The sequence below is a fragment of the Macrotis lagotis genome, chromosome 1 (assembly GCF_037893015.1).
Source record: "Macrotis lagotis isolate mMagLag1 chromosome 1, bilby.v1.9.chrom.fasta, whole genome shotgun sequence".
In the NCBI taxonomy this organism is placed as follows: domain Eukaryota; kingdom Metazoa; phylum Chordata; class Mammalia; order Peramelemorphia; family Peramelidae; genus Macrotis; species Macrotis lagotis.
The window spans coordinates 244271218-244405052 of NC_133658.1; the positions used below are offsets into that span (position 1 = coordinate 244271218).

At 37.9% G+C, this 133835-nt stretch overlaps 1 protein-coding gene and 1 pseudogene across 8 annotated transcripts; one reads left to right on the forward strand and one right to left on the reverse strand.

The window, feature by feature from the left end:
• The first annotated feature begins 438 nt into the window (after positions 1 to 438).
• SCARA3 (scavenger receptor class A member 3) lies at positions 439 to 61141 on the forward strand. Of its 8 annotated transcripts, none has more exons than XM_074210000.1 (7): positions 439 to 518; positions 1040 to 1176; positions 27456 to 27572; positions 28901 to 29020; positions 32391 to 32489; positions 38572 to 39615; positions 57243 to 61139. In XM_074210000.1, exons 2-7 carry the CDS (start codon positions 1170 to 1172, stop codon positions 57692 to 57694), a joined length of 1839 nt encoding a protein of 612 aa, XP_074066101.1. In that variant the 5' UTR covers positions 439 to 518; positions 1040 to 1169; the 3' UTR covers positions 57695 to 61139. The 8 variants fall into 8 exon arrangements, with proteins under 8 accessions (XP_074066101.1, XP_074066102.1, XP_074066100.1 ...); XM_074210001.1 differs by lacking the exon at positions 439 to 518 and adding an exon at positions 547 to 563; XM_074209999.1 differs by lacking the exon at positions 439 to 518 and adding an exon at positions 621 to 776.
• A 48727-nt stretch (positions 61142 to 109868) lies between these two features.
• On the reverse strand, positions 109869 to 110681 carry LOC141515573 (U3 small nucleolar RNA-associated protein NOL7 pseudogene; annotated as a pseudogene).
• Positions 110682 to 133835: the final 23154 nt, after the last annotated feature.

Below are 133835 nucleotides of genomic sequence, written 5' to 3' on the forward strand. Positions count from 1 at the left end.
GCGTCTTTGGTCCCCTTCTAGAACAAAGATGGAACAACAGCAAAAACATGACCTGGATATGGAACTCAATATAAAACTGCAGATGAAGTGTGATGAGGCAGAGTAGACGGGGCTAGCACCTCCCTGTTCCTGGAAGCTATCTTCTCATTAATGAGACCTCCAGTTCTCTCCTGGCCTGGTGGCTTCAGGAAAAGTTCCACTCCCTTCTTAAAGAAAAACTCCATCTTCTTGACAAACCTTGGATTCGATGACCTCTGAGCCCCTTCCAACCCTGAGGTCCTATGACTCTATAATCCTCCAAGCACAGTCAGAGCTGACATTTGCTAGCAATTAGAGTTCCTAGGGAGTGGGGATGGGAGGAGGGCTGGAGAGGAGGGGAAGGGAGGGAGACCAGAGAGAGTGGGCTGGGGGGAAGCAGAAGAGTTTTTGTGTCAGATTTCTCTGAGCCTGTCAGCTGAAAGCATCCCAGGCTGCCCCGCCCTAGGGAGTTGCCAACATTTTCTCCCATTGGGGGCAAGGTGGGTGTGAGCCACCAAGGGGGAGCTCCTAGGGTGTTGTTGAAGGTAGAAAGGGGGCAGGGAGGACAGGGGGGTGGTTCAGAGGGAGGAAACAGCCGCACAAAGAAGTCCTGGCCGCGGCAGTTTCAAAAATACCAAGGAAGTTGATCTGGGCTCTGGCCCAAGAAGTGACGAGGCTGGGAGAGGGAAGAGAGGAAGAGGGAGGCACGGGAAGCCTGGATCACACACTTGGAGTTTGGATGTCTAGTGGGGAAGAGGGTAACTCCTTGCTCTTGGGCTAGTGGGGAGCGATGGTTTGAGAGAACAGTTGTGTCAGTTCCAGGCCCTAGCCAGCAAAAGCCAGTTGAGGAATCACTGCAAGATATAATTCTAACCTGGGAAATGAACGGAAATCCTCAGATCCCAGGCCTTTGAGGGAACCCCAGGAGAGGTCCAGAGGCTAAGGATGAGTGCAGAAAGCTAATCCCTTCCTTATTGCAGCTATTGAGTGGACACCTAAGATGCTTTGTATGGTCCTATAGGGAGCCACCTGACATCCTGCCTTGGGCCACCAAAGTTATCTCTTCCCAGGACATTCCAAGAAGCATCTGAAGCTCCCCAAGAACCACTTTCATCACCTTCCACCTCTGACTTCCAACTAACAACAAGACCATGAAAGGTAAGTTCTGGGCAAAGAAGGGGCCTAGGGTTAAGGAGAGCCATTTGGGGTCCGGCCTACTAAAAAAGACCTTCTTCCCTCTGACTATTGGGAGAAGCTGGGGCAGGGAACACAATGAGCTACTTTGTGAGAAGGCTGCTGCCGGTGTCCTGGGATGGAAACATTCAAGTTCAGGGCAGGGGAGGGACGGGGGAGGTGTGTCTGTCTGCATGCTAACCATATTGAGAGATCTATGATTTTGTGACAACAGCAGCAGCAAGGGAGCAGAGCAGGGAGCATTTAAATATTTAAATAAACAGATGGACAGAGCAGCTCTTAAAGAGAGAGATGGCAGAGAGGGGTGGGGTGGAGGGAGTGGGGAGAGGAGGAGGAGATTGGAAGGTGGGTTGAAAAAATAATGATGGAGAGTAGTAACCAGGGCAGAACAATTCCAGCATCCAAGATGCACAGGAAGTTATTTCTCTAATAAGGTTTCTGCTTTTCCTCTCATCTAAAGAATGGGATATTAGACCAGTCTAGCCCATCCTTTCCCATAACAAGTTCTTTCAATTTCCATATCCATTTTACAAATGAGGAAATTGAAATTTAAAGATATAACCATTTGAATCCTAGAGGAGCTCTAACTTCATGTCAGCAACTGCAACCAAGGAGTGAGATTTGATAAGAAGAGTGGTCCTACCTGCCCCTTCTTTTGACAGTTCATAGCATTTGACCATCACCAGTCTAAGGAATTGGCTGCAAGGTACAGTCAGCACTTCTGCCCTCTTACTTGGGATAAAGAATTCCAGTAGGATGGAGATACAAAGAGAATGATGGTCCAAACTCCTTAGCCCTGCCAGCTCTGTAACTGCCCCTCCCCACCTTACTCCTGACTTTCTCAAAGGTCTCCCCTTTCCTGGACCAGACTCTGCTCTGTCTCTCATCTACATCATTCAGATAGGGACAGAGCTAAGCATGGCAACCTGTGCCAGTCAAGGAACTGAGTCCTTCACCCCAGGTCAATAAGGATTTCATCTTGGAAGAAACTTTCCAGACTGTTTTGGGGGTTGGGAATCAAATAGAACCCTCTTCTCTGCTATATCTCTTCTTCCCACTACTTTGTGTTCCTTAAGGCTGTCTTAAGTGATAATTAGCCCTGGCCTATTATTATATGGTTCAATCTCCCAAGTCTGAAGAATTTGGCAGTCACAGGGAACAGAGGTTCTTAGACCTTATAAAGGTCTTAGAAATCACTTGATCCTGTCTCCTTCTTTTCTTTATTTTAAAATATTTATATATAATAATATGTAATAAATGTATCATAAATATATATATTAATGTTAGCTAGATAGTTTTGTAAAAAGTCTTCTTTGTTTCCCTTCTGTTCTCTTTTCTTCTGCCTATACTTTTATTTCTTTTTGTTGCTATGATCATTTGTATATAATGTACACGATTGTTGCTTTGCTTTCTTTTTTTTTTTTTTTTTTTTTTTTGCTAGGCAATGGGGGTTAAGTGGCTTGCCCAAGGCCACACAGCTAGGTAATTATTAAGTGAGGCAGGATTTGAATTCAGGTACTCCTGACTCCAAGGCCAGTGGTCTATCCACTGCACCACCTAGCCGCCCCGTGCTTTGCTTTCTTTATTCACCATCACTTTATGTAAGTCTCTAAGTATTTCTTTGTATTCAGATGTATAATTTCTTGCAATAACATTCCATTATAATCATATAGCACTAGTTCAGTTATTTCCCAACTGTTGAATATCTACTACGAGCTATTTCTAATTCTAATTAGAATTTTACTTACTTCCATCATTCTTTTGTGCTTTCCTTCTTTTCCTTTTTTCCTCCTTTCCTCCTTTCTTCCTTCTCTTCCTATTTTCATTCTCTTCTTTCTTCCTTTTCTCCTTCTTTCCTTTCCCTTTTCTCTTGTCCTTATCTTTTTTCCTTCTTTCTATCATTTCTTCCTTTCTTCACAAATAAAGTTACTATAGGTAGTTTTATGCAGATAAGAGGAATTTCTTTCCCCTCTTTAACCTTAGGGTATAATCCTCCCCACTCCCCTCATTTGACAGATGAGGGCAGTAGAAAAAGCACAAAATTTTTAGTAGGTGTGCATGTTGGCTCTGCCACTTCTTATCTATGTGACTTTAGACTAGCCAGTTTCTCTGTGTCTCAGTTTCCTTTTCTGTAAAATGAAGGAAGTTGGGCCTCATGATCTCTAAAGTCCCATTCAGCATTAAATGTACGCCCTTATTAATTCCTATTTATATAGCTCTTAAGGTTTACAAAGTGCTTTTCATGTATCCAACAATGGAGATGGTTCAGTATAAGAGAATAGCATTAGGTCATGTCAATGAATAAGGAAATATTCAGATATCACGTGACTTGTTATTAAAGGTTACTAACAAAGGGTTAGTAACAGAGTTGAGCCAAGTGTTCTTCCCACTACACTATGGGATGCATTTCTTTGTGTTCTGAATCATATATCATGACCTTGCACACCCAAAGGGCTTTATTATTTACAAGGTACTTTGCAGTTATTCTCCGATTCTCACATATCTAGAACTGTAAGGGACCTTAGATATCTCTTAGTCTAATCCCCACATTTTACAGATGAAGAAACTGAGGCCAGAGAAATTTAAGTGGAAGGTCAAGTGGAAAGGGAATGAGTAGAAATGAGTAGAATGAGTAGAAATCCAGGACACTAACCAGATCAAATCAATAAACATTAATTAGGACCTGCTACATATGTAAGATCCTCGGGCCAAAATAGAGCACTCTCTTCCATTTCGCCACACTCTCCTCCTAAAACTCTTCAAGGTATCCTCATTTTGCTGATGTGGAAGCTTAGATTTGGAGAGAGCTGATAACTTGCTAAGTAGTAGTAACAGGCAGAACCCAGCTCATAAAGTCCAGAGATGTAGATCTGTATAAAACCACACCTTTCCGTTACCCTATCACTCCCCTTCATGATTAACAAAACTGTTTTCAATCCCAGGCATTTCCAGGGCCTGACTGTGGGGAGTTCCATCCAACCAGCTCCATTCTATAGTTTCCTGGACACCCAGATCTAGAGGGTCATTGTCAAGACTGTAAGAAGATATTAGTTATTTATTACCTGAGTGAATCAGGAGGTGTTTCAAGCCCTGATTGTAACCTTACCTCTAGCTACTGTGCCCACCCATGACCAAGCCTAGGGTGGTGGCAGGACTAGGTCTAAAATCCCATCAGGGTGGCTTGGGGTCTTGCCAGCATTCCAGACATAAACATCATGAGATAAAAATAATGATAGGGTGGGAAATGATGGAGGCCTTTGCCTTTAAAGACAGACTCCCAATCTGCTGAGGTTGCACCAATACAGCCCAACTCCAAAGGAGAAAGGAAGCCCATAACTTAAGTCATCTGGGCAAAGTGGAAAGAGTATTTAGAGTCAGAGAATCTGATCTGGAATCCCAGTTCTGTTCATAGGAAGTCCCTGAATTTCCTCTGGTCTCAGTTTCTTCATTAAAAATTAGAATGTTGAACTAAGTGGCCACTAAAGTTCATTCTACCACTGATTCTATGATCCAATAAATCTATGCTTTAAGGTAGTGATGTCAAACTCAAAAAGAAATGGAGACCATTAAACCAGTCATAAGGATTGCTGTGGGCTGCATATTGACTTGGAAAACTCCATGTCCATTATATCTTGATTTATTTTGTTAAATATTTCCCAATTGCATTTTAATATGGTTCCAACCCTCCCAAGAGTGTTATGGGATGTATCCTATGGGGCTCATGTTTAATTTCTCTATTCTAAGGTCTCTTCAAGTTCCAAATCCCATGATCTTTCACCATTCAGAGGTAACTCAGAAAAGAAATCCAGACTTGAAGATTAAGGATCACAGATCTTGGGTTTGACCTGGGTCAAAAACCCCTTTATTTTACAGAAAGGGAAACTGAGGAACAAGGAAATGAAGGGACTCACTCATGGAGTAAATATCAGACCTAGTGTTTGAAGTCAGTTGCTTGACTCTAAATCTAGCACTTTTCCTATTGTACCATTTTTCAGAATGGTGTGGTAGTGAAATAACAAAGAAGAGGAGAAAAATCCCAGAAATAACATTTTCAACATGAGTAGAATCAATCAATATGCATTTATTGAGCAGTTACTATGTAGCAGGCCCTACGTTAGATATTGGGGATACAAACACAGAAATGAATCAGTCTTTTTTTCCAAGAAACATATTCTATCAAGAAAGACATCTATGAAGATATTTCTCACTTTATTGATCGCTACAATCAAACTCAAGTTCTACCTTTTCTATCACATAGTAGGTTCTTCAACAAATGATTGTTAAATTGTATTGCATTGAATCACTCCATCTCCTTCACCAAGGATAATAGTCTCTCCCTTAAGAGAAGAACTTTGGAGTTTAGCCAGGAGGCTTTGGCACTATTACTGACAGAAATCAGAAATGCTCTTTCTGAAGTTAGTCAATGGATTAACTGGAGACAGAACTTTAACTAGGACTGGGCAGTGTGGGCTTTGTACCAAGGTGCCAAATTTAAAGGTAGAAAAATGGAAAGAAGGAATAAAAACCAGCACCTTGTTATCAAGAATGACTGAAAATAGGAAGTTACTAGGCAGCCTGCTTCCTCCTCTGCTAGTTGCATTCCCAACACACTACTCCTCATCCATCCCCCCCACTCCACACCTCTTCTAGTTGCTACTGACCAACATCATCATTGTCCTGATTTTAAAAGTTGATTGAAGGTGATTTAAAGTTAATTGAGGGTAAGTTTCATGGAAATTACCTTGGAAATGGCTTGTGGTAGCCAGTCACAAAAATTGCTATTTACAGCTTTGACTTGAGACTAATTCAAATGTTTCTTTGTTTTCTAGTTTTTTGTTTTTGTTTCTGAGGCTGGTTTGCCTATGTACCTAAGCTGAAAATGTGGTAGCCACTCATAAACCCAAATCCAATATTGATCAATACAGAAGGCTTGATGTGGGGTTTTTTTGGGGGGGGGGTTATTTTTACCAAAATATTTTTCAATTTCTTGTTTATTTATTTTTGACAATTTTTCTTTTAAAATTCTAGTTCCAAATTCCCTCCCACCCCTTCTCCACTCACTGAGAAACCAAGCAAATTGATATTAATTATACATGTGAAATAATGCAAAACATTTCCATATTAACTATATCAAAAAAGAAAGGGTGGAAGGAAGAAGGAGAGAAGGGGGAGAGAGAGAGAGAGAGAGAGAGAGAGAGAGAGAGAGAGAGAGAGAGAGAGAGAGAGAGAGAGAGAGATTATACTTCAATTTGCTCTGAGTTCTCTGAGGGTTCTCTCTCTTGAGGTGAATGAACATCATTTTCCATCATGAACCCTTTGGAATTGTCTTGGATCATTGTATTGATCAGAGTAGCCAATCTTTCACAATTTATCACCTACAACATTGCTGTTATTATATACAATGCTCTCTCAGTTCTTCTAATGTCATTTCACATAAATTCATTTAGGTCTAGTGATTTTACTGAAATTACCACCTTTGACATTTCTAATAGCATAATTACTATTCTATTACAATCATATGGTACAATTATTCAGATAATCCCCAATTTATGACATCCTCTCAATATTCAGTTCTTTGCCACACAAGAAGAACTGCTTTAAACATTTTTACATGTACCAGTACTTTTTCTTTTTCTTTGATCCTTTTGGGATATAAACCTAGTAGTGGTATTGCTAGTTCAAAAGGCAGGCAGTTTTGCAGTCCTTTGGGCATAGGTGAAAATTATTCTTCAGAATAATTGAACCTATTTTTCCTTCATCACCTCCATCATTTGTCTTTTCTGATATGTGTGAAGTGGTACCTCATAATTTCAGTAAAGAAGTTTTAACCTGCTCTGGTTTTCCCATCTGAGTTAGTTTGTTAGTATGCTGAGTTAGTATGCTTACCATATTACTGCCATTAGTGCTGACATTGGATCAACTTCAACCCTACCATAACTTGGAATTCCTGAATTTAAGCAATCCACCGGACCTTAACCTGGGCAGCTAGATGGCAGCAGGGTTTGAGTACCTGGTCTGCAGTCCTGAGTTCAAATTTTGTCTCAGGTACATACTAGTTGTGTGATCCTGGGCAAGTCACCAAGTCTATTTGCTTCAGTTTCCTCCTCTGTAAAATGAACTGGAGAAGGAAATGACAAATCACTCCAACATTTTGACCAAGAAAACCCCAAATGGAATCAAAAAGAGTCAGACAAGACTGAATTAACTGAACAACAAGGGTTTAGCTTTCCCTAGTAGCAGGGATTACAGACATGGGTCACCATGCCTGGCTTCACTTGTTTCCTAGAATGTTCTCTGGAAAAGGGATAAATGCTACAAAACAATACTCCTGGAAGAAGGCCTGCTTTGAAGTCAGAGGACCTCAATTCAAGTTCCAATTCTGATGTTTATTATTGGTATGAATGTGAGGCTAAGTATCCCTGGGTCTTACTTCACTTCCTTTGTAAAATGAGGAGGTTAGATCAGATGGTCTCTAAGGTTCTTTTCCTTTCTCACTCTGTAATCCAATCATCCCTCAGGGCAATTAGCACATTGGGTCATTGACCATTTGGGTATGGCTGCACCTTAATGGTTTATGTGAAATGTGGAATAGTGAAGTGTTCCAGACTTGGGGTTAGTCCTTAATAGCTGTGTGACTCTGGGTGACTTATTTTACCTCATTTTCCTCATCTACCAAATGAGGGGGTTGGACTAGGTGGCTTCTAAACTCATAGCTCTTAATCTATAATTCTCTGATTTCTGAGATTCTTTATCTGGGAAATGGTGAAGAGCTATTATTTGACTCTAGTGACCTAATGCCGATAACCTTCTTACATTTCTATTTCCTTATCTGTAAAATAAAGCAGTTGGACTAGTTGACAAATCAGAGAATTTATGAAAGCTGGGAGGCACCTCTGTGACCATCTAATCCAATCTATACTGAAAAGGAACCCCCCACTACAACATCTCCAACAAGAGGTCAGCCTAAGCTCTTCATTGCCCCTTTAGGTAGCCCAATCTACTTGGGGTTGGTGCTAATGGTTAGGAAGATTTCCTGACATCAAACTTATATCTGATGCTCTGCAAATTTCACCCTTTTTTGTTGTCTATGTATTGGTAATGAGCACTTTGTTTGGTCCATGAGAGGAGCTTAATAAATATTAGTGATTAAATAATTGATTCCTGTTTCACACTCTAGGACCAATGGAACCAAATCTAAGAGGACTTCTAAAGTCCCTTCTGGTTCTAAATATTGTACCCTATGACTGATGGTTTTGAGAGCCGAAATATTGAGATTAAGGAGGAACCTTAAGGATCCCTAATTTGACTCTCTTGTTTTCAAAGGAGGAAACTGAGATCCATAGATGTGAAATGACCTGGCTAGCCACTTTACCTCTATTAAGATCACAGTTTTCCATCAGTTCAAGCATAGTAGTGGTCTCTATCTACAGCCAAGCTGAGTTATGGACAGTTTTCTTAGTAAAGAGTCAAAACTGGACTCCTAATCCAGGTCCCCTGATTCCAAATTTTAATTTCCTTCCTACTGTCCCTCTGTGTTTTGTAATTATAAAGGGCAATAGAAACTGGGATTATTATTATTTCTGGAGACCCAAGAGCAAAGCATTCCTACTAGGGTCTTACTATCCCCTCAGCCTTGAAAGGCAAAGGTACTTAACCTTGGGTCCATTAACTTTTTAAAAAATGATTATTTTGATAACTGTATTTCATTATAATTTGTTTCCTTTGTAATACTAAATATTTTATTTTGTGCATTTTAAACTTTTTTGTTTAGATGTTGTTAGAATTCACAGATTGTCAGAGAGGTCTATGACATTTAAAATAGTTAAAGGACCTCTGTTCTTGAGAGAAATAGAGAAACTCTATCCATATTCATAGGAAATGTGAATGATTTGGGTCAGGAAAGATAGCTACACAGAACATAGTCTTTTCCCAGGTTACCCATACTACTATTTTGAGCTGCTTTCTGACATGTGACCCTAAGAATAGGGGATTTGGGTGGTTGTTTTTATTTTTTTCCCATAGAAAACAACATGGCTGGGAAGGGGGAGAGGGAGAACAGGGGTCCCTTCCAGGCTGGATCTTCCCTGAAAGAAACTCTGGATTTTATAGGCTCTTTCTGGAAATGGCACCACCAAAGCCCCCGTTGATCCTCTGAGATTGATTCACATTATTTTGACAAAACTTTCCTGGTCCCCATCCCCCATTCCCCTCAAACCAAATAATGTCAAGCTATGGATTTTTTTTTTTGAGGAGAAGGCTGAGAGAAGGGGAAAACCACATGCATAAGATTCCTCATCTGTAAAATGAGGGGGTTGGTCTCTAAGGTCCTTTCCAGTTCTGAGATACTATGTTCTTGAAGAAAACATGCATGTGCACGCACATACATACACACACACACACACACACACACACACACACAAGAGCAGAGTGCTGCACTCCTGGGCAGGGTGCCCAGTCCAACTCTGCCAAGGCAAGTCCCTTCCAACCTGCTGTTCCCCTCTTTCCTGCCTCACCAGCCCTGGCCGCCCACATACGCCATCTCTTTCCATGAAAAATCCACAGCTGGCACGGACCAATTCCCTCCCTATGCCCCCCACACCCTCAAAATATCCACCCAGATGGCTTTGCTCCACAGCGATAGGGCTGGGTCAGAATCTCTCTCCGTGGCTTTCTGCCTGTATGGCCAAGCCATTACTAGCTACCAAGAGGCCCTTCTGGGAGAGGGGCATAGTATGAGAAGCCAAGATGACTGTTTTAAAGCTCTGACCCCTAATTCCCTCAGGACCTTGGGTCAAAGTTCCCAGAGGAAGAGGAATTGAGTGGTTCTGTGGATAAAGGCCCAGGCTAAGATCACACACACACACACACACACACACACACACACACACACACACAAAATCTTAAACACAGTTCCCTGGAGCAAAGAAACGGGCTCAAGGGAGGCAAGAGAGGGTGACACAATCCCAAGGAAAATCTACTTCATGCAGGCTGGCCATGGGGTGATTAAATTCTGCTACTGGCCTCATGAGCTGGCCCCGTGCCCTGACTAGAAGGACTATGGGCCTCCCTCAGAAAACTCTGATTCCAGTCTTCACACTTCTGACCAGAGGCTGCAACAAAAGTTAAGATGACCAAGCAATGTTCTTTGCAAATGACACTTTTCTTAGGATCAAAGCCTTAGGGATGGAAAGGATCTCAGAGACTATTATTTAATCAACTTCTGCATTTGTACACATGGTGAGTTGCCAAAAATCATACAGGTAGTAAGTAGCAGAGTCAGTAGCAGAATCAGGATCTTGATAAAAGATAATAGACAAGAGATCCAACTCCTTGATAACAGAAAGGCAAAGCATTATTGTAAAAATGGCTCTGACTGGAGTCTGAAGACCTACATTCGATTCCCACCTTAATATTTGTCATTTGTGAGACCTTGGGCGAGTCTCTTTGTTATTCTCTGGGCCTTAGATTCCCCATTGGTTGTGTAGGGCTTGAACTAGGTGCTCTCTAAAGCAACTTATAGCTCTGGTGATCCTTGGATCTATGAGAAAATAGAGTTGTTCTTCTACTCAGAATTGATTTGTTTTTATTAGAAATCTGTGAGTCTGAAAGGCTAGGGAGTGTCTCTAACTTGGCAACTCTCAGCCAAGAACAGGCAGCTGCCCTGGGTGGCGGGAGAATGGCTTAGAGCTGGCTCTGGCTGCTCATAGAACCTCATTATCAACACTATATATATTTTAGTACTTGATTATATTCACTTTAACTTGATGCTGCTGAAATCGGTCTCTAACTTATTAAAGCCAAGAAAGGATAGGAAGAGAGGAAAAAGTAGACAATATGAGCTCATGAAAAATCATCCCTTTTATTTGTATGGAGGTTTCACAGTTTACAAAGTCCATTCATATCCACCATTTTACTTGGCCCTTCACCCTATTAGATAAAGGAGAGATTAAATAATTCTCATTTTACAAAAGCAAAAACTAAGACACAGAGCTCAGAGGCTCATAGATTTACACCCAAAAAAGTATAGATGAGGAAATTGAATTCAAAAAAAGTTAAGTGACTAGTGTAAAGTCTAACAGGTAATAAGTACCAAAGTCAGGATTAGAACTCACAACCCAAATATATCACTTTTCTGAGGAGAAAACCCACCTCTTTGTTGTTGTTCAGTTATCTTCTGTCATTTCTGACTTTCTTTGATCCTATTTGGAGTTTTCTTTTTTTTTCTTTTGGGTTTTTGCAAGACAGTGGGGTTAAGTGACTTGCCCAAGGTCACACAGCTAGGTAATTATTAAGTGTCTGAGATCACATTTGAACTCAGATCCTCCTGACTCCAGGGCTGGTGCTCTATCCACTGCACCACCTAGCTGCCCTTGGAGTTTTCTTGACAGAGATACTAGAGTGTTTTGCCATTGTCTTTTTCAGCTTATTTTATAGATGAGGAAACTGCAGTAAACAGGGTTAAGTGATTTGCCCAGGGCCACACAGCTTGTAAATTTCTAAGGTTTGATTTGAACTCATGAAGATGAATCTTCCTGATCCCAGATTTGGGACTCTATCCACTGAGTCACTTAGCTGTCCTAGTAAATAGCAAGCCAAGATTTGATCCTATCCCAAGTCCTCTGATTTCAGATCCAGCACTCCTTCCAAAGAACCAAAATGGCTAAGGAGGCTACCAAGGATCCCAAAGTAAAAAAGGGAAAGGGGCAAAACAGGGGTAAAATAGTTGATGAGAGTGGAAGGGGTATGAAGCTTTGGGTGGAGGTAGCAAGGATGAGACATCTGTGTCCAGAGCAACCAATGTGGATCCCAAGCTGATGGGATCAGAAACTGAATGGAGACATATGTGAGAGACAGGAGCAAGGGAGACCAGGGTAAAATGAGAAGTGAAGCAAGAAGATTCAGGGGGTTGAATGAGATTCAAGAGAGAAGGTAGATTAATAGACCCTGAAGTATACATGTGAACAAGTACTTAGATGTACCCACACAGAGAAGTCCAGAGGAAAGTTATGAGTAGGGACTGGGGCTGGCAGACAGAGACTAATGAAAATCATTTTGCAATCTTAATTGTACATTTTCTAACCATAACTATAGCTATCCCTCAACTGAAATTATAGTGTTGAATACCAAATAGACTCTAAACTTTTTATTTTTTAACACAAACAGCTATTTAGAAAACCCTCACTGTTAACTCGACAAAAGATAACTACCCAATTATGATCTTTGAAACTACAGAAGAGAAAACTTCAGTTATAATTCCTTGACTCTGACCCTTGTTGCCTCTTATGAAAACAGATGGCCCAAGAGGGGCCAGAGAATGCTATGACAACCTTCGATCACCAAGAGTGTAGGGCTGGAGTTGGAGTCAGAAAAACTCGACTTTGAACTCTGTCTCAAACACTTATTAGCTCGAAGGCTCTGAACAAATCATTTAGCCTCTCTGATCCTGAGTGCCCCATGATGATAAGGTATCTTTTAGATCCAAATCTATGATTCTGTCTAGGACTGAGCTAATAGGAGTTTTCCTAGTTAATAGCTTTGAGCTATTTTCAGTCTTTGGAAAACTAAGTCAATCTCATTACCAAAAAAAATTTAGAAGATAGAAATACCAAGATATACTCAAATTCTCTCTTTGCTTTCACAAATTAGAAAAAAGAAAATATAGTTTACCAAAAAGAGCACTGGATTTGTGTCACCTTAGGCAAGTCACCTTACCCCAGTTTCCTCACCTGTTAAATGAAGGGTATTGGATTAGATGACCCCTTCCAAGTCTGAATCTGTGATGCTAAAGAATATCCACCTTTGTTTCTTGTCCCACACTATTATCTCAATTGGATAACATGTTGCTGTATATTTTTATTAATATTTAGTTAAGATTTTCCAAAAGTACCTCTTAAAATTGGTAACAGTTGATATAATTTCCTAATTTTCATTAATATGAACTCAAAATCTTTTTTTAAAATGAATGCTAAAAACTATACATATAGTCAGAAAAATAAATATTTTAAAAATAATAATATAATTTTAAAAAATAAAATATTTTTTATAAAGACTAGCCTTTCAGAGACTATCTCCTCTTAGGAGCTAATTACTTTTCCTATAGGGCATGAATATTAGGAAGAAGAGGAAGAAGGAATATAGTATACTTTTCCAGCTAATTATATTTTTCTATAAAAAAATAAATTACCAAGAAAAATAAATCATAGCAATTCATCTCTAATAACTAAAAATAAAAATATACATAATTTGGAACAAGATTTCAAGAAATACAAACATAAATTAACAATCAGTATTTTAGTCTAGCTATAGACCTCCTTTTGATATGAGGATTGAATTCTTTTGAAGAGTTAGAAGACTTCTAAAGTAGATGATAAGTTCCATATTTGGATTTCACTCTAGCATTTTAGGGCTTATCACAACAGCATAGCATCAAAAATTCTTACAAATGGATTTCTTCAGTCTATAACCTTTTCACACTACTAGTTGATGCTCTGGACACATACTATCTAAATTTTCAAGGGGAAAATGCTATTTATCTCTCCAATTTGCTTACTTTCTTTAATTTTTATATCAAAAGACAAAGAGGTTATGTGGACAGTGTAAGGTATCACCAGTTAAAAGTAGGAGAGTCAGAATTAGAATTCAAGTTCCATTTCCTTTATTTTTCTAAAGTGAAAACTAAGACGAAATAACTAATCTAAGGTCTCACAGTTAGTAAGCAGCAGAGCCAGTCTGCACCACACTATGACTTTTTGTTTTTGAGTCATTTCAGTCATATTCAACTCCATGAGTACATTTGGGATTCTCTTGGCAAAGATTCTGGAATGATTTGCCATTTCCTTCTCTAACTTATTTTATAGATGAGGAACTGAAGGCAAACAGATGAAGAACAGGCAAAGTTACTTCTCCTGAGTCATAAAGCCATAAAGTGTCTGAGGATGGATTTAAATTAGATTTGAACTTCTGATTCCAAGACTATTTGCTGTGCCACCTAGCTGACTTCTGAGGTCTGTCTAAAAACTAATGACCTCTTTCAAATCTGGAAGGTATTTTCCTCCAGCTGAGTGGTCCTACTCAGTTTCTTGTTCTCAAAACCAGGCTGCTATAAAAACCTCAATTTTTACCAAATGCTAAAGATCATCCACTATTAGTTCTTATGAACTTCTACCTCTCTTCAAACTTTCTCCCAATTTTTAAAGAATTGAAGCCTTTTCTTCTAAATATTTTAAAGTACATTTTAACAAAACGACATTTTTAAATGGAGTCAAACAGTAGTTTTTTCATAAAACCAAAAATAAAACAAATATTCTTTTAATAAATCTTTTTTGAGAGATCTAATAAAAGAATAAATAAAATAAATGTTTTATTTCATTCCTGAAACCCCGTCCTTAACCCTGATCCTGGACCATATGCATTTTCTTAGGTTAAGGAGTTTTTATCTAATTCATTAGTACAATGGAATGGTACAACCTCATCTTGTTCATGAATATGTTTTTTTTAAATGGTAGTGACTTCTAGGAAGAGGTAAGAATGGGGCTGGAGAAGTGAACTATTAGTTTATTTCAGAGACTAGAACTAATAGAGCTCTTTTGTTTTTGTTTTTTAGATTTTTGCAAGGCAATGGGTTAAGTGGCTTGCCCAAGGCCACGCAGCTAGGTAATTATTAAGTGTCTGAGGTCAGATTTGAACTCAGGTACTCCTGACTCCAGGGCTGGTGCTTTATCTACTGTACCACCTTGTCCTCCAAGGTGTCAGTGCCATTCTCTATAAAACTGCCTTCCAGTTATCCTTTCTACATAGTAACTTTCCCCTTCTTGGTTTTGTTATATCCCAAGTCAGCATGAGAAATTAAATGGGAAGAGGAAATAATAGGAGAAGGAAGGAAAGAAGCGAGGGATAGCACTCAAGGTTAGCACAGCACCATTTGTAAAGACATGCATTGGGGATGAACCTAGAATGTCTGTGGGATCATCAAGCAATCCAGGAATCCAGTATTTTCCAAGTACTATTTCATAGGAATTTGTCACTAGTTCACAAAGCTTCTAATACCAAGGATCATAGAATCATAGGATCATAGACTTAAAGCTAGAAGGAACCCAGTGGTCATAAAATCCAATTCCCTCATTTTATAGATGAGTAAACTGTGGCCTCAGAGAAGTTACTTGTTGAGGGTTACTTAGCTAGTAAGTGTCCAAGGTGGGATTCAAACCCAGATTGTCTTGATTCCAGCTCCAGAGCTCTATCCTCTATAATTTCTGACTCTTCCTTTTCCTTCACATACTGTACTACCACTTGGCTCTCATTCTCTTTTTATTCCCTTTGACTCTTGTGGTCCACCCTCTAAAAGCCCCTAAACAAGGCATTCTTTTTGTTTGTTTGTTTGTTTTGGTTTTTTTGCAAGGCAATGGGGTTAAGTGACTGGTCCAAGGTCACACAGCTAGCTAATTATTAAGTGTCTGAGAGGCTGGATTGAACTCAGGTTCTCCTGACTCCAGGGCTGGTGCTCTATCCACTGTGCCACCTGGCTGCCCTAAACAAGGCATTCTTAACCTGGGATAATGAAGAAAGAGAATCTAAATGAGATTTAAAAAAGTGTTCCAGGGGCAGCTAGGTGGCGCAGTGGATAGAGCACCCACTCTGGAGTCAGGAGGACCTGGGTTCAAATGCGGCCTCAGGCACTTAATAATTACCTAGCCTTGGGCAAGCTACTTAACCCCATTGCCTTGCAAAAACTAAAAAAAAAAAGTGTTCCATTACACACAAAAAGGGTTAAGACCCAGCCTCAGACACCTATTAACTGTCACTTAACCCTGATTGTTTCAAAAAAGAAAAGAAAAAAAGAAATGAAGAAAAGGAAAAAGACTAGACTAAATTGAACTGAAGCTATGGAGCAGATGTAACTTAGAATTTTTGTCACTGAGACAAAGGTGGATCAAGGCAGAGGTGATGGGATGTAGCCATCAGGGGAAAAGAATCACTGTTTGGGATGCCTGGAAGTTTACCAATCCATGGTTTAGTTGAAAAATATGGCACTAGACAAGATCAGAGGATATATCTTGGGGAGTAAAAGGAAATAAAGAAAAAATAGATGGGAAATAATATGGGGCCAGATTTTTGGAGAGATTAAAATCAAGGGAGAGAAATTTAGATTAAATACATCAAAAGAGACATACTTTTTTTCCTGTATGGGAAGTCTCTACTTCATAATCCTCTACACACACACACACCCCTCCTGGTTGATGACTGTTTTGACCAAAAAGTCTATCCCCAGCGGGCAACCTTCTATGGATGAGTTTTTTGCAGCAAAACTGATTCTCAGACAACAGAAGAAATACTATCCATTGCTGGGTCTGCCAGAATTTGTGTTTTGCTGGCATAGGCTCCAAGACCTCAAAGTCACCCTTGTACCATGAGAAGGCATCAGAAGAGGACTCCAGGAGAGGGGATATTCAATATAGGAGACAAAAAAAAAAAAAGACACAGAGTAGTGTTTTTAGCCCAGAAGTGACATGACGCAGGTTGAGTTTAGGGTAGATTAGTCTGGAAGCTGGGCTATGCCCCAACTGGGATATCTGAGGACATTTCAGGGTATTCTGGCTCCAGCTAGAAGTGTCCCAACCCCATAGGTTACTTTCCTTTTTCACATACCTACCATCTATTTTAAAGGTTCATTAGTACAAAACACTGGATATATCTGAAAGCAATATATCAATTGGGACATATTCATATAGAGATGGAGAAATTAGATTTAAAGAAACCAATTAGGAAGCTAATTTCTAGCATAAAATACAAATCGTTCCATTTGACATTTAAGGTCTTTACATTCTGGTTCTAAACCTGTATTTTTCAAGCTGACTAAACATGAGTCCCCCTTACACCATCTATATTTCTACCCAACTGACCTCTTTGCTATTCCCAACATTCCATCTCCTCTCTATGTGTCCTAAGACTGGCTGTCCACTTTCCTTGAATACTCTTCCTTCTCACTTCCACCTTGTAGAATCTCTAGCTACCTAAAAAACTCAGCTCAATGCTACTTCCTTCCTGAAACTTTTCCTAAACCTTGACCCATGTTATTGCTCTTCACAAACTCCCAGTCAATCTATCAATTAATCAGTAAGCATTTATTAAGTGCCTACTATATGCTAGATGCTATGCCAAGTTCTAGGGATTCAAAAGAGACAAAAGACAATTCCTGCCCTCAAGAAGCTTACAATCTAATCCACATACAAATATATACAAAGCAAACTATATACAGGATAAATAGGAAATAATGAACAAAGGGGAGGCACTGGAATTAGGAGGGGCTGGCAAAGTTTGCCAGGACGGTGGGATTTTGACTGGGGAACAGAGTTCAGCAATCTTTTCATTGCATATATTTTGTCTTCACTCAACTATGTACATTATGCTCCCACCCTCATTAGGAGAATGCAAGTTCCTTCAGGGCAGGGACAATTATACTTTTGTCTTTTTTTTCTCTAGTGTCTAGTACAGGGTCTGACATAAAGTAGGAACTTAATTATTGAATTGAGCTGAAGTAATGCAAGGATGAGGGGAAGGGGATGCAAATATAGAGGTCACAGGAAGGACAGAGAGGATGGATGAGACCAGAGGAAAGATCTATGGTACTTGATGAGGTTCTTATACTGTTTTATAAGAAGGTCCTTTTAGAACTGGATTATATATATAGCATCTTGAGTTGAATACAAAATGGACCCATCTAAAAGCCAAGAATTTTTAGAGGAGATAACACAAAATCATCAACAATGCTTCAGTAATTCTACAAACTATGATGAGAGGCAGTGTGGTTTCTTGGGTGGGGTTAGATCAGAGGTCAGATGATGGCATCCTTCTTACTTGCACACAAGATCATCCTGTAATGATCCACATGGCATGGACTCCAGTGTCAGTGTGGCATCATGGAAAGGGTATTGGACTGAGAGTCAGGAATTGTGAACTCAAATCCTATCTCTGATATTCTCTGGCTAGGTGACTCAGTTTCTTCATCTCTCAAATGAAGTTAATAATTGCACCTAACTCCTAGAGTTATTTTGAGAATCAAATGAGATAATGTGGAAAATATGGAACCCTATAGAAATGTCATCTATTATTATTATTCCATCAGTGTATAAGTTTGGGGCATGCATTCTACCAGCTCAGATAATAATAAGAAGAAGAATAGTAATATTTTTATAACATTTTCTATATACCATACAGTTTACAATTATTAAATCATTTAATCCTCACAAGAACTTGGGAGGTAGGTACTCATTATACTTATTTTATAGCTGAGGAAATTGAAGCAAACAAAGATTAAATGACTTACTCAGGATCATATAGTAATAAGCATCTGAGTCTGGATTTGTACTTAGATCTTCCTGTGTCCAGATCTAGAGGTTTATCTACTATATGCTGCCTTGGTTCTCTATGGTTTCTTAACACCCTTTAAGACTTTCTGTCCTCTCCTACTACCTATCACTCCTGAAATCATCATGTAACCAATATAAAGAACCTCTCTGAATTTAATTGATCTAATCCTAAGACTGCCAGTCTATCATCCATCATAAGGAGAAGAGTGGAAGCTTTTGCAGCTTTCAAGGACCTAACTGAGCTTATGTTTCAATTCCATATGTTTAAACTTCTTAAAGCACTAAATCTCACTAAGGCATCTGAAGAGGGCCTTAGTAAAAAGTGTTAACAAGTTATTTAAAAAGAGTGCCTTAGTCAGATCCTAACAATTAAAACAAGGTTCTTAGTGAAAAAAAAAAAAAGTCCTTTTTATTTGCCCTAACCCCATTTTCCTGCTGCCCACTCATTCCACATTGCACATCCCTCCCACAAACATATTCAGGGATGTTCAGTTTTTTTAAGTTTTGTTTTTAATGGATATCTTTTCTTCTGAAATCATTTAAACTTCCCAACAAATAAATATTTAAACATTTCTATCAGGTATGTCAGAGATGTTCATTTTAAGAGTTGTTTGTGCATAATCCTGCTTGCTTTGACTTGTTCAAATGAAAATGTAATCTATGGACAGAATCACAAATTTTGAGAACTGAAAGGGATCTTGGTGACCCTCTAGTCCAAACAGTATGCCAAAGGAAGGCCTACTCTAATTTATCACAAGTGGTTTTCCAGTCATTCCTGCAGGACAGTAATACTTGGGGGGGGGGGCAAGGAGAGGAGACAAAGGGGTTTCTTGGTTAGTCAAGCCTTATAGCTTGTATCCTTTCTTTCCTGAGTTGCAAACCAAGGATTCAACTCAAAAAATAGTTATTCTGAGGATCACTCAAGACATAATGGAGGGGTGCATAATGGATTTCATCAAGGGACAATATCTTGCATACCAGGCAATACAAAGTATTGATAAAGATGGCCATTATAAAGTGATTGAATTAAAAATATTAACTGGACATGACACAAGGGAGAGGCGATGGATGGATAGCCTCAATGTTCATTGTTATATCTGCCAAGAGAATGGGAGGAAAGCCTCCAGCATGTCTGAGCAGACCTTCTCAGGTGATCTAATAGGGGGACATGGACAAGGGCCATGTGAGATGGGCAGGCACAGATGCATTGTGATCTGCCCCTTTGAAGGAGTGTCAGAATCAATGAGATCAGAGGTCCATTGGACTATCAAGTTACAGCTTGTACAGTTCATATTTCTCAGAAGACTTTCATGTCCATTAACATCTTTTGAGCCTGTGAGTTCTGCAGGACTGACACAATCTCATTCTTCTATAAGCACTCCTACTTACCATGACCACTCAAACATGAATTCTTGTAAGATGCGGTAGTAACTGAAAACCCACGAGGGGAGACCTTCAGTAGAGTCATATCATAAACTCAGAACTGGAAGGAAATTTAAACCCATAAAATCACAGAATAGGAGGGCTAAAAGGGACCCTAGAAGCCACCTTGTCTGACCCACATATGAAAAAGGTCCTTCTGCAACACACCAGACAAGTGGACATCCAATCTCTATTTGTAAAACCTTCAATGAAAAGGAGGCTCCCAAGGCAGCTCATCCCACTTTTGAATATCCTAATTTGTCTTTTGCTGGTTTGGTTTTCCCTTATAACTCCCTCATATCCAGATGAAGGAAATGAGGTCCACAGAAATCAATGAATTGCAGTCAATCAATCAACAATTATATATTATACCCCCCAATATCCCAGGTAGTATGCTAGGTGTAGGGAATACAAATATAAAAGTGAAACAGTCCCTACCTCTAGGAATTTATATTCTACTGATAGGATACATGTTCCTAGATAATTATGTATGGGAGGTAAACATAAATACGTGTGTATTAAGAATCCAAACATGGTTATGTGTTTAAGTCATATTTATGTATATATGTGTATCTATCTATCTATCTTTATCTCTATCTATACTATATCTATATTATATCTATACTATATCTATATCTATACTATATCTATACTATATCTGTATCTATATCTATATATACACACATTTTTGTTGTTATTCAGCTGCTTTCAGTAATATATAACTCTTTGTAATTCCATTTGTGATTTTTTTGGCAAAGGTACTGAAGTGATTTGCCATTTTCTTCTTCAGCTCACTTTACAGATGGGGAAATTGAGGGGAACAGGGTTAAATGACTCACCCAGAGTCACACAGCTAATAAGTGTCTGAGGTAAGATTTGAATTCAGTAATTAATGCTCCAAGCCAGACACTCTTCCCGATTCCAAGCCTGGTGTCCTATCCACTGTCACCTAACTGTCCTAAATATACTTGCATATATGCATATGTGTATATGGACAAAAAAACTTATGGGAACACTAATTAATAATCAGAGGAACCAGGAAAGGTTTCTTGAGGGAGATAGTACTTGAAGAAAATCTTGAAGTGGGCTAGAGGGCTCCATAAGGAGGAGGTGAGGAAGAAGAGGAAGAAGAGGAAGAAAAGCCTTCCAGGTGGGGGACTGCCAAGGCAAAGCCATGGAAATAGAATGTTATCTCTAGGGAGCAGCATGTAGGGCTATTTGTCTAGAGTATAGATGAAAGGGAAAAATTCATAAATCTGTCTGGAAAGTTAGATTGGAGTCAGAGTGTGACTAAATAGAGGAGTCTGTGCTTAATCCTAAAGACCATGGAAGCTGTTGAAGCATTGGGGGCTGCTAAGAATATTCATATTGTGTTTTAGGGGTATTGATTTGCCTGCTGCATGGAGAATAAGTAAATTGTACAATGAGGAAGGCACATGAGTGGCCGCTGTTGTGGGGGGATCATGAGGTCATAGGTCTTCAGCTGGAAGGGACTTTAGAGGTCAACTATTCCAACCCTTTTATTTTATAAATAAGGAAACTGAGGCTCAGGGAGGTTAGATAACTTGTCCAAGATCACAAAGATAGGAAGTAGCAGAGCGACCTTTTGGAGGTTCACAAATTCAGAGTTTCAAAACCTACTGGATTAGATCAAATAAAGAAGGGACCATAGGAGTCCTCTGATCCAAACACTTCCTTTCTCTCATCTAACAGATGAAGAAATTTAAGCCTCGAGAAACCAAGGTCACTCAGGTAATCAGTAGTAGAATGGGTATTAGCTTCTATGTCTTCTGATTACAATCTGGCAAATCCTAAGGTCCTTAAGGGAATGAAAAAGATGTCACTCTACCTACCTTTCTTCAGATCACTGTGCATTCTAAACAACTATTTTAACTTGCTCCCAAAGTTAAATCTGGTTGTACCTTCTGAGTTAGCAACCTTCTATGGGCTTTCTGCCCACAATGAGCATTTCTCCCATAATAAGATTATGGGAGTGGGGGGTATGAGCAATCTTCTCCCCTCTACCATGCTAATAGTCTTCCTGATATATAAAAATTGCGCACACACACACGTGTGTGTGTGTGTGTGTGTGTGTGTGTGTGTGTGTGTGTGTATGGAGAGAGAAATAAATGAGAATCTAAGAGTCCATTGGAGCCCATCATCTTTAGACCCTTCTTGATCCCTAGGATTTTCCCTCTTCCAGAGCCTTACTGGATGTCCTTCCCCAACTGTTTCCCAGGTTTTTTGGATTTTGTTTGTATCTCCATCCAAACTGTGGACAAGCGCAATAATACTAGAACTCCAAGAGTTGAACTAGCTAATGCATCTTAAAACTCTTGGCTTATGAAAAGCACTGGACGGATGTTTAAGATTAAGTTCCCACTAAGGAAGGACTGTGTGAAGAATTGGCCTCAAATATATATACCTAGGTAAATGGATGCTCTCTAGGGCCTCTGAATATGAAGTGTGGGTGTGAGGAACAGGAAGGCAGGAAGAAAGAAGACTGGGAAGAGATGTCTTTAGGGAATCTATGAGTTATGGAACTGGGAAACCAGTAGTTAAGAGGAAAGGGAAAAGGAGGTTTAAGTACAACCACTTGTGAACATTCTTAGCCTGGGAAGGGCTAAGAAAAAGATGGTGGGTACCTACACTCACCTTTTACACTCAGAGGGCCCAATTCTCAGGTTCAGAGTAAGGTCTTATCTGTTCTCAATCCAAAACTAACTTGGCTCCAGCTTGTGACAAACTGACCTGGGAAGCCAAGGAGCAAGGAAACAGAGTGCTTTCAGCAGAGGGTCAACTTTGGTCTCATTTGATTTAAATCTTCCTAGAACATCAGGAAAGGGATAAAAACACTGAAGTGATGAAACTGGCTGAGGAGCCAGAACTGGGTGGAGCCCTCATCACTAGGGAGGGCAGGGGAACTACACCAAAGAGGGAGAAAGAAATTAGAAACATGAACAGGAAATCACAGCCAGGTCCCTGATTCAGCAAATAAGATTAACAAGCCCCGAGGGGTAGGCGGAAAGAGCCCTTGTGGACCCAGAAAACCCTAAGAAGGTTCCTGACTCAGAGTCATAAGTTGGACCTGGAGCTGTAAGGGCTGGGAGAATGGACAGTCATTTAGGAGAGCAGGTCTGAGCAGAACTTGGAGCAAAGATCCCAGAATACTCAGGGCTGCCTTCACCAGGGCATTAGCCTCTCTGCAAGAAGGTCAAGGAAGGAATGAGAAGGCTGACTATGGATCACTGGGCTGGCCCTGACCCTGTTTCACCAAGAAGAGGTAGGTAGACAGTCATGGGGAAGTGGGGAAGGAAGGGGAGAGGTAGGTGAGGACAGAGTGCTGAAAGGGCTAATTCATTTGGATAGATTTTAAAAGATTAGCCTAGTCCATCCATCCACCCTTTTGTTTCTCTCCCTCTTCCCACCCCCACCCCCCATCATGCATGAAAGTCAAGACAAGAAGTATTTAAGTACCTACTATGGGTCAGGCCACCATGCTAAAAGCAAGAGATACAAAGAAAGGTCCAAAAGGGGGTGGAGGCAGAAAAACCTATCCTTGCTCTCCAGGAGCTCACTATTTAATGGGAGAGATAACAAGCAGACAACTATGGATAAATAAAATATGTACAGAATAAATTAGAGATGGTCTCAGAAGGAAGGCAGAGAAGAACTGGGAAAGGCTTCTCACAGAAGATGGAAATGTGGAATATTCACCAGTGAAATCTCTAGGTAGGGAGATTTTGAATTGATATCATGACAAACTTTCTAACCTTTGGACCAGAGGGTCTCTAAACTTCCTTCTAGCACTGTGATTCTGCAATTTTTTTATTTATATGAAGACTCCTATTCTGGTGGCTTTGGTCTTTCAGAGGGTCTGATACACACACACACACACACACACACACACACACACACACAGTTCCCTTTCTCTATACATCATCATTTTCTGATCTTTCTAGAGCAGAGGTCACTTCTGTGACAGAGAAAATGCAATTAAAGAGTGGAGCAGCTCAGCCTTCTTTTCCTCATTGTTTACCATCTCCCTCATTTCCCTTGAGAAAGAGGTCAGGCTCTTAGATTCCATGGAGTATGAGCTCCTTCAGGATAAGGCTGCCACTACTGTTGTATTTGTCTTCCCTGCAGCTATCAGAAAACCATGGCATATTAGGTCATGCAATTGGAGGCAGGAAGAACTGAGTTCAAATCCAAATTTAGGCATTTACTAACTGTGTGACCCTGGGCAAGTCTCCTACCTCTTGCAGACTCATTTTCTTCATCAGGAAAAGAGGGAGAGTAAAAGTATCTGTGGTAGCTTGGCACTAGATTTTAAGGTTCCATTCTCTTCTGGGTCATTGAATTCCACCACTGCCAACCTAGAGTTCTTTGGATAGCTAGGTTGTATAGTGGATAGAGCACCAGGACTGGTCAGGAGGCTTCAACTTTCTGAGTTCAAATCTGGCCCCAAATACTAGATATGTAACACTGGGCAAGTCACTTAACTCTGTATGCCTCAGTTTCTTCATCTGTTAAATAATCTGGAGAAGAAAATGGCAAACCAGTATCTTTGCCTGTAACAATTGAACAACAACAGTGGGAGAGGGAGATTTCAATTTTTTTAGCTTTTGATATGCAAACAGTTCAACTCAGAAGACAAGAGATTTCCTTGTTTTGTCACCATCAGCAATAAGGGATGCTTATGTATGCTCTAAGAAGGAAAAAGACTCCTCCATGGTACATTTTTAGAAATAGATTAGCTAAATCTCTGTATGACTGTTGTCCCATGGTCTAAAACCATCACTGGCCCAATTCTTCTAATTTACTATTTTTGTATAATTTTTTGTATAATTTGTTCTAATCATATCTCAGATAATTATCAAGTGTATGAAACCTAGGTCAGCCATTTCACTTCAATTTCTTCAACTATAAAATAAAGGGTTCCAGGAGACTTGAGGCAACTAGGGGACACAATGGATAGAGGCAGAACATGGAGCCATTAAGGTCACAGCCTGAGATATTTACCAGTTGTGTGACCCCCTCAGCAAGTCATTTAACCACTGTTTGCCTTGAGTTTCCTCATCTGAAAAATGGGTATAATAATGATATCTAATTCCCAGGATTGTTGTGAAGATGAAATAAGATAAAATCTATAAAGAGCTTGGTATATAAATACTTGCTACTAATATCATTACTATAGATTTTGTTTTTCCTCCTCTCCCCTTTTAGTTGGTAGGGAGAGGTTCTAGAATAGATTTTTGCTTAATGGAAAAAAGTTAAAATTAATTTTTAAAATAAAATGAGAAGATTGGATCTGATGGCTTCTAAGATCCCTTCAAACTCTGACCAAGATCCTAGAATAAGGTATTTGGGGTAGAGAGAGGCTAAGTATTGAGAATTCTTCTCTTTTTATTCTAAAAGATTCTCATTTGACCCCTAGTTTAAGGACCATAAGATTCAGAGATTAAAGTACCCATCAGAAGTTCATGGATTTCTAGTTGGAAGGGACCTTAATTAAGGCCATTAACTCCAAGCCTTTCATTTTACAGATGAGAAATGGGTGGGAATTCTAAAGTCTTGTGTTCTTCTGATATTGCCCTATTCCATGATTTGGGGAACCATAAAGAAATCAAACATTGAAACTTAAATGGACCATAGTGAATACCTTTCTCCTAACACACACACATGATCCCAACTTACACAGGACAACTATGAAAAGTTAAAAGGCCACTACCATGTTAAACTGCATTCTTGGAAGCAGAATGTCTAGGGAGGTGCTGATCCTTCTGTACCCTGCCCTGGTCAGGGGACATTCAGAGAGACAGAATCATGTTCAGTCCTGGGTGCCACATTTTAGAAAGACCATTGGCAAGTTGGCTCAGAATGGACTATCCTGTTCAGATTAAGCACTATTATTTCTTCTCTGAAATCTTAGGATTTAGTTCAGGTATCCCAGTGGGGACTAGATATAGAATAGATACCCACAAACAGGCTCATTCATCTTTCTCCATTAGAAGCTGATTTCTGCCCTGTTTCCTGTCCTTTTCTGGAAATAGGAAGGACAGTGATTCCACTTAAGGCCAAGAAACCTTCCTTCTACCTCCTGTTTGATAAGAGACAAGAAGAAGAACACCTCAACAGCTTGAATTCTGATAACCTTTTAGAGTTAAAAGTCACTATATATACAGTTTCCATCCTAACAGCCCCCTTTGAGGCACATCTACCTGCCCTTATTGCAATCTTCTTGTGACCAGAGACCAGTATTGTTTTCCAATTTGGGTCCCCAAAACATTTAGAAAAGAATATAGTAAGAGTTTAATAAATGATTGAGTGATTTAATTAAATTGAAAAAGTCTTTCAGGATAAGGAAATCCTGGGTTGAAAATCAGGAAAACTAAAATCTAGTCTGGCCTTGAATGGATTACTATATGATCATAGACAGCCTCTCTCTCATTTCTCCCTTCTATACTCTCTTTGGAGAAATCATTTCCACTTTGTAGTTCTTCATTTTCCTCATCAGCAAAATTAGGAACCTTGCCTCCCCCTCACAAGACCCTAGGACAGCTCTGAATTCCCTTCCAGTTCTGATATTCTATGACTTCATAAGGAGCACTGTGAGTATTATTAAACCATTTAACAGATGAGGAAATTGAGGAGAGACGACACATATTCCCTAAAATCATAAAGGTAATAAGTGGTAGAGGGTGGGACTAGAACCCAGGTCTAGAAAAACTTTAGCTTAGTACAGTGGCAAAATAGATGTTTATGTCTCTTCAAAAGCATTTCCTTGCTTACAAAATGTCCCCTGCAAGTTGTTTGCATAAAACTCAGTTATGAGATATTCCAGGCTGGAAAGTACCTGGGATTAGGAAATGTAGGCCTGAGAAGTCCATGAGGATGAAGTGGACCCAGAAGGAAGTTAATATTATTATTATACATTATACATTATACATTATACATTATTATCCCACAGGGGTTGAACTCTCCCGGAGGAACAAGACAAGGAAATAGCTAGACCTGGAATCAATCCACTACTTAATGGGTAAAGGTTTGGAGGCTGGCCTTCCCAACCACAGAGGTCACAGAAGAATAGGTCTTCATCCAATTTTCCCAGTGCTTTGACTGCCCTGGTTGTAAATAGGGTTTAATAATAGCCAGTGGTAGGGAACTGCTAGGTGAGGACACCAGCCCTAGAGACAGGAGGACCTGAGTTCAAATTTGACCTCAGAAATTGTTTTCCTGAAAATAAGGCCTAGAATGATTTTTTTAAAGGATGCTTGCAATATAATATCTCATAACAACTCAGATCCTTAGCTACCTAGTGCTCATTTAGATCACCCACTCCCCTGTTCAGAGAAAAATGAGAGACCTTAGACACAAGGGTCAAGGGCTGGAAGAAGCGATGGAGGTTGCTGGTGAGTGAAGCAGTTGGAGATGGGCGGTATGGGGTCCTGACAGGCACCAACTCCTTCTCAGTGAGGTCCACTGGAGGCGACGGAGAAGCCTTATGTGTAGCAGAAGAGGAACCTGTTGGAGAAGAGGAGGAAATGCCAGCATTCCCATGCACCCAGAATGGTAAGGGGGCTCCCCAGGCTGACCAGGGAACCCCACCCATGGGAAGGGCAGTCTCATGGCTAAACTGTTAGGAGAGCAGAGAGAATCTTCTGGCTGTGCTTCTAGTTGAGGATGAGGTTACTCTGGTAGCCATTCTTACTTCCCCCTAAACTGATGAATGGAAAATTGTTTGCCCCAGTCAGACAAGATCAATAAGGCAATTTGGAAATGGACCAAAGTTTGTGCTTTACCTGCTTCCTCTCCTTCAATGCCCCCTCTTTTAGACCTTTCAAGGCCACTCTCTTTCCTCTGCCTAAGCCTCAGGCTGCCCCCTGAACATTAAGAATCATGCACATCCCCTATTCATGGGACCCTTGTTTGGATATTTCTATTCATTAAAATGTCAGACCTTTGAGGGCCTCGATGAATAACCATTTAATGTGGTAAAGAAATTGCCATTGGATAAAATTTCTATTTTCACAGGAATTGATGGGGTCTGTTATTTGAAGACTGAGATGACCAAGAAATAGATTTTGAGGTCATGTCTAAATACTCTGGAGCCTGGGACAAAGTTATATTGCTGTATTCTACTTCGCCCACCTTAGGCACTCCCCTCTTTCTCTCTCACCACCACCACCAGTGAGGCTGATCATAGCCAGTATCCCTTCCATTTCTCCCTTCAATCTTCCTAGTTAGTCTTTCTCAAAGTTCCAAGCTCTGTTTGACCCCTCAGTTATATCAGAGAGATGTGAGGCTAGAGAGGGCAGTCAAACTATTTGGGACTGTATTTGCAGAATTCAATTAAAAACAATTGAACAAGTATTTACTGAGTGCTGTCTGTTAGGCAGCAGCCATCTAGGAGTCTCAAGTGAGTCTGGTCTGGGGGAAAAACAAACATCCTGAGTGTAGTCTGAACCAGATTAAAACGTTATTGGTAAATATTTAACAAAATAAATAAAAATGAAATAAAATGTAGATTATAAACATTAAAACTAAATCAATATGAAACTCATGAGACATGTAGGAATGGGAGGCAAGAAGAACACCTCTACAGCTTACACTCTGATAACCTTCAAATATGCTTCACGTGCTCAAAGATAACAGAGCATCCAAAAGAAAGAGAGAAAAACAGAGGTGACTGAAGAAGGCTGGTCCCAATCATTCCAAAGACCTCTAGAACCAGGAGAAAACAGATGAGAAGCCTGGAAAAGGAAGTAGAAAACTGCTCTTTGCTGATCCCTGGTACAAACACCACCTGAGGGAGATCTTAGCCAAGGTCATGGAGGGAGATCTCTATCTCCTGTATCAGATCTAGAGTTTGAATAAGTCCTACCCTTCTTCCCACACAGGCCCAGCAGGGCCCAGCTGTAGCCGCTGTCAGAAGAACCTGTCCCTGCACACATCCGTAAGAATTCTGTACCTCTTCTTGGCTCTCCTGCTAGTGGCTGTGGCAGTGCTGGCTTCACTGGGTGAGTGGAGACTACCCTCCCCCCACAACCAGGCACATTCCACCCCTCCCCCAGAAGCGTGATCAGAGGGTCTTGATAACTTCCTTCTGGGTCCACTTCATCCTCATGGACTTCTCAGGCCTACATTTCCTAATCCCAGGTACTTTCCAGCCTGGAATATCTCAGTGTCCATTTGAACAAAAGTTAGAAGATTCCAATCTTTCTTGTCTCATGCAACTTTTTTGGCAGCCTGGTAAAGTCTATAGTTTCTGTCTCAGGAGAATGTCTTTAAATGCATAAAGTAACATACATAAGATTATAAAGAAAACTGACCATATTTAAATAAAGCTGTAGTTTTTCCCATCCAGCTTCCTAGACCCCTTAAAATCCACCCATACACCAGGGGTCAACATGTCATATGACAAAAATGAAAGAACTCTGGACTTAAGAGTCAGGAGACTGGGTTCTTGTCACATCTCTGCCAATGACTAGTTTGAGCAAATAATTTTGGGGCCTCACTCTGGGGTGTGAGACTAGTTCTTTATGATCTAACTCTTGTAGCTGGCTGGGGGAGCTAGAGACAGCTTCAGGTCATTCAAGTCCCTCTGACAGTGCATCCCACAGGGGTTGAACTCTCCCGGAGGAACAAGACAAGGAAATAGCTAGACCTGGAATCAATCCACTACTTAATGGGTAAAGGTTTGGAGGCTGGCCTTCCCAACCACAGAGGTCACAGAAGGATAGGTCTTCATCCAATTTTCCCAGTGCTTTGACTATGCCCTGGTTGTAAATAGGGTTTAATAATAGCCAGTGGTAGGGAACTGCTAGGTGAGGACACCAGCCCTAGAGACAGGAGGACCTGAGTTCAAATTTGACCTCAGAAATTGTTTTCCTGAAAATAAGGCCTAGAATGATTTTTTTAAAGGATGCTTGCAATATAAGCCCTACTCCCAAAATAAACCCCAGGTAAAACTGTCATCCAGATGTCACATTATGTACATCTATTGTAACATATGACAGATGTTTTGAATTATAAAATAATAATAGTGGAGACAACTAGGTGATGCAGTAGACAAAGCACCCACCCTGAAGTCAAGAGAGCCTGAGTTCAAATTCGACCTCAGACACTTAATAATTACCTAGCTGTGTGACCTTGGACAAGTCATTTAACCTCCCCCATTGACTTAAACAAACAAAAAATAAAATAATAATATTAATATTTAATTAATTATAAATAAATAATATTATTAACTTTAATACTTAAAATAAATGAAAATATAAATTATAATTAGGATTTTTAAATACCTAAGTGGGCATCTTTGGATGAGAGGTAAACACCTCTGTAAACAGATGAATTTGAAACCTTTTGCCGAATGACCAGAGTACAGACATAGCACACAAATGATATACCCACTTGATAGCATCTGAATGGAAAGAAACCCCACTTCCAATTCATCACTAAAGGCAAGAAAGATAAGATTAAATATGTTTCAGGCATTTATGTTCTTGAATCCAAAAAAAAGCTGGTACACACAAGCAGCTATAAGGAAGTGCATGGATTTAATGCTGCCACTTATTTTGGGAGGTGGTCAGAGAGGTCGACTAGTCTGGTATTCAGCCAATACTCACCCTCCTAAAGACATAAAGAACTGCCTTGAAGAGAGAACAGATCAAATAATGATCCCCCCAGGAATGACCAGACATTCCCTGAAAATAAGTCCTAATGCTTCTTTTATAGCAAAAATTAATATAAGATCCAGTCTTATTTTGGGGGAAACATGGTAGCTGTGTAATCCTGGGCTAGTCACAACACTAATTGCCTCAACTATAAAAAAAAAAGTAATAATAATGGGGGATGGGTATGCTGGAAAATATTTAACAACATGCTCTCCAAAACTATAGGGCACATTTTTAACTTTAATTAACATGATGTTTTCTCCACCATTTTCTTTGTCTAGATATCCCCAGAACAATAATTCATGCCCTAGTTTGTAGGACTCACACTGGAAAGGTCAGTTTAAGTGGACTTGGACATTTAAGAATTCCAAGCTCTTTAAATTTTATGTAGGGCCTATGCTTGGTATAGAGAGGTCCCTGATTCCTACTTGCTGCAAGACCCAGGGAAATTACTTTAATCTCTTAGGTGCCCCAGGCTACTCATTAAACCTACCTGTTGCTGGGAAGGTACTTCCCTGCCTTGGTGGCAGGAATTTCCTTCTATGCTTGAGTTCTCCTTGCACAGGGAAACTATAGGTCAATTCCTTATGCCACCCCTTTTCATTTTCACAGAGTGTGTGTGATTTTCATATTACTTGTAGCCTGAGCCAGATTAAACTGTAATTGAGATATGTTTAACAAGATTTTTAAAAATTCAAATCACCACAGATAATGTTGATATGTGGCTTTCTAAGTCAACATGGAACCTGCAAGGATCTATTTCTATTTAAGTTGGACATCTTCAGACTAAAATGACTTCAGAAGTCCTTTCAAGGTGTAGATCTGTTATCTTAAGTTGTCTTTTAAAAAAAAAGAAAGAAAGAAAACATTCACTGGTGAGAGTCAACCCCAGTTCACCACTGAAATGCAAATAAATTCCCTCCCACATTCTACTTCCTTTTCCAGGGATTCTAGTTTTAAATAGTGACAGTCAGCCCAGCTCCAGATAGACAGGTGTTAATTGACAATCCACTGAATCCATATAAGATTCTCTTACACTTTATAGGAAATTCCAGATAACTGTAACATATCCCTGGGCAAAGGGGGTTCCTTTTCCATTATTCCCTAATCATAAAGTTATAGGATTTAGAAGTGAAGGGAGGTCAGCAAGACATAATGAAGTTAGAGGAGTCAGTTTGAATTCCCATTCTTCCACTTATGATAGGATCTAAAGGATCTTGGAGACCACTGAGTCCAACCTCATTATTTTACATGAAGAAACTGAATCCCAGGGAGGTTAAATAATTTTTCCACTTGTGTAACTAGTAAATGTCTGTTATGAGATTTGAAAAAAGTTTCCTTTGATTCCCCTATCTACCATACCATTCACTATCTTTTTCATTCTAAAGTCACTCCATTTTCCTGAGGGATTTCAATTTCATCTGTAAGATGACAGATCTGCACTGATTGACCACTGAATAATCACATGTCCTTCCAAATCTTAAACTTTGATTCTATAATATAGTCATTTATTCATTAGATCTAGCTAACTGTGTTCCCAATCACTCAACAGGCATTGCTTAAGCACCTCTTTCATATTATTTCAGAGCCAGCAAAACTGTCAAAGAGCTCCTAATCCAGTTTCTTCCTGTTTCATCTTCCCTCAAATTGTTCTACTTTGTCTATTCAAATTTTTCCTTTGCCTCTCATGTTCTGTCCTGTGTTTCTTCCACAGTATTTAAGAAGGTTGACTCTCTCTCAGAAGACATCACTATCACCCAGTCAAACTATGAGAAGAAGATAGTCTCTGTGCAGGAAAACCTTCAGGAGTTAGGTGAGTATGTCTACAGCTCCCCTTATGATTGCTCTCCAATCCAGGAAAGAACTGGTTTTATCCTTCCACGTCATAGAGCTACCAGGAGACTATAGATTGTTCCACATCAGCCTTTTGGCCAAAGTAATAATGGCTGACATTGCAAAGAACTTTTGAGGTTTACAAAGTGCTTTGTTCAGTTGTGTTGGACTCTTTTGCACCCTGTCAGCCAATGCACATCAATTCTATTCAGGGGTTTTCTTGGGAAAGATACTGGAGTGACTTGCTATTAGCAGAGGTTAAATGACTTGCCCAGGGTCACAAAGCCAGTAAGTATCTGAGGTCAAATTTGAACTCAGATCTTCCTGTTCAAGCCCTTTGAGGTAGCAACTGTTTGGCCCAACCTGGTGATAATTTATAATCTAAGAGTTGTCTGAAACATTGAGAGGTAACATCACCCAAGATAATAACACTGTCAGTATGTGTCAGTGGCTTGACTAAACCCAGATTCTCTTAACATTATGCTGCATTATGGTGGTAGTAGTAATGGTGGTGATAGTGGTGGAACTTGGAAAGGACTTAAGGTTACCCAGCAGACAGTAGAAAGAATACTGGATTTGAAGTTAAAGAAGGTAAGTTCAGATCTCAGCTTTTATTATCATTATTATCTAGTTGGTCTTCAATAAGCCATTTCAGCTTCCTGGGCCTCAGTTTCCCCATCTTAAAAATGAGATGGTGAGACTAGATGACCTCTAAAGGTCTAAATCTTTTTTTCCTAAGTGTCTGAGAAAGCATTCAGATCATCCATATTCCAAAACCTGCATTCTATCCTCACACTTCTTTGAAATAAAGAAAGTGAAATAACTGGTAACTCAAGTTACAAGATGTTGAGTTCCTTTCAGCTTTAGGATTTTCTCATTCATTGATTTCTGCTGTCTTCCAGAGAATGAGAAAATTCTGAGAACAAAAACATCCTTACAGTGAAGACAAGTGAAACCAGATTGGGGAGGAGAGGGAGGAGGGTGGAGGTATTTTGATTCCTAACCAGTCCATCATGTTCTACAGGAAGGAGGTGAAACACAGGAACATGTATGAATGTATACCATTCCAGACCATCATTCTTTCTGGCAGAGAAAAAGTATATGATAAGAGTTGAGCAGGGCTCCTCTGAATTGTAGCTTAGCATCATTCTGCCACTCTCTCTTCCTCCTCTCCTGCCCTAGTCCTCATCTCCATCCCACCAGAAACTGGTTCTGCCCAATTATAAATGATTAATATTTCTATTTCTCAGGCTCTCCAAAGTGGGAGATGAGGAAAAATACACACACACACACACACACACACACACACACACACACACACACACTTTAATCTCCATTAGTAACACTTCTAAGTCTAGACAATCAAGAAAACAATAAAGACCTGATTTGTAGTGATTTCCTATTTCTGAAAATTTAAGAATTGCTAAAGCTGGCTCCAAGGCATCATAGTCTCTATCCTTGGAAGCACCTGGGTTCTGATAAATTGGACTTTCACCTTATCTTTCCCAGTCCCAGACCTTAATTGCACTTCCTGGCCATCTCCAGACCTAGCTAGAGTGTGTGTGGTTCCTACCCTCCCTAACAAACAGCCATTCACACTTTCTTGCATCTCTCTCCATCCATTAGAGTGTCTGTTCTAAAAGATAATCCTGCTTGTTTGTTTTTTTATCATTGATTACATCCCCAGCCATCTTCAGCCATCTTGACTTATGTCTTGCCACTGGACTTAGATGACTCTGGAAGAGATAATGAGGTTGACAGATTTTACCCAACTCTGCCTCACTTAAATCTAATTTGGCATGAGTCAAGACATCATCCAGTAATGTCATTGGTCCTATTTGAAGACAAAATCATTCCCATTTCTTGTCCCCCCAGGAAGTTACAAAAATAAAACAAAACCTTTTTGTTAATCTTGGTTTTCCTATTCAACCTTAGAACATTTGAGCTTCATTGTCCCAGTCACTGATCTCACAATATTTTGCATTAATTTTGTTTTCTATTTACCTGCCCTTGTTTCCATCCTTTTAAAAAACTCACCAGTCAAATTACATAGATCTCTTTCTTTATTAGTTCCTCCTTTTCCTTAGAATTATTTCTCCTACGTGATGATTCCATTGAGTTTCCTGTCTGTTCTGGGCTGACATTCCCCCAAGAAAGTTTAGTTCACAGAATGCTTCCTACTCATTCCTTTCTTGAACCCTTTGAAATTGGACTAAGAATATCTATTTTTTTCAAGGTTCCCTTTTCTACCATTCTAAGACAAAGCAGTTCCTTCCTCCCAGGGTTCCCATCATTTCTGCTCAAGCATCAAATTCTTCTTTATTGGTGGGAATCAGATTCAGAATAGAATTTCCTTTTGTGGGTTTCTTTACCCTTTGAAAGAAGAAATTATCATTGAAGCAAGTCAAGGAGTAATTGGCTGCTCTGCTTTTGGTAGATAACTCCAATAGATGTCTGGAAAATTGAAGCCCCCCCATCACTGACATCATATGCCTTTGGGTCAAACTCTTGATCTGTTTTCCATACTACAAATCTATTTCTCTTTTTGGAACAGGTAGTAGTCTATATGTCATACTCTGAATATTGTTTCTGTGTTTATCTGGTTTATCAGCCAAATGTTGCCTTCATCTTGCCTCTCCTCTCTACTTCCTAAATTTCCATACAGAAGTATATGTTTCTGATATAGTTATCATGATTTCCATATCATGATTTCCCTCTTATTGGTTTTGTTATATTGTGGGTTGGAATTAAATGGGAAAAATTTTGTGGAAGCCATAGCCAACATGCAAGGGCCAGCAGATGAAAAAGCAAAAGCTTAGAAACTCAAAAATATATAAAATATATAGAGCATTGCAAAATATCAACTTTTTTAAATTATTTAATACCATAATAGTTCAGACTTCTCTTGTATGAAGGGAGAGCCAAAAATTTTTACATAGATTTTCCAAATTATGGGGACATTGCAGTTCTTCCACAATATGGAAAGGATAACTGCACAATGTTATTGTTTACATCCTATTTTTACCTATACAGTTCCTTTTCTATGAAGTAAGAACTTTTAAGATGAGGCATATAGACCCTCAAGGAAACTGGGAATTTAGATGGGAGAAAACAATCACATTATTACTTTCCTGACCTCTTTCTGAAATTTAGCATTTCCTTCAATTATGAATGTTGGAAATAAGCATTATTCTGAAAAGGTCCTCATCGGATTTACCAGTCTTCCACATGGGTCCATCCCTGCTCTAAAGTATACTCTACCAGACCCATTTTCAAGTCCTGATTCTAATCCTATCATGTCTTGGGAAGACCTTTGAAGATATTTAATTTTTCTGTCTAAGGTGTTCCACCTATCAAATACCAGCCCTATCTGCCTCTAGGAGCCAGTAAGAAAATAAAAAAAAAAAAGAAAAAGAAAACATGAAAACACTTCAAAAATTTTAAAATATTATATACATATAAGGTTTTATTCAAGCTTCTTCATTGAAGTTTTTATTCCTAGTTCCATTGGGATCAGGAAGTGACCCTAGATTTTTTTTTTTAGGTTTTTGCAAGGCAAATTGGGGTTAAGTGGCTTGCCCAAGGCCTCACAGCTAGGTAATTATTAAGTGTCTGAGACTGGATTTGAACCCAGGTACTCCTGACTCCAGGGCCAGTGCTTTTTCCACTGAGCCACCTAGCCACCCCAACCCTAGATTTTCAAAGGCTATTGAATCTCTATTCAATCAGCAAAACAAACCTCTATTCGGTACCTACTATGTGCCACCATTGTGCTAGGCTCAGAGGTTACAGGTACCAAAGTGAGATACTTCTTGCATTCAAGAGAACTTGACTATGAGTTCTCTAGTAACAAGACTCTACTAGATTCTAGTAACAAGAGGAATCTAATATGTTCATACTTAAGTAAGTCATCAATCAACCAATAAGGAGGGCAGCTAGTAAACACAGTGGAAAGAGCAATAGATCTGGAATAAGCAAGTATCATCTTCCTGAGTTCAAATCCAGCCTCAGACTCTTACTAGTTGTGTGACCCTGGGTCAGTCACTTTACCCTGTTTGTCTTAGTTTCCTCATCTGCAAAATGAGCTAGAGAAGCAAATGGCAAACTACTCCTGTTATCTTTACAAAGAAAATCCCAAATGGGGTCATGAAGAGTTAGACATGATTTAAATGACTAAACAGTAATTAATAAGCATTTATTGAACACTTATCATGTGCCAGTTACTGTTTTAGATTTTGAACATATGAAGACAAAAGGAAGTAATTTTTGCCCTCAAGGAGCTTACGTAAGGGTGGGGATTCTTAACCTTAGGGTCTGGGTTCTTGCTTTTTTTAAAGTATCTGGTAACTTTATTTCAACACAATATTGGTGTTCTTTGTAATCCAATGCAATTTATTTTATACATTAAAAAACATTATTCTGAGAAGGGGTCCAAAGACTTTACAAGAGTCACAGAAGTCCATGACACAAAAAGATTGAGAATTTCTACCCTAGAAGAATACAACATGCACAAAAATAAGCAAATATAAAATATATGGTTTAAAGTGGCCAGTAATGGGGGTAGGGCAAAGTATTGGACAGTTGGAAGGAAATCTGGAAAGTTTTCAAATAAGCTGACCAGTCATCTGAAGATCATCCTGTCTATTTCTCCTCACCAGAAGGTTGGCCACACGATGATGATGTTTCTTTTCTTTTCTTTCTTTTTTTTTGGGGGGGGTGAGATAGCAATTATCTAGGAAGCTATAAAGAAATTATAATGTATGTCAAAGGAAAGAATAATTACTTGGAAGAACATGAAATCTTTTGACATACTAGATATTATTCAGATAGGTAGGTAGATAGAAAGATAAGCAGATAGAGACAGATAGCTAGATAGAAAATCATAAGTATAGATTATATATAGATACACATAGAGAGAAAGATGGAGAGAGAGAGAGAGAGAGGGAGAGAGGGAGAGAGAGAGAGAGAGAGGAAAGCAGCTAGATGGCACAATGGATAGAGCACTGGCCCTGGAGTCAGGAGGATCTGAGTTCAAACTTGGACTCAGACATTTAATTGCCCAGCAGTGTCACCTTTGGTAAGTCACTCTTAACCCCATTGTCTTAAATAAATAAAATTTAAAAAAAAGAATTTGGATATAGATATAGACATAGACAAAGAAAGATAGATGTAGAGATGGATCATATATATATATATATACATATATGTATATATATATATATATATATATATATAGACAGAAAAATAGACAGACGGACCTATAAGTAGATAGATAGATAGATAGAGCATTTATTAAACATGCACCATAGAACAATCTCTAAGTCCTGAGGATACAAATATAAACAGAGAATCCCTACTTTTAAGAAGGAAATTCTAATTTATAAGGGAGGAAGACAACAGTAAAAAATAAAATAAAAATAAAATATTAGAGAGGTAAAGAGAGACATACAAGGGCATAGTCAAGAAATGTCCAAAAGATGACTCAACTAGTTCTGGGCCAAAGATATAACAAAATCTCACTATGTAGTTCCAGTGTTTTTCTAGGGTAGGTTATCATTACCATCATCATAGTTTTTATACTTTAGAAAATCTAGTAGAGCCTTAGTTTTTTCAAACCCTGATTTAGTAAAAAAACAAACAGATTTTTAAAAAATACTTCAAGTAAATGAGAAGCTTTTCTAGGTAGGATTATGGAGGAAGAATTATAAAGAGGTTAGGATTATCTCCTACTTACTTACCTTGTATTTCTCCTCACCAGTGCTTACCACAATTCACTGTATATATATGCAGTTAAATTTTGAATGAATGAATGATTTCTGATAGAGTAGCACAGGTCAGTGCTTTCATGTCAATCAGTAGAAGGTTAGAACTTTAAGTTGTTTCTGTATTTCCAGTCAGAGTGAGATAAGGAGACTGAAGCTTTTAAAAATTTAATATTAAAAAAAAATTAAGTGAATGATTGGGAAAATAGATGTCTTTCTCAATCAGTTTATAGAAACTACCCCTGTTCTTTGAAGTTCCAACTTTAGGCTCCTACTAGCTTTATCATTTTTCTCCTACAGATCAGAAAGCCCTAGGCAATTGTTCCTTCTGCCATGACACAGGGCAACTGGGACAAGAGATTCACAAACTTCAACAGGAGTTGGAGGAAATCCAGAAGATGCTTTTAGTCCAGGAGATTCAGTTGGATCAGACATCCCAGACCCATCAGCAGCTCTTCTCAACCAGCAACCAAATAACAACTGTAGTAGACAGTTGCTCTTTCTCTATTCACCAGGTCAACCAGACTCTGGGGCAGTTCCTGGCCCAAGTGAGGGGCTGGCAGGCTGCCATGGCTGGACTGGACTTTTCACTAAAGGGTCTGACCCAGGACTGCTATGATGTTAAGGTTGCTGTGCAGCAGATCAACTTCACAGTGGGGCAGACCTCAGATTGGGTTCAAATGATCCAGCGGAAGACAGAAGAAGAGACCTTGACCCTACAGAAAATGGTCAGTGAGTGGCAAAACTATACCAGGCTCTTTGGTGGCCTGAGGGCCACCTCAGCCAAGACTGGGGAACTGGTCAAGAGCATACAGACCAGCCTCAGCACCGCCTCCCAGCGCATCAACCAAAATTCTGAGGGCATCCATGACCTGGTGTTGCAAGTGATGGGCCTGCAGCTGCAGCTGGACAATGTCTCGTCTTTCCTGGATGACCATGAGGAGAATATGCATGACCTGCAGTACCACACACGCTATGCCCAGAACCGGACCGTGGAGCGCTTTGAGACCCTAGAAGGTCGTATGACGTCGCATGAGATTGAGATAAACACCATTTTCACCAATATCAATGCCACAGACAACCATGTACATAGTATGCTCAAATATCTGGACGACGTCCGGCTCTCCTGCACACTGGGCTTCCACACCCATGCTGAGGAGCTCTACTACCTCAACAAGTCTGTCTCCATCATGCTGAGTACAACAGACCTGCTGAGGGAGCGCTTCAGTCTGCTTCGGGCCCGGCTGGACTTTGACATTCAAAACCTCTCAATGATCATGGAGGAAATGAAGGCTGTGGATATCCGACATGGAGCAATCCTCCAGAATGTCACCATCCTGAGAGGTGAGGTCTCTGTGTATATTTTGTGGGTTGCTACAGATGAGTCACTTAGATTGAATTAAATGTAACTCAATATCAATCAAATGATAATAATGTTTATCACAAAAATTATAATAGCATTTATTTTGTATATTGAGGTTTACAAAGCACTTTAGGAAGGAAATAAGTATTTTCTAAGAGTTTACTATGTGCCAACCTGAGAGCTTTACAAATATTATCTCATTTTGTTCTCATAACAACACTGGGAACTAGGTAGGTCTAAGAACTATTATTGTGAATTTAAGTTTATAGTCAAAGCCCCCAAAGCAGAACAGAACTCAAGGCAGGTAGCATGGGGCTGATATAGTCAAGAGTCCATCTAACTAGAAATAGAAAGCCAGCTGTGACATTAACTTTCCTTGTGGCTTGGATTCTTTGCTTCCTTATCTGTTTAAATGAAGAGGGGGAGATACTGCCCAGTCCAGCATGCAAAGCTCAGGGGTTTTGGTACCAAATTTGTGTTAGAATTATGATTATATGATCATATGAGTTTTAAGAATCTTAACTATTGAGGTGGCTAGGTGGCGTAGTGGATAAAGCACCAGCCTTGGAGTCAGGAGTACCTGGGTTCAAATCTGGTCTCAGAAACTTAATGATTACCTAGCTGTGTGGCCTTGGGCAAACCACTTAACCCCATTTGCCTTGCAAAAACCTTAAAAAAAAAAAAAAGAATCTTAACTATTATACTCACTAACACTGATGGCAGTTTAGTTTTATTTTCTTAATCATTCTTCTTCTCTGTCCTATTAGCAAGTCTAATAGGTATGAGGCAGGACCTCAGAATTGCTTCTATTGGCATTCCTCCAATCAATAGTGATTTAGAGCACCTTCTCAACTAGCTTCGATTACTGCATCTGAAAACTTTTCACATTTCTAGATTATTTATAAATTGGTGAATGGCTGCTACTTTTTTATAAATTTGGCTCTGTTTTCTATATATTTGAGAAATGAAGCTTTTATTAAAGAACTAGATTCAAAATTATTTTCAGAGTTATGATTGTTAAATGTATTTCCTTCATCCTATGTCCCCCATTTATTCTAGTCTTTCTCTCCTTTCATCCTCAAAAGAGTTTTGCTTCTTACTGATGCCTCCCTCCATCTGCCTTCCCTTCTGTCAACCCCCTTATCTCATCCTGTTTCCCTCTTATTTTCTTGTAGAGTAATAAAGATGTCTATATTCATTAGAATATGTATGTTATTCCCTCTTTGAGTTAATTCTGATGAAATAAGGCTCACTTACTTCCCCCACTTCATCCATCCTTTCCTCCACTGTAAAAGCTTTTCCTCACCTCTTTTATTTGAAACAACTTAGCCCATTCAACCTCTCCCTTTCCCTTTCTCCTAATGCATTAATATTTCTCACCCCTTAATTTTATTTTTTTAGAATATCATTCTTTCATTTTGAACTCATACTGTACCTCTTTTTATATCTATATCTATATAAATCTATCTATATATTTGAAAGTCAGTTTTTCTATTCATCTTTAGTCTTTTCATCAAGAATGCTGGAAAGTTCTCTATTTCATTGAATATCCATTTTTCCCCCTGAAGATTAATACTTAATTATATGATTCTTGGTTATAATACTAACTCCTTTGCCCTCTAGTATATCAAATCCCAAGGTCTCCAGTCTTTTAATGTAGAAGCTGCTAAATCATAATTTATCCTGACTGTGTCACCACAAAACTTTAATTGTTTCTTTCTGACTCCTTGCACTGTTATCTCCTTGACCTGGGAGCTCTAAAATTTGACTATAATATCTCTGGCAGTTTTCATTTAGGGATCTCTTCCAGGAGATGTTTGTTGGATTCTTCCAACTTTAATTTGCACTCTCATTCTAGAATATTAGGTCAGCTTTCCTTGATAACTTCTTGAAAAATGATGTCTAATGACTAATATGGATATTTATTCAGCATAATTATGCATTTATAACATATCAAATTATTTGCTGTCTTGGGGAGGGAAGAGAGAGGAGAGAAAGGGGAAAAAATTCAGAACTCAAAATTTTACAAAAATAAATGTTAAAAACTATCTTTAAATGTAATTGGAAAAAATGAAAAATATATAAAAAATTAATGGTATCTCTCTAGGCTAGGTGGCGTAGTGGATAAAGCACCAGCCTTGGAGTCAGGAGTACCTGGGTTCAAATCTGGTCTCAGAAACTTAATGATTACCTAGCTGTGTGGCCTTGGGCAAGCCACTTAACCCCATTTGCCTTGCAAAAACCTTAAAAAAAAAAAAGAATCTTAACTATTATACTCACTAACACTAATGGCAGTTTAGTTTTATTTTCTTAATCATTTCTTAATCAGAAAGATGATGTCTAATCTCTTTTTTTTTTTGATCATGGCTTTCAGATTGTCCAATATTTTTTAAATTAACTCTTTTGAATCTATTTTCCAGGTCAACTGCTTTTGTTGTGACATATTTCACTTTGTCTTCTACTTTTCATTCTTTTGGTTATGTTTTATTGTTTCTTGATTTCTCATAAAATCATTAGCTTCCATTTGGCCAGTTCTGCTTTTCAAGGCATTCTTCTCATTGATTTTTTTTTTTTGCCTATTTTATCATTTAGCCTATTCTGGTCTTTAAGGTGTTATTTTCTTCAGTATTTTTTTTTTGTGTTTCCTTTACCATGATTTTCTTGTATTACTCTCATTTATCTTCCCAAATTTTCTTCTACCTCTCTTACTTGATTTTCAAAATCTTTTTTTGAGCTCTTCCATGGTCTGAGACCAATTTATAGATTTTTTTGAAGCATTGTGGAGTTTTGACTTTGTTATTTTCTCTGTGTGTGTTTTGATCTTCCTTGTCACCATAGTAATTTCTACGGTCAGAATTTTTTTCTGTTGTTTGATCATTTTCCTAATGTATTTCATGATTTTTAATTCTATGTTAAAGTGGGACTCTGTTTCCAGGGACCTGTGAGTTTTCAATTCTTCCATAATGGCATAATCTAAGGAAAGTCACATTACTATTCTCTGTCCTGGAACTGCTGCACTGCCACTGAAAACTCAGGTGTGCTGGTGTTCCTCCTCCCCGTGGCACCCAATTCTGCCATACTCAATTCTGGGTATGAACAAAGCACCAGAGTCCTGCCCCCAGTGCCGGCAAAGAGACTCCTGTAATCTTCTAACCAATTGTTCAAACCCACAGAAGTAGCTGTTGCAGTTTTTCAGTGGCTCCCAAAGGTTGTTTCTGATTTGCTGGGTTCATATCTATGAGTTAGACCATGCTCCACTCTCTTTTTTTTTTTTAGGTGTTTTTTTTTTTTTGCAAGGCAAATGGGGTTAAGTAGCTTGCCCAAGGCCACACAGCTAGGTAATTATTAAGTGTCTGAGGTTGGATTTGAACCCAGGTACTCCTGACTCCAGGGCCAGTGCTTTATCCACTGCGCCACCTAGCCGCCCCCATGCTCCACTCTCAACCAGGCCTGACACACCTTTACTGTCAACTTTTTTTTTTTAGGTTTTTTTTGGCAAGGCAATAGGGTTAAGTGGCTTGCCCAAGGCCACACAGCTAGGTAATTATTAAATGTCTGAGGCCAGATTTGAACTTAGGTACTCCTGACTCCAGGGCTGGTGCTTTATCCACTGCGCCACCTAGCCGCCTCATCCTGTCAACTTTCTAAATTGTCTTTGGCTGCAAAATTATTGCATTTTTTCCTTTTGTGGGTTTTGTTGCTTCAGAAATTGTTTTATGACATTATATAAAGATGTTCAGAGGGTTTTTGGAGATAGCTCAGGTGAGTCATTGCCTTTTCTCCACCATCTTGGATCTGCTTCCTGTTTTGTTTTATTTTTCATGGAATTAAGAGGTATATTAATAAGGATAGAGAAAAGAACTGTCATTTCATGGGCATAGAAAACATCTTGGATGAAGAAACTTTTCTTTTTGGAGGGAGGAGTCCTCAACTTTGATTTCTTCGGTATAAAAAACTCTAAATATAGACACTTCCTCTGTCAATGTTGTTTGGTGACTCATTAGTCATTTCAATAAGCATTCCCTCTAACATTCATCTAATTGCTTATTTTTTTTAACTGAAGAAGACAGAGCCAAATGTTCAGTACTGAGACCCATCACTAGAGATATTTTCCTTCTGTCTTGTTCCTTTTGCCTCCAAAAACAACCACTTGAATTTTGTTCCTTAAACAGGAACTTGTTCATCCTTACTCTGTTCCAATTGTTCATGTTGTGGGCTGGAAAGAATGTCTTTTTGGTTGCCTCTTCCTTTCCTTCTTATATGGATATGAGCCCATCCTAGACTTAAATGAATAATAGAATATTAAAACTGGAAGGAAATTTGGGGAACATCTAGACAAACTTTAAAAATGGAGAAATAAGTGGAGACTCCAAGCAAGTGAGCTCACAGTAGAACTGGGACTAGACCCCAAGTTTCCAGATTCCTAGTCCTTTGTTATTTCTAGAATACTACTCTGTCCTCTTACCTAATGAGGCTACACAATATCCTCTGCTTATGATGTTCATCCCACCCTTCTATTCTAATATGCCATGCTAAAAGCTTCTTTGAATCCATAGATGTAAAAGCAGGTCACCTGTTATATTTACCACCACTCTCCTCTCTCTGTTTCCAGAATGAAATTCTTTGGCAGGTGATTTACCTTTTTTTTTCCCCCTTTTATAAAAAAATCTGTTTTGGATGTTTTCCCCCTGTCTTCCTACCCATTAAGGCATTATCTTAACTTTTTTCTTAAATGAGCAAATGCAACTACTCCTAGGAAATTCACATTCAGGTCTAGTCTCCCCTAATATCAAAATCTTAAATTTTGAGACTTTGAGGTTTTTTGATACTTGAACTAGGGATACTCTTTCCACTACCACTGATAGTCACCTTTATGTGTCTGAGTAAATGATCTTCTCAGGTTGTAGTTGAGAAATTCCTTGGCTTGGTGACAAACCTCCCAGAATTTAGCCATGCTGGTCCTTATCCACTAGACAAACTCATTGCCAGGCTTGTACTTAAACTCATAAAATACAAACTCCTTTCTTTAACAGTTAAAGTCCTCTACAATCAGATTCAGACCTATCTTTTCAGACTTATTATGCACAATTCCCTTTCACATACACTATCTCAGCCAGACTTTGCTATTTCTTATGCACAACATTCTGTTTCTGAAAGTATGTATTAAATGTCCACTATGTGTCAGCCACTGTACTAGGAATAAGGGATTCAAGTACAAAAAATGAAATAACCTCTACTCACAAGGAACTTATATTCTGAAGTGGGAGCAAGTAAAAACAAAATTATGTATGTGTACCTCCCACACACAAGAGTTAATATAAGGTAGTTTGGGAGGGAGAGTACTAGCAGGTGGGGGAATTGAAAAGAAGATACTGTGTGAGTTGCACCTTAAAGGACAGAGGGATGCTTTGAGGTGAAGGAAAAAAGGGCGTATATTTGAAACATGGGTGACAACCAGATGCAACAATATCACCTCCTACTATTAGTTCTTAGCCAAGGAATTTACTAAGACAGCAGTACAAAGAGAAGGTAAAATAATTCCCTTTCCTCATTATCCTGGGGTATCTCTCCCACAAATATACATGGTATTAATGGGAAGAGTGGACTCAAACTTAAGAGTATGATGTTAGTGACACAGCTATGTAGGATACACATGTGGCAATTCCCAGTTTCTATGGTAGGGCCTAGAATCTTCCTTTTGGTGTCCTCTTTGGCTATAGCATCTCTGCTTGGTGGGTTTCTCAAATGGGCTCCCAGGGTCTGCTCCTTTCTTTTTTTTTGGTTTTGTTTTGCAAGGCAGAGGGGTTAAGTGACTTGCCCAAGGTCACACAGCTACATGATTATTAAATGTCTGAGGCTGGTTTTGAACTCAGGTTCTCCTGACTCCAGGGCTAGTTCTCTATCTACTGCACTACCTAGCTGCCCCCTAGGGAGCATGATTTGGATGATAAGTCATTACAGACAACTGAAAAGGAGTCACCAAACAGAAACAGAACCAGAAAAGAAGGGTCACATCATGAGTAAATCTCTGAAGCCATGTGATATGTGATACCTCCCATGAAGTGCTAGGATGACATAGTAACTCTTGTTTGGGCCCCATGACCAAGGTGGTTGATGCCAGAGTTGATACCCAGACCCAAAGGAGTCCCACAGTCTTCAAAATTAGGGCTTCCTCTGATCACTTTTATATACCATGGAGCAGACTGAGGCCTAAAGATATTAATTGACTAACTCAAAGTCCCAGCCTCTTCTTGACTTTAAGTCTAGCAGTCTACTCTCTGCATTTGAGCACCTAGTTCAGTAGTGTTGTAGTCAAACAGAAATCCAAGCCACTAATCTGCACTTAAGGATCCCTGAAGTGGTATATTAGGTTTAAAAATGTAATATTATCTATGTTTTGTTGTACTTTTATTTATTTTGTTAAGTATTTAATTACATTTCAATCTGCTTTGGATCGCAATGTGGGCCACATATGTGACACCTCTGATCTAGACCAACCCCTCATTTTACAAATGGGAAAACTGAGTCAAAGAGGGATTTTTAAAAAAGATTTGCTCTGGGTTATATAGCTAGTAAGTGCCTGAGTCAGTTTTTGAAGTCTTCCTAACTCTGAGATCAGTTGCCATGCTAGGAGCAGCTAGAGTATGCAGTGATACTAGCCTTGGAGTAAGGCGGACCTGAGTTTAAATCCAGCCTCAGACACTTGATATTTGATAGCATATGACCTTGGTCAAGACACTTAACCCTGATTTGTCTTGAATCCAGAGCCATCTCTGGTCATCCTGATTCATATCTGAGCCCTGGAACCAGATAGTTCCCAAGGAGAAAGTGAGTCTGGTGACTTGGCACAGACCCCCTCCCCCAACTCAAATCCAGTTCATGTTCTTGTCATGGTCTTCCTTGAGAATGAAGAACAAGTATCATCATTCATTCTTCCTCTATGGAGGGAGGAAGACATTTCAGATCAGAGTGAGACAAGGTTTAGAGTTGGGACTGTACGTCTTTTTAGGGGGAGGGGGGATTATCATTTTGTTAATAATGCTAGCCTTTTAATGAAAGTCAGTGTTACTCTTTAATGCCAAAGATCTGTGTACATCTTTTAAGAACTGTAAGGGAAATGATAATGAGGTCACCTGTAGGCAATTGTTAGATAAGAGCTTAGATCTGTTCACTCTGAATATGACTCATTCTATGTAGTCCTGTCTTTATAATAAAAAATACAAGGATCCATTCTGAATGTATGTAGATTCAAAAACACAAAAATCTACTATCTAGCTGCTAAATGGAGCAATTTCAGATGACTTACATCATTAAACTGGGATATTAGAAAGCTTGGCAACACCTTGGCTCTAAATGAAGGAGCCAATGGCAATTAAGATCTGATGGAGATGGAGATGAAATCATTTTCAGGGGTTTACACTTGAGACATCTGGGCCCAGTCATACAGGGAATTCCAGCATTAGATACTTGCTGGAAGGAGAAAAGAAAGTTATCTTGGACAACTATGTTACTTGGTGCCCAATGTAGTGGTCAGTCTAAAATAGCTTTCTTTCTCTTTGATACTCTTTAAGTATCTCTCTATAGACAGTTTCCTCCTGAATTCTTGTTATTTCAGTGAAACCATAACCAAATGGAGTGAGGGGGTGTAGGAGGTATTATAGGGAAATTTTCAAAGACTTTGCCTAGTGTTGCATTTTTGCAACTATAAGTAGAAAAAAAACAAAAATTCTTCTAAAGACACTTGGGCACCTTTCTGAAGCTGAGAGATTGCCACCAGCCATGAATTTACACAAATTCTATTCAGTTTCTAGCCCTTTCGTATTTTTTTATTCCACAACAAAAATGAGAACTATGATTCTATATAAATGGAAAGGACCTACAAAGCAGAGAACAGAGTTAAGTCAGACTGGGGTAAATAAAAAGTCTGCCACTTAAAATCCTGTTGCTTTTACTTTTAATCTTATATCCCAAATTCACAGAAAAATAAAGAAAATTCCCCTTAAAGTCCTGTTGTTTTTATGCAACTAGAACTTTCAGGTTGTGGTAGGAGTGACTTACATATGTACATAAATCTTTGAAAGTTCAAATTCAATGTTTGTATAAGGACAAGAAAGCAGAGATCCAAGTAAATATAAATACTGTTCTTCTCTGAGAAAAACTGCAACTCTATAGTTGAAAAATATGGATGAACTTTAAATAAAATCTACATAAAATATTTTTACTTCAAAGAGACTAACTGAAAGGTCCCAAATGGAATGAGATATAAGGCCTTCTTCCTTTCTTCCATATCAACCATGAGTTCTCTTTAAAGTACAAAGAACCAACTGTATTTTCCTTGACAAGAGAGAGACTGAGATCACTCCTAAAATCATACTGTGATTTAGAGCTGGAAATGATCTTAGACAGATGAAGAAACTAAAACTCAGAAAGACAAAGTGATTAGTGCAAGGTCATGAAGGTAGTAAGAGGCAGAGGAAGAATTTCAACTCCAAATTCAGTCAAATTATTTCCACTGAACCAAAACTCCTGGAATTCTTTGCCCTGATTATCAAACAATGGAAACAGAAAAAAAAATCAGTTCCTGACTTCAAGGAGCTTATACTTTTATAAGAGATAAGAACTTCACATATAAATAAATTCAAAATATATATAAAATAAACAAAAGGCAGTGTGAAAGTGAGGTACTAGTAGCTGGAATGATCAGGAGACAGCATTCAAATCAAATGTTTAAGTAGGCTAAGAATTCCCACAGGGAGAGGTAAGATGATGAAGACTGTAGAAGCTTGTGCAAAGGCACAAATATGAGAAATCCAGTGTTGTGTGTGAGGAAGAACAAGAAGACCAGTTTCAATGGACCATAACATGCTCTAAGGACAGTAATATGACTTGTCCTAGGTCTCTGTTAGTCACTGGCAAAGCCAGAAGTAGATCTACTGGCCCTACTGTCTTTCTACTATTCCACATATCTGAGAGACACTGTCTTGATTCATTTCCTCTATGTACCATTGATATTCCTTAGCCTTGTAATCTCTGTCCTGGAGGACTCAGGACTCAGAGTAGTCACATACCAACCTCCTATGGGCTTAGTTTTAGTCACTTTTTTCAGACCACCCACTTTTCCCAGACTTGAAGTCATTTGTGGACTGAATTTAATGGGCATAAATTACTTAATTATAACTTCTGCCTTCCTGACTCTTCCTTACTAATTAAGGGTCCTGGTAGGACTCACATGTTTTCTGTTCACTTTTTTTCCCCTGCCTCCTGACCTTGGTAAGTCCTCATGACATCCTTCATTTCTGTGCTCTGAATTCCCATATGTCCTGTTGATACCCCCAGCAATCCTCCTTCTCCCCTTTTTCCCAGAACTGGTGAGCTAATGTTAGCCTTAACTCCTCCCTACCCTTCCTGGTCTGATGTCTGTTCCCTATCATTTGGAAACAGTTGAGGTTTCGGTGGTAAAGAAGGCTTCGAGAGGGGTCTCAAGCTATGGTGAATGATCAACTTCTAGGCACATTTCTAAGCCCTCTTTCTATCAGTTTAATTATAGTTGGGAACTTCCTCCCTGAGGCCCAGCTAGTTACAAACTGCCAGAAATCCTTATACCCAGGCTTTCCTACTACAATGTCCTACAATGCTCTGCTTCGTGGTTGGCATATGATGCATCAGAGAAGGGCATATTTTCAGCTGAGAAAGAAACCTTTAAAATTGGCCCAAACACTTTTCCAAGACAGTCAGAGAATGAGCTCCTTTTTCCTTCCAGATAGTTTCAAGGACTATCAGTATAATCCCTAAGATAGGTAAATTGCTGGCCATGGTGGAAGAGGGGTAGAGGGAGGGGTTTCCTAGAGGAAGAGAAATAAGGAAAATATTATACCACAGTAACTAGTGTAAGTGTAAGACAGTCTCTGGATTCGATCTCTTACCCCTTTTCCCCAGTGTTGTTGGGTTGGCTCCTTAGAACTCAGGTCCATTCCCTCTCTCAGGGTAGAGATGTACCCCGAGGGTTGAGAGGTATCTTTTTCTAGCTTTATTTCTCAATGACCCATTCAGTGTGTTCCCCTAATATCATTTGACTGGTTAGTATCTCCTCCTTGGGGTGTATAGGATGTTCAAAGGAGGCTAGCACATTTAAGAGCCCTTCTCAGTCTTGAGTTCAAAAACTTTCTATGATGCTTTCCTGACGACAAGATTCAATCAAAATTCCTCAAACTATTGTATGCATCAACACATTCTATTATTAAGCCCCTAGTAGGTACCTAGTAATGTTAAGTTCTGGGGATACAAATAATAATACTATTTATCCTTCATTTTCAAAGAAGACTACAACATCAGGGAGGTGATGCCATGACAAGCACATGAATTGGATTTGGGGGGGGGGGGGACGGTGCTATGCTGTCACCAGCCTCACTTTCTTCTCCAGAACCATCTGGGTTCAATGGCCAGATATGAATCAGGATGACTGGAGATGGCCCTGGATGTGAGCCAATCAGGGTTAAGTGACTTGCCCAAGGTCAAACAGTTAGTAAGCATCAAGTGTTTGAGTCCAGATTTAAACTCCCACCCTCCTGATTCCAAGGTCAGTGCTCTAATCCACTATGCCACCTAACTGCCTGGGTACAAAAACAAAGAATGAAATAATTCACATTCTTAAGGAACTTACATTCTATTGAGGAAGACAGAAAGTACAAATATAGGTACAGCAACAAGCAGTTTGGCAGAGGACACTAGCAACCGGGAAAATCAAGAAGGACTGCAGCTAGACAGTGGTGCTTTGAGCTGCATTTTGAAGGAAGCAAAAAATATTATGAGGAAGAGGTAAAAAAAGAGTTTCCATTCTAGGCCACAATGGCAATGGCCACAATGTTGAGCTCAAAGAGGGGTGATGGAGTATGAGGAATAAAGAGAAAACCAAAATGCCTAGTCCACAGAGTGCAGGAAAGGGAGTAATGTATAATGAAGCAGAGACAAGAGGCTGGGGTCAGTTCATGAAAACTGTCAGTTGATGAAAGCCAAAATTTCAAAAGGTTAAAGGTTAGAGTTTTCTCCACCATCTCCTTCTAGAGTTGAGAAGAGATAGGCCTGGACTTGGGACTTCACTGGCATAGGAGACTCCTCAGATAATCGCTCTGCCTCCACAGCCCTGAATAGCAACAGCTGCCACACAAGATGAGTTGTTTACCTGCAGTAACACAGGTAGGCATTAAGGACCTAGCAACTCAGCTGAGTCAATACCCCAGCCAAGAGCCTTCCTGTTGTGGCAAAGAGAAAGTCCTTTCAAAAGATACAAAAGTTAGTAAACAGGGTTAGCTAGAACACAAAGGAGGCCACCTGGAAAAATAAGAGTTACTTCATAGCATCAAAGTTACAGACTTTTAGAGCTAGAAGAGTGTCACCAATCTCAAAGTCAATTTTTAAAACCAGAAATTATTTAAAACACACCTACAAACAGACTGTAAGGAGAATTTACTCCACTTCAAACATACTTCTGGAGATTTAACCTTGGGTTGTTTTAACAAAGAAGCTGAAGTTTCACAGATAAACTGAGCAACTGCTTTTTGGCTCCAAGAAATCATTAATTATGGGTTAATTGAGTCATCAGGGGGTCATCAGTTTAGGACGAAAACTGGAAAATTATCTCTTTAACATGCTCTGAATTTTCTACCCTTACTAACCAGTAAAAAGATTATGATATAGAAAACTGAACTTAAAGTCAGGAGTCCCTCTTCTGACACCTACCGACTGTGTGACCCTAGAATGTGTTTTTGTTTGCGGGGGGGGGGGGGGGGGGGGGGGGGGGGGGGGAATGAGATTCAGTGACTTGTCCAAGGTCACACAGCTAGTAATTATCAAATGTCTGAGGGGGGATTTAAACTCAGGTCCTCCTTCTCTAGGGCCTGTGCTCTATCCTCTGCACCACCTAGCTGCTTCTACATGATTAAATTTCTTAAGATTTGACTATAAGTTCCAGTGCCAATGAAGAGGATCTCCTCTTCAATATCACATCACATAATGCTTTAAGTTTTGAAAAACACATTAAATGAATTCATTTGGCACCCTCACAACAAACTTGTGAGATGAGTGCTATTATTCCATCTGCAGATGTGGAAATCAAGATTTAGAGAAGCTATGGGGCTTATCCAAAGTCCTACAGCTAGTAAAGATTTAGAGCCTATTGAGATTGAAGTTTGACCTGCCCCTACATTGTTGTACACCCCTCTCCTCCCTAAATGCTTGATACAATGCTGTGGCTTGAATACAGCTGGGAAGCAGTGAGATCCACAACAGATATTTTATAAATTATTGTTATTATCATTATTATTCAAATGAAATTTATTAATCTCCTCCTAGGTATAGACCACCCTCGTCCTTGGGAAGGGCATTTCACACAAAGGCAGAATGTATAAGGAAAAACATTCTGATTTTTGGAGAAAGAAGAACTGACTTCTAATCCCTGTTACTACAAATGAGATGCTCTAAGTGAAAGTACTTTGGAAACTGCCAAACACAAAGAAAGGCACACCCTGATTCAGACTGCACTGCAACTTGGTTTTGCAATAATATTGTTAATGCATTTTAACTAAGACCTATTGCAAAGTCTTCAATTCATAGTGTAACATCATTTGACCAATGAAATTAATTAGGACATTTATAATAATGTCCCTTTTACAGCAAACTGTCCCAGATAAAATTTGGTTTAATATTATGCTATTAATATTTAGTAGGCTAGATCTATAAAAATATAAACTATGAAAACATAAAACAAAAATATTTTTGTTGAAAATTAATGAAATAAAAAAAGAAAGAAAATTAATGAAATCAGGGCATCTAGGTGGCACAGTGTATAGAGCACCATCCCTGGAGTCAGGAGTACCTGAGTTCAAATATGGCCTCAGACACTTAATAATTACCCAGCTGTGTGGCCTTGGGCAAGCCACTTAACCCCATTGCCTTGCAAAAAATCTAAAAAGAAAATAAAACAAAACAAAGCAAAACAAAAACCTAAAAAAGAAAAAAATTAATGAAATCTTTTTATTTACTAGTTTAGTTAGGGACTTTGATACATACTAGTAAACAAAGTGAAAGAGTATTATAAAAAATGAAATATGAAAAACTTTATAATTTTGATCAATTAAATGAAAAACTAGGTTTCTGGTGATATCCACCTCCTGAGAGAGAGAGAGAGAGAGATGATGATGATGATGATGATGATGATGGATAAACATGCATAAGAAGACATATATTTTTTTTATAATTTTACCTCTGCTTAAGTCAGGTTTCTCATCTGAAAAAGGGGTGTAGTAATAACAATACCAACCTCCCAGGATATTGTGTAAAGATCATATGAGATATTTATAAAGTGCTTTGCAAATCCTAAAGACTTATATGAATATCAGCTATTATTATTATTACTATTTTCCTTTTTCAATATGGGAAAATAGGAGATAAAAAATCAAATGCTTTGTAATTGAAGCAAAGAAATATATATGTATATGTATGTATTTTTTAAAAAGAATGAATATAGCATTACATAATGAATAAAAAGGTGAAAGAATGTAAATAATTTCAAAAGGAGAAAAATTATCAGTATTCCTTTTAAAAATGCTCAAACTCACTAATAATTCAAGAGATGAGAAAGAAAGAAAATTGCCTCTGTTAGGTAAAGACCCCATTATGGAAACCAGGTCATATTAAGTCCAGGGACCTAGTGGAGCCCTGGGTTACAGGTAATATTCTAAATTCAAATGTGGGTATATTAATGATACAGGATTATATTTTGTTTCCTCCTTCTTCCCTTTTGTACTGTTGTAGTTACTTGTGACTATATAGTTTTCTAGGTTCTGCCCTCCTTGCAATAGTTGGGAAACAGAGGCCTACATGTGGTGGTTGATGCAGTGATTGGAGACAGAAGCAGAAGTAGGACCCAGGAGTCCTTCTGACTCCTAATCCCAGTGTCCCTTCCACCACACCTCAAAAACAACCAATGCTCCAAAGTTTATGCTTTGGCAAAGCTGAAAAGAGCCTGGTTACAAACAACTCTCGCTCCAGAGCCTGGGTTGTTTTTGCTGCTATCCCTCTGGGAGTGTTTCTTATGGAAAATGGGCCAGGACAAAGCTTCTTGGGATGTTGGCATTTCAAAAGCCCCATAGTTGCCCTCTTCAGCCTCCCTCTCCCAGACAACCTAGAAGCAGACAGGGAATTCTGTTCTGTTATTGATATATCTGAGTGAGTCAATATATGACATCTTCTAGTAGAGGGGGAGAGGCTGGGAGGGAAGGCTCAGAATGGAGGTGGCAAGAAACTGGGGCCTAAAGTTTTGGTTGGCTGTAATGGGCTAGGGACTGGGCTCTGATTCCTGGTTTAGGTCATAATAGAGCAACGCTTCTAGTCTCTCTGTTTCACTTAGAACAAATCACTCCAGGGGAGGTGAGGGGTGGAGGCTGGAGGGGGGACAGGGTGGAGCTAAAGGGAGTGTTGTTAGAATCCCTAAAATCAGAGAAATTATGGGATGCGGTGGGAAAGGATCTGTTGAGGACTGGGTTGGTTTCCAGTAACTCCCAGGGAGTTTAAAACTGTAGAGTTCCCAGGGGTACCTTCTCCTGGAAAACTAAAACTCTGTAAGTAGCAAGAGCACAACATGACCAGACATTTGCGTTTACAAAGGTCCTAGATTTGAATCCTGGTTTCGCAACTACCCATAAGTGTAACCTCTCTGGGTCTTTTTCTATATGTAAAATGAGGAAAATGAACTCCATCTTCTAGCTCCATCCTTTTATATATGTTAGAAAGCATACATAAGAAGGGAGAGTAGGCTTAATCTTCAAAGCTCTTCCTAACCCCTTCTGTATTCCATATTTCATATATATGTATATAATTACTTATTTGCATTATAGGTCCTCTGACTCCAAAATCTAATGCTCTTTTTATGGTTTCAGGTCTTTTTGAAACTGCCCCCTGCCCATCCCAAAGCTGAGAGGCCCCTTCTCCCATTCCAGTTTCCTTACACCTTAATTCCTGTCACTCCTCAATTCTCCTCAATTCAGTGACCCTGGCCTTTGGACTGAATAAGACATTCCATCTCTCTTCTCTGGGCATTTTTTCTACTTGACCCTATGCCTAATCTCTAGCCACAGGCTTCCCTGGCTTCCTTTAAACCCTAACTAAAATCCTACCTTCTACAGAAAACCTTTTCCAACTCTTCTTAATTCTAAGCATCTTCCTTCCCACAATTAATTATTTCCTAATTTTATATGTATGTAGGGATGTGTGTGTGTAATTATAGCTTACTTGCACCTGTTTCTCTACTTGTATTTCCCCCCCCCCCCCAAGTTTGTAAGTTCCTTGAAGGCAGGGATTGTCTTTTGCCTCTTTTGTTTCCCCATCATTTAGCACAAAGCCTGTCACATGATAAGCTTTTTTTTAGTTTTTTTTTTGCAAGGCAATGGGGTTAAGTGGCTTGCCCAAGGCCATAATTAGAAAGAATCTGAGGTCGTATTTGAACTCAGGTACTCCTGACTCCAGGGCTGGTGCTCTATCCACTGCACCACCTAGCTGCCCCCAACATGATAAGCTTTTAACAAATACTTGTTATTTGAGTGAGCAGGTAGTGAGTTTCTTTACCACAAGTTTCCATATAAATCCATTTTTTAAAATCCTTGGGTCATTGCATTAATCTTCAGAATACAAGGATACAGGACACAGGATTTATCTTATTCTAGTTGAGAGACAGAACATAAAGATAAAACTATTTTTGATGTTGCAAGGAAAACTACTAAAGACTATGAGAATCATGGAGAAAATGAGTTCTAAGGGAGTTAAAAGGAAGTACCCTCTCAACATTGAGATGGGCAGGGGAGGTTCCAAGAAGACCAGAAGCCATAACTATTAATGTCAAAATTGAGGTCCATAAAGGTAAAGTGACTTGGCCAAGGTTATTTAGGTACTAATGATCAGAACCCAGATTTGAATCTATTTTTTTGATGCTAGCATTCTATAACTAATTTTTCCACTTTGTAATTCTGCATGTTTTCCTTTTAAAACACTAATACTGTCCATGTGTAATGAGACCTTAGATGTTATCTTAGTTTCTTAAATCCTATGTTCTCTGTTCCTTAGATGACAACAAGAAAAGGCCCCCATGCAAATCATGAACAAGTTTTCTTGGTTGCTTGTTTCCTCTTTTTTTTAGGGGTTTTTTTTGCAAGGCAAATGGGGTTAAGTGGCTTGCTCAAGGCCACACAGCTAGGTAATTATTAAGTGTCTGAGGCCAGATTTGAACTCAGGTACTCCTGACTCCAGGGCTGGTGCTCTATCCACTGTACCACCTAGCCATCCCCTCTTTTTTTTTCCTGTCATCCTTTGAAGTCCCACAGAAAACCCTTACTCCCTCTTTTGTTCTCCAATTCAAAGGAATAGTTTTGTCTTTTGCTGTATATGCATGTTCAGAAAGGGTTGGGATACAGATGATCACAAAGATTATCTGTAACAGAAGGAAAATAAACCCTACCCCATAGTATGGTTAGGCCAATCTACCTTTTATAGCTACATGTAAATAAGAGGCTACTCATAGAAAAGTACCAAAGAGACTAGTAGACCAAATGCTGAGGCACAGTGGAAGACTGAGGCAAATGTCTGATTTGGCATCAGAACTTCATTTACTATATGATCCTGGACAAGTTGATTTCTTTCTTCCAATCTCACTTTCCTCATCAGCAAAATCAAAATAATAAAAGCACTGACTTCACAATCTTGTCATGAAGTACAAATGAGATCTTCTACATAAAACATGTTTATAAATCTTAAAATACTAAGTAAATGCTAGCTACTATTATTATGCTAGACTGAAGTCAGAAAAACTTGAGTTCTTAGCCTAATTTCACAACTTCCTGCCTACATGACCCTAGGCAAATCATTTCATATGTTAACACATAAGCATGTGTTAAGTTCTTTTTAAAATTTTTTTACTTTTAATAATATTTATTTCTCCCCCCTCATTTATCTTATAATTTTAAACATTAATTAAAATTTTGTGTTCTAAATTCTATTCTTTGTTTCCTTCTTCTCCTACTCATACCTGAGATGGTAAGTAATCTGATATAGGTTATTCATGCAGCATTATATAAAAAATTTCTATATTGATCATTTTGTGCAAGAAGATTTGAACAAAAAAAGAAAAAAGGTATAAAACTGTATGTTTTTGTCTGTATTCAGACAACATCAGTTCTTTCTCTGAAGTCCTTTTTTTAATTATGCATCCTTTGGGATTGTCTTGGATCATTTTACTGCTGAAAACAGCTAAGTCATTCACAGTTGCTCATGGTACAATATCACTGTTACTGTATACACTTTTTCTCTTGTTCTGCTCACTTCACTTTGTACTAGTTCATATTAGTCTTTTCTGATATTTGTTAAGATCTAACATAGCACTAAACACTGGGAATACAAAGATAAAAGTAAAGACAACTGCTTCCCTTAAGAAGCTTATATTTCAGCTGGAGAAAACAGTTGGACTAGATGATATCCAAGTTCTCTTCTAGATGACACTTTCTACATTCTTTACAATACTACTCAAAGTCTAATATCTTGATCTCCCATTTTCTTCCAATCCTAGGCATTCCTGGACCTCCAGGACCAAGAGGACTCAAAGGCGACGTGGGCATAAAGGGACCCTATGGGAGTAGGGGTCCCAAAGGAGACAATGGCACTATGGGCCCCCCTGGCCCCCAGGGCCCTCAGGGTCAGCCTGGTAAAGCAGGGCCCGCAGGTGAAAGGGGACCCAGTGGCCTCAAAGGTTTCCCAGGACTTAAGGGATCTAAAGGCAGCTTTGGATCATCAGGATTAAGAGGACAACCAGGCCCCAAGGGTGATATGGGACCCCAGGGACCAGAGGGACCCCCAGGTTCTCCAGGCCCACCAGGACCCCAGGGAAAACCAGGTATTGCTGGGAAGACAGGGTCACCAGGTCAGGTTGGGCCCATGGGTCCAAAGGGAGAACCTGGCATACAGGGTCCTCCAGGTCTTCCTGGGCCTCCAGGGCTACCAAGAAACCAGAGCCCCTACTGAATACTGTTCACTTCCTAGAAAAGCTGTCACACAAAAGCTCTGGGGAAAGCAACTGCCTAAAGCAACCCAGGGACCGATCAAGGAAGAAGCATCTCCCCAAGACAACTGTTTCCTTCTTCTCCATTGGGATTCCTTCTGGATTTGACCCTGTCCACTTCCAGCTTTCAAAAAACTTCCTACTTGTGGCTTTGGCTAGTCCCAGAGGGGATACTAGAACGCTACCCATTCCTACTCCCAAAGGCTGCTTCCAGATAAAGAAGTCCCTAATGCTAAATTAATGGAACTAAACCTGCTGGTTCTTAGGAAGAAGATGGGGATGGGGATGATGGTGGTGGTGGTAGTGGTGGTAGTCATGATCATGGGGACGATTCTGACAGTGATTGATGATAAAGAAGCAACAACTCCCTTCTTACAATACTTCTTTCCTATAAAGTCTTTCTCCACTGAACAGGGGACTAACTGGACTAGCCTTGGGAGGGTGAAAGTACATGCCATGAAAGAGGTGAGGTAGATGGGTCTGGGGGGCGCCCATGTAGATGGGGACTGAACAAATTACTAAATGAGTACATAAATCTGGTAGTGAGTGCCCAGGAGAAGATGCTGATCCAGTTTCATTACTGCTGATCCAGTATCATTCTCTTTTATTCCTGCATTATATCCAGTATGATAAGGGCCAACAGAAAGGAACACCCTGCTTAAGGAGATCATTAGGGAGTAAGTCTACTTAGCCAACAAAGTCTTCTTGGTTTGGACTGTGCCATATTAAAGATGACTCAGAAACCTTTAGAGGGATAGTTTCAGAGAGAAATGCTCTTCTTGATTGAAGTAGAAAGAAATGGCCATGCCATCCTCAGAGCCCTGTCTCTGGTTTCTACTCAAAGCACCTTGCTGTCTCTTCTTTCAGCATGTTGCAACCCAGGAGGCAATGGTGTGAAAGGGTATCTTCACTTTAGAGATAAAATGCAACCATTGAAAGTACATACTAAAGTTTGGTTTTTGCTTTGGAACTGTAATATTATTGGTTTAGGAAACTCCCCATGAAGCAACTCCTTTCACTAACACAGACAGGCACCTTATCTACAACTTCTTAAAGTAGGTTGGTGATGGATGGAGAAAGTTACTGATGTTGGGATGAGGTAGAGACAACACACACACACACACACACACACACACACACACACACACACACACAAACACACACAGAGCTTCATACCAATCCTTGAGGCTGGCCCTCTCTGTTCCTTAAATAAGAACTATATTCCCTAAATAAGTCACAGGGAGATGTACCAGGCAGTGGCAGGTATCCCTAATGCTGCTCCCACCACACAAGATCCGTCTGGTTCTAGCATATCCAGAAGAGCTCCTCATCCTGTACACATATTCACAGCGATCCCATGAATAGAGCTTTTTTGCTCCTTGATCTAGGATCACCCCCAGTCAAGCCAGTGAAGAGGTTTAGGATCATACTAGGAAGTGGGCAGGACTCACCACTTAAAAATCAAGGGCAGGGCCCTCAAATGAGTACAATGTATGATTCTCTTATTGCCCAATGAGATACCATCCCTCTACTTTAACCACCTTGGTTTCTAGAGGGCACCACTGAAGGGAGGCATCAAGAAATTCCTTGCAAAAGAATCCAGATCTTCAAAGCTATAGCCCTCTCTGGGTCGTGGGAACCACAGAAGTCATCTATCTGCACATTTCTGCAGAATCACAGTCCCAGACTTTAGGGAAGAGTTAGGGTCTTTGCTACTCGAGTAATTGGTCTGGATCAGAGTTCTTGTACTACTTAACTGAGGCCTGAAATGGCATCTTAAGTTCATTGCCTTTGTTCTGATTAAAATGCAACTGGTTTGCATCTTCCCCTGCTGCTGTGTAACCCTCATATCTACCCATATCACAGAACATTGTATTACTGGATTAATAAAGAGATACCTTCCTGAGGGAGATGGGCTTCCTGACCTTTCTTCCAAGGAGGTACCAATTTGGTAGAATACACAGATCCAACTCTATATAGAGTATTTAGATCTGTACCTCTCTTTCATAGACATGCTACTCTGACAGAACACGTAGGAATTACTCCAAGAAAGGTCCGTCGACATACATCAATCAACAATCATTTCCTGAGTGGTTCCTTTATAGATAACATCGTGCTTGACTAGGGGATGAGGAAGATAGAAAATGCAGTTCCTATCCGGGAAGTCTTAATGCCCTAATTTGGGGGGTGGGCAGTAGAAGAAGACATATAAAACAATGCCTATAGATTAAAAGAAAACAATAACAATAATAGGTAGCATTTATATAGACTTCAAGTTTTACAAATTGCTTTACACAAGTTATCTCAAATTTTTTAAAATATGGGCCAAGTTCCAATTGTGTGGTACAGGCAATAATTTCCAGAGGATCATAAATTTAGAACTAGAGTGATTTTTAAAGGGTATCCTGTCTAATCTCTCCATTTTACAGATGAGGAAACTGACACTCAGGAGAATTGAGTAACCTGTACATAGTCATATGGAGGGATGTCTCAAAGACATTGCAATTAAGCAAGTCACATGAATTTTTTTGTTTCCCTGTGCATTTAAACATTATGTTTCCACTATACTATCATCTATTAATTGTGCAATGGCATCTTGTCTTAAAAAATGTACATATCTTAATTAAAAAAATACTTTATTTGCTAAAAAAAAAAATGCTAACCATCATGTGAGCCTTCAAGTGAGCTGTAATCTTGTTTAGTAATGGAGAATCTTGCTTCAGTGTTGATGGCTGCTGACTGATCAACATGGTAGTTGCTGAAGATTGGGCTGGCTGTGGCAATTTCTTAAAATAAAATAACAAGGAAGTTTGCCACATCAGTCTACTCTTCTTTTCTTTTCTCTCTAGCCTGTGAGGGAGTCAATCATCTCAAGTCCTGTTGCTGCTCTATCAACTAAGTTTATGTAATATTCTCCAATATTGTTATGTCTCAGGGAACAGGGAGGCCCAAAGAGAGGGAGACATAAGGGGGATTGGCTGATAGGTGGAGCAGTCAGGACACGCTCAACATTTATCAATTAACTTCATCATCTTACATGGGCACAATTTGTGGCACTCAAAAACAATTACAATAGTAACATCAAAGATTACTGATCACAGGTCACTATAACAATTATAATAATAATGAAAAATTTTCAAATATTGTGAGAATTACCAATGTGTCATAGAAATATAATGTGAGCACATGCTGTTGGAAAATGGCGCTGATAGATTTGTTCAATGCAGTATTACTACAAACCTTCAAAAAACACAGTATCTCCAAAGCACAATAAAAAGAAGTATGCCTGTAGGTAATAAATAAAAGAGTCAAGATTTGAAATCATATTCTCTTCAAATCTAGTGCTAATTTCACTGCAAAACTCATTTCCTGATCACAGAAAGGAGAGAAGATGGTAAGTTGGGGTAGTCAAAGAAGGTTTCAAAGAGAGGGGGTGGGTCTCCACCTGGGGCTTGAAAAACCAAAAGGATTAAAAGGAGCAGAGGAAAGGAAAATCCACTCCAGTGGTAAACTCTGATGTCACACCTATCCCCCAAAGAAACCCTTCACAGTCTGTATTCCTTCCTCTTATATACAATTGACTTCCATGACCCTGTTATTGCAAAGATCCTTATTGTTGACTCAACCCAACAAGCATTCAATAAGCTCTTACTCTATTCCAGGCCTTGTGCCAAATACTAGAACTATAAAGACAATAACAAAACACTCTTAGCCCTCAAGAAACTTACATTATACAATGAAACATTGAAGAATCATAGATTTAGGATGGAAAGTCATCTAGTCCAACTATCTCATTTTACATGTGAGAAAACCAAGGACCTAGTCCAGGATCACACACAATGCAAGTAAGCAGAGTCAGGATTAGAAGGAACATTCTCCAACATCAAATTCAAAGCTCTTTATCCAGTCAAGTTTCAGGGCAGGAATCCAGCCCACACATATTTAATCCCAAGCCTCACTGGGGCTGAGTGAGATGAAACTTTAAAGTTACTCTGGTCCCCAATAGAATTTTCTCCCCCATGAGGACCATCAGTTACACAAAAGCTTGTCCTTCTTAGCTCTCTATATTACAGAGTGTTTAACATGGGTCTTAGACAATGGAAATATGAAATAAATGTTTGTGAACTAAATTCAGACCTCATGCTATCTCCTTATCTAACAGATAGATCTGGCTACTAAGGAGAGAATTGAATAAGTAAAGTTATTCCCATTTTCCCATGTGGCACTTCAACTCTAGAAATTCAAATCAGACATCAGGTCTACAGTAAGGATCCTTCTTAGAAAGCTAGATGGTACAGTAGATAAAGGGCTAAAATCAAGAAAATTTGTGTTCAAAGTCTGCTTCAGACACAAGTTGTGTGACCTTGAGTAAATCACTTAATCATGTTTTCTTCGGTTTCCCCATTTGAAAAATGAAATGGTTGGTCTCAATGTTCTCAACGTTCCTTCCAGATCTAGATCTATGATCCTATAGTTTGTCAAGTGGTGAAAGAGTTTCTAGAATTTAGGATTATAGGTTTAATATATAAATCTATAGAAATCATTTAGTCCAATCCTCTCATTTTCCAAAGGAAGAACTGAGGCCAGAGAGTCAGTGACTTGCTTACAATAACCTAAATGAGTCAAGATTTGAATCCAATGTCTCTGATTCCAAACACAATCATTATTATTATTATTTATTTATTTATTGCTACACTATAAATCTCCACCTAGGAAAAAAATGGGAAGGGTGAAGAAAGAGATGCTGCTTTGGGTACATTCCTGAGGGCCATTCTTTATTTGCCCTTACCATCCTGGTCTTCTCTATTTCAGCTCTGGCTGCCTCACTACCCCTTCCCCTGCCTATGTATGGAAATGAACTAAAGCATAGGACCTCCAGCCCCAATTTGTGCTGAGCCTGATGATTCCTGCTGCCCACAGCCCTTAGACACACCTGTCAAAATACAGAAGTTGGGGAGGAGGGTGGTGAGGTGGAAAGTATTGCCTGGCCCAAGCTGCCCTCTCCAGAGGAAGATGCTGAGTTGAACTGGCAAGCTCCTGTTGGCCTTGGAAAACTTTGCTGCGTAGGCAGTTCTAAGAGACCTGTATTATGAAGACCATTGGTTTGGAAAACTCAGAAGGGCAAGCAGTTCAACATCCCTGCCCTTCTCCCTTTAACAAATATAGTAACAGCCTGTATTAGACAATATTCTCCTGTTTACAATGTACTTTTTCTCACAAAAAATCTTTGAGTAGAGTGCTTCTGCCATTACCCATTTTTACAGATGCAAAACTGAGTTTTAAAGCAATTAGGAGATTTACCTAGGATCAAACAACACATAATAGAGCCAGAATTCAAATCTAGATCCTGAAAATCTTAGGTCATTGATTCTATCAACTTACCTTATCCAATGCATGGCATGGTGCTATGGGGAATAGAGAGAGGTATTTGACATATAATCTATAAGCACCTACACACACACACACACACACACACACACACACACTACCAATCTACCCCCATCTTCCTCATGCATAACACTCTCCCATGGACAACTAGATGGTTCAGTTAATAGAGCATACAGGCCTGGAGTCAGGAAGATTCATATTCCTGAGTTCAAATCTGATCTCAGACACTAACTGTATAACCCTGGGCAAGTCTCTTAATCCTTTTTGCCTCAGTTTTCTAATCTGTGAAATCACCTGGAAAAGAAAATGACAAACTACTCCAGTATCTTTGCCAAGAATACCCCAAATGAGGTCCTAAAGAGTCAGATGTGACTAAAGTGACTGAACAATAAAAACAATACTCTATCATCTCAGTCTTGTCCCTCATACCTAGAAATTACTCTCCCTTCTCTTCTCCCTCTCAGAATCAAGAACCACCTTCTGCAGAAGTGGGGAGAACCTCCTGAAAAACCTGATCAACTCTTTACAAATAAATAAGTGGAGAATCAAAAAGGTTAAATGACTTTTCCAAGGTCACCCAACTATTAGCATTAAAACCATTTTCCTAATTCTCAGTCATTTTCCACTATCCTGCATTGTCCTTCCCTAAACTGCCATGTTATTGATACTGACAATAAGTGTGAGATAGAATGAGAGTGTAATATCAATCAGTCACCAAGCATTTGTTACATTCTTTTTATGTGCTAGGCAAAAATATAACATAGCACCCCCCAAAAAAAGTGACATACGCTTAATTTGTATTAATAAAAATAATAAGTTACCCTACATACAGCACTTTTAATTTAAGATTTGAAATGCATTTCAAAAATATCTCATTTTTTTCTTCATATCAATCCAGAGAAGAGGGTGTATTAATATTCTCATTTTACAGATGAGGAAACTAAGTCAGATGGAGTTTAAGTACCCTACCTAGGGTCACCCAACTTGTAAATGTCTGAAGAAGATTTTGAACTCAGATCTTCCTGACTCCTAGCACTGTGCTATCTATTTGGCAAGAGAGGTGATAATCTCATTTTATTCTGCCCTGGTCAGGCCATACAAATAATACTATGTTTAGACCTCAGAATCATATTTTAGGACGAACACCGATAAGGCTAAAGTCTAGAGTTGCAATCTGATGTGAACTGAATAGGACTTGACCTGGACTTTACTCCTCTACTAATATCACCTCTCTGCATGAACGTTTTGGCTGTTATGCTCATTTATACAAAAACTCTTTTCTACCCCTACCGCCTCAGAGTAGGGCAACAAAAATGATAACTATGAAGACTATAACATCTTATGGTCAGTTTAAGGACCTAAATATCCTGAGGCAGAATAGAAGAATTAGAATAGGCATGATAAGTAAATTCAAGTTTTCAAATTGTGGAAGCCATAATCTATTTCTTCTGATTGTTCCCTAACAACTGAAGCCATTGGTTAAAAGTTGCAAAGGGGCAGGAAGAAGAGGTTTTGATGGGACCCTCTAGAGACTTTAGTTGGGTAGCCTGCTCTTGCATAACCCACTGACAATGGCTCTTGGATGATTATAGAATAACCACAAAGAAAGTCAGCCTGTGCTGTTTTTCATTTTTCAGTCCTTCTTGGCCTTCACAGCTACTTTTTAAAAATGTATTGCTTTCAGAGGCAGAATAGAACCAGGCAAGATCTGGAATAAATGGATTACTCTAAACTTTTTAAAATTTAAAGATTCATTAAGAATGCTCAAGCCATTGAGAAAAGAAGGACAACATGAAGCTTGGACCTTTTGTTCTCTCTCAATACAAAGGGTTCTTAACCTAGGGATTCAGGGAGGTATATAAAGTTAGATGAGAAAAAATATATATATATATATATATATATATATATATATATACACACATCTTTATTTTCACTACCTTTTCACTGAAATTTGTCATTTTTTCAACCATTAATTTTAAAAAAATATTATCCTCAGGGGCAGCTGCAGTGAATAGAATGCCAGTCCTGGAATCAAGAGGCCCTGAGTTCAAATCCAGCCTCATACACTTAATACTTACTTAGGTGTGTGATCTTGGGCAAGTCACTTAACCCCACTGCCTTGCAAAAACCAAAAAAAAAATTGTCCTCTGACAGAACCCAAAGACTTCACAGATCCCAAGGAGTACATTCCGCAAAAAAGTTAGGAACCCCTAATTTGCCCCCTATATCACTCAGTGATATTATCAACTCCTGTGGGTTCAAACCTTAACTCTGTGTAAACAGATGAGTCCCAGATCCATTTTTCTAGCCCTAGACTCTCTCCTGATTTTTAGTCCAGAATCAATCATTAAATCAGTCAACAAGTTTTTATTAAACACTTATGGTGTCCCTGGTACTGTGCCTTTATATCTGGATACACAAACATGATCCCTCCCTTCAAGGAATTCACATCCTAATGGAAAAGACAACATGGAACTAGCTGTATACATACAAGATATCTACAAAATGAGTAGAAGGTAGTAGTATCAGAGAGATGTCACTAGCAGCAAGGGGGTTCAAGAAGGGCCTCCCACAGATCAGAATCACTAAATTAATTATTTGATGTACATTTTCCATTAATTGTCCTGGAGATACCTCAAACTCCACACATCCAGAGTTAGAACTGTCATTTTTTTCCCCAAAAACCAAACCCTCTTTCTAATATTCCTAATATACCTATCACAGGCATGATTATCCTTCCAGTCATGCAAATTCATAACCTCTGAGTCATCCATGACTCTTTATTCTCCTTCATCCCCCTTATTCCATGAGTTGCCAAGTCTTGTTGAGTTAGATTCACATCAGGGGGTAGAGCCAAGATGGCAGTATGAAGGCAGCATTTCCTGAGAACTCCTTTCCCAAGGAACTCCAAAAGCCATCAAATTATGACTCTAGCCAAAATTTAGAGGGGCAGAACCCACAGAAAGACTGAATGATACATTTTCCTAGTCCAAGATAACTTAGAAGTTCCATGGGAAAGGTATGTTTCACCAGGACTGAGAATTGGAAAAAGCCCCAGTCACAGTGCAGCCCAGGAACAGCTTGAAGGGGCAGGGAGAGAATTCAGCTAGATCAGAATGAGGGTGGAGTGAAAAGCACAAGCCACAGAACCTGCAGCGAGAATCGGGAGAAACCAGCCTGCACCTTCAGAGCACAGCCCACAGATGGTAAGGGGGCCAGGGTAGAAAGCAGAAATATCTCTGCTCTCCCTGGGGGCAGGACTCTGCTGTTTGCACACACTCAGATCCAGGTTGCAGTTTGGGCTTCCATACTAAGATAGCCCAGCAGGGTCCCTTATTACAGCTCCAGGGCAAAGGGTAGTGTTGTAGTCATCTACATATCAAAGCACAGGCAAGAGAGCATAAGACCTTGGAGGAATAAAGGTCCCAGTGGGGTGTCTCCCCCAAAAAAACACCAACCCCAAAGCCTTGGAAGTGCTGTAAATTAGTCTTGGGCAGAGGAAATGGGTAAACAACAGAAAAAGAAGAATCTGACCATAGAGAATTACTTTAATCCCATGGAAGATCAAAACATATACCTAGATGATGACAAAATCGAAGCTTCCATATCCACAACCTCCAAGAGAAATAGAAAATGATCTCATACTATGGATGAGCTCAAAAAAGACTTTGAAAAGCAATTAAGGAAGGTGGAGGAAAAATTGGGGGGAGAATTGAGAGTGATACAGAAAAATCATGAAAACCCAATCAACAGCTTGGTGAAAGAAATACAAAAAATACTGAAGAAAATAAAATGTTAAAAACCAGTTTAGGTCAGATGAAAAAAGCAAAACAGAAGGCAAATGAGGAGAATGCCTTAAAAAGTAGAATTGACCAGCTGGAAAAAGAGATAAAAAAGCTCTCTGAAGAAAATAACTCCGTCAAATGCAGAATGGAACTAAAGGAAGCTGATGACTTTGCAAGAAATCAGGAAGAAATAAAACTCTTCCAAAAAAGCCAAAAAGTTAGAAGAAAATGTGAAAGATCTCATTGGAAAAACAACTGACCTCAAAAACCTATCCAGAAGTAATAATTTGAAAATTATTGGGTTACCTGAAAGTCATGAACAGGAAAAGAACCTAGACTTCATTTTTCAAGAAATAATACAGCAAAATTGCCCTGAAATCCTAGAAGCAGAAGGTAAAATAGAAATTGAGAGAATTCACTGATCACCTCCTGAAAAAGATCCCAAAAGAAAAACTCCCAGGAATATTATAGCCAAATTCCAAAACTCCCAAGTCAAAGGGAAAATACCAAAAGCTGCCAGAAACAAACAATTCAACTACCAAAGCTCAACAGTCAGGATAACACAGGATCTGGCAGCATCTACATTAAGGGCTCATAGGGATTGGAATATGATATTCCAGAAGGCAAAAGATCTTAGTTTACAACCGAGAATCAATTACCCAGCAAAACTAAACATCCTCTTTCAGGGGAAAAGATGGACTTTCAATAAAAGAGGGGACTTTCAAACTTTCCTACTGAAATAACCAGAGCTGAATAGAAAGTTTGATCTCCAAGTACAGGACTCTGGTGAACCATAGAGGGGGTAGAAGAGGAGAAATAACTACAAGGAACTTAATGATATTGAACTGTTTGTATTCCTGCATGGGAAGAAGATATTGATAACTCATGAACTTTCTCATTTATAAGAGCTGTTAGAAGGAGCATATATAGACAGGGCACAGGAAGGAATGGAATATAATGGCATAATATAGTAAAAAGATGGAGTCAGTGGGTGATAAAGGAAAGTACTGGGAGGAAGGGAAAGGAGATGAAGAAGAAGAAATTTCACATAATAATCAAGAAAAAGCTTTTTCAATGGAATGAAATGGGGGAAGGCAAGGGGGAATGAGTGAGCCTTCATTTTCATCAGAAATGGCTCAGAGAGGAAATAACATACACACTTAATAGGGTGAGGAAATCTATCTTACCCTAGGAAAAAATGAGAAGAAAGGGATGGGATAAGAGGGAATGGGGGGAGGGAAGGGGGTGGAATAAGAGATAGAAGAGTTAAATTCACATCTCTTACCTCTGTACCCTTCTCATCATTCACAGGTCACCACGCCAGTTCAGCCTTTCATTATCATTCAGCTAAACTGTTGCAATAGTCTCTGAATTTGCTTCCCTGCCTTAAGGGGAGCCTTCTAATACATCATCCACACTATTACTCAAGAGATGTTTCAAGAATGGGTCTTATCATCTTATCATTTTCTTTTTCCAAAAGCTGTAGTGGTTTCCTCTTGTCTCTAGAAATGTAAACTTCTCCTTTGACTGGGTTGGTTCCAACCTTGAGCTTTCCAGGCTCTTCTTCATGAACTTGACCTTTAAGTCAAATGAGTTCGATTACTATTCCCTATAAATGGCATTGGGAATTTAAGGAAGACCTAAGCTCAAATTCAGTCTCAGACACTTTCTAGCTGTGTGAACTGGAATAGGTCTCTTAATTCCAATGCCTCAGTTTCCTCATCTATAAAATGAGCTGAACAAGGAAATGGTAAACCACTCTAGTACTTTTGCCAAGAAAATCCCAAATGGGGATATAAAGAGTAAGTAATCACTAAAAATGACTAAATAGCAGCAAGTATATGAGATTCTATCTCTTATCTTCATGCCCTTGCACAGATTCTCTCCCATGCTGAGAATGCACTCACTCTTTATCTCCACTGCTTAGAATCTTTTCTTTTTTTGCAAGTCAGTTTAAGTGCTACTTATTACATGAAACCATCTGTGATTTCCCTCAAACTGATAGTGTATTGTTTACTGTGTTCATATTTTGCATTTTACATATATATATACATATATATATATATGTATACATATATATATATATATATATATATACATATATATATATATATATATATACATATATATATATATATGTTATTTCCCTTGGCAGGGTAGATGTAAGATACTTGAGTCCAGGGACAACTTTGTTTTATTCATGTTCACTAGATATTTTGTATTCCCAACATCTATATTTATGTTTAGTACATAGTAGATGCTTAATAAATACTTCTTGATGAATGAACAAATGAATGACTAGAGCTCATTTCAAATCCTGGGTCTTTCATTTACTATCTTTGTAAACCTGGGAAAATCACTTCATGTCACTGAATCTCCATTTCCACATCTATAAAATGAGGGAATTAAACTAGATATATCTCCAAGGTCCCTTCCAGATTTAAATCCATGATCCTAAGACAGCCCTCCCAAGGGTCTTCAAACAATTTGATTCAAAAAACAGATATTTTTAAGTGTCTATTACATGTCCAGGATCTGTGAAAGTTGGTGTAGAGGGAGGTAGGGATATAGATATGAGGGGGACAGCCTTCCTTAAATTTTAATCTAGCATAAATTCTTTGTAAATCTTGAAATCTAGTAGGGTAGAAAAGCTGGTCCCACAAGCAACCATAGAACAAAACAGAACACAGAATCTAAATAAGTGAAATTGGAGGATGGGCAGACGGTTCAGAGGAGGAAAAGATTATTTTTGGTCTGGAAGTAAAATGGAAGATTTCATGGAGGAGGTGGGCATCTGAGCAAAGCATCCACAGCTCTAGGATCTCTCTCTCTCTCTCTCTCTCTCTCTCTCTCTCTCTCTCACACACACACACACACACACACACACACACACACACACACAGACGTGGGCATGTCAGTCATAGCCTTAAGTAGCCTTTTTGACTGCCACCATCAGGGTTGAAATTAATCACCAATCTTCCAGCATCTCAAGAACCTGGAACAGCAAGTGAGAAGATCCAAGAGGCTATGGAGGTGGTGGTGATGAAGTGAAATCGAGACTAGTTTGTCTAGAACCTGCAGTAAATCATCCAGATCATCAAGAAGAGTCACGAGGTGTCCAGTGTACATAAGTAATGGTCTACAAAATGGTGCCCAGGACAGCCCAGGCTGTCCTTCAACCTCCATTGACTTCTTTTAGATGCATTACTTATAGTACTTAGGTTGAAGCCATGAGTGTTTTTAATTTTTTTTGGTCTCCAAGGTTCTCAACCTTTAGGGTGTTAGTTAATCATGGGCAAGTGAAAAGTCACCAGAGTGAAGGATGCTTATCTTGTTCAACAAAAATTTCTTAAGCACCTCCTGTGCCCTTCAATGATGATACAAAGATTAAAAACAATAACAATAACAATGATAATAATTAATGATGATGGCTAGCATTTACATAGTCGTTTAAAGTTTGCAAAGTGCTTTACAAATATTATCTCATCCTATTCTAACACCAACCCTGGAAGTATTATATCATGGCCAATTAAAAGTTGAAGAAGTTGAGTGAAATGACTTTCTCAAGGTCACATAGCTAGTGAGAGTCGCAGTACAGATTTGAACACAAGTCTTCATGATTCCAGATCCAGAATTCTATCCCCTGAGCATTTTTTATTCAAAGAGTTTATATCTCTGATAGAATTATCATTTTAATAGAGATTTGAAGGATATAGAAATGAGGAAGGAAAACAAAACCTTATGTGAAGGCACAGAGATGGAACATATAGTACTGGGTAGAAGGAATATGACATAAGTCAGTGGGCTGAAAAGTAGAGGATATGAAGAGGATCAATATACAAGTCCTAGAAAAGTAGACTAGAACTAGAATTTGAAAACTTTTAAAAGACAAAGGAGTTTTCCATTTTATACAAACAACAGAGTACCATTGAATATTCTTGAGCAGCATAGTGACATGGTCAGATTTTTGTTGTTATTATTGTTGTTGTTGCTGTTGTTGTGATTTTATTAGTTTAGGAAACTAACTTCCTGTTGTAAATCCATCTTCCAAGGCAAATCTTCAACTTCTTTCTAAAAGTTCTTTAAAAGTTGTGTCTTTAGGGGCGGCTAAGTGGCGCAGTGGATAAGAGCACTGGCCCTGGAGCCAGGAGTACCTGAGTTCAAATCCGGCCTCAGACACTTAATAATTACCTAGCTGTGTGGCCTTGGGCAAGCCACTTAACCCCATTGCCTTGCAAAAACTAAAAAGAAAAAAAAAGAGTTGTGTCTTTAAAGAGTTGTGTGAAGACAACGTGAGATTAAGTGACTTGTCAAAAAATTACATAGCATGAATATGTCGGAGGCAGGATTAGAACCTACTTCTCTCTGATTTAACTTACTGCCAGTAGCAAGAGCATTAGCTGATACAGAACTTTGAGACAGAAGGACTTGAGATCAAGTCCTATCTCAGACATTTGCTGGTTGTATGACCCTGGGAAGGCATATAACCTCTCTCAGCCTCAATTTCTTCTTCTGCAAAATGGGGCATAATAGCATCAGTGTCAGAGTGGTATTATGAGAATTAAATGAAATAACATATGAAAGGTGCTAAAGTGTTATTTAATTAATTGATAGGTATTATTATTCAAGTAGCATTTTAAGGTTTACAAATTACCCCAATAGGAAAAGGACAAAACAGAATAATTCTTAAATCCAGGTTCGAATATATGGCCCTTTAAATCCTCTTACCTCAGATGGAAGAGTGAAGACAGCAGAAATTCTCAGGGGATTTGAGTCAGTAACCACCAGGAGAGATCTGTAACCTCCATTATCCCATCACATGACAGAGGGTTTCCATTCTCTACTTAAAGCTAGAGCATCCAAAGTCCATTTTTCAGTCTACCTGGTTAGCTGTTCTAGATATAGAGTCCTCGGGGGGTCTCTGACATGTCCCTTACCTTCAGTATCCTCTTTTAGGGACATCTCTATATGAATGAATGGGAAATATTGGAGGAATGAAAAGTAGAAATGAACAGGAGACACAGGCCCCAAGCTCTTATATTCCAAAGGTTAGGTAGAAGCTCTGGACATAAGGATTCTGGCTCTCCAGAGCCTAGAATCTCATCATAGACACACACACACACACACACACACACCCATCTGTTACCAGATGTTCCATGTCTTCACATTGACCCTCTGTTTTCTTAAGGAAGGATTCCCCACCATCCCAAAACAATGTCCCCTACTCTATGCTGCCTTTTATATAATCAGGATTCTAGGCCTATTAGATCTCAAACTTGTGATTACATTGTTGTATTTCTAGAAGTTTGGCATTATTGAAAAAGGCAATGGGCATGGTAGACATATTGGTCCTGAAGGACTTGGGTAATCTATTTGTGTAACTAACTTGCTCTTATCAATTATCCATTAATACTTTACCTTTGGGCGCAACTAGGTGGCACAGTAGATAGAACATTGGAGTCAGCTGACCCTGAGCTCAAATTCCACCCTAGACACTTAATACTTAGTTGTGTGAACTTGGGCAAGTCACTTAACTCCATTGTCTTGCAAAAAATTTTTTAAAAATACATTTTTCTCTGAATATCTCAATAGGTTTACAAGTCAGCTGCTGAATCCTAGTGTTTAGACCTGAATACAACCAATATTATATTGCATTTGTGTCCATTAATTAGTCTCCCAACGTTTGATATATTCATTTGTCTGTATATTCCTTGCATTGCTTCCCATCATTTGATTTTGCTTCTCCAAGGTTACAAAAATGCTTTGCCTTGTTGAATAAAACAAAAACTTTTTGCATAGTACTTGAATATTTCAGGCTGTTCTGGATCTCTCCCTTATAAGAAAAGACTAAAAATCACATGACACTTTTCAGTTTCCTTTAAAAAAAAGACAAAAAAAATCTCAGGGTGAAGCCAAGATAGCAGAGTAAAAGAAAGGAATCGCCAGAGCTCTCCCCTACACCATTCCAAATACCTTTAAAGAATGACTAAACAAATTCTAGAGTGGAAGAACCCACCAAAACACTGGGTGAAACAATTCTCCAGCCCAAGATAACTTTGGAAGATCAGTGGGAAGGGTCTGTTGCACCAGAATGAGAAAGGAGCACAGTGCAGTACTCTGGAGGGAACCTATCCCTGCAATCCAGGAGCAGGAAGTGGGTTGGGTCAATGGCAGTAGTGGTAGCTTCTACACCTCTCAGTTCAGAGATTGCCAAGGACTATTTGGAAGGTCAGCAGAAAAAGTCTACCACATTGGGATGAAATTATAGCACAGTCCAGAGCAGGCCTCAGCAACACAGACATGGCTCCAGTGGACCAAGAGCATTCCTTGGGAGCCACTGAATCAGCAGAGGCAGCTGCTTATTGAGTCCTTAGTTCACAGATGGTAAGGGGATCAGTAGAAGCAGGGGTCCCTTTGCTATCACTGAGTCAGGACTCTGTTTCTTTGCCCATACTCTGATCCGTCTTGCAGTTCCAGGTCACAGTCTCAGGAAAAAGAGGATCAATAGAACAGAGCTTGCTACCTCAGGGAGCAGGAGACCCTCCTCACAGTTCCAAGGTGGAAAATAGTACTTATAGTCACTTATACACCAGAGCATAGGTTAGGAGAACTGTCAAAACTTCTCTATAGATCCATACATCTCTCATAGATCTTGGAAGAACTGAAAACTTGCAGGTCCCTAGAAATATCTCTGAAAACAGCTACAAGGGGCAGCTAGGTAACACAGCAGATAGAGCATCAAGCCCTGGAGTCAGGAGTTCAAATCCAATCTCAGACACTTAATAATTACCTAGCTGGGCAAGTCATTTAACCTCATTGCCTTGCAAAAAAAAACCAACACGGCTACCAAAAAACCCTAAAATCTTGGGACTGTGTGCCCTCCACCCTGGAAGTAGAGCATTAACTTAACAAAAAATTAAAACTAAGTCATAGTCTAGGCAAATGAGTAAACAACAGAATAAAAATATCTGACCATAGACAATTACTATGGTGATAAGGAAGATCAAAATACACACTCAGAAGAAGATAACAAAGTCAAAGTTTCTATTATCCAAAGCCTCTAAGAAAAATATGAATTTGTCTCAGCTCATGTTAGAACTCAAAGAGGATCTTGAAAATCAAGTAAGGGAGGTAAAGAAAAAAAATTGGAAAGAGAAATGAGAGTGATGCAGGAAAATCTTGAAAACCAAGTCAGCAGCTTAGTGAAAGAGAAACACAAAACAACTAAAGAAAATAACATCTCAAAAACCAGATTGGACCAAATAGAAAAAGAATTCCAAAAAGTCAATGAGGAGAAGAATGTCTTAAAAAGCAGAACTGTCCAAATGGAAAAGGAGATACAAAAGTTCACTGAAGTAAATAATTTCTTACAATATAGAATTGAGTAAAGGGAAGCTGATGACTTTTTGAAAAATCAAGAAACAATAAAAAAATCAAAAGAATGAAAATCTAGGAGAAAATGTGAAATATCTTATTGTAAAAACATCTAACCTAGAAAATAGATCCAGGAGAGATAATTTAAGAATGATGGGATTACCTGATGTCATAATCAAAAAAAGAGCCTAGACATCTTTAAAGAAATTATCAAGGAAAATTTCCCTGATATTCTAAAAGCAAAGGGTAAAAGAGAAATCAAAATATCCACTGATCACCCCCTGAAAGTGATCCCCAAAGGAAAACTATCAGGAATATTATAGTCAAATTTCAGAGCTTCCAAGTCAAAGAAAAAACACTGTAAGTAGCCAGAAAAGAAAATTCAATTATCATGGAGTTACAATCAAATTAACACAAGATTTAGCAATTTTTATATTAAGGGATTGTAAGGCTTGAAATATCATATTCCACAAGGCAAAAGAACTTAGATTACAACCAAGAATCAACCACTTAGCAAAACTGAACTTACTCTTTTCAGTAGAAAAGAGGGACATTCAATAAAATAGGGGACTTTCAAACTTTCCTGATGAAAAGACCAGAACTGAATAGAAAATCTGATCTTCAAATATGAGACTCAAATGAACCATAAAAAGGGAAACAGGAAAGACAATTCATAAGGGAGTTAATGATGTTGAACTGCTTATATTTCTTCATAGAAAGATGATATTATTAACTCATAAACCTCATTTATTAAGGCAATTAGAAGGAGCATATATAGACAAGGCAAAGATAGAAATTGAATATGAAGGGAAAATACATTAAAAAGATGGAGTTAATGGATGAGAAAGGAATGTACTGGGAGAAAGTGAAAGGGGGAGGTAGAATTGGGGCATTAAAGGGCAAGAAAAAGCTTTTGCAGGGGAATGGAAGAGGTAGGTACGATGGAGATTGAATGGGCTTTATTTTCATGGAAGTTGACTTAGACTTAGGAATAACATACACATTCAAATGGATGTAGAAATCTAGCTTAACTGGGGTCAGGGACTTCTAGTTAAGGTGGCAGAGAGAAGTCAGGCATTGTCTTAGGTTCTCCTGGCTTTTCCTCAGAAGCAAAAAGATTCTTAACAGATTTTTTTGAACAACAGAACCCACAAAAGAATAGAGCAAAGTTTTCCAAGGGGTGGGGAGGTGGGAGGGGTAAGTGTGGATGTGTCTAGGGAAGAACAGAGACCCAGCACACCAGAGGTATGGTGAAGCAGGAGACTAACCTGAGAACCTCAGTGGTAGGAATGGAAGCCTTGATCCCAGGTGTTTACACATCTCCCAAAGACTGGAGTGTGGGCAGCAACTTTCCCAGTACTGACTATCCAGAAAGAACCTCTGGTCTTTCCAGCCAGGATGGCCTAGCCCAGAAATTGGGTTATGGTGAGAACAGCCCAGATCTAGTCCCAGTCACAGGGAGTGGGCAGCTCACATCCCCAACATAGACAATCCAGAGAAAGCTTCTGGAATTCTTTACTGGTTGGTTCCCTGAGTAATCTCCTGGGGTTTCTAATTCTGGTGAGCAAGACCTTTAGGATTCTCAGCAGCAAAGATCTTAGAATAATACCCTCTCTCATATTTGAAGCTTCAGGGGAGAATATGAATTGGTCTCCAAGCCAGAAAGACTTAGAAGAGAACAGAGTTTAAAAGTCAAAAGGAAAAATTGGGAAAAGAATGCAAGAGAAAATTAACATCTTGGAACAAAAAAATGACAGAAGAAAACAATTCTTTAAAATGCAACCAGACAAAAGCAAATAGAAAATAATTCCCTCAAGAATACACTTGGGCAAATGAAAAAGATAAAAACTCCTTTAAAAATAGAATTGACCAAGTGGAAAAAAGAAATACCAAAACTAAATGAAGAAAATACCGCCCCCCCCCCCCGAAAAGTAGACTGGAATTAGTGGAAGCTAATGACTTCATGAAACATCAAGAAACTGGCTGCATCAACCTTAATGGATTGAAGGGCCTGGAATATGATATTCTGGAGAGCAAGGGAACTAGGACTACAACCCATAATCCAGCAAAACTGAGCCTTCTCTTTCACGGGAAAAGATGGACATTTAACAAAATAAGCGACTTTCAAACTTTCCAGATGAAAAGACCAGAGGTGAACAGAAAATTTGATCTTCAAACAGAAGATTCAAGAGATACATGAAAAGGTAAACAGGGAAAAGAAAAAGACTGCTATTCAATAAGATTGAACTGCTTACATCCCAATCTTGGAGGAAGATTCTCACAATTCTTGAGAATTATAATTCTATTAAAGAGATTATACTTAGGCTGAAGGTATGGACATTCATGATATGTCAGTGACATTGATAAATGATTATTTAACAAATCAGGTCATTTAAAAGGGGGGAGTGGTGAACTGCAAAGACATGGGAGGAAGGGGGAGGTACAATGGGGTAAATTACATCACATGAAAAAATGCAAAGGACTTTTTTGCAATAGAGGGAAAGAAGGGAGGATATGACAATGGCCCAAATCTAACTCTCATTGAATTTGGCTCAAAGAGGAATTAATACACACACTCAGTTGAGTTTAGAAACTTATCTTACTCTTCAAGTGTTAGGAGGAGAAGGGGGGGAGGGAAGGAGGATGGATAGAAGGAGGGTAGTAAAAAAGGGAAAGGCAAAGAAAAGGGGGATAGAAAGAGGGGAACACATATTGAGGGAGGTAGTATTTAGAAGCAAAACACTGGGGTGAAAGAAGGTGAAAGAAGGGGGGAAAATACAATCAGAGGGGAGATAGCATGGAGGGTAATAAAGAGTTTGCAATTATAACTGTGAATGCAAATGGGATAAACTTTCCCATAAAGCAGAAGCAGAGTAGATTAAAAGCCAGAATCCTACAATATACTGCTTACAAGAAACACATCCAAAGAAGAGTGAGAAACACAGAGTAAAGGTAAAAGTTTGGGGCAAAATATACATGCCTCAGCTGAAGTGAAAAAACAGAGGTAGCAATTCTTGTCTCAGACAAAGCATTTGCAAAAGTAGATCTCATTAAAAGAGATAAGGAAACTATATCTTCTTAAAAGGTACCATAGACAATGAAGTAATTTCAATATTAAACATATATGCACCAAGCAGTATAGCATCCAGCTTCTTAGAGGAGAAGCTAAATGAGTTACAGGAAGACACAGACAGCAAAAGTCTGCTGATAGAGCACCTCAACCTCCCTCTCTTAGAATTAGACAAATCTAACCATAAAATAAACAAGAAGGAAGTTAAGGAGATAAATAGAATGTTAGAAAACTTAGAAATAATAGACCTTTGGAGAAAACTGAATGGTGATAGAAAGGAATATACCTTTTTTTCCTGTGGTACATGGCACCTATAGAAATGTTGAATGCATCCTTTTCAGATCATGATGCAATAAATAAAAATCATGTGCAATAAAAGGTCATGGAGAGATAGACCTAAAATTAATTGGAAACTAAATAATCTAATTTTAAAGAATGAGTAGATCAGAGAACAAATCATAGAAAGAATAACTTTATCCAAGACAATGACAATAATGAGACAACTTAACAAAACTTATGGGATACAGCCAAAGTAGTTACTAGGGGACATATTATATTTCTAAATGTTTATATGAATAAAAGAGAAAAAGAGATAAATGAATTGAATGAGCAATTAAAAAAATTAGAGGAAAAAAATTTTAAATCCCCAATTAAACACCAAATTAGAAATTCTGAAAATTAAAGGTGAAATTAATAAAATTGAAAGCAAGACTACTATAGAACTAATAAATAAAACTAAGAGTTGGTTTTAGGAAAAAAATAAATTGGATAGACCTTTGGTTAATTTGATTAAAAAAGAAAGAAGAAAACCAAATTACAGTATCAAAAATGAAAAAGTTGAATTCATCACCAATGATGAAGAAATTAAAGTAATAATTTGGAACTATTTTGTCCAACTGTATGTCAATAATTTTGACAATTTAAGTGAAACGGAAGAATATTTACAAAAATATAAGCTGCCCAGGATAAAAGAAGAGGAAATTAAATACTTAAATAACCCCCATCTCAGAAAAAGAAATTGAACAAGCCATCAATGAATTCCCTAAGAAAAAATCTCCAGGGCAGATGAATCCACAATTGAATTTACCAAACATTCAAAGTGCAATTAGATCCAAATCTATAGAAACTGTTTGACAAAATAAGTGAAGAAGGAGTTTGCCAAATTCCTTCTATGACACCAATATGGTGCTAATATTTAAATCAGGAAGAGTCAAAACAGAGAAAGAAAATTATAGAACAATTTATCTACTGAATACGGATGCAAAAATTTTAAATAAAATATTAGCAAAGTTATTATTACAGCAAGTTATCACTAGGACAATACATTATGATCAAGCAGGATTTATTACAGATTGCAGGATTGGTTCAATATTAGGAAAAATATCAGCATAATTGACCATATCAATAACAACTTAACAGAAATCATATAATTATTTCAATAGATACTGAAAAAGCTTTTGACAAAATATAGCATCCATTCTTATTAAAAACACTAGAGAGGTGGCGCAGTAGATAAAGCACTGGCCTTGGAGTCAGGAGTACCTGAGTTCAAATCTGGCCTCAAACACTTAAGAATTACCTAGCTGTGTGGCCTTGGGCAAGTCACTTAACCCCATTGCCTTGAAAACTCTAAAAACCAAAACAAAACACTAGAGAGCATAGGCATTCCTTAAAATGATAAGTAGTATCTATCTAAAACCATCAACAAACATGGACATAAGCTAGAAGAATTTCCAATAGAATCAGGGGTGAAACAAGGATGTCCATTATCATGGCTGTTGTTCACTACAGGATAAAAAAGTTAGCTTTAGCAATAAGAAAAGAAAAATGAAATTGAAGGAATTAGAATTGGGAAGGAAAAAACAAAACTCTCACTCTTTACAGATGATATGATGGTATAACTAGAGAATCCTAGAAAATCACCTTAAAAACTACTGGAAACAATTAGCAACTTTAGCAAAGTTTCAGGCTATAAAATAAATTCTCATAAATCCTTATCATTCCCATGTATTACTAAAAAGATATAGTAGCAAAATATAGGAGAAACTCCATTTAAAATAATTGTAGAAAACATAAAGTACTTGGGAGTCTACCTACCAGGGCCGACTCAGAAACTTTATGAAAACAACTATAAAACAATTTTCATACAAATAAAATCAGATCTAAATGAGTGGGAAAGTGTCAATTGCTCAAGGATAGGTTGAGCTAAAATAATAAAAATGACAAATCTACCTAAATTAAATTATTTACTCAATTTCATACCAAACTTCTAAAAAATTACTTTAGTAACCTAGAAAAATTTGTAACTAAATTCATATGGAGGAACAAAAGGTCAAGAATATCAAGGGAATTAATGAAAAAACTGCAAAGGAAAGTGCTCTAGCCACACCAGATCTAAAATTATAAAGCATCAGTCATCAAAACTGTTTGGTATTGGCTAAGAAATAGATTAGATGCAAAAGAAAAAATTCCCTAAGAAAAATCTCCAGGACCAGATGAATTCACAATTGAATTTACCAAATATTCAAAGTACAATTAGATCCAAATCTATAGAAACTGTTTGACAAAATAAGTGAAGAAGGAGTTCTGCCAGATTCCTTCTATGACACCAATATAGTGCTAGTATTTAAACCAGGAAGAGTCAAAACAGAGAAAGAGCAGTAAATGATTATAATAATCTACTGTTTGATAAACCCAAAGATTTCAGCTTCTGGGATTAAAACTCACTTTTCGATAAAAACTACAGGGAAAATTGGAAGACTGTATGACAGAAACTAGGCATAGACTAACATCTCACACCCTATACCAAGGTAAGATCAAAATTGGGTACAATATTTAGAAATAAAAGGTAATCCAATTAGGAGAATAAGCAATAGTTTACCTGTCAGATCTATGGAAAGAGGAGCAGTTTATCATCAAAGAAGAGAGAACATTATAAAAAATAAACTAGATAATTTTGATTATACTAAATTTAAAAGTTTTTATACAAACAAAAGTATTGCAACCAAGATGAAAAGAAATATAGTAAGCTGGGAAACAATTTTTGCAACTGGGGTTTCTGACAAAGGACTCATTTCTAAAATGTAGTGAGGACCAAGTCAAATTTATAAAAAAAAAAGTCATTCTCCAATTGATGTGATCAAAGGATGTGGAAAGGCAATTCTCAGAAGAAGAAATCAGTTACCTATAAATTATATGAAAAATTTCTCTAAATCATTATTGATTAGAGAAATGCAGATTAAGGTACCACCTCACACCTCTCAGGTTGGTCAATATGACCAGAAAGGAGGATGATCAATGTTGGAGGGGATGTGTAAAATCTGGGTTACTGCTGGATTGTTGGTAGAGTTGTGAACTGATCCAACTTTTCTGGAAAACAATTTGGAAGTATGCTCAAAGGGCAATAGAACCTGTGCAAAATCTTTGATCCAGCAATACCACTTCTGCATATGTATCCTGAAGAGACCATGAAAAGGGGTAAAAATCCCACATGTACAAAGATTCTTTGTAGTGATAAAGAATTGGACATCAAGGGGATGTCTATCAATTGGGGAATGACTGAACAAATTGTGGTATATGTATGTGATGGAACACTATTGTTCTATATAAGAAATTATGAAGAAAAGCCTGGAAAGACTTGCATGAACTGATGCTGAGTGAGATGAGTAGAACAAGAAGAACATTATACACACTAACAACATGGGATGATGATCAATCATAATAGATTTGTTCATTTCAGCAGTACAAAAATCAAAGACAGTTTTAAAAGATTTATGATGGAAAATACCATTAATATCCTGAGAAAGAACTTTTGTTTAAATGAAGATCAAATCTTATTATCTTCCATTTTTAAAAGTTGTCATGTATTGTCATTTTTTTCTCTAATGTTTTCCTTTCTTTTGTTTGGATTTGATTCTTCTCTCACAACATTATCAATATGGATCTATGCTTATCATGGTTATATTAAAATAGAGCCTATATCAAATTGCTTTCAGGAGGAGGGAGAGGGGAGGGAAGGAAGGGAGGGAGAAAAATATAAAACTCAAAACTTTGCAAAAAAAGATTGTAAAACTACCTTTGCATGTTATTGGAAAAACAAAATATTAAAAGAGAAAAAAAAAAGGAAATCTATCTTACCCTAGAGGAAAGTGGGAAGGGAAGGGTATAGGAGAAAGTGGGGGAGGTGATTGAAGTGAGGTCAGATTGTACAAACAAGAAAGTAGTCAGATACAAAACACTTTTGAGGAGAGCAATGAAATGAGAGTGAGAATAGCATAAATGGGGGTGGGGAGAATAGGATAAAGGGAAAAACAGTCAGCAATAGTAATTAAGAGGAAAAAATATTGAAACAAGTTTTTCTTATAAAGACTTCATTTCTCAAACATAGACAATTGAGTCAGATTCATGAAAAATAAAAGCCATTCCCCAAATAATAAATAATCAAAAGATATGAACAGTTTTCAGATAAATTTATCAATACTATCTATTTAAAGTTTTCTTAAATGTCCTAATTTACTATTGATAGAAGAAATGTGGATTGAAATAGTTCTGAGGTACCACCTTAAACCTACTGGACTAATAGGACAGAAAGAGAAACTTACTGATCTGTTCAGAGAGCTAGAACAACCCTGGGAGACCTGTTATGGACAATGACATTTACATCCAGACAAAAAATAAAACAAAACCAAAAAAATCCCAGAATCTGAATGACTACTATGTTGACTCTTTCAAAATTTCTCTTATGCTTTTCCTTCCTCTCCCATGGTTTTCTTTCTTTTCCCTTAGTCCTAATTCCTCATACACAAAATGACTAAGATGTAAACATGTTAAATACAAATGTACATATAAACATTTACTAGACTATTTGTCACCGAGGAGAGGGGAGTAGGAAGGGATGTGGAAAAGAATTGGGTAACATAAATATGCAAGTAGATGAATGTTGAAAAACTTTCATAACATTTCATTGGAAAATAAAATAAAATATCAATCAAAAAAAAGAAAGAAAAACTGACAAATGTAGGAAGGGATGTAGAAAAAAATGAGACATTAATACACTGTTGGAGGAATAAAATGATCCAACAATTCTGTGGAATAATTTGGAACTATGCTCAAAGGGCTCTAAAATCCCTTTGATCTAACAATGCCACTATCAAATTTATATTCTAGAAGAGATGATAATCAAGAAGGAAAAGGACCTATATGTATAAGGATATTTATAGCAGTTCTTTTCTGGTGGCAAGGACCTGGAAATTGAGGGTCTATCAGTTGGGGAATGGCTGAACAAATTGTGATATGTGATTATGATGGAATGGTATTCTGCTATAAGAAATTATGAAAGTGCAGCTAGGTGGCATAGTGGATAGAGCAATGGCCCAGGAGTCAGGAGGATGTGAGTTCAAATTTGACCTCAGACACTTAATAATTACCTAGTTGTGTGACCTTGGGCAAGTCACAACCGTATTGCCTTGCAAAATAAAAAAAAAACTAATGATGAAAAGAACAGCTCTCAGTAAAACCTGGAAATACTTATATAAGTAGGTGAAATGGGAAATATACTATGTACAAAATAACAGCAATATTGTAGGATGAGCAGCTGTGAATGATTTACCTTTTCTCAGCAATACTGTGACCCTAGACAATTCTGAAGGTCTTATGATTAGAATAAAATCTATGCCCAAAGAGAAAGCTCACAGTATCTGAATACAGATGGAAGCATACTTTATTTTAAACTTTATTTTTCTTGAGGTTTCTCTTTTTTGGGGGGGGTATGTTTACTTTCACAATATGACTTATGTTAGTGTTTTGTATGACCATACATTTTTAATCTATATCAAATAACTTGTTTTCTCAATGAAGGGGAGTGGGATAGAAAGAAGGGAGAGAAGTTAGAACTCAAAAATTCTAAAAGTGAATGTTAAAACTTGTTCTTTCATGTAACCAGGGAAAAATAAAATAAAACAAAGCATATATGTATATATATATATGTATATATATATATATATAGTCTTACTCAAGCAGAGTACTAAGTTATTTGTTAGATCCCTTTAAAATACATCTTTTTTATACATATTCTAACATTCTAATGATTATATATGCATCACATACATATGTACATATATGTGAATGAATATACATACATATACATATACATGTGTGAATAGATATAATGCCTCACAAATCATAGTGGCAACTACTTGCTCTATCCAGTTATAAAGGTGCTCTTATTCAATAGGGTAGTCTGATGAAGTGAGAGAGTGTGACTGTAGTATGAGGTCCTGGATTCAAGTCCTAACTCTGACTTTTAATCTCCCTGGTCTTTAATTTCTTCATCTGTAAAATGGAGGAGTTGAATTAGTGGTCTTTTTACTAGGATCTTAATTATAAACTCTCTATAGAGCCTTTAAGGTCTTTCCTAGCTATGGTTTTCCAGGGTCTTACTTCTATCCAGATCTGAAGTCCACCCTATTCCTTCAGTGACCTAGGAGGGTCTCAGTACTTTCAAGGCTGGCTAGATTGGGGTTCCTACTTGCCAGGAAAACAAAACTAGAGTTTATGGGAGAGATTATCATATTACCACCCAGGCCTTCTCTCTCCCTTCCACCCAGGGAGGGGATAGGGAGTAGGAGTTCTTGGTTGCTTCTTTGAATCCCACTCAATATCTTTCACTGCCTTTCTTGGTCAGAGATTTGTTTGTTTGTTTTAAACAAATTCACATCCTTTTCTTTTTTTTTTTACACTGTCTACATTTCCCACTAAATCTATCTCCTGACCCCCAACCAGAAAGCCAAGCTTTAAAATAAAGAAGAAAAAAAAAAGAAAATAAAGATAGGCAAAACCAATCAACATATCAGAGAAACAAAAAAAAAAATCTGATATCATCCCTAGCACTCCACACACTTTGGGTTTTTTCCTTTGTAGGGAAACATAGGACAGGTGTTTCCCTCTCCAAGAAGCAGGGCAGCATTAGCCAAATATTCCTTTCAGCAGCTCTCATCATTTTCCTCCCTGATGCTGCCTGCTTTCCCCGCCCCAGCTCTGCCTCCAGCTATTCCTGCCACCTGGCAGGCCCCTCCTCCACTTCCTTTCCTCACACAATGATTTTTCCAGGCATTTCAGCATTCTACGGACAAAAGTCTTTATTACCTTCCCACACTCCTTGATTTTGATAAAAACAATCCTTGACATTTCAATAGCATTTCATGGTTTGCCAAGAGCTTTCACAAATCTTATTTGATAAGATACAAGGGGGTGAGATATGTAGGATAACTTTTGTCCAGCTAACAACAAAAAAAAAAATTGGAACTATGACTTGCCCATTCATGACCATAACACTAGTAAGAAGCAGAGTAAGAAGCAGAGATGGGGCTAAAAGTTAGGATCTTTCAACTCCAAATTAAGACTTCTTTCTTCATACCGTTTTTACCTAGAACATTGCCCCAAAGTATTTGTGGGATGAGGAGGAAGAAGAAAGAGAGAAAGAGACAAAAGACAGAGAGAAAAGAGAAGAGAGGGAGAGAGAAAGAAGAAAGAGACAGAGAGACAGAAAGAAAAAATGAAAAGAGAAGAAAGGAGAGGGGAGAGAGGGAGAGGAGAGAGAGAGAGAGAGAGAGAGAGAGAGAGAGAGAGGAAAGGAGAGAGAGAGAGAGAGAGAGAGACAGAGAAAGTTAGTATCTGAGACTAGATTTGGATTCAGGTCTTTTTTCCTGATTCAAGGTCCAAGTTCACTTCTGAATATGGCATAACCAATGAACTCAGCTGTAGGACTGGGTCAAGCAAGTTCCTCTTCAGGGCTGACGCTTTCTGAATCCAAAACTGGTCCTTTCTTCACCATGTCATTCTGTTTCTCATATACGTAAGTTAAAAAATAAGTTTACTTTCCATATGGTGCTGAAAAATTCTCAGCACTTCAAGGTTGGACTAAAAATTTAATACTAGAAGAAGAATGTTACCCACATAGAATTGTAAGAATGCCAATCAACAAACATTTAGTAAGCACCTACTACTGTATGTCAGGCACTGTATTAAGTTCTGAGAATACAACCATAAAGAGAGATTTATTTATAAATGTATGCAAAATAAATATAAATATAAAATAACTACATGGATGGTAGTGAAGGCAGGTACTCATATATGGACGGATTTTGAAATCCTTTGTGAGCAATCCCCTTCCTACATATTTTCTGGTCTTCTCAGATATTTTTCTCCCCTCCACAAACTATGATCCAGTACCACTGCCCTCATGACTATTTGTTGCATGCAATATAGTATCTCTCAGTTCTATATTTTCACTGGTTTGCTATCCTCTGATCCAGGAAAGATCTCCTTTCTTAACTCTGCCTCTGATCTTCCCTGGATTCCTTCTAAACTCTGATAAAATCCCACCTTCTGCAAGAAGCTTTTTTCAGTGATCTTTCTCTCCCCTTCCCCTGCCTAATCCTAGGACCTTGGCTTTGAGAGATGCCTTCCCTGTCCAATTTATGCTATTTAAATCTGCTTTGTACATAGTTATCTATAAGGCAGACTATGAACACCACGAGATTATGAGCTCATTGAAAGCAGTTTTTTGCCTTTGTATTCTCAACACTTTGCATGGTGTTAGGCTCATAATAATCATTTAATAAATGTTTGTTGATGACTTTAGGATGGGAAACTCCTTTGAGAATTGAGGAAAGGCATTAGATTTGGCAATTAAGAGTTCACTGGTAACTTTGGAAGAGGGTACTTTCAGTTAAATGATGAAATTCAAAGATTAACTACAGAGAATTAAGAAGAAATTAAGACAAAACTCTGTTATATAATCCCCCTGCTCAAATGTTATCTCAAATGTGTAAGTACAGATACTGGTTTTTTTTTAAGGAAATCGCTTTATTACTGGTGGAGTAAATACTGAATGGACTTTATACTAGAGGTCTAAAACTTCTGGTAATGTTGCCTCTAATACTCCTCGGTGCTATTGGAACCAAAAGAAATGTAATTGGGAATTATTTAGCAAAATTAATAAAAATACAATAAAACATAAAAAAGAAGAAATTAAGAACAAAGACATAGTTCTTGCCTTCAGGCAGTCAACTCCAGCCAAGACCCTGTAGATAACTATATGGGATGTCCTGGCAGTCATAAATGTAGAGTCAGAGTAGTAAAGGAACTTTCATGACTTGAGTGCCATTAAGAACCTTCTCTGTTATCTTCAAACAACCTTCTGCAATTTCATCTCCAATATCACCCCACTTTTGTAACCTATATCAATTTGTGCAATAAATATTGAGAAGAAACCAGACAAATGAAGCTAGCACCAAATGTCAGTGCACTGGCAGCCAACTCCTGGATGTCTGAATTATAAATGAAAGCTCTTGTATCCATCCTGATGGTACCTCTCAGAAAGTTCTCAGTTGAAGAATTCCTATATAATTGCCCCAGATTCCAACTTGCTTCTCTAAGGAGACTCAATAAGTTCCAGTTTGTTGTAATTCAAGGCCAGGCATCACCGAAGACAATAATGGCTGGCTGAATGGTTTCCCTGGGCCACTGTAGAGCTAATGTTTTATAGTTCTTAGGAAAGCCATGGCAACACCATTTGCCTATTTCTTGACACAGCTCATCTTGCTGGAGAATATCATTATTAAACTCATCAGAGTCAGCTGAGTGAAATCCTAGGGTTGGAAACCTTAGCCAAACTAGCAGGGGAAAGGTGAAAAGATAGGGGAAAGGGTACAAAGGCCTACCGAATTTCCTCCATTGGATAAATTCATTATTTAAATGTTGCAAAAACCATAGAAATAGGACTATGTGATATATTATTATAATACAGGACCTGTTAGCTTATATATCCAATAAAGTATATAAGTACAAGTGAGAAGTCAAAGATAGTTTGGAATCTATTTTTTTTCTGATAGTTTAGAATCTTAAGAAAACCAGGTCAGGGGCCGGCTAGGTGGAGCAGTGGATAGAGCACCGGCCCTGGAGTCAGGAGTACCTGAGTTCAAATATGACCTCAGACACCTAATAAATTACCTAGTTGTGTGGCCTTGGGCAAGCCACTTAACCCCATTTGCCTTGAAAAAAAAAAAACAAACCAGGTCAGGGGTCGTGTTTTGTCTGAACCAAAAAATGTTTCAACCAGGGGAAGCTAGATGGCACAGTGGATAGAACACCAGCCTTGGAGTCAGAAGACCTGAGTTCAAATGTGACAAGTCAAGTACTTAACCTCCATTGCCTTGCTAAAACCAAAAGCAAGAAAAGAAAATGGTTCAACCAAATGGATGAAACCAAATGCCTCTGCTGGCCAAAGGGATTGAAGGAAGTTCAGCTTCAACTGAGAACAGTAGTGAAGAAAAGAGGTAATGAAGAAAGGTGATAACCAGTAAGAAAACAAGCTGAAACAAGAATGGACTGAACTCAGAATAGACAAAAAGGGAGAATAATCTTTAAGTAAGAAATTAACTTAGCAGAGTGCCCCAGGAATCTGTACTCAATCTTGCATCAGTGACTTGGATAAAAGCATAGATACCATATTTACCAAATTTGCAGACAGCTGAAGGGCATAATTTACATGTTGAATGACAGTTGAGATCTCAAAAGATTTAACAGTCTAGACTATTGGGTCAAGTCTAATAAAATGAGTTTTGAAGGGAGTGAATGCAAAGTTATAAACTTTGGCTCCAAAAATCATCTCCTTAAATACAAGATCATGAAAACTGGCTAGAAAAATGATTCATCTGAAGAAGATCTATGGGTTCTTATGGACAGTAAGCTCAATATGCCTCAAAAGAATGACAACAAAACTAACTCCTAGGCTTCATTAAGAGGAGCATAAATGTTGGAGAAGAGGGAGATGACAAATTCAATATTTGAACTATTATATTTAAGTATAGGAAAAACTCTTACAAAATGAAGAGTATACAGAGGAGATCAACTAGAATGGTAAAGATCTCCAGATCATGTGATATGAAAATCAGTTGATAGAACTGAGGATGTCTGGCCTAGAAAAAGAGGTTAGGTGAAATATAATAGCTGCTTCAAGTATTTGTTTTACTTGCTTCTAAGACTGAATTTCAATCTTATCCAATCTTATAGAAATTTAACAATTATTCATGAACCCAATCCCAGCATCAATTGGCACAGAAGTTTTAAACTGCTCTGGTTTCCCAATCTGGGTTGATTTGTTCTTTAGGTAGCCTAAAGTTGTTGCCTCCACTGCTGAGGGAATCACCACATTGATGAGAGACTTAATGTGGATAATTAGCTTTAGCCCTACTGCAGCTCAGAGCTTCCATAGTCAACATGATCCTCCCCCATAGCAGAGGCCACAGTTACAAACAACAATGTCTAGCCTGCTTTAAGTACTGAAAAGATTGTCACACAAAAGAAGTATCTAATTTGTTTTTCTTGGTTCTGGGGGGGGGGGGATTGGGAGGAGCAGGTTAAATTTGTAGAGGTAAATTTAGGCTAGATATCAGAAAAAAACTTCCTAAGAATTAGACCTCTCCCAAAGTTCCTCATCTTTATGGGACATAATGGTTTTCTCCTCACTGGGAGCCTTGGAGCAAAGGTTAGGGGATTGCTTGTCAAAAGCACTGCAGAAGGGATTCTTCTTCCTGTTTGGTTTAGACTAGATACCCTCTTTGGTCCCTTCCAGTTTTCAAATTCTTTGATTCTTTAATCTCTTGAACTGGACAAAGTTGGAATTTGACATTATTATGTGCACCTGCAGGTGCTTTCTCTAATTCATAGACTATTAAGACCTCCCACTCATAGTAATTTTCATTAAATTCAGGACTTATGGTAATATATGACTCATGGGAGTGGAGGGAGGAAAGCAAAGCAGAACCCAGAAGAGAAAAAGGGGAAGGCTATTTTCCCAAACAGAATGATCCCAAACAGAACAACACACTAAAGCATGAGTGGTGACAGTAAAGGGGGCTATTGAGTGAGCAGCCTGAATTCATTAAACTTCTTTCAAATTTGTTTGGAAATGATTTAAACTTGTAGAGGGAGGAAGTTGCCTAGCAAGTTTGCTATAGATCCCAAGAAGATAAAGAAGAAAAAAACACAACTAAAAGAATCTGGGAAGCCACATATATTCGTTAAACTGAAATCTATTTGGACAAATGATCCTGATGATGTTGGCTGCTCACCTATCATGAAAATGTCAGTGGCCTTCCATCAGTCCCAGAGTTAAATTGACAGTTGCCAAAAAGGCCAGTTCCCATTAGTGGAATTTTCCAGGATTTAACCAGCCCTCATTCCTGACATCACCTTGAGGACATAGTCTTTTTTTTTTTTTTTTTTTTTTTTTTAGTTTTTGCAAGGCAATAGAGTTAAGTGGCTTGCCCAAGGCCACACAGCTAGGCAATTATTAAGTGTCTGAGGCCGGATTTGAACTCAGGTACTACTGACTCCAAGGCCAATGCTCTATCCACTGCGCCACCTAGCTGCCCCCAAGGACATAGTCTTAACTATGTTTATAGAACTGTTTTTTGAGTTCCTCACCACAGAAAGAATTATGGTCCATCATCCAGACTGGTGAGCGTTTCATATGGTTCAAATTAGATAGATAGATAGATAGATAGATAGATAGATAGATAGATAGATAGATGATAGATAGATATGAAAATATATATAGACCAGCTTCAGCAGTGTCTCACTTTTCTCTCTAGTCATCTTCTCAACTGCCACTCTGCCCACCTCCATAACTCCCCTCCTACTTCCCAGCTAGAGAACTCTAAGCCTTTGCAAAATACTCATCAATCCCCTCTGGCAGGGCACCATTCATCATACTTGTGATTTTTCAAACCACTCCCCTATATGTGCTATTAGAATATAAGTTCCTTATAAGCAGAGTTTTTTACTTTTATATTCTTAGTGCTGAGCACACAGTAAGTACTTGAGAAATGTTTGCCCACTTTTCTTCATTTATCTGAGCTTTTTTCCAACCGCCCCTCTAATAATTCCTATGCGCCTTTAACCTTTCTTATTTTTTGGTGTCTCCATTCCTGGTAACCACAACTACATTCCCAGGACTTCATCCCTCCAAATTACATCCATAGAAATCTCCTTCTTAAATTATAATTTCCTGGAGAAACAGCTTGCACTAGCTCATGAATTCCTAAACCCAGAAGGTGGCAGATATTATGGAGAGAATCCTAGAATTGTTGTCTAATTTTCTAATCCTACCATTTGGCAGCTACCTGATTATAAGTGATTCATTTTATCTCATGGAATTCCAGTTTCTTCAAATTTAAAATGGGTAGTACAATGCCTATAGGATTGACTTCCGAGACTTGGGAAAAATATATTTCTTATACTTTAAAGCCCAATAAATGTGGATTATTGTTACAAATCAATGTAATTGAGGTCTGTATTCAAAACCCATATCTGTGATTTGGGACAAATTACCTCTCTGAGACCTCATCTGCCTCATCTACAAACAAGGAAGACTGGAGATGGTCTATAAGGTATCTTCCATCCAGGAGTTTACTGGTAAATGTTTGACAACTGACTCATCTATAAACAAAACTGTATTCATGATGCACTGGTAAGTTTAATTTGCCATTACTAAAATTTTCATCATCACTTTGTTATTTATACAATTAACACAATAAATCAAGCCCTGAAGTATAATGTTTATCAATTTCTTAGGTTACACAAACTGAAAATTTAACGTTAGATCTCAAGAGTCAATCTGAGCTCTTGTACATCACCACTTCCAATTCTAAATTCTGTGGTACTCAAACTTAAAAAAAGAACAAATTTTCATCAAATATGTCACATAAGAGTCAGATAACCGAGTTATATAGGAAATTCACATAAATGTTTACAACCAAGAGCTAGTTCCCAGTAGATGACTGGTCAAAGGATAGGAAGAGTTTTCAGAAGTTCAAAATTTAAGTGATCATCTGAAAATATATTCCAAATCATTAAGAGTAGATGTATAAATTAGAAGAAGTTTGAATTTCACTCTGTAGATTCCCCAAAATGACCAGAAAATGAAGCAATCAATTTTAGAAGGGTTGTGGAAAAGTAGATACATTGTATCTATGTCAATACATATGTACATGGGGTGGCTAGGTGGCGCAGTGGATAGAGCACCGGCCCTGGAGTCAGGAGTACCTGGGTTCAAATCCGGTCTCAGACACTTAATAATTAACCTATCTGTGAGGCCTTGGGCAAGCCACTTAACCCCATTTGCCTTGCAAAAACCTAAAAAAAATACATATGTACATACATACACTGTGTGGGGAATTGATCCAATCATTCCAGACAGCATTTTGGAATTATGAACAAAAACTAACTAAACTGTTCATATTCTTTGACCCAGTAATCTCACTACTGAATATATGTACCAAGGAGATGAGACAAAAACAAAATTATAATATATACCAAAATATTCTTAGTATTAGTGTTGGCATTAGCAAAAAAACCAAGCATGAAACATGGGGAAATTTGTATATACAGATCCAGAAAGAAATAAGCCCAAAACACAAAGGCTACAATAATGTAAACAATAAAAAAGTCAAACTGATTCAAATTGCTAATCTTATTCCCTGAAAACTGCTTAGGAAAAACATATCTCCTCTAAGTGAAGAGGTAAGAAATTAATGAGATAGAATGTAAAACACTGTCAGATATGGAACTGTGTTTCTTGGTTTTTATGAAAAAAATTTCTCTGTTGGAAGAAAAGATTATTTAGGGAAAACAGGACAGGCATTATTTAAGGGAAATGAACAATGGCATGAAAACAAAAAATAACAATACCTTTTATTAATCCCCTGACAAAGACTCTCTAAATACATTTTTTGCATAGCATCATTTTAAAAAATCTATTCTACTATATATAAAGGGAAATACCATAGATCAGTTAATAGATCAAGTAATACTGATCATACCCTTTCACCCAGCAAGATCAATACTAGGCCAATATCCAGAAGAAATCATAAAAAATGGGAGAAGTTCCACATGTTTCATAATATTCATAGCAGCTCTTTTCGTAGAGGCAAAGAATAGAAATTGAGGTAATGCCCATCAATTGGGGAATAGCTGAACAAATTATAGTTTATGAATGTTATGGAGTAATATTGTTCCATAAGAAACCATAAATGATCAGACTGTAGAGAAGCATGGAATGAATTGCAGGAACTGATGTTGAGTGTAGGGAGCAGAACCAAGAGAATACTATATATTAACAACAACATTGTGAGTTGATCAACCTTCTCAGCAGAGGAAGAAAAACAAAACAAATAAAACTACAGAATCTGAATGAACACTACAATCACTTTTTAAAAATTTCTCTTATGTTTTCTTTCCATCTCGTGGTTTTCTTTCTTTTTCCTTAGTCCTAATTACTCATACAAAAAATGACTAATCTGTAAACATGTTAAACACAAATGTATATGTACAACATTCACCAGATTATTTGCCACTGAGGGGAGTAGGGTGGGAAGGGAGGGTGGAAGGAAAATATATAACTTATAAAATTGCATATGCATGTGGATGAATGTTGAAAAACTTTTATAACATGTAATTAGAAAAATAAAATATCAATTGGGAAAAAAATCTGTTCTACTAGAGACAAGATAAAGATAGTTGTAGACCAATTAGTCACTACAGACTATCTAATACATCCTTGACACCTTTTTCCATTCTATCTCCATTTTGAAATTTTATTTCAGTCAGAACATTTTTAGAATCATAACAATTCTAGGATCTAGACTTCCAGTTGTGGAACCTTAGAATCAGAGGCTTACTGAGAGAAAGATAAAGCTCATGTTAGTCAAACACACAAAGGTCTTAGGTCATTATAATCTTTGCATCACCAACTTTGAGTGCTGCTCTCTACATTAATATATCAAGTATCTCAGAGGCCATTTTCATTAGACTGTTTTTAATGATGGAGATTACTCAGTGCTCTATGCCTATGTGAGGGGTGGAGTTGGAGAGAACTTGAGAGAAAAGAGATTCTGATCCCTTGATATATAGTTTCAGGAGAGAAGACAAGTGATTCCAGATTCTCTTTAGGTTTCCAAAGGAGAGAAAGACTTTGGAAAGAAGTTAATATATAGATGAGCTTCAATAATGTCCCTATCCCCATTTTATTTCCCCTTGAGTGAGATTTAAGACCCTCTCTCAAATGGCTTGAGCTATCTTACTCCCAATAGGAGCATTCACTGTATATTACTTGGTATATATTATCTCATGTATACTTTCTCTGATTTATGTTTACCATTGATTTGAAGAAAGGGATATAAATACACACACACACACAAAGATACTTCTGGGTAGGACATTGGTAGCTGGGAAATGCAGAATAAATTTTATTATATCTGCTTTTCAGGGAATAGCTATATGCATTCCTCCCTTCTCTAACCTATGTCCTTTCCAGGATCAAGGTCATGAACAAGTCAAAAAGTAATAGTAAGGAGGCTGCTTAGTAAAGAGTAAGTAGTTACTGCTAACTTGGTCATACTTACTCTCCTTATCCAATCTATTACCAAAACCTGTCATTTCTACCTTCCTATCATCCTCATATATTCTATTTTTGTCCTCTGATACTGCCACCACCCTGGTGCAGGTCCTCAAGACCATAGGCCAGGACTGTTGCAAGAGCCTGCTAGCTGATCTCCCTGCCTCAAGTCTCTCTCCACTTCAGTCTATCTTTCCACTTCAGTTTATTTTTCAACTCTATACAGTGATCTTCCTAAAACAAAGTTCTATTCATGCCACCTCCCCACCATTCAATAAGCTACAGTGGCTCCCTTTCACCTCTAAGATGAAATTCATTCACAGTCCTTCATAATCTAACCAAACTACTGCCCCTCTAGTACTCCTTCATCTTGCTCACTTCCATGTATTCTGTGATCCAGTATCATTCAATCAGTTTCCTCATCTATAAAATGAGCATAACAATATGACGTGCCTCACAGAGTAATGGAAAGTACTAAATGAGCTAATATGTATGAAGCACTTTGCAAACTTTAGGTCAACATATAAATGTCAGGGATCATTATAGCTATTATGTTATTGTTATTACTACTACTACTACTACTACTACTACTACTACTACTACTACTACTACTACTATTACTACTACTAATATCACTTGTCAGTGACTTTTTTTTTAAGGGAATTCTTCTTCTGAAACAGGTTGGACTGGAAATGCTCAGAGGTCCCTTTCAACTTTGAGATTCAGTAATTGCAGGTTGTTTGCTTCCTGATGAGATCTCAGAAGGTTATGTAATCTCTCTTAATGGTTACAGATTTCCAAAAGCCTAGTAAGGTAAGTTACTTATGAGAAAGTTCCCATAAAAAACTAATCTGACATGTTCTGAGTAGCTTCTCATAAACTTCAGTCAAGCGGTTATCCATTTCTAGCCCAGAATGTCTTCCTGGGTTTCTTATCTTGACTGAATCATCTCTTTTCCTGAATCTTGGGCACATTTGCCGTAAAAGTCTCTAGTTAATTTTCTATACCTCCTTCCTTCTCAAAATCACTAGTTTAGCCCGCTACCCCCAATATTATAAAACAGTAATAACCAGACCCATTTGGTACCAGTAATTAGTATAATAGTCTGAGAATCAAAGTAGGCCAGTGTTTGATAAATCTCAAAACACAAAGCACAGGGGAAAAACATGCTTTTTGACAAAACTGCTAGGAAAGTAGTTTGGCAGAAATTAGGTTTAAACCAACTGCTTATACCATGTATCAAAATAAAAACCAAACAGATATGTTCTAAATATAAAAAAAACATATCATTAGGAAAAAAACCTAAAGGAAAACAGAAAAAAGTACCAATCAAATCTATTGTTAAGGGGAGGATTTTCAACCAACCAAATGGTAGAGTTAAACATAAAAGATAACATAAACATTTCCAATTACACAAAATTTAAAAAGATTTTGTACAATCAAAATTAATGCAGTTAGACTACAAAATAAACTGTAAGAAAAAGTAAGAAAAAAAACTTTGCATAAAATTGGGATCTGAACTAGATGTACAATTTTATTGTGATGGGGAACTCTAGAGTAAAAAACTTATTCCAATGCAGATCAGCACTTTCTCTGCCATTTTTGGTCTGAGAGCATTGCTTAGAGTACTGAGAGATTAGATGATTTGTCCAGAGTCATAAAACTAAATATGTTATGTGTCAGGTAGAATATGATCTTATGTTCAATTCCAACTTTCTCTCCATTATACTATTATACTGTCTTAACTTTACATAAAACATATCTGATAAAAGTTAATTTCTTTTATATCAAAACAGAAATATATAAGAACAAAAGTTATTTCTCAATAAATGAATGTTCAAAAGATTTGAATAGTTTTCAGAATTTAAAAGTGAGAATTTATCAGCCATGTTAAAATGTTCTAAATCATCAATAAGCATATCTAATAAATATTGATTGACTCATTAAGCCTGAGGACCTAGGTTCAAATCCTAGATCAGATGATCCTATGAAACAGAAGGATATAACCTATCTTAACTCATTTATCACACACTGCAGTTATTCATTGCAATTAATCTGGGTTCAGTTGTCTTTGACACTGTTTTCCTTTATACTATCTTAGCCAATTTTTTGTTCTCTTGACTCTGTATGACTTCATATGACTTCATACAAATCTTCCTATAAAATCCTCTTCCTTATGAAATCCTCATATTATCTGCCCCTAATGGTAAAAGAAAATAGAAAAATATCAAGATAATCCATTTTTAGAGGGCCTACAGGACGACACTTTTGATAAAACTGTGGTATCAAAAAAAGGGAAAATGAAGTAAGTGCCCATCATTAGAGAATCCATCATTAAATGATGTTATATAGACTGGATGAGATCTAATCACCCCTATCATTTATATAGGGCTTTGTGCTTTTTCAAAAACTACCATCTCTATAACTTGATTCAGTTCCAAGAACATAGGGTGAATAAGGAAGTTGATACATGAAGGTAATGGAAAAATATCATGATGTAAGGCAGAGACTATGAGGATTTCAGAAGAAAATAGGAAGATCTGTATGAAGTCATACAGAAGTGAGAGAACAAAAAATTGGCTAAGATACTTATAAAAACAGTGTTAAAAGACAACACAACCCAGAATAATTGCAATGAATCAACTTGGCTGAAAGAAGAGAAAATCAGTCAGTCAGTGAACATTTGCCAGGCACTGTTTTAGCTACTGAGGATACAAATACAAACCAATACCTATTCATGAGTTTACAAGAAACTCAAAGTCTCTTGGTGGCAGATGATGGAGACAGAATGTTGCATTATTTTTACTATACTATTTTTCTTTGTTACAAAGAAGGGTCCAATGGGCAAATTAGGAACTTCTGTTTTGGGGGTTTTTAAGGCATCAATTTTTAAAATGTAAAAATAATACTCAAACAGTAAAAGAAATCCCTAGTCATCTCCCTATTGCTTTCACTCTATAATGAGCAAAGCATTAAACTAAAAAGTAAAGCTCAGAGGACTGACTGGAAGAGACCTGAGAAATCATCAAGTCCAACCTCCATCTTTTAAAGAAAAGGAGACCAAGATCAAAGAGAAGTGACTTGACCAAGGTCATATTGATATTAGACAACAAATACAAAACTTGGCTCTAAGTACTGTGATCCAGAGGATGGGACAGTCCATAGCAACATATTTGGGAGAAGGATTTCTGACCTCTTGAATATCACTTGTAGCTGCAGGGGGGGAAGAAGGGAGACAGAGGGGTAGGAACCTCAACTTCTTGAACCCCAGTCTTGCTTCTAAGACCATTAGAACATGTTGATTCTCAAATGATCCTCTGTGACCCAGGGCTCTTTCTCCTCACATTAGGGAGTTCCAGTCTGGCTCTTCCAGAAAGGACTGCTGACCTTTGGGGAGAGGTGTGTGCTCCTTAACATGTCTTTGAGTAAACAAAAACAGCCTCCAGGTTTTCCAACAGTCCCTGCTTGTTTTTCCCTGGAGTGTTCAATGGAAAAAATAACCCATGTAGAGTGAGAGTGGACAGCAAGCACCCCAGAGGAGGGGAAACCCTGCCTTCCCAGACCTCTGCCTGGCGAATCCTCCCTGCTCAGCCCCTTAGGGCCCTATTTGTTAGAACTTGGTCTTTCTTGGGGCAGGGGTTAGGAGTGGGGCATGGGAGTGATGGGAGAAAGGGATCAATGAACCAAAACATTTTCAGTTGCTTCAATAAACCTGGGTCATATTTCCCATCCTGATTATAGGTCAGCAAAATGTTAGAGGGGGAGGATGGGGAGCAGGAATTGAAATGTTCTGTTTTCCATTCCCCACCCAATCCACTTTTCTTCCTCATGGCTGGGCAAGAGCCCTTTGCTAGAGGAGAGAAGGAATTAACTAAGCATATCCTTTACAGAGGGGTCCCTGAGACAGATTTTTTTTTCACCGGGGTTAACATGGACTTCCCCTTGATCTCTCCTCTACCTCTGTTTTCATCTTTTCAGAGTCACTTCTAAACAGAGAGGGTTTTTCACACTTGGAGTTCTCCCTCTCCCTCCTCCTCCTCCATCTCCTTGGTCCTGCCAGAGTCTGATTCTAAGGCCAGGAGTCCAGCTGGCAGCCACATGAAAGGACTTCCTGTCAAGATCCCACAGAGAACAGAGCCTGGAGGCTACTCATGGTTCTGGCTCTGGGCCAGGGTCCCTGAACATGGTGGGGCCACAGAAACTTGGCCAGAATGGGCAAGCCGCACAAGAAGTGGGGGGGGGGGGAATAAACCACCCCACTGCTTCTGAATCACAGGGCCCAGAAGAATAGAACCCCTAGTCTCAGAGACCTAGAAGTCTGAATAGAAATGGGAGGAAAGAAAGAAGGGTCAGTGCCTGGAAACTACCTTAGCAGATTCTGCAGGAATAACCAATGGACTTAGCAAAAGGATGTTTGAGTTCTTGAATATTGCTTTGGATAGCACTTTAGATTGGTGGGTAAAGGAAGAGGTAAAAACAGGATCTATATAATTTCCCATGTATTGGCAAAAAAGAGAGATAGCAGAGGTTTCTGGGGAAGGGGGGTTCGTGGTACACTGAGGGGCAGGGTGGTACTATGAAAAGTGCATTGAGTTTGAAGTCAAATGACATGGGCAAGTCACTTAACCTCTTCCAGTCCCAAGTTCTATTTTCTAAATAAGGGGATTCAATTAGATTGTCTCAAAATTTCTTTCTTGCTTTCAGTTCAATATATGTGATCCTGGCCCTGCTCAGAGACACTAAGAGGATATCAGACAAGGGAAGACACAATCTTCAGGGAGGTTCTTGAACTTAATGCATATGGAAAAGTAGCCTGCACTGCCCTCACTTCCCTTTCTGATTCTTCACCAAGACAAACCATCCCTGTCCCACAGTGGTTAAGAGCTGCCCTATTTCAGTATCATAAGGTCATGGATCTAAGATGAAGGAGGAATCATAAGATCATAGATTTAGATTAGAAAGACAGCTTAAAAGTCATTTACTTCAACTCCCCTATTTTATTGGTAGGCAAATTAAGAGAGGTTGTGACTTATCTTATGTCACATTGTTAGGGGACAAAGTTGGAGAATCCCACTAAGTAAAAGGTAATAAGGAGCAAAGTGCTAACTTATAACTTTGGTGCAGAGGGCAAGCAAGAACAAAGCATACCCTGAAATCAACTTTGCAATTCATGATGTAGAAAAATAATACAAGATGCAAAAATTTCCATTGAGTAGAAAAGCAGAATCAAAGACACAGCTCTGGAGAGTGGACATGGAGACATTTCTTCCCAGGTCATCTTGTGCAGTCAGTGGTAATAAATTAAAATTTACTTTATTTTGTATCCATTTAATTCTGTACCCAGAGGGTAAATTATCCCCATTATTATTATCCCTGCTCTAATTGTAGCTCCTGAGCAGGTAGGTAGTGCAGTGGAGAAACCACTGTGCCTGAAGTCAGGAAGACTCACATTTGTGAGTTCAAAGTCTGACTCCAGACATTGTGTGACACTAGGAAAGTCTTAACCCTATTTGTCTCAGTTTTTTCATCTGAAAAATGAGCTGAAGAAGGAAATGGCAAACCACTTTGGTATCTTTGCCAAGAAAAAAAGACCCACCAAAAAAGTCACAGAGAGTCAGACATGACTGAAGTGATCAGACAACAAGTTATAGCTCTGGTAAATGACAGAGATAGGATTCAAAGCCAGTTCCTCTGACTCCAAAACCATACAGGACCTAGTTAAGAAAAGGTGTGAAAAGAAGCAAGTCGGATGGTTTAATGGAAAGGGGAGATCTGCCATATCTACAGTGCCAACATCTACAATGCCAAGGTGTTTCTCTCACCATTTCTCTCACATCACGAAACATCGACCTCTAACCTATAGTCTATAATCTCACATCAGGAAGGTACCTAGGAGATCATCTATCTCACCCCATACCTGAAAAAGTATCCCAACAAGAACTACAATATCCTGAAAAATGATCTCTGTTTGGAGATATCCACTAATGGGAAGATCATTACCTATTTAAGTAACCTTGTTTTTTTAAAAGTTCTAGTTGTGATGAAGTTTTCCTTATATTGAGCTGAAATATGCCTCTGTCAATGCTCTTAGTTATGCCCTTTGATGTCAAGCAAAATGAATCTAAATCCTGACCCTGGAGTCAAAAAGACCAAGGTTCCAGTCTCACCTCTGATATATACCAGCTGTATAACTACAGGCAAGTCTCTTAATCTCTCACTGCCTCCTGGAAATGTCTTTTAAAAACTATCATCTTGGGGGCGGCTAGGTGGTGCAGTGGATAAGAGAACTGGCCCTGGAGTCAGAAGTACCTGAGTTCAAATTCGACCTGACACTTAATAATTACCTAGCTGTGTGACCTTGGGCAAGCCACTTAACCCCATTGCCTTGCAAAAAAAAAAAACCTAAAAAAAACTATCATCTTTCCAAATATCAGTTTCTTCAATCAGCAAAATGAAAGGATTGAACTAAATAACTCTGAGGTACTTTCCAGCTTAGATCTATGATCGTATAATCCTATAAATTACAGAAGAGATCCTTTTGAATTGGTGAAAGTTATGACACTGATGAAATCATGAAAGTGGGACAGGGAAAGATAGGAGGAGGGGAGAGAGAGAGACAGAAACAGAGAGGGTCAGAAAGAGAGAGAGACCCACAGAGACAGAGACAGAGATTAATAATAAAAATAATAATAATAGAGTCCTTCTCAACAGGCTTCCAGCATTACCAAGAGTTCTTCTACCTACAGGGTAGGGGCTAGCACTCAAATTATTCCCTGCACCTTAGCATCTTTGGCATTTCTGACATTTGCTTACTAATTGAAGGACCCTTGGGGGAGGTGTCATCCACTGTGGACAAATGAGGCACCAGCCCCTCAGTCCCTCAGAGCTTCAGTTTTTTTCATTTGTAAAATAGATGTAATACTATCTGCCTTAAAGTTGTGTGAGAATCAAATGAGACCTTAAAATATCAAGATCTTTGCAGGCAGCATGGTAAAATGAAGAGACCTGGCTTTGGGGTCAGAGGACCTCTATATCTTACCTCTGATTCTTTTTTATCTGTGTTTCTGAAGGTAAGTGACTTAATTTTCAGGGGCCTCAGTTTCCTCAACTGTAAAATGAAGGGGCTGGATTAGGACCAGCTAGGTCTGAGCTTCCTTTCAGTTTTGGAGTTTTATAATTATAAAGTATTGTATCATTATGAGATATGATTGTTTAAAATGAACTCGGATGGGATGGGAGGAGAAAACATTGGACTAATTCCTTTAAGAAAATATAATTTTTGTCTTGTTATTTGTATTCTTCTTACTCTGTCTTTATTAGTCTGAAGGAAACAAGGGACAGAAAAAGGAGATGGGGAAAAAGGGTACAGCTTTCTGCCAATATCCAACTAAGTAATCAGACTGTCCTCACTTACATCATATTTTCTGCAGTGAAATTTCCCTTCAAAATCATTGGAATTAATTAATCCTTCAGTCCCCGCCCGTTCCAGATAGGTCAAAGCTTGGGAAATTGAGGGTGGGAGTGGGGAAAGAAATCATCACTGCTTATTAAAGGAGCAATTATCAATAGTCCCAATTAGACAACTCCCCTATATAACATGAGGTCCTTATTCTTGCCTTCTAGACGTTTTAAATTCCTGATTTCTCTGGGACCAAGGGATAGGGAGTAAGCCCTGGCATGGTTAATTATCTAGGGACACTATGGTCAGGTGAGTAGAGCTAAACTCCCACAGGGTCTTCAAAGGCCTCAGATCTGGTCAATTTTGAGCCAAGCTCAGAGAGATCCAACACTTCTTTTCTCACTATGAAGCCCCAGATGGGGGGGATGTTTTAGATTACAGTGAGTTGGACGAAAGAAATGCTGTTGAGAAGGACCTTGGCAGACAGAGAGGCCTGATCAGATGAAGAGAAGTGATGAAAACTAAGCCACAGCTGTGGTCTCTGGGGAATTTTTCTCTCTCACAGGACTGGAAGAGCCAATGTCAACATTTCAAAAGGAGAGGACAGGTATTAGAAAAACAAATGTCATGTGGAAGATGAGCTTACAAAGAGTTATGTCTTGAAGCAGGAAACAGTTTAATTCAACTAGTATTTAAAATTTGTTGATATATTTTATTTTGCTATCTTTTATATTAATTTTGTTATTTTTAAATTTAAATTTCATTTTTATATTAATCTTTTCCCATATCCCTCCTTTTTTCCAGAGAGCCATCCTATATAATAAATATTTTAAAAGAAAAAAAGAAAACAAGGGAAAAAAATCTATCAACATAATCAATACAATAAGGGCAAAAATCTGAAAATAAATGCAATGTTGCACATTTATGGACCTCCCACTTCTTGGAGGAGAGTAAGGGGAGATGTCATCTCATGTAGTTTATTTGGGGAAATGCTAGTTTTTATAATTTTGTGACATTTACTTTGGATTTCAGCCAACATTCACTAATTGCCTACTGCAGGCAGAGTGTGTGTGTGTGTGTGTGTGTGTGTGTGTGTGTGTGTGTGTGTTGGGAAGATACAAAGGACAATATGGCCCTAACTTTCTGAGGCTTGTGTTAGGGAAAACAACTAGGTCTTTCAAGAAATTTGTCATATTTCATTAGATAGATAGATAGATAGATAGATAGATAGATAGATAGATAGATAGATAGTTTTTCAGCATTTATTCTTATCAACCTGAAACCTAATCAGGAAAATTTTTTTATCTAATAAAAGTTTTTATTTAATAAGACATTTCTTATGCATATCTAGACAGGAGTTATACATAAGTAACTCTTATACAAAGTATTACCTGATGAATGTACTAGAAAGGTATAAGACAAAGTGTGACCTGAAAGGGAATTAGTGAGAAGGTGTTAGGTTATTACCAATGGGAGAATCAGGAAAGATTCCTTAAGAGATGAAAGCATTTAAGTAGGATTTTAACTATCAATGGATAAGACATCACCAACTAAGGAGAAGACTTGCAGCCCAAAGGAACAGCATGAGAAAGGGAAAACAATACATGACATGTTCATTTATTTAAAGGTAGAAGGGGTATTACAGGTCCTAGGGTCAACTCTATCATTTTACAGATGAGGAAATTGAGGCCCAGATTGGTTAACCATGGCTTCACATTGCAGCTAGTGAGTGTTTGAGGAAAGATTACAACCCAGGTCTTCCTTTTTCCAAGTTCAGTGCTCTTTTCACTGTGCTACAATAATTATTTTTAAAATTCCATTTTCTTTATTGTTTCTTAAATTTTTATATTCTTTTAAAAATTTTAAGTTCTAAGTTATTTCCCTCCCATCAGCCCCTTCCCCACTCATTAAGAAAGCAAGAAATATGATACTCAATATACATTTGAAGTCATGAAAAACAGATTTCTCCATTAGCCATGTGGTTTAAAAAAAAAAGGCAAGAAAAATAAAGTAAAAAAATATGCTTCCATCTGCACTCAGAGATTATCAGTCCAGAGTTCATCTGACATAATTCTATACTTTATTAATCTTTGATCTCATCATTGAGAGTATTCTTGATCTGGTATGTATCATACACGCCCCAGAAAATTTAAAAAAAAATTCAAGGCCTTGAACATTGTCCACCTTATCAATGCCCTTCTTAAATTCTGGTGCACAGAACTGAACACAATATTCCATATGACGTTTAACAAGGACAGAACAAGAACAGAAAGGGGATTTACTCCCCTATTCCTGGAAACTAAATCTAAACTAGATCATAGAGATTACCTAATTTTCCCTCTCATTTTACAGAATGTCCAATGAAGGAATTTGTTTTGCATGACTGATTATGCATTTTTATTACAAGGAACTGTTCCCCCCTCCCAATGGGGTAGGGCTAGGAGGGAGAGAAAATCAATATCTATTATTTTTTTAATTTAATTAAAAAAATAAAAGAGGATGGGTTGTTTCAAGAGGTGGTGAGTTCCTCTTCACTGAAGGGCTTCAAGCATCTATTAAACATCTATATGTGTCAGTCCTTATACTAAGTGTGAAAGCTAGAGATACAAAATTGAAATAGTCCTTAATTAATGACTCTGGACACATGGATCAAAAAAGGAGCCTAGAACTAATAAGGAACAAACTTTACTGACCCTAGATTACCACAAATGTCACCAAACAGTATTAGTCATGTTTCATTTTATGGGAAAAAAATACTACCATATAGTGCTGCAAATTTAGAAAATATAACTGTTAGCATTTTCTTACCCTTTCATACTCTCCCCATCCCAGTGATTATCCCAGGTAGTCATTACCCCATTCCTCACCCACCACTGCCTGCTCCTTTATTTCAGTTCCCTTAGTCCATACTCTCTCAAAAATCACTCCATACCTACCCATTTCTTGCACTGTGATCTCTAGAATGTTCCATAGGTAACAAATTTTGTCTTTTCTTACTCCTCCCTTCTGGCACCCACTGAGATCTTACTCCTTCCTATTGACTGGTCATCCCTCCCAGGATGGATTTTCACATATAATGCTCTACTCACTGGTGGGGGAATTGGAATATTTCTTGCTTTCCATTGCCACTTTCAGACTCTCCTTCTACCACCATTACCCAGTAACCTTTCCTCCTTTTAGGGTCATTTCATCTAAATTTGTCACCCATCAAGATTCTGGTAACTGTTATCTACTGATTCCTCCAATATCCCCCCTCCTATATTTTCTGCCTTCATACTAAAGGAATTCAAGATAGACAGACAGATAGACAGACAGAGACAGACCAATAGATAAAATTTACCTCTTTCCCATGCTGTCCATTTTAGCTACACATAGCAATGCTCATATGGTTTATCTTGCCATCACCCAAAGTGTTCCAATTCCATGTTCATGAACTGTGAAATTCCTTTTCTTTGATCATAATCTTTCTATCTTTCCCTCTGTTTTATGGCCCCTAATCCTGTTCTCTGTCCTCATCATGACTTCTAATCTCTTCACCCCTCATTTTTTTCTCCAGGCCATCACCTCTACACCTGGACTCTCAGTCTTTCCATGTTTCAACGCTTTAGTGATTCATTTCAACCCTCATTCTCTACTGCATTCAAGTTTTGCCTTCTCATACTATCACTGATCATGCTTTCCAAGCTCCTATCTTGTATTCTTCCCATAGCTCATTGCATTTGTTTGTATTTATATGTTGTTGGACAAAGTTAGAGAAAATTCTGAAACTGCTGACAGGATTACTACAAATTTAAGTTACACACAATTTGACAAAAATTACTGGAAAAACTGGAGAGCATGGGGGTGGCTAGGTGGTGCAGTAGATAAAGTGCTGGCCCTGGAGTTAGGAGTACCTGGGTTCAAATCCGGTCTTAGACATTTAATAATTACCTAGCTGTGTGGCCTTGGGCAAGCCACTTAACCCCATTTGCCTTGCCAAAACCTAAAAAATAAAATAAAATAAAAATAAAAAAAACTGGATTGCAGTTTAGCAGAAATTAGGCCTAAACCAACATCTCAAACTGTATACAAAAATAATATCGGGGCTCATGATTTAAGTATAAAGGGGATATCATAAGCAAATTAGGAAGCATGGAAAATTTTACCTGTCAGATCTATGGATAAGGGAAGAGTTTGTTTTGTTTTTGCTATTTTGCAAACCAATGGGGTTAAGTGACTTGCCCAAGGTCACAAAGCTAAGAAATTATTAAGTGTCTGAGGCTGGATTTGAACTCAGATCCTCCTGACTCCAGGGCCATTACTCTAGCCACTGCTACTGCACCACCTAGATGCCCCTAAGGGAAAAGTTTATGACCAAACAAGCAATAGAGAGGATCATGGGAAATAAGATAGATAAATGTGATGACTTGAAATTAAAGTATTTTTGCACAAATGAAACAAAGCAGCCAAAAGTAGAAGGAAAGCAGGAGGAGCAACTAGGTGGCATAGTGGATAGAGCAACAACCCTGGTGTCAAGAGGACCTGAGTTCAAATCCAGCCTCAGACACTTAATAATTACCTAGCTGTGTGACCTTGGGCAAATCACTTAACCGCATTTCCTTGCAAAAACCAAAAAAAAAAAAAAAAAGGAAAGCAGGAAAGTGTGTGGGGAGGTAGGGGGGGTAGGATTTACAGCAAGTTTCTCTGATAAAGGTTTAATTTCTCAAATATATAATGAACTAAGTCAAATTTATAAAAATAAGAGTCATTCCCCCATTGATAAATGATCAAAGAATATGATGTTACTGGAGGATGAAATCAAAGCTATCAATAATCACATGACCTAAATCATGATTGATTATAGAAAAGCAAATTAAAACCACTCTGATTAGCTGTGTGACCTTGAGCAAGTCACTTAACCCCATTGCCTTGCAAGACAAAACAAAACAAAATAACCACTCAGAGTTATCACTTCACACCTATCAGATTGGCTAAAGATAACAACAACAAAAAAAATGCTAGAGGGAATGTGGAAAAACAGGTACACTAATAAACCATTGATGTAATTGTGAAGTGGTCTAGTCATTTTGGAGAAGAGTTTGAAACTATACCCAAAGGTCTATAAAACTATATAACCTTTGGACCCAACAATACCACAACTAGGATTGTATCCCAAAGATATCAAAGAAAATATTTGCCATAGTTCTTTTTGTGGTGACAAAGAATGAGAAATCGATGGGATGTTCATCAATGGTGAATGACTAAACAAGTTGTGATTATATATATATATATATATATATATATATATATATATATATATATATATGTATGTATATATATATATGTATATGTATATGATTTGATGGAATACAATTGTGCTATATGAATGAAATGAGGGAAAGACTTATATAAATTCATAATAAAGTGAAGTGAGAAAAGCCAGGAAAACATTATACACAGAAACAGAAATATTGTAAAGATGATCAACTAGGAAAGACTGATCAATACAATGATCCAAGACAATTTCAAAGGACCCATGAAGAAAAATGCTATCTACCTACCACTAGAAAGAGATCTGAGTGCATATTGAAGCATATTTATTTCACTTTCCTCTCTATTTCTTGCTTTTTATTTTTTTATTTTTACAGCCTAATAACAATTTTTTTTAAATTCAGCTATGCAATCTCAAGTGCAGCAAAGAAATTCTTTTAGATTTTCCCAATTAAGTATTCTACTTAACACTAAATAGCCTTTCCATACCTTTTCATTTTTCCTCAGACTTTCATGTACTCTCTCCCTCTACCCTGTCTCCTGAGAACTTTTGAGACTCTAAGTCACCTTGATATTCTTATTTCTCAAGATTATCATAATATGACTCTCTCCGGGTTTTTGTCTTCCCAATTCTACCACTCCTGATTCTATTTTACTGGATCTTCATCCATGCCTGCTAAGCATGAGTGTCCTCCAAGGCACTGTTTTGGGCCCTTTTCTCCCTCCATAGTTGATGACCCCATGGATTCAATGATCATTTCTATAAAGATGATTCTCAAATCTGTTTGTCCAGTTCTAACCTCTCTCTCCTGAATCCAATTTTGTATCTTCAACAGATTTAGATGTTCCATAAACATCTTTTTTTAATTAAGAGATTTCCAGATTTATTTTTTAAATTTTTTTTGGCAAGGCAATAGGGTTAAGTGACTTGCCCAAAGTCACACAGCTAGTCCTATGAACATCTTAAGTTCAAAATGTCCAAAATGGGATTTATTATCTTTCCCCTTGTCCCCTAACCTTCCCCTCTTCTTAACTTTTCTATTACTGTAAAAAATACCACCATTCTCCCAGACACCCATGGATGTAATCTCAATTTCCCAGACTCCTGGGATTCTTTTAAACTCTACATAGCCTATTTCAATTATGTGCACATAAGGATCAGACTATTCATCAGGAAGAGCTCTTGACCTTATATATCTGTGTTGAATTCTAAATTTGTCACTAAACTAGAATCACAAGATGACTAATCCTTCAGTTCTTGAGCTGTCCATCCTGCCTTGGGATGTTAAGAGGCAAGATAGATTCACAGATGATTTCTTGAGCTTAACCATTTCACAGTCAGGAGTACATTTCTTGAAGCTAATGATTGATTCCCAGAGCTCCAAAAATAAGGAGATACATTCTCATAAAGGTTACTCAAGGTAAACATCATCCAAAGGAATATGGAAAATTTCTTAGTTAGCTGAGAGATTAAATGCACTGAATCTAATTCAAATGAAATTTTTCAAGTCCCTTAAGTAAATTACAACCTGCTGGGGGGAGGGGGTCATAGAGAGAGGAAAACAACTCAGTGATCCACCATGTTCACAAATAAATTCAAGATTATAGGGGTGGAGCCAAGATGGCAGTGTGAAGGCAGGAATTCTTGGAAACTCGTTCCTCAGAAAACTCCAAAAGCCATCAAATTATGACTCTAACCAAAATTTAGAGGGGCAGAAGCCACCAAAAAACTGAGTGATAACAATTTCCCAGTCCAAGACAACTTAGAAGTTCCGCAGGAAAGGTCTGTTTCACTGGAACCATGGGTTGGAAAAAGCTGTGGCAAGGACAGCCACAGCTACAGCACAGCCAAACTGAGTGTCTAGATCCCTGGGAATGCCTGGGTCCATGGCAGAGGGGTCAGTTTCTGGACCTCCTGAGCCAGGGATCACCAGGAACAGCTTGAAGGAGTGGTGAGAGAACTCTACCACAGTAGAGTGAGTGTGGAGAGAGTACTGGCCTTAGGGCAGCCCTGTGGTAAGAACCTGTAGTGGGAATCCAGGAAGTCAGTCTGCACCGCCAGAGTGTAGCCCACAGATGATAAGGGAGTTGAGGGAGACTGCAGAGGTCCCTCTGCTTTCCCTGGGGCAGGACTCAGCTGTTTGCCCACACCCAAATCCAAAGTTTCCATACTTCCATAGCTGAGCATGGACCTTCCACACAGCTCCAGGGCAGAGGGGAGGGCCTGTGGTCATCCACATACCAAAGCACAGGCAAGAGACCAGTCAAAGTCTCTCATAAGACCTTGGAAGAATTAAGGTCCCTGTGGGGTGTCCGACAAAACTCCAAAGCCTTGGAAGTGCAGTAAATCAGTCATAGGCTGAGGAAATAAGCAAACAAAAGAAAAAGAAGAATCTGACCATAGAAAATTACTTTGGTCCCATGGAAGATTCAGAAGATGACAAAATCAAAGCTTCTGTACCCAAAACCTGCAAAAGAAATGGAAAATAGACTCTAGCTATGAATGAGCTCAAAAAAGACTCTGAAAAGCAATTAAGGGAGAAAGAAGAAAAATTGGGAAGAGAAATGAGAACGATGCAGAAAAATCATGAAAACCAAATCAGCAGCTTGGTTAAAGAAATACAAAAAATACTGAAGAAAATAATAAAAACCAGTTTGGGCCAAATGGAAAAAGCAACACAAAAGGTAAATGAGGAGAAGAATGCCTTAAAAACAGAATTGGCCAGCTGGAAAAGGAGATAAAAAAAAGTTCTCTGAAGAAAATAACTCCTTCAAATGCAGAGTGGAACTAAAGAAAGCTGATGACTTTGCAAGAAATCAGGAAGAAATAAAACTATTCCAAAAAGAACAAAAATTAGAAGAAAATATGAAATATCTCATTGGAAAAACAACCAACCTCAAAAACCAATCCAGAAGAGATATTTTAAAAATTATGGGGCTACCTGAAAGTCACGACCAGGCAAAGAGCCTAGACTTCATTTTTCAAGAAATAGGATAGTAAAATTGCCCTGAAATCCTAGAAGCAGAGGGTAAAATAGAAATTGAGGGAATTCATCAATCACCTCCTGAAACAGATCCCAAAAGAAAAAATTCCAGGAATATTATAGCCAAATTCCAAAACTCCCAAGTCAAAGAGAAAATACTGAAAGCTTCCAGAAATAAACAATTCAACTACCATGGCTCTATAGTCAGGATTACACAGGATCTGGCAGCATCTACATTAAGGGCTCATAGGGCTTGGAATATGATATTCTGGAAAACAGAAGATCTTAGTTTACAACAGAGAATCAACTACCCAGCAAAACTCAATATCCTCTTTCAGGGGAAAAGATGAACTTTCAATGAAACAGGGAAGTTTCTTTTTTTTTCAAATTTTGCATAGTGTTTTTTTTTTAAGTGTAATGTAAATCATTTAAAAGAGGGGACTTATGTGATATTTGGTCTTCTGGAAGCTAGATTCTTTTTATGCATCCACTGTTTTTTGAACTTCTTAGCACTTTGTTTTCTACCCAGTCCCCAATTATTATTTACAAACTGAACTGCAGGTTTTTTAACTGGCAATCTCTTGTTGTCAAGGAAAAGAAATTTTTTTACAGTTGTTCTGTTGCTTCCTCTACCATATAAATATTTCTGGATGAAGCCTTTGGCTGCTTGTTGCCTTAAGTCTATCAGATCTTGGTCCTTTAGTCTACAGGCCATGTACTTCTTCTTTACTCATATAGGGAACATTTTGTCTTCTTTTTTCCCCTTGTTCTCACTTTCCATATTACCTTTTTCCAGTCTAGGTAATGATTCATTTATTTTAGTCTGGGGAGCTGTAGTTAACTCCTCTAGAAGAGTGGCAGGAAGTAGTTTTCTTTTCTTCTTCTCTGCGAACAGCTCCTGCCACTTCCTCTTCTCCTTCAGGAGCTCCTTGTCCCTGCACAAGGCATCCCCCAGGCACTTTTGGTCTTCCTTCGCCTCTGCTTAGCACTGGCCAATGCCACCTCTTCTGGAGCTTCATCTTCATCTTCATCATCTTCCTCCTCCTCCTCCTCCTCCTCCAACATCTCGGCTGCTGGGCCATCATTGAAGAACTCTAGATTTGGCTCTTCTTATAAGTCTTCCTCCTCCGTGTCTTCCTTGTCCCCCAGATCAAACTCTTTCTGGCCGACAATGTGGGGCAAGATCTCCACAGCCGTAGATTAACCATCTTCCCGAAATGGGACTTTTAAACTTTCCTATTGAAACAACCAGAGCTGAACAGAAAATTTGATCTCTGGTGAATCAGAGAGGGCAGATGAGAGGGACTAATTATGAGGAATTTAATGATGCTGAACTGTTTATATTCCTGCATGGGAAGAAGATACTAATAACTCATATGAACTTTCTCATTTATAAGAGAAGCTAGAAGGAGCATATATAGACAAGGCACAGGAAGGAGCTGAATACTATAATATAGTAAAAAGATGGAGTCAATGGATGATAAAGGAAAGAGCTGGGAGGAAGAGAAAGGAGAGGAAGAAGGGGCTAAGATATTTCATATGAGTCAAGAGAGGGGTGGCTAGGTGGCTAGGTGGTGCAGTGGATAAGAGCACCAGCCCTGGTGTCAAAAGTACCTGAGTTCAAATCCGGCCTCAGACACTTAATAATTACCTAGCTGTGTGGCCTTGGACAAGCCACTTAACCCCATTGCCTTGCAAAAACCTAAAAAAAAAAGTCAAGAGAAAACTCTTTTAATGGATGGAACAGGAGAAGGCGAAGGGGAAATGAGTGAGCCTTCATTATTATCAGAAAGGACTCAGAGAGGAATAACATGCACACTTAATAGGGTATAGAAATCTATCTTACCCCAGAGAAAAATGAGAGGAAAGGGACGGGATAAGGGGGAACGGGGGAGGGAAGAGGGGGAAGTAGGAGATAGAAGAGAGGAAAGATTGTGAGAGAGGGTACTCAGATACAGCACACTTTTGAACAGGGACAGGGGGAAAGGACAGAGAGAATAGAATAGAGTGGAGGAAAATACAGTTAGTAATAGCAACTGTGGCAAAAATATTGAACCAACTTCTTTAGTGGACTCGTGATGAAGAAGGCAATTCATCCCAGAGACAGAGGCATTGGAATCTGAACACATGCTGGAGTACATTTTTCTCTCTCACTGCTCTCAAGTTTTCTCATCTTTTGGGGGGAGAGGGGGGTTTATATTTACTCTCACAACAAGATTATTATAATAATATAAAATAAATAAACCACAAAAAACAGTGGAAAAATAAATAAATGCAAAATTATTTGAGGAAAGAAAGAGCACAAAATGGGGGCATCAATATAGTTCTTTCTAAAAGATAGAATTTGAGCTGTCTTGAAACAAATAAGGAATTCTAAAGAACCTTTTAGATATATGAAAAATTCAACATAAAACTCTTGCCAAAAGATATATTGTACTGGCATTTGGCAAAGCCATCCAAGGTGTTCATGGTGAAAATAAAAACTATACTTGGAAAAGATCTCAGATATCATCTAGTTAGGTGAGGAATGTGAGACCCAGGGTGGTTAAGTGATTTTACCAATACAATAAAGGTTTTAAGCAAGAAGGATAGGACTTGAACCAAGATCCTCTGATCCCAGAACCTATTGTTTTCACTGTACCAACCTTTGGTTCTCCTGTTTTTCCATATGTGCTAGTAGCATGTTCCCTCACCTGGCTGTCTTGGGCACGTCACTTTGTATCAGTTCATGTAAGTTTTTCCAGTTTTTTGTAAATCATTTTGCTTGTCATTTCTTATAACACAATAATATTCCATTGCTATCATATACCACAGCTTGTTTAGCCATCCCCCAATTGAAGGGTACTCCTTTGATTTCCAATTCTTAGCCACCACAAAGAAAGCTGGTATACATATTTTTGTACAAATAAGTTCTTTTCACTTATACAAAAATTGACCATGTACTAGGACATAAAAACCTAATGATCAACTGCAGAAAAGCAGAAATAGTGATACATCTTTCTCAGATCACAATGCAATAAAAGTCATATGCAATACTGGGCCAAGGAGATATAGACCCAGAACAAATTGGAAACTGAATAACCTCATTTTAAAAAATGAGTGGACCAAAAAACAAATTATAGAAAGAATTAACCATTTTATCCTAGATAATGATAATAATGAAACAACATACCAAAACCTATGGGATTCATCCAAAGCAACTCTCAGGGGATATATTATAACTCTAAATGCTTATATGAACAAATTGGAGAAAGAGGAAATCAATGAACTAAACATGCAACTAAAAAAATTAGAGAAAGAACAAATCAAAAATCCCCAATTAAGTACCAAATTAGAAATTCTAAAAATTAAAGGAGAAATTAATAAAAAGCAAAAGCAAAAAACTATTGAATTAATAAATAAAACCAAAAGTTGGTATTATGAAAAAAACCAATAAAATTGACAAACCTCTGGTCAATGTGAATAAAAAAAAGAAAGAAGAAAACCAAATTGCTAGTATCATAAATGAAAAAGGTGAACTCACCACCAATGAGGAGGAAATTAAAGTAATAATTCGAAATTATTTTGCCCAACTCTATGCCAATAAATTTGATAATCTAAGTGAAATGGATGAATATTTACAAAAATATAAGTTGCCCAGGTTAAATGAAGAAAAGATTAAATACCTAAACAATCCTATCTCAGAAAAAGAAATTCAACAAGCCATTACTGAACTCCCTAAAAAATAATCTCCAGGGCCTGATGGATTCACAAGTGAATTCTACCAAACATTTAAGGAACAATTGGTTCTAATCCTATATAAACTCTTTGGAAAAATAGGGAAAGATGGAACTCTGCCTAACTCTTTCTATGAAACCAATATGGTACTGTTACCTAAACCAGGAAGAGTTAAAACACAGAAAGAAAATTATAGACCTATCTCCCTGATGAATATAGATGCAAAAATCCTAAATAAAATCTTAGCAAAATGATTACAACAAGTCATCACTAGGATAATACATTATGATCAAGTAGGATTTATTCCAGGAATGCAGGGTTGGTTTAATATTAGGAAAACTGTTAGTATACTCAATTATATCAACAACAAACCTATTAGAAATCATATGATCATATCAATAGATGCTGAAAAAGCTTTTGACAAAATACAGCATCCATTCCTATTAAAAACACTAGAGAGTGTAGGAATAAATGGACTATTCCTTAAAATAATTAGCAGTATCTATCTGAAACCATCAACAAGCATTATATTCAATGGGGAGAGGCTAGAGGCATTCCCAATAAGATCAGGGGTGAAACAAGGGTGCCCATTATCACCACTACTATTCAATATTGTATTAGAAATGTTAGCATCAGCAATTAGGGAAGAAAAAGAAATTGAAGGAATTAGAATTGGGAAGGAAGAGACAAAACTCTCACTCTTTGCAGATGACATGATGGTCTACCTAGAGAATCCCAAGAAATCATCTAAAAAACTACTGGAAACAATTAGCAATTTTAGCAAAGTTGCAGGTTATAAAATAAACCCTCAGAAATCCTTGACTTTTCTATATATGTCTAGCAAGAAACAGCAGGAAGAGCTAGAAAGAGAAATCCCATTCAAAGTAACCTCAGACAATATAAAATATTTGGGAGTCTATTTGCCAAGACAGACTCAGAATCTTTTTGAAAACAATTATAAAACACTTCTCACACAAATTAAATTAGATTTAAATAACTGGGCAAATATCAACTACTCATGGATAGGTAGAGCTAATATAATAAAAATGACAATTCTACCAAAACTAGACTATCTGTTTAGTGCCCTACCAATCAAAATTCTAAAAAATTACTTTAACGAGTTAGAAAAAATTGTAAGTAAATTCATATGGAGAAATAAAAAGTCAAGAATTGCCAGGAGCTTAATGAAAAAAAGTGCAAAAGAAGGTCGCTTAGCCCTACCAGATCTAAAATTATATTATAAAGCATCAGTCATCAAAACTGTTTGGTATTGGCTAAGAAATAGAGTGGTGGACCAGTAGAATAGACTAGGTGTAAAAGCAGGAGATGACTATTGTAATCTGCTGTTTGATAAACCCAAAGAGTCTGGCTATTGGGATAAAAACTCCCTCTTTGATAAAAACTGCTGGGATAATTGGAAGTTAGTATGGAAGAAACTTAGATTAGACCAACACCTCACACCCTTTACCAAGATAAGATCCAAATGGTTACAGGACATAGACATAAAAACAATACTATAAGCAAATTAGAAGATCAAGGACTAGTCTACCTGTCAGATCTATGGAAAGGGGAACAGTTTATGACTAAGGAAGAGTTGGAGAACATCACCAAAAACCAATTAGATGATTTCAATTACATTAAATTAAAAAGCTTTTGCACAGATAAAACCAATGTAACTAAGATCAAAAGAAATGTAGTAAATTGGGAAATGATCTTTACAACTAATGATTCTGACAAAGGACTCATTTCAAAAATATACAGAGAACTGAGTCATATTTTTAAAACAAAAAGCCATTCCCCAATTGACAAATGGTCAAAGGATATGCAAAGGCAATTTACAGATGAGGAGATCAAAGTAATCCATAGCCATATGTAAAAATGCTCTAAATCATTAATTATTAGAGAAATGCAAATTAAAGCTTCCCTGAGGTACCACCTCATACCTCTCAGATTGGCCAGTATGACCAGGAAGGATAATGATCATTGTTGGAAGGGATGTGGGAAATCTGGGACACTATTACACTGTTGGTGGAGCTGTGAACTCATCCAACCCTTCTGGAGAGCTATTTGGAACTATGCCCAAAGGGCAACAAAAATGTACATACCCTTTGACCCAGCAATACCACTACTGGGTCTATACCCTGAAGAGATGAGGAAAAAGGGTAAAAACATTACTTGTACAAAATTATTTATAGCAGCCCTGTTTGTGGTGGCAAAGAATTGGAAATCCAGTAAATGTCCTTCAATTGGGGAATGGCTTAGCAAACTGTGGTATATGTATGTCATGGAACACTATTGTTCTATTAGAAAACAGGAGGGACGGGATTTCAGGGAAGCCTGGAGGGATTTGCATGAACTGATGCTGAGTGAGATGAGCAGAACCAGAAAAACACTGTACACCCTAACAGCAACATGGGAGTGATGTTCAAGCTTGAAGGACTTGCTCATTCCATCAGTGCAACAATTGGGAACAATTTGGGGCTGTCTGCAAAGGAGAGTGCCATCTGTATCCAGATAAGGAGCTGTGGAGTTTGAACAAAGTGCAAGGACTATTCCCTTTAATTAAGAAAAAAAAACAGATAGCTTATTGTCTGATCTTGTTACCTCTTAGACTTCTCTTTAAGGATATTATTCTCTCTCATCACACCCAATTTGGATCAAGGTACAACATGGAAGCAAAGTAAAGACTGACAGAGTGCATTCTGTGGGGGGGAAGGGGGAGGGAAGCAAGATTGGGGGAAAATGTAAAACTCAAATAATGTCTTTAATAAAAATAAATTTAAATTAAAAAAAACAAATAAGTTCTTTTCCCTTTTTTTGGATGTCTTTGAGATATAGGCCAGCAATGGCATTGCTAGATCAAAGGGTATTCACAGCTTTATATATATAGCCTTTGTGTCATAGTTCCAAATTGCTCTCCAAATGCTTGGATCAGTTCACAACTCCACCAACAATACATCAACGTCCCAGTTTTTCCACATCCCCTGCAACATCCAACATTTTCCTTTTTTGTTATATTAGCCGGTCTGATAGGGGTGAGGTGGTACCTTAGAGTTGTTTTAATTTTCATTTCTTAAAGATGTAATTTAATTAGACACATTCTTATTGTTTTACCTGAAGTCAAGATTTGGCTTAAAGCCCTTTTCACATTTTTCACTTCTCATGTTCCTTCCAATATTTCTATTGAAACAACCTCAGAGAAACAGGAAGGACAAATGCAAAGAGCACTGGACTTGGGAGTCAGAAGATCTAAGCTCTAGTTTCTGCTCCATCTACTTACTAGTTCTGTGACCTTGAGCAAATCACTTCCTTTCACTAAACTTCATTTTTTCTCTATGGAGATAATTGTATTAACATTCCCTATTTCACAGAGTGGTTGCAGGGTCAAATAGGAAAATATACAATGTGTTAAGCAAATGTGAGCTACCTTTATTTTGTGGTCTCTGAAATCTTTATCTACACCCTCCAGTCTACTAATGAATCTGCAAGATTCTCTAAATACTGTATATGACAGAGAAAATGAAGAGGGATTTCCTTAAACTACACAAGTAACTTTTTTTTAGGTTTTTTGCAAGGCAGACAGGGTTAAGTGGCTTGCCCAAGGCCACACAGCTAGGTAATTATTAAGTGTCTGAGACCAAATTTGGACCCAGGTACTCCTGACTCCAAGGTGGGTGCTTTATCCACTACGCCACCTAGATGCCACACAAGTAACTTTTGATGGAACTTGAAGGAGCAACTGAGAATGGAAGAGACAAAGAGTAGATGGCAAGAAAAACGGAGAACTTTGGGAGAAAGGGGGCCTACAATCTCAGTTTTGAGCTGAACCATTTCCTTAAAATGATAGGTATTCTGGTATAAACCTTTATTGTAACTGTAAAGTACATTTACAAATACTTCCATCTTAGACTGAGGCAGCAGGTCTTGTACTTTCTGGTGATCTGACCTTGGAGCATAAAGACATGGGTTCAAATCCTGTCTTTGACACACTTTGACTGTGTGACACTAGACAAGTCATATAATCACTTTTGGGGTCAGTTTTCTAAAACTATAAGCTATAAGGAGTTTCCTTATTGGAAGTTCTTAGTGAAATCAAAAGTCTAGTCCTCTAATATTTCCTAGCATGTGGGGAATCTCATGGATTCTTTTCTTTTTTATTACCTATTTAAAATTTTCTTAATTTGTGAATTCTTTTCTTTTGAATTCTTGTGTTTGACTTGAATGATTTGAAAAAAAGGATACTAACTTTAAATATCTTCCCTTCTCTTTTTAGGTCTGAATAATGATGAAATCATGGCACAATTCATTATCTTTCTTTTTAATGGTTATGAAATCATCATCTTTGTCCTTTCTTCCTTGGTTATAACCTGGACACCTACCCTGATGTCCAGCAGCAATTGCAGAAGGAGATAGATGCAGCTCTACTGGACAAAATGAATGGGCTATGAGTGAGTATGAAGAAGATGAGGAAAACAGAATGTTCCCTACTTTTCCTACCTCCTATTCCTCCAGTTATTTTTTTATATCATATATAGAAAGTGCAGATGTGTCCTGTCTACTTATCCCATCCTGGAGACTTGGAGGATTTAAAAATAGGTAGAAAAATCATAGGTTTACTTGAGGATTATTCCAGCAGAACAAAAATTCTCAGAAACAAAGTTCCGATCCTTGGTCAAAATTGGGAAATTGATATTTGTCTTTCTTGTACCCAGACTATAGATTATCTCCCCCACACACACACTTGTTAGCACCTTATTTTCTTTTTTAAACAAAATTTTAATTACCTCCAAAGAGCCATCCCTTAAAAGTATAAAAAAAAAGGAAAACAGGGAGAACACAGACCAATATAGCAAAACTAACCAACACATTGAAAAAGTCTGATATTATATGCTGTATTTTACATAAAAATTTACCCACCTCTGCAAAGAAGATAAAAGGTAATGAGATGCCTTCTTGTGGTTCTTCTTTGGGACCAAGTTTCATCATTATTTCATAGCCTTCCATATTATTCATTTTGGTATTCTTTCCATTTTCATTGTTGTAGTGACTTTGAATATTGTTATTCTGATCTTCCCATGTATCTAAATATTCATCACATTTGTTGTTTCTTACAAAGAAATAATATCCATTGTAGTCAGGTATTACAACTTGTTCATTTTTGTCCTTTCCAGTTTTTTAACTATAAAAGATGTTTCCATGAATATTTTGGTACATATGGGAGTTTTCCATTTGGTTGTTAATCTCCCTGAGATACATTTTGTTTTCTAGGTCAAGTTATAATGACATTTTTTCTTCTTTATTCTTCCATTAATACTTTCAACATCAGTTATGACCTATTTCTATTGTCAAAAATCAAAGTGGGTGGTAAATCAAAATGCAAGTCTCTTTATCCCCAGAAATTTTTCATGCTCTGGGACAACCTGACCACAAGTAGTAAAATTGCTTTCATTAAAAAAAAAAATTAAGGATTTGCCCATTTATGGACTGGCTGACTCCGTTAATGTATACATGATGCTAATCAAGCCAAGAACAAAGGCATAGAAATTGCCGCATATATTGGATAAAAGTTTATCCCATGACCATACCATTTCTCTAAATCTGCTTCTCATCAAGTCATGAATGTATGCTTCTAAGAAAAGAATCATCAAGGAGAACACAAGGGCCTGCCTATAGTGGTAGAAATAATAACAATAACAATAACAACAACTACCCATGCCTCTATTGTAATAGTCATCACTGGAGCCCTGAGTGCTATAAATACCTCCACTTTCAGCAGTCTGAAAAAGGTGATGATTTTTACCAGGGAGACTGTGAAGTATGGTCTCCTCTTCCTTCCTTGTACTCTCAGTCCAAGTAGTTCAGAAGCTAATTTTCTATATAACAGAGATCTGATGCGTACACAGAATATGTGAGATGGCATCTTTCCATGTAGAATGGCTAGGGAACTTGCTTCCATGAAAACCACAATGCCATGTAAGGGAAGTTTCTTGGGGAAACTATAGAGCATGCTATGACTGACTCCAGTTATTAATCATATATTGAAAAGGAGACTCTTTGACCACAGAGAAATGCAAAAAGGCCTGTCAGTTTCAGTTATTCCTCTTTTGTTTCATTCACTTTTCTTTAAATAATAATTTTATCTGAATTGCATGTAAAAATAATTTTTAACATTCCTTTTTTAAATTTTGAGTTTCAAATTCCCTCCTTCCTATCTTTACTTCCCTTACCCCCTCTCTGAGATGGTAAGCAATCTGATATAAGTGACACATGTACAATTATGCAAAACATATTTCTACATTAGTAATGATGTAAAAGAAAAGGAAAAATGATCAAAAAGGAAAAATAATATAATAAAGAAAGGGAAAACTAGCATGCTTCAATCTATAGTTAGACTCCATTTTTCTGGAGATACATATGGGTCCTTTGGAATTGTCTTGGATCATTGTATTGTTAAGAATAGTTAAGTCATTCACAGTTGATCATTGTATAATATTATAATATTGCTGTTACCATGTATAATGTTTTCCTGGTTCTATTCACTTCACTTTGTATCACTTCATCTAAGTCTTTCCAGGTATCTTGCTCATCATTTCTTTTTTTTTTTTAGGGTTGGTTTTTTTCGGCAAGGCAATGGGGTTAAGTGGCTTGCCCAAGGCCACACAGCTAGATAATTATTAAATGTCTGAGGCCAGATTTGAATTCAGGTATTCCTGACTCCAGGGTGGTGCTCTATCTACTGTGCCACCTAGCTGCCCCCTGCTCATCATTCTTATAGCATAATAATATTCCTTTACAATCATATGCCACAATTTGTTCAGCAGTCCTCAAATTGAATGGACATTCCCTATATTTCCAATTCTTTGCTACAACAAAAAGAACTACTATAAATATTTTTGTACAAATTGCCATTTTCCCTTTTTACAAAATCTCTTTTAGATACAAATCTAGTAGTTACAATGCTGGATTGAAGAGTTTTATGGCCTTGTCAGTGTTAGTTCTGAATTGTTCTCCAGAATGGTTGGATCAATTCACAACTCCACCAACAATGCATTAGTGTCCCAATTTTCCCACATCCCCTACAATATTTAACATTTTCCTTTTGTGTCATAGTCAGTCAATTTGATAGGTATGAAGTAGTTCCTCAGAATTGTTTTAATTTGCATTTCTCTAATAGAGAGTTATAACATTTTTTCATATGATTATAGATAGCTTTGATTTCTTTCTATGAAAACAGCCTGTTCCTATCCTTTGCCTAATTTCTTCATCTGAAACTATCTGTTTCTATCCTTTGCCCATTTATCAATTGGGCAATGATTTTATTCTTATAAATTTTACACAATTCTTTATATATTTGAGAAATGAGGTCTTTATCTGAGAGAATGGCTGTAAAAGAATTTTTCCCAGCTTTCTACTTTCTTTCTAATTTTGGCTGCATTGGCATTGTTTGTGCAGAAAGTTTTAAATTTAATTTAATTTAATATAATATAATCAAATTGTCCATTTTACATCTTATAATGTTCTCTATCTCTTGTTTGGTCTCAAATTCTTCCTTTCTTCATACTATTATATACTCCCTTAATTTGCTTATGATATTATCTTTTATGTCTAAATCATGTATCCATTTTGAGTTTCTCTTGGTATATAATATGAGATATTGGTCTAAACCTAGTTTCTGCCAAACTGTTTTCCAGTTTTCCCAACAGATTTTGACAAATAATAAGTTCTTGCCCAAAAGCTTAGATATTTGCATTTATCAAACTCTCAATTGCTATATCCATTTATTACTGTATATTGTGTACCTACTCGGTGCCTCTGACCCACAACTCTATTTCTTGAACAGTACTGGATTGTTTTGATGATTACTGATGTATAATCTTGCTTCATTCACTCTTGAGAAATCAGTAACTCTTCCTTTCATGATAGATGGATGGCAAGAGACCATGCTGTAAAAGGGAACGTTGAGGGTCTTTCTCTCTTTCTGTTCTATGTATTTGTTCTTTTGTAGATGAAGGGAATGGACCTTGTGAGTTTGAAAGCTTTTAAAGGAGTCCTGGCATCTCAGGATTCCAGAATTTAGGTTTATAGTTAGCCAATATCATTGCTCCAAAGAGCTTAGGGATTCCAGTCTAGTGATAGTTGAAGATTCATCCAACAACTTTAGGCATAAACTTGGAATCAGAAGAATATGAGTTCAAATCTAACCTCAGATACGTACTAGCTGTGTGACCCTGGGCATGTCACTTAGCTCTGCCTCAGTTTCTTCATCATGTAAAATGAGTTGAACAAAAAAATGGCAAGTATGTTTGCCAAGAAAACCCCAAAGGGTCACAAAGGGTGAATGACTGAACACATAACTGAAAAGACTGAACACCAACAACAATCCCTTTGTAAAAACCAATAAATGTTAAAATGGCTAAATAACTGGTTTGATAGTCATTGGCCCCTAACAATGGGGGGAACACTGCTCAAGCCAATGACATTAGAAAAGAAACACTGTAATTTTTCAGTGTTACTTCCTGAAACCCCAGAGAAGATGGAAGTCTGTGGAAGAGAGAGCAAGAACATCAGTGCAGTACAAAGATTGTTCTGTTCTACAAAGTTTCTAATATCTATTTAAATGTTTGAATTCTTCTTGTTGACTAGATAAATCTATTTGGTCTGTATTCCTTGGTACTGTCTTATTTGCAAATGTCAGGGAATGGGGGATGGTTGTCACTGAGAAACATTTTAGGTATTGGCATTTAAAAGAAGAAATGGGGTGGCTAGGTGGTACAGTAGATAGAGCACCAGCCCTGGAGTCAGGAGTACCCGGGTTCAAATCCAGCCTCAGACACTCAATAATTACCTAGCTGTGTGGCCTTGGGCAAGCCACTTAACCCCATCTGCCTTGCAAAAATCTAAAAAAAAAAAAAAATAGGAAAAGACCAGTGTCAGGCTTCCTCCTGACTATCGTACATGATTGGAAGTCACCTCCCATGTTTCCACAGGGTTGTCTGGAATCAGTAATCATGACTAAGAAGGTTGTATGGGAGAAAGAAAGAAGGACCGTTAGAAAAGCATCAAAGGGGAAAGGCCTTTATGGGTCACCTAGCAACCCTCCAATTTTACATTGGAAAATGGGACCAAATTGACAAAATGGGTTCTAAGGTGATTCTAGGATCACACAGGTCTTATGAGACAGAACCAGGATTAAAAGCAGGTCCTTTAACCTCAAAGCCCCAGTTTGGGGCTCCTGGTTTGTTTGTTTTTTTATTTAAGACAATGGGGTCAAGTAACTTGCCCAGGGTCACTCAGCTAGTAAATGTCTAAGGTCAGATATGAACTCATGAAGATGAATCTTCCTGATTCTAAGCCCAGTGCTTTAACTTCTGCACCACCTAGCTTCCCCAAGAGTTTGTGCATTTAAACAAGAGATTTCAGTTTTTCCCTAATGACTACTCACATTCCTAAAAACATTTCCTTGAAGCAACTGAATGGGATTTTTCAAAACACCCTAAACTTTTATTATTTATAACTAAAATGGAAAATGAGTAAGGGAAGCTGTAGATTTTCTTGGGTTTTAAGGATTCTGTTCATAAGGGCATATGGGTCCTTGATTGGAAAGGTAGGAGAGAATTGATTTTTGCCCTCTGCAATACTTTTCTAACTGGGATTCTATGGACTCAAAAAGGCCTGAAAAGGAGAGGAATCAGACAAGAACAAGGGGGAACTAAGAGAAACTAAGGTATAGTACTAAGAAGAGTTCAGAATAAAAGGATTAAGAGGAACTACCAGAACACTATAACCTTGTATATTTTTTATTTAACTCTTTATTTCCTTCTTAATTCCCCTGTAGTATATACTGACAATACCATTTTAAACAAAAGCCATGGAAAAGCTATGTACTGTTTTGTTTTGGTTTCAGGAGGAAGAGACAAGGAAAGAAGAAAGAAGCAGTAGGTTTCCCCAACTACCCAATAATCCAAAATAAAATCTCTTTCTTTTCTATCCTAAGGCATCAAAACTCTTAAAGTCACTAAAGGTCTCTGGGTATTAGAGAGAGACCTTTAGCATGGTCCAGTAGAATAGCACTAGACCAGAGTCAATCCCTATCTTTGATTAGTTTTATCTGTGTGACCTTCAGAAATTCACCACTGGGTTTCTATTAACTCCTCTGTAAAATCAGGAGCTGGGCAACTAGGTGGTACAGTGGATAGAGCACCAGCCCTGGAGTCAGGAGGATCTGAGTTCAAATTCAGCCTCAGACCCTTAATAATTGCCTAGCTGGGTGACCTTGGGCAAGTCACTTAACCCCATTGCCTTGAATTAAAAGAAAATCAGGAGTCTCAAACTTTAAACTTTTTAAGGAGTTATTTTGTCCAGTTTTGGGTCACAGTGATCATTGATAGATATTTTTGGAATCCTTTCACCCCTTTCCAAAAAGACACCACTCTAGCCATTCTATCATTCTTTGAGGGGAAAAAAAGGGATACTGGAATAGATATATCTCCATTCCCATAAATATCACTCTCTAGAAGCATGATTTTTTTTAGATTCAAAAACAATAAAAATTCCCTAATCACTGTTCTTTTAAGGGAAAAAAAGTAACCACAAGCTTAAATCTAAAAGTTTGACTACTTCCCACCAAATGCTAGTTACACAAAGGCATTCACAAATAGAGAATAGCATGTAATTTCTTTATCCATTCAGAGAGCTAACAGAAATTGGAGAAGTTCTACAAATTATAATATTCCAGAAAATACACAAAGTGAATGAGTCTCTGATCTTATTCAAGGAGAAATTCTCTAATGTCCCCTTGGGAGGCAAGCTTTAAAAGTTTCTTTTCTCTTTCTATGAGTCTCTTTTTTTATTTTTTTTGTGTGTGTTTTTTTCAGGGCAATGAGGTTAAGTGACTTGCCCAAGGTCACACAGCTAGGTAATTATTAAATGTCTGAGGTCACATTTGAACTCAGATTCTCCTGACTCCAGGGACGATGTTCTATCCATTTTGCCACCTAGTTCCCCTCCTCTATGAGTTTCTTTTAAAAGAAACTTTTGGACTCTGTATATCTCTCTCAAGACAGAGATGAAGATCTCTCTTCTCCAAAGCTCTCCCTCCAACTTCCCCCATCATGAAGGTATTCAGTATCAGGACTTTTGCTCTAGGACAACTAAGTGATGTAATAGATAGACCAGCCCTAGAGTCAGGAGGATCAAGTTCAAATCCAGTCTCAGACACTTGATATTTACAAGCTGTATGATCTTGGACAAGTCACTTAACCACATGCTCCACAAAAACAACAACAAAAAGACATTCTTTACACCAAATTAGGAGTCATGCCAAAGCAACAGCTTGCAAAATGCCTCAAGCTTGAAATTTGGACTATATTAAATATTTTAAAAGAACTTACCTCTCCAGTTTTGTTTTTATATCTTACTCTCCATTTTCATAAGTCTCCAAGATCAAACTTACATATTAGGTCCCAAGTCCCATCTTTTTCTTGCACTGGGTTGCCTCCCTCCAATGCCTTTAGGACTCTCCTCCCCTTATCTTCCCTTTTTTCACAATCTTTATTTTCCTTCAAAATTCAGTCTGAGTGGCAGCTTCTACAGAAAACTATTCCTGATCCACCCAGCAGCAAGCATGTCATTTAAATAATAATAATAATAGTATTTATTTTGTGTCTATTTTTATATATCTTTATATATGGACAAGATGTCTCCTTCATTAAAATGTAAGCTCTTGCATTCTGTTAAATAAATGGAGAACTTGCCATCTTTGTCTCCCACCTCTTGGAAATTCACCAGAGAACTTGACCACAGTTGGACTGAGTCAAGTATCAGTTAGCTGGCTGGCACACAACACAAGACCAACTGTTTTGTGAAGTCTTTTACAAGTTCAATGTCTAACAAGTTTTCAAGTTGGTATGCACATTTAATAAGCAAGTTGGGTTTAATTGAAAAATATGATAACAAACTAGAAATGCAAGGTGAAAAAAATTTACACTTTATAGATCAATAAGTGAAGACATTCAGAGTCATCAAGGAGACCTAGAGCTTATTTTTGTTCTTGGAAAAGAATCCTGATAGCATGTGAACCGTGAACAGTTCCTTATATGATCATTTTGTTTTGGTGTTAAGGGGGAGGGGGATTGAGAGAAAGCTGTATCTTGTGAAATCATATTTAAATTTTAAAAAGAAAAATTAACTAAATTAAATTATTTTTAAATTTTAATTTAAATAGAATTATTTCCTACTTTTATTTTTATCTCCTAAAACAACAGCCAAATTTCACATCACACCAAGAGAAATTCTCTTGAACTAGTTTACACCTGTTGAGAATCACTGACTAAATCTGAATTCCTACATTTTACAGAAGAAAAAAATGAGAACCATAAAAGGGCAGTTATTTTGTCCAAGGTCAAACAGCAAGTTTGTGGTCTAGTTAAGAACTAGAAGTCGGGGTGGCTAGATGGCATAGTGGATAAGGCACCGGCCTTGGAGTCAGGAGTACCTGGGTTCAAATCCGGTCTCAGACACTTAATAATTGCCTAGCTGTGTGGCCTTGGGCAAGCCACTTAACCCCAATTACCTTGCAAAAAACAAAGAACTAGAAGTCAGGGGCAGCTAGGTAGTGCAGTGGATAGAGAACAGGCCCTGAAGTCAGGAGGACCTGAATTCAGATCTAACTCCAGACACTTGATCCTAGCCATGACATTTAATCTCATTGCCCCACAACTCCCTACTCCCCCCCAAAAAAGGGGAAGAAGTCAGGGCTCCAGATATTTACTTAGCCTTCTCTGCCATGGCAAGATCTGCCTCAGGGCATCAGCAATAATATTTAGATAAAATAGAAGACTACCAGATGGCAGGACTCCTAATTCTCTATAGGTATGTTCCAAGTGAGTTTCTCCCCAGCCCGCCCCTACCCTACTCCTTCCTTCAGCAATGACCTCCTCAGAGAAGATATCAAGGTATCCTGGAGACTCCACTCATAGAGGACTACCTGAATTCCAGGGTCCCTGAGACCCTGGGTCTTTTTGTATAGGGCTTTGAGTATCAAAGATCCGAGGTCTATTGCCTAACATTAACTCAATTTCTCTTGGCAATTGCAATCTTAAATTGCACTGTTGATGACCTGCCTAACATCACCTATTTGTGAAGGCTGGTTGAACCAGAGATAGTAAGAGGGCCTGAGCCCTGTTTCAAGGGGTGGAGTCAGGTTTCTACTACTTCCTTTCATATCATCACCCATGATGGAAGACCCAGAATGAGCTGGTCTTTGCCCTCTCTTGTATGGTGGGGTCCTCCAGACTGGAAGCCTCAAGGCTAAGGCTCAGTGGACAGGCTATTAGAAAGGAAGTGACCATTCCTGGCTTGTAGTTTCTGGCTCTGGTCCTAACTAAGGTATTGACTGTGGTTGGTGGTCTAGGGTAGAGGGAAAGAAACTGAACTGGAGACCTCCCTTTCAGATTTGTATCTGCCACCAAGTAGTAGAGTGACTTTGGCTAAGGTTTCCTGCTGGGGGCCCAAGTTTTCTTATCTGTAAGAATATCTTGATTTTATTTGCTTCCTTCCCAAACTAAGTTTTCATTTTATAGGGATGATGGGAAGATTAAATGATTGTTTGTCCTTTGAATATCTGAGATGCCAGGAAGGCAGGTAATCTGTAAGTACCGTCAGTGTTACAGGAAATTCCTTGTCCAACCATCCCCCCAACAACAGAGATGATTCTCAGAAAAGGGAGGACAAGTTCCAAGATTGTTGAGCTTCCTTCACTGCTCAGAGGTCTCCCCAATCAAACTGCATAAGGTAGCTGATAGGAAATGAAAGGGGTAATACATTTAACAACATTTTCATAGAACTGCCATGATATTCTAATCAACAGAGTGCTAGCCCTGGACTCAGGAACTCTGAGTTCAAATCTAAAGTCATAGCTGTGTGACTCTGAATGTTACAACCTTTGTGACTTTTTACCTTCCTGGTCCTTAGTTTCTCTATCTGTAAAATGAGCAAGTTGTATTAGATGAGTTCTCTTTCACTCTAAATATATGCTCCTATGATCCTAAGTGAACTTTCTGGGTCTCAGTTTCCCTACCTATAAATAATAAATTTATTAAATTTAGTTAATTCAATTAATTGAATTACTATATTAATAAAAAATAATATTTTTATAGTGAGTTAAAATTTGCAGAGTGTTTTACACATGTATGATCTCATTTGACCCTCACAAGAATCCTTTGAGGTAGGTGGCATTACCATCACTATTTTATAGCAATATCTGTAAACATAGATATGATCTCATTTTTCATAGCTTTAAATTAGAGATAGTAATACCATCTACCTCAAAGAATAAACTAGATGGTCCTTAAGGCCCTTTTCCAATTCTAGTTCTGTGAAACTAGAGGATCATTTGTTCCTCAGTTTGCGAATATATAAAATAGGGAAATAATAATAATGATAAGCAACTTACTTTTCTATAGTACTTTGAAATCCACAAAGTACTTTCCTTGAATTATCTCATTTATCCCTTGCAACAAACTTGTAAGAGAGATATTGTTGTTGTTGTCATTCTCAGGATCACACAACTAATAATTTTCTACATTCATTTTTGTAAGGTTTTGAATTATACATTTTTCTCCCTCCCTCACTTCCCTCCTCTCTTCCCTTGATAGAAAGTAATCTGATATTGGTTATGCATGTATAACTATGTTAAACATATTTCCATTTTAGTCATGTCGTGAAAGAACAATCAGAACAAAGGTGGGGGAAACTATGAGGGGGCAAGAAAATCATAAAGCATACAAATTTTTAAAATGGAAAATAGCATGCTTTGGTCTGCGTTCTGACTTCATAGTTACTTTTTGATTTGGATGTTATTTTTCCATCACAAGTCCTTTAGAATTATCTTTGATCATTGTACTGCTGAGGAGAGCTAAGTCCATCATAGTTGATGATTGCACAATGTTGCTGTTAATGGGTATGATGTTCTTATGATTCTGCTTACTTCACTATGCATCAGTTCATGTACGTCTTTTTGGCTTTTCTGGAATCGGCCTGTTCATGATTTCTTACAGAACAATAGTATCTATCATAATCACATATCACAATTTGTTCAATCGTTCCCCGATTGATAAGCATCCCCTCGATTTCCAGTTCTTTGCCACTACAAAAAGAGCAGCTATAAATATTTAGTAATTGTTTAAACAGGAATTTGAACTCAGGTCTTTGGGATTTCAAACTCTGAGCTCTATTTATAATACCTGTGTTACCTGCTCACAAAACTGGTCCACTTCGGAACATGAGCTATTTTGATTAGGAACAAGCTCAGCAGGGAGCTCATGTCTGAATTCTGGCAAAGCAGATGGCACAGTAGACCAGGAGTCAATTCAACTTGAATTCAAATCCAGCCTCATGGCTATGTGAAGCTGAGACTAACAGCCTGGCTTCTGTTTGCCTCAGTTTCCTCAATGGTAAAATTAGAATAATAATAGCATTCTCGGTGTTGTTAGAATCAAATGGAAGAATATCTGTAAAGCACTTAGCTTAGCTTAATAAATACTTATTCCAATCTCTTATATATACTCAAAGACCAGAACACAAGTGTTCTTAGGTCTCTTAATGTTTAATGGGCAAATTCACAGAATTTTAGCTTTTTTTTTTAGGTTTTTTTTTGCAAGGCAAACAGGGTTAAGTGGCTTGCCCAAGGCCACACAGCTAGGTAATTGAATTTTAGCTTTAAAAGGGAACTTAGAGATCTCCTCTTACAGTTTCCTCCAATGACACATAATTCCTTCATATAGTCTGTGACAAATGATCCCTGGACCTCTGCCTGATTACTTCTAGTGATGGGGAATTCATCACTTCTTGAGACAGCCCATTCTGCTACCCAACCTTGAAGATTTCTTAAGTTGAGCCCAAGGTTGCATTTTTGCCACTTTCACCCAATTGGCTCTAGTGCTTTCCTCTGGAATTATGAGTCAATCTGTTGTCATTTCTTTTTGTGACTAAGAACACGATAAACTGGTTTTTGTCTTCTTTATAACAATAACTAGAGCTTTAAAATATACATATTAATAGTTGCTAGCCAAAGCATGATACACAAGATCTTGTAAACTAAATCCCATGGTAAGCCACATCCTAGTTTCTCCATCTTGGTCCCTATTTACTATATCCCAAAGCCTCTGGTCAGGGGGAGCCCCCCAAAACATCAGAGTCACTCTAAAGCAGGAAGCCAAAGGCAGTATGAACCTTTTATGTATTTCATCTGTAATAACTACAAGGATCCATCTATCCAGGGCCCACCACCTAGTTAAAAGTACTTTTCGTAGACTATTTCCTTCATTGTCTTAAGAATCTTGACAGATACATGTAATAAAATTTGGGAAGACTCTGGAGGAAAAGGCACCTTATTTGACAGTTATTTTTAATTAACAGTATTTTATTTTTCCCCAATTACATGTCAGGACAGTTTTTAGCATTCATTTTTACAAGATTTTAAGATCCAAATTTTTATCCACTCTTCCTTTCCCTCCCCTCTTCAGAAAATGGTTGGCAATTTGATATAGGTTATACATGTGCTACAATCTAAAACATATTTCCATATTAGTCATAGTTGTAAAGAAGAAAGAGATCAAAAGAAAAAACATAAAAAAAGAATAAAATGAAAAAATATATATATTGATTTGCATTCAGAGTCCATCAGTTCTTTATCTGGATGATAGTATTGTTTTTTCATGAGTCCTTTGTACTTGTCTCGGATCATTGTATTGCTGAGAAAAGCTACACAATGTAGCTGTTAATGTGTACAGTGTTCTGATTCTGCTCACTGCACTCGGCATCAGTTAATGCAAAATTTTCCAGGTTTTTCTAAGGTCTGCCCACTCATGATTTCTTACAAACAATAATACTCCATCACACTCATATACCACAGTTTATTCAGCCATTCCCCAATTGATGGGCATCCCCTCAATTTCTAATATTTTGCCACCACAAAAAAGACTGCTATAAATATTTTTGTATATGTAGTATCTTTTTTTTATTTCTTTGTGATACAGACCTATCAATAATATTGATGGATCAAAGGATAGGCTCAGTTTCGTTGCCCCTTAGGCATAGTTCCAAATTGCTCTCCAAATGATTGCATCAGTTCGCAACTCCACCAAAACTACATTAGTGTCCGAATTTTCCCACATTTCCAACACTTATCATTTTCCTTTTTTGTAAAATTAGTCAATCTGATAGGTATGAGGTGGTAGCTTAGAATTGTATTTCTTTATTCAAAAAGTAATTAAGAGCATTTCTTCATATGCCTTTAGATAGCTAAGATTTCTTCATCTGAAAATTGCCTTTTCATATCCTTTAAGCATTTGTCAATAGGGAATGGCTTGTATTCTTATAAATTTGACTCTGTTCTCTATATATTTGAGAAATGAGACCTTTATTAGAGACAGTTGTCTCTGTAATATTGAAGTACAATATCAATATTTGTGTAATCTCTGTATGTTTCCTTGACACCTTTCTGGGCCCTAAGAAACTCCTCAGAAGTATAACTTTGGCTGGGAGCCTTTGGGTCTGAAAATAATCTGACAGGACCCAAATGCTTGACCTTTGGGGGTCACAGATATACCATAAATTTGTCTAAGATTCACAAAGCACCCCTGTTAGCCTAATTATCTTGCTGTATCTGTAAAATTCCTGCTTCCTCCCAGGACTGCCTCCCCTTCCCCCAGATGCGGCTGGAACAATAAAATACTAAATTTCACTCCCTCAAACCTGTGGGAAGCCTGTGAATACATGACTCCCTCATCTCAGAAACATGTTCAGACATTACAGAAAGACCCTGACCCTTTCCCACTCTGTCTAGTCCCCCATCTATACTGAACCATATGCTTACATATGTTTGTAGTAGTATGACAAGACAATATATCAAATTGCTGTCTTTGCTTCTGTATCCTTCTTGCTCTCAGTACCCTGCCCCCAAAACATTATAAAAACTCTATCCCTTTAAACACTCAGGGACTGTCTGATTTGGGTACTCTTCATCCCCAAGCAGTCCCCAGGAAACTTATCAAATTTTGTCTCCATCTCTCCATCTCACTCTTTGAGTTCAGCAATATTAGTCAATCTGATAGGTGTGAGGTGGTACAGTTTATGTCCTATTGCTTTCTATCTTTCCCAGCAGTTTTTGTCAAATGAGTTCTTATCCCTAAGACTGGAGTCTTTGGCTTAATCAAACATTAGATTAGTACAGTCATTTACTACTGTGTCTTGTGTACCTTACTATTGTTGCTCTCTGTAATCAAAAAGACTATGATACCAAAAGAATAATGGCAAGATTTGAACAATTTTTATTATAGTGAGGGAAGTGTTATGCAAAGACATCCCTCTCATTGCCTTTTCAAGAACTGTTTCCACCCTATGACCTGATTTAATAGGAAACAGGACTTCTGGTGAGGTTCTGGATGCTCTGGGAGTCCTTGGGCTTTTGAATATGGTTCCCCACCAGGTCAGCAAGGCACCATGGTGCTCCAGTAATGCCAGACAACATGCCAGAATGTGATTTCTGGAGACAAATGTGCAACAACACAGTATAGCTAAGTCTTAATGGTCTAATGGTCAACATGATACATTTACAATTTAACAATGATATATATCTAACCTGTCTCTGAATAGTCTTATCATCAGTAAGGTGATTATTTGTTCTCCTCAGCTTTACCACTATATTCCCCACCAAATACAAAAACTTTGCCCAGAAGTTGTCTGGTCAATCATGGGAATGACATCATAGGGTTGCTAGTTGGCATCATTTTTGAAGCATCTGATAGTCTTTGAATCTCCAACTTTCGTTCTTGATTAATCTTTTACACTGATCCACTGTTCTACATTTTAGTAAGTACCAGGAGTTTTGATAATTACTACTCTATCATATAGTTTGAAATCTGGTATTTCTAGGTCATCATTCTTTGTATTTTTTCCATTAATTTCCTTGATATTCTTGATCTTTTGTTCTTCCAGATGAAATTCGTATTCACTTTTCCTGTCAAATAATTTTTAGAAAGTTGATTGGAATGGCACTGAATAAGTAAATCAATTTAAGCAAAATTGTCAGTTTTGTTGTATTGACTCAGCCTACCCATGAGCAATTGATATTTTTCCAGTTGTTTAGATCTCACTTTATTTGTGTGAAAATTGTTTAGTTATTTTAAATGGAATTTCTCTTTCTATCTCTTGCTGCTGAACTTTGTTGATCATATAAAGAAAGGCAAATATCTCGTGTGAATTTGTTATATCCTACAACTTGGCTAAAGTTATTGATTGTTTCAAGTAGTTTCTTAGTTGATTCTCTAGGGTTCTCTAAGTATACCATCATTTTATGATCTGCAAAGAGTGATAGCTTTACTTCCTCATTGACTATTCTAATTTCTTCTATTTCTTTTTCTAGTCCTATATTGGATACTAGGGGTTGATAATAGGGTATCTTTGCTTCATCATGATCTTATTGGGGGAAGTTTAAGCCCAATACAGATAATTTTGATGATTTACATAACTACTGATTATCATTTTAAGGAATGATCCCTTTATTTCTATGCTCTCTACTATTCTTAATTGGAATGGAATTATCAAAAGCTTTTTCAGCATCTATTGAGATAATCATATGATTTCTGTTGGTTTCATTGTTGATATGGTCAATTATGTAGATGATTTTCCTAAAATTGAACCAAACATATATTCTTGGTATAAATCCCAGCTGGTCATAGTATGTAATCCTTGTGACATATTTCTGTAATAGCCTTGCTACTATTTGGCTGAAAATTTTTGCATCAATATTCATTAAGAAAATTGGCCCAAACAAAAATGTGTGTACCCTTTGATCCAGCAATACCACTACTGGGTCTATACCCTGAAGAGATGATGAAAAAGGGTAAAAACATCACTTGTACAAAAATATTCATAGCAGCCCTGTTTGTGGTGGCAAAGAATTGGAAATCAATTAAATGTCCTTCAATTGGGGAATGGCTTAGCAAACTGTGGTATATGTATGTCATGGAACATTATTGTTCTATTAGAAACTAGGAGGGATGGGAATTCAGGGAAGCCTGAAGGGATCTGCATGAGCTGATGCTGAGTGAGATGAGCAGAACCAGAAAAGCACTGTACACCCTAACAGTAACATGGGGGCAATGATCAACCTTGATAGACTTGCTCATTCCATCAGTGCAACAATCAGGGACAATTTGGGGCTCTCTGCAATGGAGAATACCATCTGTATCCAGAGAAAGAATTGTGGAGCTTGAACAAAGATCAAGGACTATTACCTTTTATTTAGAAAAAAAAAATATCTTAGTCTGATCTTATACTTTATATTTCTTCCTTAAGGATATAATTTCTCTCTCATCACATTCAATTTGGATCAATGTATACCATGGAAACAATGTAAAGACTGGCAAATTGCCTTCTGTGGGGAGTGGGGAGAGGGAAGTAGGATTAGGGGGAAAATTGCAAAACTCAAAATAAATAAAATCTTAAAAAAAGAAAAAGAAAATTGGCCCTTCATTTTCTTTCTCTGATTTAACTCTTCTTAGTTTAGCATCATAGCCTTGAAATAAAAGGCTTTTGTTAGGACTCTTTCTTAACTAATTTTTTTTTAGGTTTTTGCAAGGCAAATGGGGTTAAGTGACTTGCCCAAGGCCACACAG

Coding starts and splice junctions, on each gene's coding strand:
- SCARA3 (XM_074209998.1), top strand. CDS start 23,226: ATGAGAAGGCTGACTATGGATCACTGGGCTGGCCCTGACCCTGTTTCA. Junction 32,490..38,571: donor GGAAAACCTTCAGGAGTTAG/GTGAGTATGTCT, acceptor TTTCTCCTACAG/ATCAGAAAGCCCTAGGCAAT. Junction 39,616..57,242: donor GAATGTCACCATCCTGAGAG/GTGAGGTCTCTG, acceptor TTCCAATCCTAG/GCATTCCTGGACCTCCAGGA.